This window comes from Argentina anserina, chromosome 4 (assembly GCF_933775445.1).
Source record: "Argentina anserina chromosome 4, drPotAnse1.1, whole genome shotgun sequence".
NCBI classification, from domain to species: Eukaryota; Viridiplantae; Streptophyta; class Magnoliopsida; order Rosales; family Rosaceae; genus Argentina; species Argentina anserina.
In genome coordinates this window covers 1679094-1817776 of record NC_065875.1, presented here as the reverse complement: position 1 = coordinate 1817776, position 138683 = coordinate 1679094, and the positions used below count along the sequence as shown (strand labels likewise).

The window sequence follows — 138683 nt, the reverse complement described above, 5'->3', positions numbered from 1 at the left end:
AAATTTGGACCCATGAGCACAGTATCTTCACCAGAAGTTCACACTAGAACTATTAATCTCCCTGCTGTATGTAACTGGAACTCTGAAAAACAATCCTAAGGTAGGTGATTATAGCCAAAACCACTGACTTGATTAACAACATATACACCTTCCAACCATGAAGCTTATGACCAACCCTCTCCCTAATGATTATCAGAGATGCTAACAAGAACCAACACCTTGAGTCGATTCGCCAGCCACCAGGAGCTTTGTGAGAATTAAATACGGGTTGTTGCGCAAGCTAATAGAGCGAAACTGAGTAGTGTTCTCCGGGCTATATATACCTCCTTATGGAGATGAATAATATTATTGAAGCATTAAATCATATTGAATTCCTAAATTCTACTACATAACGATAACATATGTAATTGATCAGAAACAAGCCAGCTAGAATATTTGTAATGACCAAGTTTTCGAGATCAAATTATATGGATTCTTAGAAATTAATAAACTTTGTTAAATTAATAAAACACATTTGTCTAGTTTCGCGACCTTTTCAGAATCGAAAACGGAACCGTTATTGGAAATTTTAATTAGGAAAACGTTATGTTTCCGCAACGCGAGAATCGACTTTTACTACGTCGCTTGTTTGTGAAAACTTCCGTCACGGAAGTTGTAGAGCGCGTCGATACGAGTTCGTAGGCACATCACGCGTCCTGATCGGACGTCGTGCGAAAACGTTATTAATGACGGAAGTTAGTTTCCGATTTTGGAAGTGGGTATAAAAAGGGAATTTTAGGGATTAGGGTTTCCATTTTCGGAAACCCTTCACCCGGCTCCCTCCCTTTCTCTTTCTTCTCTCTCCCTCTCCCCCGACTCTTTCCCTCTCCCTCAAATCGCCTCCGGCGATCGAGTAGCACCGGCCTCCGTCGCCCTCACCGCCTAGCCCAAAGGCACCACGCGACCTCCAACTTCCACTCTCTGCCTCCACACGCCACTGTTCACCGCGCCGGAGCGCCCTCGCCAAATTGAAGATTCGGTGAGTTCCTCCGCCGCCCAAACACGTCGCCGGCAAGACCAGAGCACGGGGACCAGTGCGGCGGCGTGTGAACAGTAAATTTTGAAACAATAAATTTTTGTAAAATTATTTTACGTGAATAGTAATTATGTGAACAGTAATTTCGTAAAAACCAGAAATTACTGAACAGTAAAACATTATTACTGTTTCGGCATTTAAGATTTTACGTAACGCTTCTAAATTCACTTCTTATCTATTCTAGGTGATCGACACAACAAGTAAAGGATTCGAGTTCGGAATTATGGAAATTACGCTCAGGAATATAAGGTGAGTAAAATCTCACAGCGACGAATCTACCCTTGCGGAGATTCATAATTACGCTAAATTAAGAAGAATGAACTATGATATGTATATGATATAGTGGATTGTGTATGTGTATAATTGGTAAAATAAGTACATATATATGGTTTGTTATATTATATACTGTCGTAATTTCCGTTTACGAATAAGTTCATTATAACATTGATATTTATTTATTTATTTGAGCATGTCACTTTGATTTGTACAATATCATGTGATGATTGTTTGTACGTGGTTTTAACTTGAGTTATGTTAAAACGTTTTGTGGTATGTGAACCTGTCTTCGGATGTGTTGGCATGTCGGAAACTAGCCTTGGCCGGGCGACAGTTACGATACAGTTAAAGCTCTAGTCTGTCTGCCGGGGTACTAACATGAGGGGTAATAGAGGTCTACCAGCGCTTATGAGTACCCGTATTATAAATGTATTTGGGTAAACAGAGGGGTTGCCTGATTTCTCATGAGCACATATATTTTCATATATTATTGGACAACCAGATGGGCCGTCCAATGACTCATGAGTGCATTTATGATTGATGCTTATGTATTTTCTTATGCACTTATATGTAAGTTATATTGTTGTTTACTCATACGAGCTACAAACCTTACCGGGTTTGTGTTTACAATCTCAGTGCACCTATTCGATTGTGTTTACTCTGAAGACTTGAAGTTGTTTTATTTTATCTTGTGGTGAGGATTGAGAGGCTTTTTACATTTCCATTTGATATAATGCTTGAATTATAAATTTGGTTTGTAATAATTAATTTAACTGAGTTGTACCATGAACTCAGTAATGATCCGCTGTGACATTAAAATGATTTCGATTTATTGAGATTGTTTTAGAGTTTTTCATGGCTTCGTATTCGAGTTTCATACTTGAAATTTCGGGGTCGTGACAGTTGGTATCAGAGCCTAAGTTGTGTATTTGGTGATTTATCAATATCATCCAGGAGTGATGGCCCGACTGCAACGGACCCCCATCACATGCTTTTCGGTATTGATATGTCGTTGGATACGCAAGAGTGTTAGGAGCCACACCTTAAGGGTTGGTCCTCTAGTAAGTATTGTGACAATACTTCGATGATTCACTTTCTTTCTGAAATCTTAAGTTAATATATGTTGGATCTATTTTGCTCAGATTCAAGACTTCACATGTATTGACTAAGTGTTTAATGTTTCAAGGTGATGAATTTGGAGAAGGGCCGTGCGCAGGGCCGAGGACGGGCGAGAGGTCGAGGCTGAGGTAGGGTTGGAGGCCGAGTCCGCAATGTGGAGAACCTCTATGAGGAGGCGGCACCACAAGAAGAAAAGGTTGACCCCGTGGCTGTTTTTAGAGACGATGGTCAAGTGCTTAAGCTGATCAAGGACATATGTGGTCTGTCAGCGCCATCTTTTCATGGGGGCCTCGATCATATGGTAGCTGATCACTGGATTGAGAGTATAGAAACCTAGTTTGAGATGATGGTGTGCTCTGAGATAGAGAAGAGGATGATAGCCACATTCTTCTTAAAGGATGATGCCCTAGATTAATGGAAGAGCACGAAGCAGACTGTGAATGTGTCTACCTTGACTTGGGATGGTTTGACGGCACTCTTTAGAGAAAAGTACCTTCCAGCTATAGTGCAGGAGGATCTAGAACTTGAGTTCCTTGAGCTAGTACAGGGAGATATGACTGTCAGGGAATATGAGGCCTGTTTTGCACAGTTGTATCGGTTTGTCAGACCACTGGGTGCAACCTCCTTAACCCAGAAGTTTCTACAAGGACTTAAGCAAGAATACAAGACTATCATCTTACAGAAACAGTGTATCGAAACTGAGTTCAAGGTACGACTCAGTCGACTTGAACAATACATCACCAATTTATACACTCAAGTATTAAAACAATTAGAAATGTAATATTCACTCAATCCTCACCATAAACAGAGAAAGAAACCCTCCGTAATCCTCCGAGTAAGCTCTCCGAGCCTGCTAATCTCCACCTACAGAACTATCCCCTACACCATCGATTTAGTGCACCGGGATTATAAACACAAACCCGGTAAGCTTTTCAGCTCGTATGAGTAAATCAACATTTAAACATACATCACATATAAAGGAATGTACAATCAACATTTTTAAAGCATGTGTACACATGAGACTCGGGCAGCCCACCTGGTTACCCGTAATAAATAACATATTAAAATAAGTACTCATGAGACTTGGGCAACCCACCTCGTTATCCAAATATTATTTTAAAGCATGTGTACTCATGAGATGGGCATCCCACCTGGTTACCCCTCAAGTAATACAAGGCAGACAGACTAGAGTTTTGACTGATCGTAACCAACACCTGGCCAAGGCTTGGTTCCGATTTACATGCCATCACTGTCTGAAGACCAGAAAACGTTTTAACAAGACTCAATGTTAAAACCAAGTACAATATAACAATCCACGCATGTTTATGTACTACAACCAAGCGACTCTTGCACAACATTATATAACAGTCACCCAATAATCCTCTATACCGGGAGGTACATTATCTGCCATTTCGATCCCATCCGCACAATTAATCGATAAACAATAAAAATTGCATAATTTAAATAAAACTAGAATGTTATATAATATAACAAACCATATATATGTATTATATTTATCATTTTAATACACATACACCACTATATTATATCGACGTCACATTTCACTCATTTTAAAGAAATCATTTCATTAACTTAAATGCATCTTAACATAATTACAAGTCACCGCTAGAGGTAGACTTGTCATAGTGAGATTTACTCACATTCGCCATACTCCATGATTACCAAAACCTTTTAAAATAATTTTGTTAAAGTAACGTTTTACTTAAATGAACCGTAGATGATCAAGTTCACGTAAATTAAACCAAAATATATTTTTAGAACAATTTTTATAAGTTAGTGATGCAAGGATTATGTTGACAATTCAAACTAAATTTCATAATTACAACACTATTTCGATCAAGGTGATCATTGTAAGGTTTACTCACCTTATTTTCTACGTGCAACTTTTACGGCACCAGGAGAGATTCTCTCACTCGTTTCGTCGGTCACCTAGTAGCATAACAATGTGTTTAGAAAACGACCCGCCTAACAACAAGTGAATGATAATTATAGTTAAAAACACTGTTTTCACCCAAATACTATTCACACAAACACTGTTCACGAAAACTCTTTTCACGTGCGTTGGGTTCACGTGCCACCTTCTCGCAACCGTGCCTGGTACTCACGTGTCGCCCAAACAGCCGCGTGTGGCCTCGCCTGCCGCCATCAAAACCCTCTAATTCTCTTCCTACAACTGTCCTAGGCCTAATACCCACTCACCGCCCCCAACTTCCTTCCATGCGCCGCCCTAGGCGGCGGCACGCGCACCATCATCTCCACCCAAACTTCAACAAATCATAAAACTTCCAACATCAAAAACGTAGATCAAAGGAGGAGATTGTAACCGTACCTGCAGCTAGCTCCGATTCGGCCGGAGACCGCCGAAATCACCGCCGTAAGAAACCGGATCGGGGGTTGAAGATCATAGGTGACTCAGCTCGATTCAGGTTTCACCACCGGTGGATTCGAGCCTAGAAAGAGGAGGGAAGACTTGTCGTCGTCGCCTCGTGCCCTAGCCTCGCTGGCGTTGTCGAGTTCGCCAGTGCCGCAACTGTGCTCCCTCGGTGGTGGCTGAGACGCGGCGCGGGGTGGGTCGCCGCTACCACCGGTCGATGCGGCTCGGCCTTGCGGTTTCAACGACACTGGCTGTGTCGAGCACAGCAGCCGGAGGAGAGAGATCGCCGGAGAGGAAGCTCAGGTGCGATGGAACTCGGGTCGGGGTCGGACCGGCTCTGGTTTCCTTATTTGGTTTCCTGATTTTTAGTTTCCAAAAACGTCCTTTTATAACCTTCCAAATTCGGAAACCAAACTTACGTTGCTAACAACTTTCACATACGACATCCGATTAAGGTGTGCCGCATGTCCACGAACTCGTATCGATGAGCTCTACAACTTTCGTGAAGTAAGTTTTCAGAGATGAGAGACGGGTTAAAAGTTAACTCTTGAGCCACTGAAACGTAATGTTTTTCAACCTTAAATTTCCGAAATCATTTTCATTTCGCAAAAACATTGACGAGAAGGCTTAGAATGTGATTTTACTCGAATTACCAAACATAATAATTGCAAGAAATTAAAAAAATTTAAACTCAAAAATTCGGTTATTACAAATACTATTACCATTATTGATTGATTACCCGATTGGGGGGGGGGGGGGGGAACCCTGGTGACAAAGCCATTTACATCAATCCAAACCCTAGTACACAAGAAATCAGATGTAACTGAACTTCCTTCTAGCACCATCACTGCATCGACAAAATGGTTTTCCCCCTCAATGGTTGCCTCCGCTACTGACCCTTGAGCTCCCAACAGTTCAGGCCATGAATTCTTACCTGCACCAGACGAAAATCAATCAATAACTAATGGCATCAATTACTTTATAATTGCATAAACCAATTGAGAAACCAGATCATGCATGAAAATTACCTTCACATTGGTCAGACATCTTTTCTCTTCTTTCAATCTAGGCCTTTTACTCTCGACGAATATCTCACTTGAAATATGTTTGTGGTGAATTAATTCAACAAGTTGGGATTCATATATATAACAGATCATTGAACAAGTTGTTGCTGGTGAATATTGACTATTTGGAATTTTGGATAAGATAATACAATGCATATAGCGCACGCTGTTTATTTTATTGGTCCTTATCATAACCACAGACCAGAAGCAAAATGAAGAATAACATTCATTGTAATTAAAAATGAAGAATAAGATGTATATAATATTTAAGGATATATAACATTATCTGATCAATCTGCCTATCCGAACACAACTTCCTTAGCAACTTTGAATTAACTTTGAATCGAAGATCGATTGCATCTTCATCTCGTCTGACAGTTGAGGATCTCAGATACCTATTTATGGCCACAGAACCAGGGAATTCACCTTCATGATAATTTGTAGGCATGCAGCTTCAGTAGTTTTGTGCTTGTTCAAAGCCTCATCTAGAAGCAAATTTCATAGCTGAAAGTCTGAAACATATGAATACTGAGGCAAGGATCATCATGGAAGCTACTATATGGTGTAGCCGGATTTACCTGATATCCTGCTTCAGTTTTTGACATGGTAGGTGAAACAAGACATTTTGTACCAACTGCTGGGATAGCAAGATTGGGAGGGTGTAAAGTAGTAAAATCTACAAACTACCAAGTGAATTACACCAGGACACATAAATCTTGCATTTCTCTTCCTAGTTGTTCGTACGTACTGTCTTTAGATCTCAACAAGAGTTCTAAGTAATTTGCAGTTGAAACCTGTAATAACAGATTTTAATTGTCTAGGCACATTCTAAATCGGCAATCTGCAGGCCTTAATAACTAAGGACATTTCGATACATTTGAATAGGAAGTTCTCAAGTTTTTCTTCATAGTAAAACATGGACCAACGTCAACAGAAATGGTTCAACTGGAGCAAACTAGACGTCGTCTAAGATCACACTAGAATACATCGTGCTTCTTGATCCCATAGTAATTTGGCTATCAAAGACAAGCACATAACTTTGTTTATCAATTTCGTGTTCAAGAAAATGAACTACTTATTTATATATGGACTGATTGAGATTACACTGAAAGGAAAACAAACAACCTTCTGTTTAGTACAATTAATACTGCATGGAAATAGGTCGAACTATTTCATGATTTCATATAATTTTCTTCGATTCACATGTACGTACAGTATAAAGAAACAAGCTAGCTAGTAACCAAGGTTGTGGACGATCGATCAATGTGACGACCCCAAAATTTCGAGCTTCAAAACTCAAAATCTTAGAATCGTTAAACACAAAAATAATCTCAATGAAATCGAAATCATTAAAGCGTAACAGCGGATCTCATCTGAGTTTAAAATATAACTCAGTCAAGCCGATTATTACAAACCCAAATGATAATTCAACATATAACAAATGGAATTGTATAATCCTCACCACACACTCACAAATAAAATCACACCAAATCACACACACAATCCACGCTGAAACCTCACCACGACTGGAATGCGATCGACTTCGAGTCTTCGGGTCGTCACTCAATCACCACTACTCAGCACCTGCGGAAGTATCCCCTACACCATCGAATTGGTGCACCGGGATTGTAGACACAAACCCGGTAAGCTTTACAGCTCGTATGAGTAAAATATTAAAATAACTCTCGTCTCATAAAAGACACAACTCCACATCAACACAGTATAATGAAAATCATGAGAAAACGAGCAACCCATCTGGTTACTCAAATACTTTCACAAAATGGTAACTAATGAGCGCTGGTACACATCCGTTACCCCTCACTTAGTATACCGCTGATGTTGGGTAACCACCCGCCACCCAACATCCAAAACAAGCTGAGTACCCATGATCAGATAACCACCCGTTACCTCATGCAGTACTATGGCAGACAGACTAGAGCTCTAACTGTATCGTAACTTTCGCCCGGCCAAAGGCTAGGTTCCGACTTGCCTCACATGTACAATAATCTCACATCATATTGTACCACACATCACGTCCGAAGACCAATCACAACAATTCACATTTTCCGTGATAAAATCATGTACAATAATCACACATCATATTGTACGTTTTAAAACTTTCACAATATCACCACAATAAAATCATAACAGTATAGTATATAGCGAACTATATATATTCGTATTTATTTACCATTTATACTATATACATCGTTCTCTATATCCGATACATGTTATATTTTCGGTCACCGAAATGACTATTTTCAATGAATTAATAACAGTATGTAATTTAACGAACTATATATATATATGTAATTATTACCATTATACTGTATATATGTAGTCCACTAAATTATATACATGTTGTAATTCATTCAATAAACACACTGGCAAAAATGTTGAATCACCACGAGGGTAGATTCGTAATTCAGTGAGATTTTACTCACCTTAACGACTCGAGCGTAAATCCACAATTCCCGATGATATTTCCTTTCCTCGATTTAGCGATCACCTTGAAAAGATAAGACAAGCATTTAGAATCGTTTCGTAAACCTTTAAATGCCGAAACAGTAATAATCGGTTACTGTTCAGCAATTTTCGGTTTTACGAAATTACTGTTCACTATTCACGGTTACTATACAATACTCCATTAATACGTATTTCTGTACGTATAAATATTATATACGTATTTCTGTACGTATAAATATTAAATACGTATTTCCTGTACGTATAAATATTAAATACGTATTATCTGTACGTATAAATATTAATACGTATTTCTGTACGTATAAATATTAAATACGTATTTCTGTACGTATAAATATTATATACGTATTTCTGTACGTATAAATATTAATACGTATTTCTGTACGTATAAATATTAAATACGTATTTCTGTATGTATAAATATTATATACGTATTTCTGTACGTATACGTACGATTTAATGTAAATACAAATTCAGTAAATAAAATTTACTAAATTACCCTTTTACAAATTACTTTTTACATTTACTGAAAGTAATTTATAATTACATTTACCGTAGGTAAAACTTAATTACATTTACCATACGTAAATAAAATTTACATTTACCGTTACACAGTAAATTACCAAAATACCCTTTCAGTCAAAACTAATTACACCGCCTCACCTGGCGGCGCGTGTGGCACACGCGCCACCTCCGGCCGGCCGCGCGTGGGGCCCACGCGCCGAGGCTAACCACGGAGCGTGTGACGCCACCGCCGTGCCTAAACTCTCCTTTTCTTCTTCCTCCTCCCCCCCCGCGGCCTCACGCCGCCTCATACTCCCTCCTACCAACCTCACGCGCCGCCTAAAGCGGCGGTAACCTTCCCCCTCGTCTCCCCGTCCGATCTCCACCAAATCAACCCAAAACAATCAAAATCTCACAACCAATTCATCAATTTCATCGATTTTTACCTTTCTTGAAGCTAAGGACTCCGATTTGGCACCGGGAGTGGTCGAATCGCCGGTGATGCTTTGATTCCTCGGGGAGGACTGAGATCGTGCGGTTCTGCCCCTGGATCGATGGCAGAAGCTCCAAAGGCGACGATTGGCGTCGTGCTGCTCCCCTCCGTGCCCTCGCGTCGCCACGGTGGTGCTCTCGACGGTGGTGATGGAGCTTGCAGCCTCGGGTTGAAGTGTGGAGGCTCGTCACGTCACGAGGCGCCGCGACGACTTCAAGGTTTGTAGAGGAGGGCCGTGCGGTGCTCTTGGGCTAGGCGGTGATGACCACGACCGCCTGTAGGTGGAGGTCGCCGGCGTTGAGGAGTTTCGGAGGGAGAGAGTTTGAGTCGCGAGGAGAGAGAGAGAGAAAGGAGGCGGGCCGAATGAGGGATTTCCAATTATGGAAACCCTAATTCATAAATGCTCTATTTATACTAGTTTCCAAATCGGAAACTAACTTCCGACGTTAATAACTTTTACATACGACGTCCGATTCGAACGCGTCACATATCCACGAACTCGTATCGACGAGCTCTACAACTTCCGTGAAGAAAGTTTTCACAACCGAGCGACGAAATAAAAGTCGATAAATTCGTTCGGAAACGTAACGTTTCCTTATTAAACGTTCTCGTTTAATAACATCGCAACCAAACGCATTCACTCTAATTAAAATTCGACATTTTATGGAATTCGAATTAAACTAATCTTGTTCGTAAAATTGGGGTTATTACAATCAATCAGTTACCCAATGGTAGGTACCTGGGTAACAAAGCCATCTGCATTGACCCAAACACGAACCCTATCAAATCGCAAATCTTCACTTACACTCGTTCCTTCTAGCACTATGAATACTTGAAGTGAAGAGTTTTCGCTCTCAATTGTTGCCTTCGCAACTGTTCCCTGAGCTCCCAACAGTTCAGGCCATGAATTTTTACCTGCATAATTTTATGTATGCATGTACCAAAACAAAGTTAGTACACGACTACATGCATGAATCCATCACGTTATAATTGCAGAAACTAACAAGGAATTAGATTGTGCATCAATGCATGGACATTACCTTCGCATTGATCAGACATCTTTGCGTTGTTTCCAATCTAGGCTTTAACTCTATGCTGATGATCAACTATCTCTGGTGGATCTGGTTTGTGAATTGTGAGGTATTGGAGGGTAGAAAGATTCATATATATAGTGTACCATTGAGCAAGTTGTATGTACGTGGTTGGCGATTATTGACCATTTAGATCTATATTATAAGTAGATGCATGTATGAAATTGCGTAGGGTCTATATATATATATATATATATATATAAGGACTGTATACTATTATCCTTGTCATAACCACGTAGAACCAAAATGAAGAATAGCAGATCGATTCGTGGCATGAAATATGAACTAAGAACGTACAGTTCATATACCTGGTCAAATAGGAATAACAAAAAAAGTCTACTACTTTTTATGTAACCTTATCTACGAATTTGGTCGTATGCTAGCGAGAGACGTATTTTGGTGACTGTTCAAAAGAAATTGGTGATAACCGGAGCTGAAGCTGGCCTAAATTACCAGTAAATAAATAAGAAACACAAGTGAAGAACCTCATCAGAAATACCTAACTCGATCAGATCAAAACTCAAGATGTTGTTTGAAAATAACGATAGAACAACACGAGTAATAGCAGCGGAATATATAGAAGAATCTTATTTTATTTATTTAATAAATGATATTACAATGATTACACTTTAATCAATGATAATGTTATTCTCAAAAGTACAATACTTATTACTTGATAATCACAATCAAGGATGAAACAACCTCACTAAGATCGTTGTTTCAACTGTCGATACAATCTCACTAAAATAGTTCTAATCACACGTATGTCGACTTCACTAAGTTTGTCGATGTTGACACTAAAATCTTCTTCAATGGAGTCACTAAAATCTCCTATCACTAAGCTTTTCTCTCCTCGATGAATATTTCTTGTCTTTTCTGTATGTGTATTCGGCACATACTTCTATTGGATATCGCCCTCAAACCCTAGTACATCAACGGATCAACCTATATATATGACATCCTTTATTTTCTCTTAGGTCAGATATAACCTAAACACTCACCATCCTATTATCTATCAACCCCTTTGAAAAAGATAATTACCTTATTTGAAAACTCACAGACTGTCTCTATGTGTGTTCCCCACTAAAACCCTAGCACATGCAATTATATGTATATGCCGTGCCCACTAGAGCTAGCTCTCTCCTAACTAATCGCCACCCTTCTATATCTAAAACCATTCTAAAAGGAATATATCTTATTTGAAATACAAACCATGAATGATAAAATGATAGAACAACTCACCTCTGTCATTTTCTAACTAATCCTAATCACTTTTTAAATCCTAATTGTAATAACCCGATTTTTACGGAACGAGTATTGGATAGTTTTTAAGTTTATAAATTTGTGAAATTTATTTAAACGAATTTTGTATGCTTCGCGAAGTGGTATGTCGAAAACAGAAATATTATCGTAACGTTTGTTAAGAAAAACGTTACGTTTCCGTGACGTGAATATCGACTTTTACTCCGTCGATCGTTTGTGAAAACTTCCTTCACAAAAATTGTAGAACTCGTCGATACGAGTTCGTGGACACGTCACGCGATCAAATCGGACGTGGGACGTGAAAGTTATTAATGACGGAAGTTAGTTTCTGATTTAGAAAAGGGTACAAAAGTAAATTGTTCTGAAGTAGGGTCTCCATTTTTGGAAACCCTTCTCTCTCCTCTCACCCCGCGCCTCCATTCCCTCTCTCTCCCCGAGTTCGACCTTTCTCACCCTCCGAAGACCATCCACCGGCGATCCCATCGTCCAGCCCGCCGTGGCCTTCACCGCCTAGCCCAGAAGCACCGCACGGCTCTCCTCTTCAAACCTCGAGCGCGACGCCACTACCCGCACCACCGTGAGGCCTGCGCTATGCCACTACACCTCTGCAACTCGCCGCCGCTTGAACCACCATCTCCGGCAACTTAAGGGCTCTCTCTCTCGGCTTCTCACCTTCGATATCCCTCCTCCGGGAGACGTGGCCCTCGCCGCCGGCCTAGGAAGCGTCGCACCGCCCCCGCAGTCGACCCCGAGGGCGACGCACCCTCTCACGCCTTCGTGAAGCCGCACGACGCCGCCATCTTCTGCGTTTTTCCTCCTCCGCAGTCAAGCCCATCTCCGGTGGTTCTCAAGCTCGAATCGAGGTGAGGTTAGCCTAGGTTGGTTGTTGTGATGTTGTTGTTGAAATTTTGGGTTGATTTGTGGTGTTTTGGTGAAAGATCGGAGGTGGAGGAGAATGGGAGGTTACCGCCGCCTTAGGCGGCGCGTGTGGTAGCGTGGAGGAGGGTAGGGGCGGCGTGAGGCCGTGGGAAGGTAGAGGAGAAGGAGAGGAGGAGAAATAGGGCGGCGGTGGCGTGCTACGCGCCAGCCTTAGGCTCGGCGCGTGGGCCCCACGCGCTGCCACAGTGATTGGCGCGTGAGCGCGACGCGCGGTTGCCGGAGGTGGTGCGTAAACTCCACGCGCACCACGTGCGGCGGTGTGTGAATAGTATTTTCGAAACAGTAATTTTGTAAAATTTATTTTTACGTACGGTGAATGTAAAAAGTAATTTACGTACAGTAAATTTAAATTTTATTTACATTCGGTAAATGTAAATGTAAATTATATTCAGTAAATGTAAAAGTAATTTTAGAAGGGTAATTTGGTAATTATTATTTACTGAGACATTATTTACTATTGAATAGTATGCATACGTAAACAGTATGTACTCGTACATGAATACGTAATTGATGTGTATTTATACAGTAATATGTGAATAGTAACTCCGTGAACAGTAAATTCGTAAAACCAGAAATTGCTGAACAGTAACATATTATTACTGTTTCGGCATTTAAGGTTTACGTAATGATTCTAAATTCTTTTCTTATCTTTTCAAGGGGATCGATAATTAAAGTAAAGGAATTACTTTCGGAATCCTGAAATTACGCTCGAGATTATAAAGTGAGTAAAACCGCACATTGAAGATTATAAAGAAATGAAATATGACATGTATATGATATAGTGGAATATATATTTGTATAAAATGGTAAATAGGTACATATATATAGTTTGCTATATTATATACTGTCATGATTTCGTTGCGAATAAGATCATTTTGATGATGAGATATATATATTGAGCTTGTTGATTTGATTGTACAATATAACGTGATGAATTATTGTACGTGGTTTTAACATTGAGTTTTGTTAAAACGTGGTTTGTCTTCGGACGTGATTTGCCTTCGGACGTGTTTGTCTTCGGACGTGTTTGTCTTCTGACGTGTTTATGTCTTCGGACGTATTTTGTCTTCGAACGTGTTTGTCTTCGGACGTGTTTATGTCTTCGGACGTGTTTATGTCTTCGGACGTGTTGGCATGTCGGAACCTAGCTTTTGGCCGGGCGAAAGTTACGATAGAGTTAGCGCTCTAGTCTGTATGCCGGGGTACTGCATATGAGGTAACAGATGGGTTATCGGCTTATGAGTATCCATATATTTTTGATATTGGATGACAGATGGTTGTCCAATGTCGACGGCGTACTACATGAGGGGTAACAGAGGTGTACCAGCGCTCATGAGTACCCGTATTATAAATGCATTTGTGTAAACAGAGGGGTTGCCAAATTCTCATGAGTACACTTATTTTTCACAGTATTAGACAACCAGATGGGCCGTCTAATGAGTCATGAGTACATTTATATTTGTTGATTTGTGGATTTTCGTATATATTGTTATGCGAGTTATATTTGTTATTTTACTCATACGAGCTGCAAATCTTACCGGGTTTGTGTTTACAATCCCGGTGCACCTATTCGATGGTATAGGGGATAACTCCGCAGGTGTGGATTAGCGGAAATCGACGGACTGCTCAGAGGACTTGAAGTTATTTATTTCCATCTTGTGGTGAGGATTTTGTGTGGATTCTTTGTGAGGATTATACATTTCCATTTGTTATAATGTCGAATTATAAATTTTGGTTTGTAATAATCGGTTTGACTGAGTTGTATTTTAAACTCAGAGATGATCCGATGTGGCATTTAAATGATTTCGATTCATTGTGATTGTTTTAGTGTTTTTCATGACTTCGAAATTTGAGTTTTATACTCGAACTTTTGAGGTCGTGACATCCACCTAAGTACGTTGTTGATATCAGTATTGGCTGCTTGTCTCTACCCACAGCTTGGATAGCTTGTAGTCTTGTACATATTCTGTACCTGGTTGTGCAGTTCTGCTCTAGCTGTCTAACGTCAACAAGAGTTCCAATTAAGTAGAACTACTAAATTAGGTCTTCCGCGCCCTCTAGTTAATATGCTTATAAAACGACTTGATAAATAGCGCGTAGGTCTTAATCGTCTGAACGCCTTTGATATGATCTAATTGGGGATTCGCTGCTACTAAATGTACCAGTAAATTTCTAAGTACACCCAGCAGACTTTTTATACCCGCATAATTACTCACTACACTTAATGACTTTCCAATCATACCCTTCTTATATTGAACCCAGCAAATGAGCAAAATCACACACCGCGTCCTTGTATCCAATCAGCAGAAATCAGACCCTTCCTTTGTCATTCTCTTTCCTCATTCGAAGGTATCTATCACTTCTTAGTAAGGATTTCTATCCATGATATGTGTTTCGTTAGATTAGGGTGGTGCCACGATGGAGGATGGCACATGAGGTGGCGGAGCCTAAGTGAAAAGAAGGAGGCGGACTGGGCTTGCTTAGTTTTAATGGCGGTGAGGTTTGATTATGCAGGGAATTTCGGTGGTGCAAAATTCAAGGTTGTTTTGTGGAGCTTATGCAGTTCTGATGATATCAATTCCACCTCTCTTAATTCTTGAAATAAATTGTTTTGCTTTAATTAACGTTTCAGTTAAACCAAAAACATACCTATGTTGGAGACCGGTGCTTATTGCACCGTAGAATATTGCTCCAATTACACATTCTTAGTAGAACATTTGAAAACCCAGATTAGGTTTGTAACCTTGTTGAAAGGGAAGAGGATGTTGTTGGGTATTAGCTGAGAGTAATTTGGACAATTTAACTGAGTTTAATTAAATATTTCAAATAAAATAAATTTATTGGGTATATTAAGAATTTTGCTGGGTACATTTAGCACCACTTTTGAGGATTAGATCTTAAAATGCTCGGAAATTTTTCGATCAACCTCGTGTTATAAGTTCTTAGAATCTTCGATTCCGCAAACTGAAAGCTAATCAAAAGGTGAAAGAAATCCATGAACCGGAGCAAATGAGACGTTGAACATCATCATGACAACAAAACATTGTCCTGATAACGTGTCCATATATGAACAACAAACAAATTAGAATCAGTTAGCGTGCAATGAACAGAAAACGCGGATGTCTGCAAAGGTTGAAGCTACCAGACACATCGGAACGGTACGTACGGAATGACATGAGTTTCCAAAGTGACAATTGGACCGCTTGGACGTTCTCCTTTTGTTATTATCGATTGCTTGCTCGCAAGACGGAACTATTTGTTGGGTTACTTTGTATATATGTAGATATTATCAACTGATATCCAAGAAATTTAAAGCCTAGCTAGAACGAAGCACTAATGGTCAATTGGTCACTACCAATACTTCTTTTCAAAGTAAGAAGTCATTTTCTGCTTCTTCTCTGTACTGATCGAACTAGTATTTGCTGTATTGCAGGATGTAATTTGAGAAATTCTTGTGAAGTTTGATACTCCAGATTAATTATCTTTATCTTTTGGTCATCAAAAAATCTTAAGTCGGCTAATCTTTTTGTATTTGATAGCATTCGTTGAAAGCCTACAGTGGCATGTACGGGCAGAATGATGTACCAAAATTGATGACAATTGTAAGTAGTTGACCGGAAACATTATTTAATATATAGAGAGGAGAAGAAAATGCAATATATTTTTATTTATGAATAAGAATACACAAAGGAAAACAAACTACGTACAGTTCAATACAATTAATAATATTGCATGGATATACCTGCAACTCTTTTATTTCAGATTATTTCTTTACATGTATGAATCAGATTAGACTGGCTGCCAGAAACCATTGTCGACCGATCGATCACCCGATGGTAGGGATCCTGGTGACAATGCCATTTGCATCGACCCAAACACGAACCCTATCAGACCGGATATCTTGAGTGACAATTGATCCTTCTTGCACAATCACTACAAGGAGTGAAGAGTTTTCTCTCTCAATCGTAGCCTTTGCAACTGTCCCTTGAACTCCCAACAGTTCGGGCCACGAACTCTTAACTGCACGTAAGTTATATGGACGAAAACCAATCAATTACCACTCGCATAAATTATTACCTTATAATTGCAGAAAAGCAATTAAGAAACCAGATGATGCATGAAAAATATTACCTTCGCACTGATCAGACATCTTTGCTTTCGTTCAAACTAGTCTCTTTACTCTCGATGAAGCTCTCTCTTGATATATGCTTATGGTGAATTGGAGGGAGGGAGGGAGTCATATATATAGTAGAATATTGAACAAGTTGTTGCTGGTGATTATTGACTGTATGGATCTCTAGGTGTGAATTATGAAATTGCGTCGGGGGCACTGTTTACTTTTAAACATTTATCCAGAACTCCATGTCATAAGTCATAACCACGTAGAAGCAAAATGAAGAACAACGTACAGTTTCGTGATATAAAAATGAAGAAAGCATACCGGCCGGGTCAATCACATTTTTGTATGGCTTATCTACAAGTCAACTATGAATTATAATTTTCAATCATTAGTTCATTTGTTTGAATATACATTACTCCATATGGATACGATCATGGGGTCGATGATAGCAGGGGTACCGTACAAAACCGTGTTCATCCAAAAATTAGGATAAAATACCACGTACTTAATTAATTAAAATGACAAAACAAATGGGGTTATATAGCCGGCCGGCCTTAATTTCCAAATTAAATGATAAACAAAGTGAAAGCTGTACGTACGTGTGCAGCCATATTAATCGATCAGTACTGAAAGGAAGCCCGAAGGTTAAAGTCTCGGCAATCAAATGAGGGCTAACTTCAGTTAGCGCGCAATGAGCAGAAAAAGGTGGATGGCTGCAAAAATAGATGGTATATGGCACAATTGATCCATAGCGACAGTTTGATGTTCCTTAATTAATTTTCCGAGGAGTACTGGCACAATAATTTTGTGTAATCGAAAACGTAAATATCGCTATAAATTGGTTTATATTGGTTTCTTAGCTCGCTTTTGCAAAGGAACTATTTCTTGATTCAATTTGTATAGACTGGCACCAAGGAAATTCCAAAGCCAAATGCCAATAGCTCTTTGCAAATTGGTTTCTTTTGTGCGTGGTTAATTGCTGGATTGCGCAATATTAAGATAATGTTTGGTAAGAGGTGATCGTTTTGTTTTGTTCAAGTGTGCTCCAGATCGATTATCTTTATATGTTTTGTCCCTTTACTCACCAAAGTTGATTGACTAATTTTGATACACTGGCCCTGTTTGATAAAATTCGTTGAAACCCTTTAATTCCTATGCATGGCACTGAATACCCTTAGCCGATCAAAAAATTTAATATTCTCTTACAAAAGAACGAAAATTGAATATTAATTCAGTGGAGAATAAAAGAAAGATTTTATTAATTTTAATTATAAACATGCAGCTGTAGATCGCTTCAGACACAAATTACGTACTGTTGTAAAATATTGCGTGGAAATACAACTCCTAGCTTATTAGCTCAAGAAAAAGATCGATCAATTACCCCCAGGTCTGGACCCTGGTAAGAATTAAAGAATGCCATCTCTATCGACCCAAAAACGAACTCTATGACGGGAAATCTTGAGTGACAATTGCATGTTCCTTCTACACGATCATTGCCTCCACTGAAGAGTTTTTCCTCTCAATTGTTGCCTTTGCAAATTGCAACTGTCCCCTCTATTCACAACAGTTCAGGCCAGGAATTCTTAATTACCTCCCTATATTTTGTACGTGGAATCAGATTACAAGTCAGTACTCAGTTAATTTATAACTGCACAAATTAAGGAACCAGAACGTGCACGAATGTTGCATTCGCATTGATCGGACATATTTCATTTTATTCAATCTAAAATATATGTTTGTAGTGGACGTATTGGTGCATCAGTGAACAAGTTTTTGGTGGGTCATTATTGAGTATTGACTATTTGGATCTTGTACTACCATTTATGTATGAAATAGCGTATGAGGCTAGCTAGCTGTAAGCTTAGATATGATTCATTGCTAGTCCGGCCTTGTCCACGACCATATATGCAGAAGCAAAATGAAGAATAACAGTTTCGTCTGATTCCTGATATGCATGCAGAAAAATTTTTACGGTTGTAGACTTGTAGTACCGGCCTGTTTTAATTTGATGACTGTTTAAAAAGAAATTAGTAGTCTATGCATTCACGTACTTGGGTTAAACCCTTGGATAATTACTTAATTAGTATGTCATTCATTACTTGATTTGTTGGATTAAGAGTTTACTAGGTAAGAAGAACTGATTATATCAATTACGTTAGTGTATGATAGCGGGCTCCGTACCCTCATCATAAAAACGTTGTGCATACAAAATCCATGGGAACGAAATCGGGGAAAAAAGGAGTTATAACTGGCCTAAATTAACAATTGAAATGAGAAACAAATGAAAGCTGTGTGCAAACCATTTTGATCAGTACCAAAAACTGGTAGGAAGTTAAACAAGCTAGAAAATGAAGGCCAACTTAAACTTCAAGAACCGATAACATATATTAGGTATCTTAGTATCTTTCATGATGGGATGCAATTATATTTAAATTTTTGTCATAATTCTGAAATTCGAATGATAAAAATTCAAATTTAAATTCATGAAAATTCTAAAACAATCTCAAATATATTGAAATCATCTTATTATAACAGTGTATCGAAACTGAGTCAACAACATGACTCAGTTGACTTGAATAATACATAACAAGTTTATACCTCACTATTATAACCAATGGAAATGTAAAATTCACTCAATCCTTACCACAAACAGAAAAAAGAAATCTCCACCTGCAAAACAATCCACTACACCATCGAATTGGTGCACCAGGATTGTAAACACAAACTCGGTACGCTTTTCAGCCCATATGAGTAAACCAACAGTAAACATACATCACATATAAAAGAAATGTGTTAAATAACATTTGAAGACAAACGCACTCATGTGACACTGGACAACCCATCTGTTACCCAAAATCATTTAAAAACATGGGTACACATGAGACTCAGGCAACTCATCTGTTACCCTTCATACAGTACACCAACAGGCACTGGGCAAACCATATGGTTACCTAAAATCATGTAAAACATGGGTACTCATGAGACACATGTACTCATCTGTTACCTCTCATACAGTACATCGAGAGACACTGGGCAACCCATCTGTACCCAATGTCACTAAAAAATATGGGTACTCATGAGACCCAGGCAACCCATATGTTACCCCTCATGCAGTACACCGGCAGACAGACTAGAGCTCTAACTGAATCGTAACTGTCACCCGGCCAATGTTTGGTTCTGATACTGCCAACACTTCTGAAGACAGAAAAACACGTCTGAAGACAAAATATGTCCGAAGACAGAAAAACACGTCTGAAGACAGAAAACGTTTTAACAAGACTCAATGTTAAAACCACGTAAAATAACAATCCACCTATATTATTGTACCACAACAAAGCGACTCTTGCTCAAATAAAATAATATAATTGCCACAGTATAATTCATTTAGAAATAAGAACGTAACAATATATAATATATCAACCCATATATATATATATCATATTTACCATTTTATACACATACACAACCCACTATATTATATACATGTCATAGTTCATCTTTTTAAGAAAACGTAAATATGAGTCACCGTCAAGGGCAGACTCGTCATAGTGAGATTTACTCACATTCACCATAGTCAATAATCATTAAAACCTTTTTAAAATTATTTATTAAAATAGCGTTTCACTTATCCATGAACCGTAGACAATCAAGTTCACGTAATTTAAACCAAAACATATTTTTAAAATAATTTTTATAAACTAGTGATGCAATGACTATGGTGACAACTCAAACTAAATTCAATAATTATAATACTACTTTCGATCATGATGATCATTGTGAGGTTTACTCACTTTATTTCCCGCGTGCAACTTCCACGACACTAAAAGCGATTCCCTCACTCGTTTCGTCGGTCACCTAATAGCATGACAAAATGTTTAGAAAACGATACGTAAAATATCAGGTGACGATTTCAGTATAACTAAATGTTATTCATAAAACACTGTTCGAATAACATTGTTCATGTTTTACTGTTTACTAAACACTGTTCGGGTTCGCTTTTACAGAACACTGTTCACATTTACTGTCATTAACAATGTTCATAGTGACTGTTCATGCGGCGCCACTTTTTCCCGACCACCACTAATGACCACCAAATTTCACCACCACAATCTAAATGACATTCCAAACAACTTTCTAGTTCACCACAAAGTCTAATTCTAAGCCTAAACACTTCAATTTAACAAAAATCGAAAAGCCCCAATTTAAAACCTAAGATTTCTTTTCTTCGATTTTCCTAGCACACAACGATTTGGGTTAAATCTTTTGATGGAAGTAGACCTTCAAAATGGGACAAGAATCTCACCGATTGGTTGCCGGAGGAGGGAGATCCGATGAGTTGAAGTTCGGCGAAATATGCATTTTCGGGGGAACATCCGGGCTTAACCGCTCTCAAACGGCGACGAGATAGCGGGTGGCGCTGCCACCAATCGACAGGGGACGCATGAAACCTTCAAACGTGACCGGTGCGCCACTCTATGGTAGCCGGACGGCGGAGATCCGGTGACCCAAAGTTGGCCGCTCAGGGAGATAATTTCTGGATTTTTTTCGGGGTGAACAATACCGATCCGAATTTCTGATTTTTCTCTCCATTTTTCTTTTTAATTCCCATATTTTTACTATTTCCCAAAAATGTCTAAATATCTTCTGATTCGTAACTTCTTCATACGAACTTCAATTTAAACGTGCCGCGTGTCCACGAATTCTTATTGACGAACTCTACGACTTTCATGAAAGAAGTTTTCTAAGAAACCTAATGAGTCAAAAGTGAACTCTTAGACTCGTCAAATTGAACGTTCCCGAACAATTAATTTTTCGAACCCTTTCGTTTTCATTCTCGTGAAATAAAATTGGACAATTACCAACTTAATAATATCGGGAAATTCATTGGAAATTATATATGAATTTTCGGGGTATTACAATTTTTAAAACTAAATTTAAGTACGGTAACTTTACCGAATTAACTTTTCAATCTTCCTCATTCAGTATAAGTGATCATTCAACTCCTTACTTCTAATAACTAACCTTGATCAATGATCATAATTCCTAAGAAAAGTTCAACGCACCAACGTAAGAGACCCTAGCTAGTCATCAAAGGGGTGATTGAATTTAAATATTAGAGCAGCTGCCGATGATTGGTAATGCTCCTGATCGAAGCTGACGTACATTGAACTCAATCAGTTGTTGGAGGAAGAGCTCGTAGAGAGGCGGCATGAGCTTTCTAGGGGAATCATGAGAAATATGAAATGATAAATGGGCAAAATGGCGTGATAAGTAAAGCCGTATTCGAAATCTACGCTGAAGATGAATGCAACCAGAATGGTAGACTCCTTCTTTAGGTTCTTAATCATGTTTAGTCCGCATCGACCTTATATAGGTGTTTGTCGACGTTGATACCTATTCCCACTTGCATCTTTCGATCTGATACTAAATTTTCTAAAAACTGAAGTCAAGACTGCTCGGTTTGGTGGCACATTTGATCGGATTCATCTGGAGTCCATATTGGACGTCGTTTCTTTTCCAAGGAGTTGCATAGTAATGTTGTGTAATCAAAGACAAATTTCTCGAGTAATTTTCTACAGGGAATTTGACAGACACCTAAGGAAAGTCCCAAACCAAAACAGATCATTAAGAACTAATGGTCACCTCTGCACTTAATAGTCTTCTCTACTAAGTAAGAAGTTTCATCTGTGCGTGGTTAATAGCTGTATATAAGTAAGAGGTGATCGTTTAGTCTGTTTAGACCTATAGTTTTGTATTCCATATTATCTTTATATGTTTTATCACTTTACGTTCTCTATAAAATTATTTAATTACTAAAATCTGACATGTTCGGTAGCAGTCATTGAAAGCCTACGTACATAGGAGCATGGTGTCTCGTATATCTAATATCTACGAAAGATGATCTAATAACATTTGTGGGTGATCAGAAAATGATATATTTAGAGCTAGGAGAAGACACAACAGAAGTCTTATTTATATGGATTGATGGAGAATACAGGGGAATTAAGGAAAGCAAATTAACTACGTACAGTTTACTACAAATTAAAATTGCATGGAAATACAACGTTCTCCATGTTATTTCAGTAATATTTCGACAAGATGATTTTCTTCAAATATTTGAAAGTGACGATGAATCAATTAACCAATGGTAGGGACCCGGGTAACGGTGCCACATGTATCGACCCAAACACGAACCCTATCACACACTGGCACTAAATCAGCAGGGACAATTGTTCCTTCTTGCACGATTTCTGCCTTGACCAAATGGTTCTCGCTCTCAATTACTGCCTTTGCATCCGTCCCCTGAGCTCCCAACAGTTCAGGCCATGAATCTTTACCAGCTGCAACATGGACTCACAAAAGTTAGTACATACTAGCATCGATTACTTACTATTTGCAAAAACTCAGGAGTCAGGAAGCAAATTAATCATGATGCATGAACATTACCGGGGCACTGAAAACCAGCCATCTTTTCTTTTTTCAATATGTACTTTTACTCTCCGATGATGAATCCCTTGGAATATGTTTGTCGTGGGTTGAAGCGCTTGGAGATAGAGTGCACGAGAGATTCGTACTTATAATGGATCGTTGAACAAGTTGTGGTTGGTGATTTTTGACTATACAATTCTGATCTTATAACGAGACGTGCGTGTAGAGGTTAACTTCTAGAGAGATTGGTACTCTTTGCCATAACCACGTAGAAGCAAAAAGAAGAACAGCTACAAGGTCGGTACGTAGTATGAAAAATGGATAGCAATTGCATACTGGGTCAATTAGGAATATATAACAGAAAATTCGATCAGTTTCATTGAAGCTTATCAACAAATCTGACTGTAGAACGCACACGAATGTTGATGAAAAGAAATTGGTAGTTTGCTAGTGTGGTATTTCCCTTGGATATATTATAATTAGACGACGTACTCTGTACTCGACCTGCATGCATACCTTATTTTCTACATTTATTCTTCTCGATCTGTACTCGATCTAATTGTGATATATCTTGAATATATAGTACATGTATCACTTTATCTGTTTGGTTGCTATTGAATTGTGACTGAGTTTCGTTCTACACATTGTATATGAACAAAGTACAGACCTTACCGCTAAGATTGTGTTTATTTCCTTATCATTGTCATAACCGCATATGGGGTACAGGGCTAAGAATAAGCATATACATGCGTAAGCATAATGAAGAACGCAGTTTAATTTCTTGGTATGAAAGTGGCAAACACCACACTTTGGTTAATTAGGAATTTAGGATCAATTGAGAAGTGTTACTAAAGCATGATCAACCATTCTGACTGTACTATATATCAATGTTTTAAAAAATTCGCCTCAAGACTCGCCTGAGGCTTAAAAAGATTAAAGTTACTTACATAACGCCTTTGTTTTTCGGTCTAGACACCGAGGCTCGCTTTTTACGCCTTACGTTACGTTTTTTACGCCTTTTACGCATTTTACTACGCCTTAGAAAAAAATCTTTTTAAGTATCTTTTTATATTTATTTATATAATGTATTTAATTTGATGAAAACTATCTAAAACGTTTGGATTATGAATTTCATTATATCTAAATGTAATACATTGGTAAGTTCTTATGTATATTTGTTCTTTTTGTATGTGTATAATTATATATTTACACATTTAACTACTAATTTTTTATAACATAAGGCTTATGCTTTATGCGCCTCAAGTTCTAAAGCTCGAGGCTCTCAATAAAACGCCTTAGGGTACGCCTTCGTTTTTTAAAACATTGCTATATATACATTATATAGTATATATACATTTTTTGTAACGACCCTAAAATTTCGAGCTTAAAAACTCAAAATTTCAAAGTCGTTAAACACTAAACAATTTCAATGAAATCGAACTCATTTAAAATGCACAGCGGATCATTACTGAGTTCTCAATACAACTCAGAAAACCAATTATTACAACCCAAATTATAATTCAACATTACATAAGATGGAAATGTAATAATCCTCACAAACTCTCACAAATCTCACAAATAAATCCACACCAATTCTCACACACAAATCCACACTAAAAAACCTCACCACAAGCAAGATGCGAATGACTTCGAGTCTCCGGAGTCGTCACTCAATCTCCACTAATCAACACTTGCGGAAGTATCCCCTACACCATCGAATTGGTGCACCGGGATTGTAAACACAAACCCGGTAAGCTTATAGCTCGCATGAGTAAAATTAAAATATATTTCGCATATCAATATATATACGAAAAATCACAAATCAGCAAATATAAATGCCCTCATGAGTCAATGGACGGCCCATCTGGTTGTCCCAAAAATATATGAAATGAAAGTGCTCATGAGAAATCGGGCAACCCTTCTGGTTACCCAAAAACATTTATAATACGGGTACTAATGAACGCTGGTACACATCCGTTACCCCTCACGTAGTACGCCGCTGATATTGGGTAACCACCCGCTACCCAACATCCAAAACAATCTGAGTACTCATGAGCCAATAACCACCCGTTACCTCACATGCAGTACTACGGCAGAGTGGGCAGACAGACTAGAGCTCTAACTGTCGTAACTTTCGCCCGGCCAAAGGCTAGGTTCCGACTTGCCAAACACGTACAATAATCTCACATCATATTGTACTAAATCAGGTCCGAAGACAAATCAACATTTAACAATCTCCATGTTAAATTCACGTACAATAATCTCACATCATATTGTACAAATCAAAATTCACATGCTCGATAAAATCTTGTCATTGAAATGACATCATCACGATAATATCATAACAATACATTATTAAGCGAACTATATATATATATGTACTTATTTACCATTTATACAATATATATAATCCACTATATCGTATACGTGTCATAATTAGTAAACACGTCCGAAGACAAAACGTTTAACAAACACATATTAAAATCACGTACAATAATCTCACATCATATTGTACAATTTAATTCACATGCTCGTCATATAATTCTCGTCATCGAAATGACTAATTCATATGAATTCATAACAGTATATAATATAGCAAACTATATATATAAGTACTTATTTACCATTTATACGAATATATATATTCCACTATATCATATACATGTCGTATTTCAATATTTAAAACTCTTGCAAAAATCTTGAATTCACCGCAAGGGTAGATTCGTAAATAAGTGAGATTTTACTCACCTTATCGACTCGAGCGTAATTCCACAATTTCCGAAGATAATTTCTTTCCTTGATTTATTGATTACCTTGAAAAAATAAGAAAAGAATTTAGAATCGTTTCGTAAACCTTTAAATGCCGAAACAGTAATAATCGGTACTGTTCACCAATTTTCGGCTGTTAATGTTCACGTATTTACTATTTGTGTATTACTGTACAAATACACATCCAATATGTATCTCTGTACGAGTACATACTGTTTACGTATTTCTATACGTATAAATACTATTCAAATGTACGTACTGTCTCAGTAAATAATAATTACTGAATTACCCTTCTAAAATTACTTTTTACCTTTATTAAAAGTAATTTATATTTACAATTACCGTACGTAAATAAAATTTACATTTACCGTACGTAAATAAAATTTACATTTACATTTACCGTACGTAAATAAATTACAAAATTACCCTTCCGGAAACACTGTTCACGCCGCCGATGCCACCAACGGCGCGTGTCACGCCACCGCCGCCCCAAAATCCTCTCTTTTCCTTCCCTCTTCCTTCCCACGGCCTCACGCCGTCTCCTACCTCCTCCACGCACCGATACGCACCACCCATAGCGGCGGCATCTCCCCCAAATCCCTCCCCCTCCGATCTCCTCTAAAACTCCATCAATCCAACCAAAAACAACACAAATCCACACAACAAGCATCACAATATCCAATTAGATGGAAACCTCACCTATTCCGGGCCTTGGGAACGCCGGAGCTCGTCAGAGAGTTCGGACCGATTGGGTTCGGTCCTTGCGAATCACGTCGAAGCTTCACGGTGGCGCTGGAGACCGTGGCTTGCTTGGAGGGGGACTGCGTCGAGCTTGCGAGGCTGCTGGTGTCGGCGGTGAAGGACACGTCGGCCTGGAGGCGGCGGATCGATGGAGGAAGTTTCTGAGGAGGGAGAGAGTTTCGGGGAGAGAGAAAGAAAGAGGGAGGGAGGCGGAGAGAAGAGAGAAAGTGGGTTTTCCTGAAATGGAAACCCTAAACACACAATTATCCTATTTATACTCGTTTTCAAAATCGGAAACTAACTTCCGACATTAATAAATTCCACATCTGACGTCCGATTAGAACGCGTCACATACTCACGAACTCGTATCGACGAGTTCTATAACTTTCGTGAAGAAAGTTTTCACAACCGAGCAACGGAATAAAAGTCGATAAATAGGTTGCGGTAACGTCACGTTTTTCGGATTAAACGTTCCGAGAACGTTTACGTTTTAGTTTCGTAACGTCGCAAACAATCACATTTATTCTAATTAAATTTCACAACTTGATAGAATCCAAATCAAACCAAATATTGTTCGAAAACTAGGGTTATTACAATCTACCCCCCTTAAAGGAATTTCGTCCCGAACTTCAAGCTCACTCAACAAACAACTGTGGATATTTGGTCATCATGTCCGATTCTAGCTCCCAAGATGCATCACCCTCATCATGGTGACTCCACAATACCTTGACTAGCTTAACCTCTTTCCTCCGAAGCTTCTTTGTGGATCTATCCAGAATACGAACTGGCTCAACAATAAATGTGACATTTTCCTTCACTTCAATGGTGCTATGATCGATCACATGCGACTCCTCTGGTACATACTTCTTCAACATGGAAATGTGGAAGACGTTGTGAACGCCCGACATGCTAGTAGGCAAGGCTAGTCGATATGCTAATTCACCCACCTTCTCAAGTATCTCAAAGGGCCCAACGTACCTCGGTGCCAGCTTTTCATTCTTGCCAAATCTCATTACACCCCTCATAGGTGAAACTTTCAAGAATACATGATCGCCGATCACAAATTCTACATGTCTCCTCTTCAAGTCCGCATAGCTCTTCTGTCTGCTCTGAGCAGTCCGGATTCTATCTCGAATGATCGAGATCTTCTCCGTGGTTTCCTGAACCACCTCTGGACCCATCAGTGCCTCATCACCAACTTCGGCCCAATAGATCGGTGAACGACATGGTCTACCATAAAGAGCCTCATAAGGTGCCATGTCAATGCTAGAATGGTAGCTGTTGTTGTAGGCAAACTCAATCAATCTCAAAGGGTCTTTCCAGCTACCCTTGAAATCCAGCACACATGCTCTCAACATGTCTTCCATCACCTGATTCACCTCTCCGTCTGTCCATCCGTCTGAGGGTGAAAAGCTGTACTCATATCTAAGGTAGTACCCATCGCCTTCTGCAAACCACCCCAGAATTTCGAAGTGAAACGTGCATCTCGATCCGAAACAATAGAAACTGGAGCACCATGAAGTCTCACCACCTCATCCACATATAGTTTCCCAAGCACGTCCACTGAGTACTTCATCGACACAGGAAGAAAATGAGCCGACTTCGTCAACCGATCGACTATAACCCATATTGCATCGTGACCCTTCTTCGATCTAGGCAATCCAGTCACAAAATCCATAGATATCTGCTCCCACTTCCAAAGAGGAATAGTCAGTGGTTTCAACATACCATCTGGTCGTTGATGTTCTGCATCCACTTGTTGACATGTAAGGCACTTTGATACAAACTCCGCTACATCTTTCTTCATACCGTTCCACTAGAATTGCCTGCATAGGTCCTTATACATCTTGGTGTTCCCTGGATGAATGGTATAACGCGATCGATGTGTCGTACTAATGACCTCCTCCCGAAGATCGTCACAATCTGGGACACACAATCTTGTCCCAAACCTCAGCCCTCCATCGGGTCCAACTCTCCACTCAGAAGGGCACTCATCAAGCGTATCAACTACAAGATCTGCCAACTTAGCTTGTGAGAGTCTATCCTGCGCCTGACCCTGTATGATCCTCGTGATCAATGTGGGTTGCACCGTGACACTACCAAGAAAGACCCTTGGTTCTCCTCCCGATGGTACCAAATCAAACTCTGATGCAGTTTCGAGCATGAACCATTCCTGGACCATAAGTGAAGCCACCACACCTCTTGGTTTCATGCTCAATGTATCGGCCACCACATTTGCCTTCCCCGGGTGGTACTCTAATGTGAAGTCATAGTCATTGAGGAGTTCCATCCATCTCCTCTGCCTCATATTCAGCTCATTCTGTGAGAACAAGTACTTCAAACTCTTATGATCTGAAAAGAGTTGAAACTTCTCACCATATAGGTAATGTCTCCAAATCTTCAGGGCAAACACAACTGCCGCAAGCTCTAGGTCGTGTGTCGGATAATTCTTCTCATGAATCTTCAACTGTCTCGAGCCATAAGCAACAACTCCTCCATGCTGCATCAACACGCAACCCAAACCTTGGAGCGAAGCATCACTGTAAATGACATAACCACCACCACTTGTAGGGATCGTCAACACTGGAGCTGTGGTCAGACTGGTCTTTAATTTGTTGAATGCTTCCTCACATGCATCTGTCCACATGAACGGAGTATCTTTCTTGGTCAACTTGGTCAATGAAGATGCAATACTAGAAAACCCCTCGATAAACCTCCTGTAGTAACCTGCCAAACCGAGGAAACTACGAATCTCGGTAGGGTTCTTTGGACGACTCCAATTCTTTACTGCCTCTACCTTTGACGGGTCCACTAGTACTCCATCTTTTGAGACAACATGACCAAGGAATTTGACCTCTTCCTTCCAGAACTCACACTTCTCTAGCTTGGCATACAGTCTCGCCTCTTTCAAGGTCTGCAACACTGTTCTCAGATGCACCACATGTTCCTCTTGTGTCTTGGAGTATATCAGAATGTCATCCACAAACACCACAACAAACTTATCCAAGTACGGGCTAAAGACTTGGTTCATCAAACTCATGAAGACAGCTGGAGCATTTGTTAGACCAAATGACATGACAACAAACTCATAATGTCCATACCGGGTTCTGAAGGCTGTCTTCGATATATCTTCTTCCTTCACCCTGAGCTGATGATAACCGGATCTCAAATTAATCTTAGAGAACACCGTAGCACCTTTGAGCTAATCGAACAAGTCATCAATCCTAGGTAAGGGGTACCTATTCTTGATGGTCACCTTGTTCAGTTCTCTGTAGTCCACACATAAGCGTAGAGAACCATCTTTCTTCTTCACGAACAAAACTGGTGCTCCCCAAGGTGAAACACTAGGTCTAATGAACCCTTGATCTAATAGCTCATCGATCTGCACCTTTAACTCCTTAAGTTCATTCTGCCCCATTCTATAGGGTGCCTTTGATACAGGTGTCGTACCCGGTACCACATCAATGCAGAAATCTACCACCCTTCGAGGAGGTAGCCCCGGTATTTCTTGGAACACCTCACTAAACTCAGACACTACCACAATGTCTGCAATAGTCACTTTTTGATCCACCGACTCCACGTGTGCTAAAACTCCTGATCTCATGGCGTTATCTGACTTGAGGCAACGATAACGAAACACTGGCTCCCCAGGCCTATTAAAGGACACCACCATGTCAAAACAATCAATCACCGCATGCTGCGATCTCAACCAATCAATCCCCAAGATCACATCATAAGTGTGGTCCAGAATCACAATCAACGAAGCAGAGAACTCTCTACTTCCAATCAAAATCGGACAAGCTTTGCAGATTGTCTCTAACTCAAGTGACACTCCGAGGGGCGAAGTGACACATAAAGCGTTCCCAATAGGTGTAGGAATCAATCCTAGCATCTCGACTACTGAACTAGCAATAAATGAATGCGATGCTCCCGTATCAAACAGTTCTCTAGCAAGGTAGTCAAAAAGTGATAATGTACCTTCCACCGCTGTGTCTCGCTGACCCACTGCGAACACTCTAGCTTGGCCCGCTGGTAGTTGTCTCTGGGGCCGTTCCTGCCTACCCTGAAGAGGTCGGGTACAATCTCGAGCTATGTGTCCCACTTGTCCGCACCGGTGGCAGCCTGCTCTCTTCGGTTTCGGACATGCTGAGGCGTAATGTCCCATCTCGTTGCAGCCATAACACCTCACCGCTGCCAATGATCTAAATGGTGCAGCCCTGATAGCTAGGGGCGTCGCCCTTGTCGGAACCTGATAGTGGGGTCTTGGCCTCTTCCATGACCTACCCGTCGGCCCTGAGTGCTCGTTGCCTGAATAGATTGCCTTGCCTTTTCCTTTTACATCCCTACTTCCCACATCTCCTGCTCGAGTCTTATCAGCCTGCTCCAAGCTCATGGCACTCTCAAATATCAACTCCTTAGTAGTCAGGCAAAGAACTGATATCATGATTTTGTACTCCTGTTTCAGCCCTCGTAGATACTTCTGAGCTAAAGCGGTCGCACCCATAGGCCTGACATACCGGTACAGCTGTGAAAATCGAGCATCATACTTTCTAACGGTCATGTCTCCCTGTACTAGTGCCAGAAACTCCAGCTCTAACTCCTCATGTACTGAGGCTGGAAAATACTTCTCTCGAAAAATGATAGTGAAACCTGATCATGTGAATGTAGTCACATCCACTGTCTGTCTCATGCTCTTCCACCAATCTAGAGCATCACCTTTTAGAAAGAATGTAGCTATCTTTCTCTTCTCAATCTCTGTGCACTCTATCATCTCAAAATATGTCTCCATACCCTCGATCCAATGGTCAGCTACCATATGATCTAGTCCTCCATGAAAGGTCGGCGCTGACAGTGCACTGATATCCTTGATCAGCTTCAACACTCGACCATCATCTCTAGCTGCAGCAGCAGGCTCAACCTGTTTTTCTTGTGGGGCGGCCTCCTCATAAAGGATATCCACGTTGCGGACTCGGCCTGTGGTCCTACCTCGACCTCGGCCTCTCGCCCGTCCTCTGCCCTGTCCTCGACCCTTATCTGAGTTCATCACCTTCAAACAATGGAACACTTAGTCAATACTTGTGAAGTCTCGAATTCAACCAAAACAGATTCAAGAGATATCAACATGAAATTTCAGAATAAGATGAATCATCGAAGTATCATCACGATACTCCCTAGAGGACCAAACCGTAAGGTATGGCTCATAAAACACTCTCGCGTACCCGACGACATATCAATACCGAGAAGCATGTGATGGGTGCCCGCCTGCAGTCGGATCATCGCTCCCGGATGATATTGATAATCGCCAAATACGAACTTAGGCTCTGATACCAACTGTAACGACCCTAAAATTTCGAGCTTAAAAACTCAAAATTTCAAAGTCGTTAAACACTAAACAATTTCAATGAAATCGAAATCATTTAAAATGCACAGCAGATCATTACTGAGTTCTCAATACAACTCAGAAAACCAATTATTACAACCCAAATTATAATTCAACATTACATAAGATGGAAATGTAATAATCCTCACAAACTCTCACAAATCTCACAAATAAATCCACACCAATTTTGACACACAAATTCACGCTAAAAAACCTCACCACAAGGAGGATGCGAATGACTTCGAGTCTCCGGAGTCGTCACTCAATCTCCACTAATCAACACCTGCGGAAGTATCCCCTACACCATCGAATTGGTGCACCGGGATTGTAAACACAAACCAGGTAAGCTTATAGCTCGTATGAGTACAATGAAAATATATTTCGCATATCAATATATATACGAAAAATCACAAATCAGCAAATATAAATGCCCTCATGAGTCAATGGACGGCCCATCTGGTTGTCCCAAAAATATATGAAATAAAAGTGCTCATGAGAAATTGGGCAACCCTTCTGGTTACCCAAAAACATTTATAATACGGGTACTAATGAACGTTGGTACACATCCGTTACCCCTCACGTAGTACGCCGCTGATATTGGGTAACCACCCGCTACCCAACATCCAAAACAATCTGAGTACTCATGAGCCAATAACCACCCGTTACCTCACATGCAGTACTACGGCAGACAGACTAGAGCTCTAACTGTATCGTAACTTTCACCCAACCAAAGGCTAGGTTCCGACTTGCCTAACACGTACAATAATCTCACATCATATTGTACTAAATCAGGTCCGAAGACAAATCAACATTTAACAATCTCCATGTTAAATTCACGTACAATAATCTCACATCATATTGTACAAATCAAAAATCACATGCTCGATAAAATCTTGTCATTGAAATGACATCATCACGATAATATCATAACAGTACATTATAAAGCGAACTATATATATATATATGTACTTATTTACCATTTATACAATATATATAATCCACTATATCGTATACGTGTCATAATTAGTAAACACGTCCGAAGACAAAACGTTTAACAAACACATATTAAAATCACGTACAATAATCTCACATCATATTGTACAATTTAATTCACATGCTCGTCATATAATTCTCGTCATCGAAATGACTAATTCCAATGAATTCATAAGAGTATATAATATAGCAAACTATATATATAAGTACTTATTTACCATTTATACGGTTACTGTTCACTGTTCACTATTCACTGGTCACGTATTTACTATTTATGTATTACTGTACAAATACACATCCAATACGTATCTTTGTACGAGTACATACTATTTACGTATTTCTGTACGTATAAATACTATTCAAATGTACGTACTGTCTCAGTAAATAATAATTACTTAATTACCCTTCTAAAATTACTTTTTACCTTTACTAAAAGTAATTTATATTTACAATTACCGTACGTAAATAAAATTTACATTTACCGTACGTAAATAAAATTTACATTTATATTTACCGTACGTAATAAATTACAAAATTACCCTTCCGGAAACACTGTTCACGGTGCCGCACGTGGCGGCGCATGGGGTACACGCGCCACCCGCCGGCAGGCTGCGCGTGGGGCTCACGCGCCGACGCCACCAACGGTGCGTGTCACGCCACCGCCGCCCCAAAATCCTCTCTTTTCCTTCCCTCTTCCTTCCCACGGCCTCACGCCGTCTCCTACCTCCTCCACGCACCGATACGCGCCACCCATAGCGGCGGCATCTCCCCCAAATCCCTCCCCCTCCGATCTCCTCTAAAACTCCATCAATCCAACCAAAAACAACACAAATCCACACAACAAGCATCACAATATCCAATTAGATGGAAACCTCACCTATTCCGGGCCTTGGGAACGCCGGAGCTCGTCGGAGAGTTCGGACCGATTGGGTTCGGTCCTTGCGAATCGCGTCGAAGCTTCACGGTGGCGCTGGAGACCGTGGCTTGCTTGGAGGGGGACTGCGTCGAGCTTGCGAGGCTGCTGGTGTCGGCGGTGAGGGGCACGTCGGCCTGGAGGCGGCGGATCGATGGAGGAAGTTTCTGAGGAGGGAGAGAGTTTCGGGGAGAGAGAAAGAAAGAGGGAGGGAGGCGGAGAGAAGAGAGAAAGTGGGTTTTCCTGAAATGGAAACCCTAAACACACAATTATCCTATTTATACTCGTTTCCAAAATCGGAAACTAACTTCTGACATTAATAAATTCCACATCCGACGTCCGATTAGAACGCGTCACATACTCACGAACTCGTATCGACGAGTTCTACAACTTTCGTGAATAAAGTTTTCGCAACCGAGTAACGGAATAAAAGTCGATAAATAGGTTGCGGTAACGTCACGTTTTTCGGATTAAACGTTCCGAGAACGTTTACGTTTTAGTTTCGTAACGTCGCAAACAATCACATTTATTCTAATTAAATTTCACAACTTGATATAAATCAAATCAAACCAAATATTGTTCGAAAACTAGGGTTATTACATTCTTTGCTGATAGCCTTTTAACCAAGGCGAAGGAAAACTCGTACAGAGAAAAGAAGGAAGAGGGAGAAGAAGAGCAAAGACCGGAGTGGACATGCATTATATCATTCACCATACTTAACCAGCTAGAAAATGAAATTTAGCTTAACTTTTTACCACAGACAACATAATTTAGTTTCTTCATGATTGAATGGCATCAGAACCAAAATTTTGCTGCCATTCTTATTCTATAAGTACAAAGCATGGAGATCTACATCTCCTTATTTGATTTAGTTGAGCAAACTTGGCAACCTTTTAGCCCCTAAACTCAGCCAATTGTAGGAACTCTGGTGACAGTGCCATGTTTATCGACCCAAATCCAAACCCTATTACACCGGAAGTCTTGAATGACAAGTGATCCTTCTTTCACAGTGACGGCCTCGACTAGATCATTCTCGCTCTCAATTTTTCGCTCTGCCTCCCTTCCCTTAGCTCCGAGGAGCTCAGGCCATGAATTCTTACCTAGACAGCTCGACATCCTTCGATGTTCATGATCCCCTTATCGTGTTGGTTGTGGAACTGTGATGTTCATCAGCTAAAAAGAGTCGAATTTATAGTAGGACTGTACGTATGGGATGTCTTTAATTGCATCGTTGGGTGTTACTGACTTTTGGGTGTATTGCGTTGGCAAACAGATATGTACAAACCATACCGATTGATGCCTATCTCTATATGATTCATCACATGATGAGATGTAGCAAGACATGTCAAATTTATTGAAGGTCTTGACAAACAAGTTCGGTGATTATTGGAGTGTCATCCGAAGTGTACGAAGATATGACACGAAGCTTCCTAGCAATCATGGCACAGCTCAAATGGCAAGTGATAACCAAAACCAATTGAAGGTCGGATATTCGATGTTAATACGAATTCAAATACGTCACAGTACAAGATTTGATGAGTGCGTGCCTCTAGATTAGTGAGGTATACAGTACGCACAACGGCACAAGAAAACCAAGTCATAACCGAAGTTGTGAAGATTGAACAAGAATACAGTACATGATTTCTTAATCAGAACTTCAAATATATACACGAATCAACTCTGGATGCAATTATATATCCCGAGTATTTTCTGGTCAAGTCATTGCAGTGTCATACTTAATCTTCGTGGCTATGGCCAGAAGCCAGAGATCAAGACACTTCGTTTCGCAAAGCAAAACTATCATACTTACATTTAGGTTCACTAGTTAAAGCTTATCTGCTTGGGAGATAGTAGTTCACTTCTGCAATTATAACCCTACTTATCGATATTCTTACCTCTGCATAGATATATAAGATTACAAATTCGTCGGGTCACACAGCATATATATAACGATTCAAACAATAAAAACACAGACCAATCTACAAATATTGTTGAAGATGGATCAGAAACACCTGGCTTGGTATCTCTGTGTAACAGAGATGTAATAGCTCAGTTATTTCAGCTTCGATCATCTGGGGAAATAGTCATCACTTCCAAATTCAACAATATTTTTACAAAACAGACAAGGACACCATATCACACTAATGTACTATGAACCTGATAAAACTTCTTTAATATATTGTATACAATCCCCATGAATGATCAAGTCCGGAAAATTATAATATACAGAGTCGATATTATTTTATAAGTGAGATTAAAAATAATATTCATTATGAACCGTCAAATACATATACTATATATTGTTGTATAGTAGATTAACTCATCAAGTCCGACCAAAAGATCTGAAAACTGAACTCATAAAGACACATGCATCCTCTACACATAGAGTCATCTTACATTAGCACGTAAAACTAGATACATATACAAAACCCAGTATCAACCATCACCTATTCACGAATAATCCAACACATCGATCGATATACTACGAACCGATTGAGATGGTCGAAACAGCATACCCATGCACAACAGGACTAATTAAGTATATCAGATATACATAGCACCACGAACACAAATCTGAAACCAGCAGTCAAGAAATAAACCACAAAACAAAGGTCGAACAGATACCAAAATCACAGCTTAAAGATAGAGCTTTCATAAACACAGTGCATAAACAGATCCAATACATTTGTTTACACAAAGAGAGACTGAACTTCGAGAAAGAATGTGGGAGAGACCTTTTCCCTAGCTAACCCTGTTCCTCTTCAACAGTCATCTCATTGTATGGACAAATGGGATGAATCGTTTATATTTCCCGTTTACTGAGCAACAACGCCGGATAGATCTAAGGGCGTGAATGAAGAATCTGAGGGTTTAGTTCATAAAACCCATAAAAGGGCATGAAAACGGCGCTGAGGAGGAAAGGCTAGAGAGGGTGATGTCTTCTATGGGGTGAAGGTTGTGGTGTTTACAACTTTATATAGAGGTAGAATAAAGGTGACGTGTTTGTGTCAAATACAAAACCCTAACGCAACGAGATGAATGACACTAATTAAATAGTACGGACCAAAGCCCAGAAGACCTGGGCTTGGGAATGCATATTTCGCCTTTATTATTGTGGTCAAGGGGTCTGAGTCGTCTGAGTCTGACAGAAGTGTATTTTCTGATTCGTCGGCGGACACTCAAAGTCACTTCACTTACTTCTTGCCGATCAATTCTTAGTTTTTTCTTCAATTACATTATGTGTGTTAAGGGAAAAGATGGAAATTGCAACATGATAAAAAATGATGTGAGTGGAGCTAAGTCTAACGTGAACAAAGAAGATGTGAAAGGTAAGGCTAAAATAAGCAGAGAACTACAAGACCATGCATAGTACAAAAAGAGTGGGGTTTGCTTCGAGTCTTGTGAGCAACATGTCTCTGCCACCCTATCAATAACTCTGCCTATACTGAAGGGATCTTCCTAGCAATATTCTTGCTACCTAAACTAATCTGAACCGTCTACTTTCTCTCTACGTGTTCACATCTCATTCAGTTCTCTAGGCTCTTCCACATTGTTTCATTCATTAGTTTAAATACCATGTTCTGTCATTGTTGAAAACATAGTGTAAACTTATCAACATCATTATTATTTGCTCTATGAGCTTTCTCTTTCAACGTTAGTTGTTTTCTCTCTTGTGCCTTTTGTATTCTTAGTCTTTACCAATTGCAGTATTGTTCTGTGTGAGATACCAAATATTAACATGGTATCAGAGCCCATGGGGGTCTGACCATTGTAATTTCACACTTCCATTGCAAATCTCGTAAAATTACCAGTTTTTCAAAATCAGTAAAATCATTCTTTTCAAAATATCAAGTCATGATTTTCCAAACATCAATATAATTACCAATTCTCAATATCAATATGAACCATATTTGCACTCATGGCTTTTTCAACACAATCTTGCAATGTTGTTTTAGTCCGTTTGGATGAAAACAATTACCCTGGTTGGCTTTTCCAAATGCAACACCATTTGAGGGGACATAACTTGCTCAAATTTGTTGATGGCACACATCCATGTCCTCCCCCTGTGTTGGTTGCTGAAGATGGCACAAAAACTGACAATACTGTAGCTCGAGAACAGTGGCTTGAGCATGATAGTTTTCTTATTTCCCTGCTTAGCAATACTCTCACAGCTAAACCTCTTTATCTTATTATTGGATGTGGCTCTGCCATGGATGTTTGGCTCACCTTGAGGCACAGATACGCCCCAGTGTCTGAAGCTCATATTATGCAACTGAAATCTACTCTCTAAAACATTCAGAAGTGAGGTGATAATATTGAGAAATACTTGCTGAGATTTAAGTCTGTAAGAGATAAATTGGCTATCTTAGATGTTGGAATGTCTGATCAGGATGTTAAGGTCCTTATCCTTGCTGGTTTTCCCAGTGAGTATGGTCACACAAGACAAATCATTAGGGGTAAGGCAAATATTAGCCTAGAGGAAGTGCATTCTTTGTTGTTGTCTGCTGAAACTGAGATTGAGCTGGAACAAAAGCCTTTTCCCTTGTCTTAGTTGTCTGCTATGTATGCAAACCATGGTGCTCAACCTATGCTGAATGGGAACACCATTTTCAACACCAACTTACCATGGACTACAAATTGTGCGCCACCCTCTTCTCTACCCACCTTTTTTCAATCACTCTAACACTCTAAATCACTCAATTACTCACTCTCTTCCGGTCACTACCAACTTTGCCATCCCTGCCACCACAAATTTTGTGAACCCCTCAGTTGCTTCAAATTCCCTGAGCTACATGAATGCAACTAATACTCCTGGAGCACTATTTGCATGTCCAAACATTGTATACCCAAACACTGGATTCTCAACTCACCCTTTCAGTAATGGGAACAATATGAGTCAAATCTCTGACATGATCTATTCTGGTCAGTCCAACTCCTCCATGTCATGTGGACCTTCCTTCACTCAATCTCCATTTATAACACAAGGAGCTCAAGCTACCACTAGCTTTGTCTCACCACCTACCAACTCTGTTGTTTCAACTGGTTTTGTGGCTCACACCAACAACAATAGCTCTCAGCCTCAACCAAATGGGTCTCAATAATTCTCCAATGGTGGCTCCAGCCAGCAGCATAACAATAGTAATGATGATGAATATCCTCGGTTCCCAAGCAACAATCAAAGGAACAATAACTACAGGGGAAACAACAACTGAAGGCCAAGGTTCAATGGTGGAAACTATGCAAATGAGTTTGGAATCTATCAGATCTGTGACAGGTCGGGTCACAGTGCTTACACTTTCCGCCAAAGAAACACCCAGCAAGGTGAAGCTTCAAGCTCTACTGTGGTATGTCAGATTTGCAAGAAAAGTTGTCATATTACAAAGTTTTGCAGATACAGAAACTCAAACCAGAACCAATAGAACTCAAACTCAGCCTTTCTTGCCCGTGGTGACTCTGGTAATGAGATGTGGATTGTTGATTCAGGGGCTACCAACCACATGACTTCAGATATCCACCAGATACAGAACGTGACCTCATACAACTCTTGTGACTCTGTCCAGATCGGTAATGGTGCAAGCTTGAGTATTGAGAAAAAGGGTTCTAATTCTATTGTTACTAATCAAGGCTCACTTAGTTTGCAAAATATTCTTTATGTGCCTAATCTTGCTGCAAATCTGTTATTTGTTTATAATTTGTGCAAATATAACTGTGTGAGAATGATATTTGATGCCTTTGAGTTTTTGATACAGGACAAGGTGACAGGAAGAGTGTTGTATGAAGGAGTGTGTGACAAGGGCCTGTACCCAATTCCAATCAAAGTTGCCAGAAAATGTCTACATATTTTAGATGTTTCTACTGCTTTCCTCGGTAATAAGGTTTCCCACTCTTTGTGGCACCAAAGATTAGGTCATCCCTCAAATCAGATAATGTCTAGTATGTTGAACAAGTCTAAAATAGTTGTAGCCTCTTATCAATGCAAATCTGTGTGTGATTCTTGTCTAGCTGGTAAATCCCACAAGTTGTCTTTTCCCATGGCCTCTGAAAAATCTGTAACACCCTTTGAAGTCATCCATTCAGATCTTTGGGGGTCATCTCCTGTGTTGTCACTTGAGGGATACAAATATTACATGACTTTGATTGATGAATGTACAAGATACACATGGATTTTTCCATTGAGAAATAAAAGAGAAGCTTTTCCTTTGTTCCAAACTTTTTGTGCTTTTATTCATAATCAGTACTCTGCCTCTGTTAAGATATTTCAAAGTGATGGAGGGGGTGAGTTTACTAGTAATCATTTCAAGGACTTTCTTGCTAAGAATGGAATTGTGCATCAGTTGTCATGTCCTTATACCCCACAACAAAATGGCTTAGCAGAGAGAAAGAATAGACACATTGTTAAACAGCCATAACCCTTTTAAACAATGCCTTCATGCCCCTTAACTTTTGGTATCATGCTTGTGCTGCCTCTGTCTATTTAATAAACAGAATGCCATGCATCACATTGTCCATGTTATCCCCATATGAAGCATTATTCCACAAAACCCCTCCTATAGATCACATCAGAGTGTTTGGCTCCACCTGCTACCCACTCATGAAACAATACAACTCTAACAAATTACAGCCTAAGACATCCCCTTGTGTGTTTCTTGGGTTTGCTTTGGGATATAAGGGATTCATTTGCTTCAATCCGGTGACAAGGAAAACAATAATTTCTAGACATGTTATCTTTGATGAAAGTAGCTTCTACTACAAGAATATGGCAAGACATGTCACTGATCTCTCTGAGGAATTCTCTCAATCAATGTCCTCTCCATGTGGATTGCATATACCCTTTAGCAGTGTCACACTCTCCAACAGCACCTCACCTTGTCCAGGCACCCTCCGCCAATGAAGTTCCTGCTAGACATGCTCATGAGTCTACAAGTGATGTATCTCCTCCCTCATCTTGTCATGGTGATCCAAATGTCAGAGGTACTCTTTTACAATCTGAAAATTCAACTATGTCTGCACATGAAGTAGGGTCTCCCACCAATTCAGCCTTGCCGTGTGACTCGGTTTCTTATTACCATTGTGGTGATGCCCTTGATAATCCATTGGTTATTGACCACTCATCTACTTGCACAGAAAATATGATTGCCAATGTTCCTCATGTGTCATATGTTGATGAGTCATACATACCTTTGTCTGATGTTAATATTGACATTGCTGCTCCTAGCTCTGCCTTGTTTGACAAGATTGGCTCTTATGTTCCTATGTCAAATGTCAATGAAAATGACCATCCCATGATGACAAGAAGCAAACATGGGATATATAAAAAGAAGGTATTCTATGCATGCAATGCAGCTATCAAACTGTCTCCATATGATGAGCCCCACACATACAAGCAAGCCATGCAAGTTCCTGAATGGAAAAGTGTTATGCAAAGTGAGATTGATGCCCTCGCGGATAAGAAGACATGGTATCTTGTCCCTCCTCAAGCTGGGAACAATGTTGTAAGCTGCAAATGGATCTTCAAACAGAAGAAAAACTCAAATGGTTCCATCACACGACATAAGGCTAAACTTGTTGCCAGGGGGTTCAGCCAAGAAGCAGGCATTGACTATGATGAAACTTATAGTCCAGTGGTGAGGCACATAACTGTGAGATTATTTCTTGCCCTTGCAGCACAGTTTAATTGGAAATTGCATCAAATGGATGTGAATAATGCTTTTCTCCATGGTGTTCTCAAAGAAGAGGTGTACATGAGTCAGCCTCATGGATTTGAAGATCTTGCTCGTCCCAATTATGTGTGCAGATTAGTCAAGTCCATTTATGGTCTCAAACAAGTTCCTCGCGCTTGGAACGAGAGGTTTACATCTTACCTTCCTTCTATTGGTTTTCGAAATTGTCACTCTGACCCTTCTTTGTTCATTAAGTCTTTTGGCAACACCATGATTTATCTGCTTCTATATGTGGATGATATAATCTTGACTGGTAACTGTGAGCTAGAAATTTAGAAAGTTAAAGATGCTCTGCTTCATGAGTTTGAAATAAAAGATTTGGGGCTATTACATTGGGGTTACAAATCGAATACTTACCTTCTGGTGGTCTCTTTGTATCACAATCTAAGTATGCGAAAGAGGTTTTGAAAAAAGCTGGCATGTTGGAGTCCAAAACTTGTCCCACTCCTTGTCTCCCCTACGCCAAGCTACTAAGAGATGATGGGCCTCTATATGATGATGTGACACATTATAGAAGTGTTGTTGGTTGCCTCCAGTACCTCACCTTTATTAGACCAAACATAGCATATAGTGTGAACACAGTGTGCCAATTTATGCAAGCTCCTACAGTAGCTCACTATGCAGCAGTCAAAAAGAATTCTTAAATACCTTCTTGGCACCACAGACTATGGCTTAACATATCGGTCAGCACCACTCGAGCTTCGTGACTTCTCTGATGTTGATTGGGCAGGGGATCCGAATGATCGACGCTCCACTACCGGATTTGTTATCTATCTTGGTAATTGTCCCATATCATGGTGCTCTAAGAAACAACACTCAGTGTCAAGGTCCTCCACAGAAGCCGAATACAGAGCTATGGCAAACACTGCCTCTGAAATTTTCTGGATCAGACATCTTCTTCAAGATATAGCCATCACTCTTCCTCATGCTCCTGTGCTCTATGGCGATAATGTATCAGCTTTGGCTCTAGCTTCAAACCCCATCTACAAGTCTAGATGCAAGCATGTGGAAACTAATGTTCACTTTACGAGAGAAAAGGTGATTCGAGGAGAGTTAACACTGCAAAATTTGTCCCATCTATGGACCAATTTGCTGATATATTCACCAAGGGCCTTGGCTCGTCTCAATTCCGGTATCTCTGTTGCAACCTAGTGTTGGGTACACCTCCCACTAGTTTGAGGGGGGATGTTAAGGGAAAAGATGGAAATTGCAACATGATAAAAAATGATGTGAGTGGAGCTAAGTCTAACATGAACAAAGAAGATGTGAAAGGTAAGGCTAAAATAAGCAGAGAACTACAAGACCATGCAGAGCACAGAGAGAGTGGGGTTTGCTTCGAGCTTTGTGAGTAGCATGTCTTTGCCACCCTAGCAACAACTCTGCCTATACTGCCTATACTGAAGTGATCTTCCTTGCAATATTCTTGCTACCTAAACTAATCTGAACCGTCTACTTTCTCTCTACGTGTTCACATCTCATTCAGTTCTCTAGGCTCTTCCATATTGTTTCATTCACTAGTTTAAATTCCATGTTCTGTCATTGTTGCTTTCTCTTTCAATGTTAGTTATTTTCTCTCTTGTGCCTTTTGTATTCTTAGTCTTTACCAATTGCAGTATTGTTCTGCGTGAGATACTAAATATTAACAATGTGTATGCTAATTAATGTATATTATTTAACCGTATCGGGTTGGTAAGAGCCTTGGTTACTAACCCAGTACTCAGCTTCAAAAGACACCAATGTTAATTGGAGTTTAAATCCGAAAATATGATCAGGGGTGAGGAAACAACATGATCTCTAACCCGCGATTAGTCTATGGATTTAGAATGCATCTGAAAAATACCGAAGTTAATTATATCACATAAAATTAAAAATAAACTATCAGAAAGGGTCATGATGGAACCGTCATACCGGCTGCTTACAAACCATTATCAGAAAAAAAAAATGAATATATTGAAGCATTCGTTCCATACTTGTACAGTTGTACCAGATCAACAAGACAAGAAGGACGGCGAGTAACACCTCGACTTTGAATGCTGTGTGAAATTTTTCGACTGAAGCATACGCGTCCTTGTTGTGAACTCATCTGGTGCATGTTCATATATACTGATCAATTTCCCGTACAGATACTGATACTGATCAAATCCCATGCTTCTATGCCCATTCGCTGTCACCCCGATTCTCTTCAAGTTACTCAATTGCTCACCAGAACTGCTTAAGGCTGCCTCGTTGCGTACGTAAGCAAATGAAGACATTGTTCCTCGATTCCAGCTTCTTCCTCGCAGCTATGAAAGCATTTGATTCGATCACTAAATTCGAATATCACATAGTTATCTCTTTCCTACTGAATTTTATTCAATAGGATATTTATGTATATTCAAGTAGTGCTCGACCTAAATTTGATACATAAATAAATCATCATTAATGTCAATGGCATGGTTCTTCCCCGGGTATTGAATTCATTTGAAGGAGATATACAGCCTAAAATCGTCTTGCTTACTAATTGTATATGATCTCACCTATATAACATCAAACATCTCTTGCTTTGTAATGATTTGTTAAGTAATTAACAATTATAAGTCATCTTATTAGAGATGTCTAAGTAGAAGCAATGTCAAAAACGAATATGTTACACCTCAAATTGTAAATTCATTGTATCAATGGTACATCAGAAACAACGGACGAAATATAATCAATTCCTCTCAAGAATTAAAAAGCTCAAATAACACAAGAGGCATCTTTATTCTTTAGATGCATAATAACAAGATCAACAAGACCTGCTTTGTCTTCCCAATCCTTTCAATGGTTTTGATAATATGCATGGCACGCTACACTACATTGAAAGGTCAATTTTCTACCATAATGTTGTCATTGCTATCACTTCATTAGAAATCGTAACCGAATAGCCTGAAACCAGGGCATGGACATGTATAAGATCTATACATGAGAGCTCGTACAAAAAACCCTCATATTCACTGAACAAAAAAATTATTGTACAATTCAAATAACACCAACACAAGGCGTTCATGAATTCAACCCTATGTAACTTCAACAATGGAGTGAGATCTGATCAAAGCAGTGGTGAATATTAAGCGCCACCAGAAGACTTCAGAGGGATTCAGTGCATCACTTTATACACAGAGTGACTGTAGAGACAGTGAGGGGATGAGAGTTACATATTCACAGCCCTCTTGTTCTCAGCAGTCATCTCTCTGTATAAAGAAATAAGATGAACCCTAATGTCTTGGCAGCTTTGTGTGTGCCTATTGCGATTCTGCGGGTGCTGTCACTGCTGTGGGTATTTATAAGAGGGTGTTTTTTCTTATATTCCAAGCAATTGAAGTGGAAAAACCCTAGGGGAACTCAAAGTCTCAAACCCTAGTCAAACAGCGCCGACGGAAAAATGCTTGTCAATCCTAGAAAACCTAGTGTGTGTTTTTTTAAATAAAAAACCTAGTTAACATGTGAAAAATATTCTTTGATTATTTCTTTCCAAAAAGAAAATTTCTATAAAATAAAACCCAGGTAACCAGTGACCACAACTCATATATTAGCTGAATGGTCTCCCAACCTTCCAACGCATAATTGAGAGTACTCACAATTCAAAAGATAATAGATCAACATTTGTTTTTGGGGTTTGAAATTTAACATGACGAACTGTTGCATATGTTAATGTGTGCTCCATTCTGTTGTAGATATGTGTTTCATCTTCAGACACGCTTTTCATTCGACTTACAACTCTGACAGTAGCAAGGCAGCAACTGAGGAGGTTCCTTACTAACTTAAATGTGAAAAAATTCTGACCATGGAAAGAATTTCACTCCACATTTTTTTATCTACAAAGTTAATCATGTAATCTATCTTTGGAATGGCTACAAGTGCAATATAGTATATTGATACATCCTTGTGGGGTTGGGTTTATCCCACTTGTACTTCCCAGTAAATTATCTCTTTCCAACGTTAGAAGTACGGTGTAAGTTAAAACCAGGTGAAGTCGTGAAGAGATCTAAGATACCAACCATATCAAATATGTTGAAAAGACCATTACGACTGATGTAGCTGTTTTGTCCAGTCAAACGGGGCCCAATCTTGATCAAACCTCTTGACGGCTTGCTTTTGCACTTCCACTGCCTCATACCTTCCACGGCGATGCATGTCTTCCTCAGGCAACTCTAGCATGCCTCTTATAACATTCAGGCCGAGGCTGCTTTTGAACTGCGTTTCATCATCAATTACGTGGACGAACCCCTTCTTTAAACCAAACTCCACATGGAAATATGGGAAGTTAGCTGGAACTGAACCTCGCAATCCCTTTACGCTTGTATCAATAAGTTTCTTGGCATTGTGTTGGCTCCATTCGTCTTCAGCTTCATCAATTGCCTGACAGATTTTCATTTTCAAATACACAGAAATCAAAATCAGACACTGTGATACAGAAACAGATTTAACATTTGCATCACATATCCATTCAGCACATTCATAATGAGAAGCGAAAAAAATCAACACATGGGTATGAGTTAATTAAACATGCGTAGATTTGTTACATACAATCAAGTGAACCTAGAGTTCCCACACATTAAGGATTGAATGGTATGAAGAATTTTCAGATGAAGAGTGAACAAAGCCTTTCATAACATACAGCAGAAACTTAATGCAATTTAGAGGAAGAAACGATAAACCCTTTACCTTTTTAAAATATAAGGGAGCATCTTTAGCTATATCCTGGGGCAAAGGAATGCACTCTATTATACAGTGGCGCCGCTGTTGAGCCAATCCCATCACTGTTTCAAGGAACACAACATCCTTCTCTTGCTTTGCAAACATCATAATAAGGCATTTCTTGAAATTTCGAATTTCTTCCCACACATGATCATCAAGAGTTCTAGAGGCTGGCACATGCTGTTGAGAAATATCTAGATTAGAACCAAACATGTACAACAACAGAAGACTAAATTACAACACCTGCTAATGAGATCAACTTTGATGTTTCACAATAGAATGAAACAGGTCTAATTTTATAGAAGTTAAATTGCCAAGACAAGACAAGACAAGCAACTAAATCAAGCTTACCTGCATCGGCAAAATATAGCAATGACCATCCACTACAGGCTTCTGCTGTGGCAACATCAAATATGAATAATCTCCAATTGCCACAACCAGGTGTGCAGGTCTCTTCGGATTTTCAAAACAGAAAAGGCAGCGTTCTTGCTGAATGGAGAAACGATTTGCAAATGCATTATTCTGGGTGGCCTGGTGATCAACACTTCCCTGCTTCTTTTTAGATTTTTTTCTTGGACTACCATCAAAATCATATTCATCATCTGCCTGACCAGATATGCTATATTTTTTGTTCTGCATGATCTTCTGGGCTAAATGCATGTCACCATCATCATCCTTTTTCTTTTGACGAAGAGACATATCCTGCATAGCATATCTAGATAAAAGGATCTCTTATTAGAACAATCACACCAACCCAAAGTCCATAAATGAAAATACAGAGGAAAAAAAATCCCATAGAAATTGTTAAGTGCACAGGCAATCAGAGAACAAATGAGCAGTCCTTTCAACAGTGCATACAGAACCCAAAAGAGTTGACTGGGTTTGTCCTAGGAATATTACATTGCAGAACAGTTCCTTTTTATAGCTCAGTACATGTTCGTAGATTGAGACTGATTAGCAAAGTGGTAAACTTGACAAGAAATAGAACAATATTTGAAAAATTATTTACAGGAACTGCAAAGAGAACCTAAAACAGTCCATCACTTAGCACATGCAACCCAATGTTTTCAGAAGAACTACTTTTTGTTATATAAATTCTTTTTATAAATTAGGAATCTTCCCTATTTGTACAAAAAGAACTAAGGAGAAACAGCATTACCTATTTGTACCTCTTTCACTTTGTGGTCGCATCGGATTATCTCCACCACCCTGCTTTGCCTTTAAATTTTCTACTTCTTGCTATATATCCCAAAAAGGAAAAAAAATTGATTAACTACTGAAAGAAACAGAGAAAACCAAGATGTATTTAATTATCTTTTTAAATCTAACCCGTTTGATTTGTTAAACATGTGGAGTGACCTAGTGTAATGCATAAAATCATAATTAAAGTATGCCAACAGGTGAGCGTACAGATCACGTTTCCGCTAAACAGATACACAAAGAAACAGTAGGGTGCAAGTCAAGCATGTCGATTGTTCATTAACACTGAGAACAAAGAAAAGTACAGTCCCTGCACAAAGATAAGACCAAGTAACTTAACAAAGAAGAGCATTTCCTCTCCACCATATATCTGACATACTTTATAATTCAAAGTTGCTAAAGGAAATAGGGTTTTCACATCAAATCTTGATGATGTGCGGTGAATTCTAAGTTGCTACAAGAAATAGGAGAAGATCAATATATTGTTTTTCTCCTCAACGGTGCATTTGGATCTGGGCTCCGAACTATGAGTTTGCTTTTGTTTCATGTTCCTAAGAGCGGACTCCTTGCTTTGTATTTAAAAGCCGCTATAAAGATTAAATATATATATATATATATATATATATATATATATATATATATATATCTGTGTGTGTGCGTGTGTGTGTGTGTGGAGAGAGAGAGAGAGAGATCATTCCATATGTCTTACCAAAAGTTCCTTAGCTTCCTCAACCTTCCCTTTCATTTGAAGCTGAAAGGCCTTAGCTGCCAACTGGTTCGCACTCAGGTCACCCATAGAGGCAGCTGCACTGCCTTCACTGGATTTTTTTGTGTCTTGTACATTATCTTTGACAGGATTGCTAGAATCATTAGTCTGCTTATGAATAAGTTCACTAAGGAAGCTTCCGTCATTGGAAAACCTGTTTATGCTAGACACTGCATCGGCTAGTAGAGTAGAGTCCTTGGCAGAGACATCTCGACTCTTTTGACCTTTTTGTTTTCTCCAGGATATAGAACCTTGAACATTAGGCTCCCTCATTCCACGATGTCGGACAGAATCATCCTTTAAGTAGGGACGGCTAGTGTCCTAGTAGTCACATACATGTAGCTTGTAAGAAAAGGTTGCAACATTGACTATACCTAACATATGGTTAATGAACTTTATTTCACATTTTACCGCTATAAACTTTCCAAAAAATTAAAAACTCTAGGTTATTCATATATACCTTTCTATCAATGTTGTTGGAACCTGGCTGGTGTTCCTCACTCAGCCCTTTTTTCCTACTTTGTATTGCATGTAGATGAGCACGAGAATGGGCTGCTTTATATGAATGGACTGAGGCTGCTAGTTCACCGAGAGAACCATGACGCTCTTCAACCACCTGTAAAATGCCAAATCAAACTACACTAACTGAAGAATGTGGACTGTGATACATGCTAAGAACCTAGAAGAGAAAGATAGCATACCTCATGAAGTCCTTGTCCTTCTCGAGCTGCTTGCTCTTGTGCCCGCTTCAATGCTTTATGTCTCCAACTTGCACCTCCATCCCCAACAACAGAAGAAGATAAAAGTCGGTTCCCACCAGCTTTAGGTTCATCTTTATCTTCTGGATAACCACTTCCATCATTTTTATAATATGGATTCAATTCCCTAGGATTAACCTTCTCTGTCTAAAACAGAGAAATTCGTTATTATGTCAGAAATAGGCAATTTTACAAAGTTTAAAGAGGACAGACATAATCATGGAGAGTTTTTATTGGCCAGAATAACATTTCTCCAAAATAGTCCACAAGAATATGACAATTTCCCCACCATTGGAGCACAACTTGGAAGGGATAAATACTGTATATTACCAATAGCAGAGTCCAAATATGCATGCAACTACTACAAAGTAAAACGTTAATAAAATATACGAACTCAAAAGTAATAAAATGGGGTTGCTGAGAGATTAGTGTTTTTCAATACTGTATAACCTGAAAACCTTGACCTCCGAAGGTGATTGCGACACTATGATTGCATATTTGGTTGAAACAAAAACAATTATCTTCTTTTAATACTGTATGACCCTGATATCCTAGTTAAGGAAAATTGCAATACTAATCTCTCTCAATAAATATAATAGCAGATTTATCTGACAGGAACACAGCCCATAAGCCTAAAGCCAATGACTTTAGGATAATGTTACAAATATATGGTTCGTAATTACATTAGCTCTACATCTACAGTTATATTAAGACCAACAAAAAAACAAGGATATTGTCGCCATATAACATAAAGAACAGAAGCCCAAAGTCAAAACCAAATATACTATAACCACAAAGATTAATAGCTCAGTAAACGAAATATATGCCTACCTCTTCAACTGGAATTTCTTTTGGCTGGTCCGCTGGAGTGATGGCAGGTGTTCTCTCTTTTCCTTCAGGTCTAAGCATCCACTCCAAACCAATTTTCTTCCTCACAATTTCCCCATCTTTCACCGTACTAGTTTCCCTGCCTCCATCTATATAGTGGAAAATTTCATGAACATGATCAATACCCTATCATTGGATTATAAGAATATGGAATACGGAAAAAAAGTATTTACCAGAATATTCTTCCTCTTTTTTACCTCCTTGCCCTCTTTCTCTACTCTTTTTATTTCCATCTTTTCGGCTTCTCTTCTTGCGCTTGTCTTTCCTATCAGAGTAACTATCAGAAGCAGATGAAAGGTCTTCTGAACTATAATCTCTTCTACTGCTACTCGATCTCTTCTTTTTCTTATTCCAACGCTTCTTTTTATCCCGGTCAGAACTTCCCTCACTTTCATTTCCCGAAGAATATGATGACGAAGAGTATTCATCCGATGAATACCACTTTTTTTTAGATCCCTTCTTTATTCTCTCAAGGTCTTCATTATCCGAGGTACTATATCCAGAACTCTTTTCCCTCCTACGCTTACCATACTTATTACCGGATCCCTTCTTCTGTTTCTGTTTTCCAGAAGCATTCAAATTTTCATCCTGTTAACAGTAACGGAACTAATTAATCTACTCTTTCAATAATCACGATTTATGAAATAATACAAAAGAAGAATGGTCTTTTACTTTATCAATCTGATCCCGAGGTATGAACTTCACTCCAGCAAGCATGATTATATACAAAGGGCTTCAAAAGGGAGATGGTAGGCACAATCAAACAGCCTGCAGACAACCCCAAAAGCATCAGTACTTGCTAAACCAACATTTCAACATATGTTACTCATCAACTATGAGAATTGTTAATCTCATTCTATAAAACCCCAAAACCCAGAGTTTGATCGAGCTTTTAATCATACAATACATTCTTTTAGAAATGAACACTTACTAATTGTCCGTATTTTCAAAAAAAAAAACACTTACTAATTGTCCAGATTAGTATCCATATCAACAACCAGATTCTATGTATATGTCAAGCTGGTCAACTTATAACCATTTTTAAACTCATGAATAAAGCCAACAAACACCACAAACATTTTCTCAAACAGATTAAGCTATAGTCACAAGCTATGTTGCACTGACACGGACAAGGACACCGCGATACGACATTAGAATCCAAATGTCTTTAGTTCTAACATCAAAGAAACCCCTAACTATATAACACATACATAAAGAATCACAGCAATAACAGAGCAACAATACCCATACACTAAGCAATACAAAAGGTCAGTAATATTAGTAAATGAAACAATAGATCTTCTTACATAGGCCAGTTTCTTCAAATTCGATATAAGTAACTCTTCATTGGCTAAACTAAGCAGTAAACATGAGAATCAAATCCAACCTAAATACATCAAAACCCTAAACTTTCATAGTCTCTCTTATTACTAAACTTCTCTAAGCTCAGAAATAAACCCCTTTTGGGACTAAGTAAAAATTAAGGCTCAGAAATTACCGAATCCAAGTTTGGAAGACGTAAAAATTCGTAAAGACTCGAACTTTAACCGAAGGGTAGGGCTATATGGAGAAAAACGAGGAGCCCAGAAACTTGAAGGACCTTACGGATTTGGGGTTTGGGGTTTTGATTGGATATAGAGGAATTGGTGATTGGGGAAATTGGGGGTAGTGGAGAAGAGGCGCAACGGCGAATTAGAGTTTAGAAAAGACGGCGGCGACGGCCGTGACGTTAGCTGCCGGATTTGGAATTGGTTGAAAAGGGCGGGGGATCTTCCCAGTGCCAGAGAGAAGAATAGAAATAGAGTTTGTGACTTTGTGTTAGGACTATTATTCTATAACCCTATATTATCTTGGATTAATGTGTTAATTAGTTAGATCCGCTAATTATTGGACTCGGGTCATATATTGTTACATGTAGATAGAGCTATATAATCTTGTCTGCCTATCTTATTATATGATTATAGAGGTGGCAAACGGGCCGGGTCGGGTCGGTCCGGTCCGATCCATATTAAACGGGTTAAAATTGTATTCGTGCCGTGCTCGGGTCGGTCCGTTTATTTATCGTGTCGGGCTCGGGTCATGTTATTTGTTTAAATATTAAACCCGGTCTGGCCACGGCCCAAACCTATGTCAGGCCGGGTCCGGACCCGTGTTGGGCCAAAAAGCGGGCCGGCCCGGCCTATTAGCATTATATGACACAATTAAAATAAAAAATATTATGTACTTTAAATATTTATTTTATATAACTATTTAGAGTAGTAAAATATATAAAATACTACAACACATTTCATAATCTTATTTTTAAAACGTTACGTATCTCAAAATAATGACGTTTTATTTAGTATTTTGATAATATTTGTGAAATATTATAGTTAAAATAATGAAATAATCAATAGATTTTAATTTAAAAAATATAATAATCAAATTTAATAATGATAATTGTTTAAATATTGATATAAATAATATAAAATTATGTGTTTAACAAGCCAATCCATGAATTAATCGTGCTCGAGTCGTGCCGGGCTAAAAATGGACTCAGGCCGTGCCGGACCCATGGGCTAAAATATTTTGGCCCGGCCCATTATAATAACGGGCTCAGATCGAGCCGAGCTGCTAACATGCTCAAACTGTGCCGGGCCGATTTTAGCGTACCGGGTCTGGGCTGAGCTCGGGTTTTTGGGTCATTTGCGACCTCTACGTATGAATATCTTGTTTCAAACCTTGATGGATTACGATCCTATCAATTGGTATCAAGAGCCCGGTTCAATGTGGAACCTGCAAAACCCCACCCTCCCACCGCAGCTTGCTCCTGAAGATCCCACCCTCCCACCACCGTGGTTAGGAGTTATCGATGGATTTGGGCGATTCTACTTCTGGAACCCTGAGACCAATGCGACCCAATTTGAGCGACCTGCCGCGCTTGTTCCCCCACTAGATGAACATGCCATGTTCTGTCTCAACATGGCGGCTGCTCTTCAGCAAGCCCAGAATGAAATTCACAAAATCTTCCAGGAGGAGAAACGTCGGTTTCAAGATGATTTGCAAGCAAGGTCTATGAAGGAGATTTGTCATCTCTCCATGGATTCAAAATCTCCAACCCGTACTTCAAATCTGTCGGCACCAAACCCATCTCCTCGACCACTGATTAATTGATTTTCCAGAGCACAAGGATGTCCCTCACTCCCTACTCATCAACGAGCTCGAAACTCTTCCCCAACTCTTCTCTGTCGCCGAGGATGTCAGCTTCGATTCACTGGAACCCGAAAGCGATGATGTTGTCGTTTCACCTGAAGTTTCCATTGACAGCATCCAGTTGCTAACGCAAAGCCCGCTCCCCTCTTACTGGATGTGCTCGTCGATAGCACCGCCTATCACCAGTCTCCACACCAAACTGGAGGATCTTCCATGAACATGAGGTCTGACGCGACTCCGGTGTTAGGTTTCAATTCATTAGGTGAGTGTCATCCATCCTCCGCCCGTTGGAATTGATTGCACCTTCTCACTTGCTCCGCTGGATTCTGTTGTGATTGTTGAACATGATGAAACTGCGAAGGAACCTGACAGGTTTTCGGTTGTTACACTAGATTTGAGGTACCACAAGCCCGTTAACTTGTTTGTAATGTTCAAATCAATCCCTCCTGGAGTGACGAAATTATGTTTGTTGATGTGTATGCAAGAGGTAGAACATCATGGTCATGTTGGGCTGTTTGGTGATAGAGTTGGTCCATGTACCAATGAGGTTATTCTTGGAGTCACTACTGAAGCAAGGACATCAAGGCTTGCAGAATTGGCTTTGGTTGTGCCTTGGGATGATAGTGGTGGCTTGAACCCACTGAACATTACATTCCAGAGTTTATGCAACCCTGGGTTGGTGTTTCATGATGAAGACCACATGCTTGAAGATCACAAGCAGGGGGTAATGGTGCCTGGATCTCCCAAATTATTGTTTGCTGAGGTACTCTTTTCTTGTGTAACGATTTTCAATTCGAGATTGAAGGCCCCCTTGTTGTGTCACAGCTTGGTTGACTCATCTTTACGTATTGGACACTTGATTGAGAAAATGAGAATTAATGCCCAGAATCTAATTGTTCAAATGCCAATTGTAGCTTCAGCTCTGCCTTGTTTTGCTTTTATGACTTCAGTTTTCGACGTTGGTAAAGAGACCATTGCTCCATCTGTTAATCATACCTGGTGTTGTCCTATTCTAAAGCTTGAGCCACCCTTGACTGCTTCCGTTAGTTCATTCACTGCCCCTCTCTATCTTAGTGTCATTACTGGATCTTGCACAACTGTTTTGGGTCCTATGTGTGAAACAGTTGCTGTATCTAGCATGAAGGTACCCCATTGGCATTTTGAGGCAGTTGTAACAAGTTGTTACCCTTTTGGTGGTCGTCTGAGCCGCATGTATCCAAGTGCCATGATAGTTTGGCTGAAACCACGTGCAATCTTCCTTCTCAACTGCATATTGGACTTATCTTGTCTAAGGTCTTATTCTGATCTCCTTTTTTCAAGAGAGAATAGTGTAGTTTTTATCACTACTATGCAGTTTGTTTTTCACTACGTGGTGGCACATGTGCACAAGGATAATTGTTTCTTGGCAACCAGCTCCTCAAAATTTAATTCACCATCCCATGGACTTGTGAGGTTACTCTTTCCTTTAACAATTATGAAATCTCTCCCTGTGGTACGACCTACTTTGCCTAATATATTAAGAGAGGATGCATTCTGTAACATTGGAATTGTTGTTCATCTTTCTATATATGAGCTGGTGTCCCTGCTGTCCAAGAAAGAAAGACTTGTATTTCAGTATGATGATGACTACAAGGTAAATTCTTTGAGATACTTTTCTGCTCCAATTGCTCTAATTCCCAAAGGATTGTTTTTTCTTAAGTATGCATGGAGGCTATTACTAGCTATGGTGTTTGTAACTACCTCAGAGAGTTTAATTCTATCTCAACTAGTGGATTTCTTGTGCCATTACATGACCACGAAAGTGATAGGTACCCTCTGGATTTGTCTTCTTCCAGCGCTATTCCGGGACAGTTACATTACCAACTCATTTTCACACATGCGTTACTTTTATATGTATTGGCTGCACATGGTTTGCTCTACAATATGGTATCTTCCGTTGCTTCCGTATGTTATTCATCATGCTATAGTTTGGTCAAGATATGGGTGACTCAATTATATTTCACAATGTAATCCATCTTGTGGTTACTTTCAGCTGAACTCTGAGACTCATGAACTTCTAGATCCCTTGACAACTGCAGCAGATGATCACAGTATTTTTGACAAGATTGATGTTTTCTATGCTGCACCGAAAATGACAGAAACATATGCAGCTTTAGCTTCTCAGACAGATATCTCTTTTGCTTGGAATAGTTCAGCCTCATCGATTGAACGTTCGCTCTACAGGTCTGTTGTCTTGACAAGAAAAGCATGGCTTGAAAATCAGCTGGTCAAGGCCCGTAGACAACCATTTATGAGTTTTGCTAAGTTGGAAAAATGGGTTACACTGCCTATCAAAGTTGTTAATGTTTTTCTGTATGTCATCTTTACCGGAGGCTCTTCACTTTGCATATGAGTATTGTTCAGAATATCCAATTTCAATGTACAGCAGTGGAGTTCTTTCTACTGACTTATACTGTCTTCATATGTTCGCATCTGTTTGTGGTATTTACAGTCTGAGAACCATGATGCCCCCCTGCTCTACCCTTTATGTACCTCTCGCTGATTATGTTCGCAGCAGAGTAACCATCAGGGCACTTTTGGCAACGATCATGAAATCGGTTGAAATTTTGTGGAGATGAACCTAGATATTGAACGGTGGAGATGTGAAAACTCGATCGAAAAGTTGGTCAAAAATGAAAATATATACATTAAGCTAAGATAAAGACCTCATTACCTTGAAAAAGCCCCTTAGAGAACCCCAAGAGGCTCCGATTTCTCTCCCTCATAATCCTATCTTTTTTAGTACAATGTGTTTGTTGCATTGGATGACCAGTCGTGAATCTACCGGACTCTAAACACTTGAAATTTATATCGCGCAACTCGATAATTGCAAAGCAATAATGCATGAAGCAAACCTACCTAGCTACTGTACAATATTGTCTCGCTTTCTATGGAATTGAAGTACATAATAAAAGCTTCCAAGAAAAGGAAAAACTATCTAAACAGCTACATTTACAATTGAAATGTTGGCAAAACCCATATCGATGGTTGTTTGCTCTTCTTCACTAGCGTTGCTGCATCAGTATTCTCAACTGGTATAAAGCTCTTACGTTTTACATCATATACACCAAAATCATGAAAAAATTCATATTCAAATCCTACGTCATCAGCATCATGATTGAAGTATATGCAATTCGATAAACATCCAGTAAAATTGGAAGCTGACACTGATATTGAAGAATTATCACCAAGAAAGAGAGCAACATTACCTAAGGTTCTTTTTTGGACCCATCGATGCTCATTGAAATCCAACTCGTACACTTTGAATTTTGTTGTCACACGTTTGTTATTGTTGTCTTCATCATGATAATAATACCTTCGAACCATCAACAAGCCTCTCTCTTTACTTGACTCCACTAAATAACTTTTAACATAGTCATCATCAGGTCGTTTAACGCCGTGTGCCACCAATTTAACACCATCTTCGTGACATTGGGAAGTAACATCAATAGAGTGAAGTTTGGACCAATAATCAACAACGCAGATGTTATTCTCAACATGGACAGCTTCTTCAAAATGAGTACGAACATTCGTATAACTCCATGTTGTGTCCCCAAGTCTTATAAAAGCCAGTTTATATAAATCATCATATATAATCATAACAATGCAATCATTCACACTTAAAATTGGATCAGCTGAGATTGTAGCCTTGAATATATAGGAGTCACATTCTGCGGACCATTGTGCTTCACTTCCCTCTGGGGGGATTAATGGAGGAAGATAGATGACTGAATTTTCTTTCTCTCTCCCTTTAACCCTTGAAAATGGATTGATTAAGGTTACTACAAAGTTCTCATCCATAGCGATTAACCATCCTTTTGACCCACAAAATCTCTTACTGGGTACGTTTAGTTGCAAACCCAGGAGCTTGTTATCCATGACGTTGTACAAGTTCCATGTATCTTTTTCTTCATCAGAACAAATCATAAGCATCGGCGGAGGATGATGACAACTCGAGACTAACGTAGTTCGTCTATTGTAATGAACTTTAGCTGCATCATACCATGATTTACAAACTACACTGAAGTGGACAAAGTCTGAAAATGACGATAATCTTTCTAGAACTAATTCCAACAGAACCTTAGGCTGTCTCTCCATAATTATATGAAGCGCAGAACAAAGAATCGGATGAGCCCTTGATCGATCAGTGGGGCTTGGGTTGCGTTTGTCGGTTCGGCTTTTAGGTTTTCTGCTTCTCACATTCGTTTCTACGTTTGTATTTATAATATTTAAGTGAACTTCAATCCCTCAAGATTAGGGCTACAAAATCGAATTCAATTAGGAGACGGACTCTTTGTCAGATTAGGAAATACCTTTAATATATATATATATATATATTATACCATTTTTATATTAATTTCAAAATGTATATGAGGTAGCTAGGATGATATAGATTATATTATTAACACAAGCTAATATGGATATGACGGATTCTATCACAAGCTAATTGCCATTAACACGTCACTGATAACGGGTATCTTCCTCCCATATAAGGATTCATTACTGTATTCTTGTTATAAATATCGTAATACGCATTTAAATAGAGAGAAACATCATCTTTATTTATTATTAAAGATACTTTTATATAGGCATTACATTAAGTATCTCATAGAATCAGAGATTATATATACTTCCTTATCGATACTAACATATACTAATTAGAACAAGATACACCGAAAGATTACGGAGATAATTCTCCTATAACACTCTCACTGGTATCACGATCCTAATGTATCATGGTGCATAACCGTTGCCTCTGTAAAAACATTGCTAAGCAAAACAAAAACCTCTTGAGTAAAATAAAAAACTTGATCGAAAGGAAAAAGAGCACAACGCACCAACTACAGTTGAAGATAACATGTGGTAGAGACTCCCCCTGAAGTCTACAAATCAACTCCTCCTGATCGGTAACTCAATCTCGGAGTTTAGATAGATAGCGAATACAAATACTCTTTACATTCTTTAAAAATAGTAATGAGTCAATGATTTGAATATCAAATCTCGCCAAATATTTTTAAATCAAACATGTACACGTATCCATATATGGATCAAAAGAAAGAGAATTGCATAACAATTCAAAACAGGAGTTTACAATTAAAATCAGATTCACGCGTGGTATGACCTTCACACACTTAAATAATCACAACTTCTTCAATACAATAAGTATGGATGAACCGTGAAATTTTTTGGAAAGTATACGCCCGTGGATTTCCATTGATATATAGCTCACAACCTATTTCGTTTGGAGCGGATCACAAAACTTTGTCGAAGTTGACTCAGCTGCAGTTTCCGGACAGATTCATCTTATTTTACTAAAACAGTTATAACTCACTCATTATGATAGATATGATCAAATGGTTTGTATCCTTGGAAAAGTAGACACATAGATATTTCTAATAGTACCAAATTCACAATTTTCCAACAAGTGAGCTGTCATATAGGTCCCGTAGAAGTTGACGTACGGATCTAGACAGATTCTAACATCGCTTCATTAAAGTGTCTTTGTGTTGGGATAAAGGATTTGACGTCATAACGTATTGTGATCAAGCACTGACATATGTGTGGGTGCACTCAGCCATCATCTTGGTCTTCGAGTTTAAACCGAATGAGATGTCGAGTCAAATATATTACAACAAGTACATGCATACACATATCATACTTAAATATTGAGAGTTTTATCTCTTAAGACCAGTGGCGGATCCAAGAAATTTTCCCAGCCAAGGCAAGAAGTGCATGTCACTTGAAAATGTAATTTACTTTAGTTAAAAATAAAATCAGTACAACAATTCAATCAACGACGAGAAGATAATTGTCCACGACGTGATTTCATGTTTTGAAAACACTGCATTATAGCATCATTACTAACACTATTGAATACATCTTTCTCAATATAAACAAGCAAACTCTCATTCAACCATTGATCTCTCATTCTATTACGAAGTGGATTATTGACAATGTTCATAACTGTGAATACTATTTCCACTGAAGCAGTCGCAACTGGTAGAACTAAAGCCAAAGTTAGAAGTTTGTACATTGATGCATGTGTTATGTGTTTTCTTGTCTCCACCAATTTTTTTCCAAGACTACTGATCCCTTTCAGTTCAAAAAAATCATTGCTGGATAACATATCATTAACATAAAATATCAAACTTGTCTTCAAGTGACAACACATCTCTTTCAGAAAAATCTCTTGGATAAAATTTAGTAAGACGAATTAACTTTTACTTGTCAAAAGCAACAAATGAATCATCTGGACTTAAACTTAAAACACAAATCAAAATATCAGAATTTACCTCATTAAATCGATCATTCAAGTCTGAAAGTTGTCTATCAATCACAGAATAAAAGACATCTACTCGATAATGATGAAGGGCCGTTAACTTTTTAGCCCTACGATGTGATTTCCCATGAGCAATAAAAAGATTATTCATATCTTGAATTTTGATACCATGCTTGTCACAAAAAGAATAGACCTTGTAAAGGAAATTATCTCATTCACCTTCCTCCCTCATTCTTTGTAGTTGTTACTTGCTTGCCTTCACTAAATCCATAACATTGACAATATCTTGATCATTTCTCTGTAATGCTTGTGATAAATCATTTGTCACACCCAACACTTTTATCATTAAAAACAAACAAAATATGAAGTCAAATGATTGCATTTGTGTTACCAACAGATTGCATTCCCCTCTTTGATAAGCATTTGTCCAATCTTCACTAATCATTTCAATCACCTTAATAGTAGAAGAAAACATAGAGATAATGCTCAGTAAGGTACCGTAATGTGATCCCCAATGTGTATCACCTGGACGTTTAAGAGTAGTTTCTTGATTTAATCCTCTTCCACTTGGAAGCTCATTATTTTGAAGAGCATTTATGAGTTCATTTTTTCGCTGCTCCCGAAGAAGATAATGACGTTTACATGATGCTCCAACAAGGTTAACCACTTTTGTCACTAAAAAAAATGAGGCAACTACAACATGTTTTTTAGCTAGAGCAACAAGAGCAAGTTAAAGTTGATGTGAAAAACAAGGCATAAATGCCGATTTGCACCCCAAACTTGGCTGAAATTGTCAATTTGCACCCCGAACTTGCATTTGAGTCAATTTACCTCCTAAACTTGGTAAAAATTGCCGATTTACACCCCGAACTTGTATTTGAGTCAATTTACCTCCTAAACTTAGTAAAAATTGCCGATTTGCACCCCATCCGTTAAATTTAACTGCTTCTATCTAATTTTGCGTCAAATGTCATGCATTTAAGGGGTAGTATTGTCATTATATATTTATATTTTTCTTAAAAACAAATAAAAATATTCTTTAAAATGAGAATTATTTTGTTAATCAAATTATTTATTTACATCTTTTTTTCTACCTACTTAAACCTACTTTGAATTATATATTCAATATACCCACCCATTCAAATATAGTGTGTTGTGTATAAATATATTTTTATATGTACACATTGTTGGAGGATGACCAAAACGAGAATAATAACGACGTAATAGAACAGAACGTAACCGTTTATTGATTGATAATGAGGCCAATATATAAGCATTACATAACCACAATCCCGTAGGATTCGGAGTCCTAATCTATTACAGAGATGCGAATCTATCTCTAACAGAAAACCTAATAAGGCTAAGACACACACAATGGTAGAATAGTAATTATCTCGGAACACACATTTATTTTTAATTTTCAATGTATTTATTTATTTATATTTTTTCTAATATCTTTTAACATACCATATCACATAAAATAATAAATATATAAATCAATAACATGTTTCGAAAAAACAAAATTGTAGCAAGTGTTCCTCTTAAGTAATTTTATTAATTTATTTCATTATTCAATATGAATAAATATATAATGACAATACTACCCCTTAAATGCATGACATGTAACGCAAAATTAGATAGAAACAGTTAAATTTAACGGATGGGGTGCAAATCGGCAATTTTTACCAAGTTTAGGAAGTAAATTGACTCAAATACAAGGTCGGGGTGTAAATCGGCAATTTTTACCAAGTTTAGGAGGTAAATTGACTCAAATGCAAGTTCGGGGTGCAAATTGACAATTTCAGCCAAGTTTGAGATGCAAATTGGCATTTATGCCGAAAAACAATGAACATAAAAGACACAATCATTTTCTTTCAAGATAAGTGCCTTAAGACCATTGAACTCACCTTGCATATTACTAGCCCTATCATAGCCATGTCCTCGCAGATTGGATATGCTCAACCCATTTTTAGAAAATAGCTCATCTATTGCAAGTTTCAAGGACCATGCATCAGTACTTTAACATGTTTGATGCCAACAAATCTCTCAATTACTTTACCGTTGTTATCTACATATCGAAGAACAACTCCCATCTGCTCTTTTACTGAACTATCCCGAGCTTCATCAACCAAAATAGAAAATGGTGCATTATCCATGTCGAACATGATTGCATTAAGAGTTTCCACAGCAACTGCATTTATAATATCTTTTTGTATAGCAGGTGATTTCAATTGTAGATTTCCAAGAGCATTATCAAAGGCGACAACCTTCACACTATCATTATGTTCAGCAAGAAATTCTAGAAGCTCAAGAAAGTTTCCTTTGTTGCTTGAAAATTCAGATTCATCATGACCACGAAAAGCAAGACCTTGCCGCAACAAGAAATGAACACAATCAATTGAAGCATTCAAAAAAGTGTAATATTTATGCTTAGAGGCTTCAACTTGACGACTAATAACTGGCTCTAAATAATGTTTCTGATTCATAAGAGCCTGGCAATTCAGTATAGTTTGGTTATGAACACTACCAACAGTTCCAACATGTTGTTTAAGTCCCTGTTTTTTCTTCCAATTGTTGTAACCTTTGGCAGTAAATGTATCACCGCCTCCTTGATCACCATATTCTGGTTTAAAAGGATAACAACTTAGGCAAAACAAAGCATCTTTCTCTATGCTATACTCTAACCAGTCAAGATGATCATCAAACCAAGAAGCGTTAAACTTCTGTTTAGTTCCATATATCTCTCTTTGGGAAAACTTATAGTTTCGAGGTTGACAAGGACCCTTGAGCAAATAATGTCGCCTAACTTGATCACGAATATTTGGATCATAATCCAAGATGCGCTTTCGACGTGGAACAGGGTCTGAAGGAAGATTTTCTAAAATTTCTTCTAGTTAAGTTCTCTTTGAACTTTCACCATCAACATTGGTCTTTCTCTTCTTCATAGATGATGAAGGATTTAAAGGTTCCTCTATTCTTGGAATTTTATGAAAGTATCTCCCCATCACTGATTTCACTGTAATCAACAATTGAATTCTAAAATCACAATAGGCCAATATCAATCTCATTCTTTAAAGGATAAAGTCCTTACATAATAAATCTAATCAAATAGTTGCATTTAATGTTATAATCTAATACTGTACATCTAAACTATAAGTCTAAATTTAACCAATTCAAACAAATTAATCAAACTCATAAATCATTCGATCAATGAGGCACTGAGGCAATAAGTAACCTGATAATCAAACATTCAAATAATTCTTGGTTCATTAAACAATGAATGAACAAATCAGAAAAAAAAAGAATGACGATATTAATAGATTTGATTCAAATAAAGTGTATTGATTCATTACTAACTTGAATAATTAAGGGGCTTAAGGGTTGTTGCCTTTGCATGAGAGAAGAAAAATTGAGGAAGATGTATTGTGTTTTGGAATTGGGGTATTAGGTCTGGGAAAGAGAGAAGAAGCTGAGGATGGTTTGGAAGAGGAAAGAGAATGAAGCTTTCGTGCTAGCTAAACTAGCTATTTTTCATTGTAGGTGTTGTTTATAGATAGTCATGACTCATGTGTCCTACTTTTGGAAATTTAGAGAATGATTCGACATCATTCTTTTGAGAAAATGAGATTTTTTTTTGTAATTATAGTGTTGGTTAAAGTGAGATGTTGTTTTTTGGAGAAGAAAAGAGAATTTTTTTTTCAAAAGTAGTGTCACTGTGCGGTCGTCTTCAACCTTTAGTTTTGCCAAATTATGCCCTTCCTCTTCAGCTTTTCTTCAGAAAAACTTCATGTAATATGCCTAGCCTCTTAAACCCAGCCTAGGCAGTTGCCTAGGCTCGCCAACACATGGATCCACCCATGCTTAAGACTTATCGTCGCTCATACGGCGGAAATATGTATTCTCATGACTTCGACAGATTCATGAAATACTTGTAGGCATTATTTAACGTCCTTATTTCCTTTAGTCAACTGATGAATAACATCCTCAATAACGGTCATCACTTTAAGACCTAGTATTCTCAAGATCATTTCATTTTAAGTATAGTTGCATGCAATATTGCATATCCCCAAACAAGTATGGGTAAATTACTTATGCGTAACGAGGGCCCTAGCTATAAGCTATAACGACTTAATTGTCACTTTTGCTCATCCATTTTGAAGAATGAACATGAGGTTACGGGATGTTCAATATCTATATGTTAACGCTACGCCCTTTAATGGGCTAAACATCGTGAATGCTCACCGTTTTAGGGTTTGATTGGCTCAAAAGCCCATTGCATGTATTATTAGCTCACGAGGGCAGTTTCATAAGTTCACTGGTTACACCCTATTTATCTCTATAAATACGCCTCTCCTCTCCACATCAAGGTAAGCCTCCACATCTCCACTCACACATTTTCTCCTACCTAACTCTACATGTCTATCTTTATAGCTGACTTAGTCATCGAAGCGTTGAAGGCCGGCCAGCCCAGTCTTTACCCCGTGATACCGTGTGTTTGTGGTTTACAGGTGATCGAAGAGCTTCATCAGTTCACCGGAATCCCAACGTAATATTTGGCGTTATAAGGAGGGTCCTTGTTCATTTTCATACATCATGTACCAAATCGTCCAAGTAGCCAAATAACATGTACTATAGGAGTAATTTACCCAAAGTTAAAAACTCAACTCATGAGAGAAAGGAAAATTGGCAAAATTATCTCCACACGAGGTATTGGCGGTAAGGAAAAAACTGCCATGGCAATCGTGGATTGAGGCTCAAACGACATGAGAGTGGATAAGTATAAATAGTGAGATTACATCCCTATGGTTTCATGTCAAAGCTAATACACCTTAGATGATGAGTAAAACTGTTAATATTTGAGTCAACAATTATTTATTTTAGTGGCCGGTTATTCTTAAAACTAGCCTCGTGCCCGTGCGATGCACATGTTATGATAGCGTGTGATTGCAAAATTCTTCAAATCGTAGAGCAAAAAATCTCCGTTTAGATTGGGATCGCAACCTTGCCATCGTTGTGCACTTGTGCTACAGATCGTGCGCGTGTGCCCGCCGTTAATGCTCTGGTGTACAGATGATGAGTTTTACAATACTACCCCTTTTTTATGCTCCTCCAATTTTCTGCACTTTCGTCTATATAAGGGTCTTTTAGGAACTTCATTTTAATGGATGAACACGACATCGGTCTCATGTCACCACCCACAAAAACACAAAACAACAGAAAAGTATTGCAGAAACAAACAAATTCAGTGTCAGATTGCCACCCATACAATCCCATCTAAGAAACTCAAACGTGATAACTTCTGCAGTTTGCTTGCTAACAAATCCTGAAACTCAGAAAGCAATGCCTCCCAGATTCTCCCTTTCTGAACTCTCTGTGCTCTCCTTCTTCTTCTTCCTCTGTTTCTTCACTGCAATCATCGCTCATAACAATGAAGACCCAACTATCAAAACAATGGAAGACTTCTCAGGCTACCCAATTCACGAGTCACACTCTCACCTTTCTTCACTATCAGTTGATGCTCGTGGTTTACAGAAACAGGTGCAGTATTCAAATTTGCAGACTTTGGCTTATTTCTTAAAGCATGTTTCTTGATTCATATATGAGTTCATTCTGTGAAAGTTTTATCTTCAGATTGATGAACTTGCTAGTTTTTCGGATACACCTGCCCCATCAGTGACCAGGGTCTTATATAGTGAGAAAGATGTCTTGGCCCGTAGGTATGTGTGTCACTCTCAAATTTTTTATTCAATAAATTTGTTTCCAACCATGTCTTTGATTTATCTTTGGATGCTGCACTAATGTATAGATAACACGAATTTGAGTTACATATTCAGACTTTCAGTTATCGAGTGTGTTCAAGTTACAGACTATTACACAGATGTTATATGGATCGACTCAAACAACAAGTATTGGATTGCATAGTGTGTATATTTATAGGATAGCTTATATGTTTGAGTTTGAAGTTAAATATGTAAAGTTTACTGAAAATTTGCAGCTACATGATAAAATCAAATTCAAAAAATAAAGGTAAGCACACAGATATTGTGATTTATGTCAAGAACTCGAGATGTAATCTAACTTCAGTATGTGGCTGATAATTTTTCTTGGACAGATTCATCAGGAACTTGATGGGACTCTCTGGTTTGTCTGTTAGGGAGGATGCTGTTGGTAACATATTTGGTCGATGGTGAGTATCCTATGTCCAACTCTGAATTTGTTGGGTAATCAAGTCCCTTTAGATTTACAATATGATCCAATGTTATCATTCACATTAGTTTTTATCCAGTGTATGGTCCTTTGCATTGAATGATTCTCTACTTTAAACCCACTACATGATAGATTGCAGTAATTTGATCTCCACAGGACGCGTCCTAAACCCCCGTAATGGGAGAATATTAGTCGAGTAGCTGTGCATCTTTATGAATGGATATTGATACTACTTTGAATTACATGTAAAGTATCTAAAGGTTTAACTTATGTAGAATCAAGCGATATGAAGTACTTTTCTTTTTCAGAAATAGCATAAAGGAACAACCTTTACTATAGAAACACAACCCCTTTAAGCTCTGTACTATATGGATGGAAGCATTCTTCCAGCAGGGTTGACGAGTGACTAATCCATTAATTTGTATTGCAAAAATTATAGTTGTACTTATGCCTGCATATACATTTACTTCTCATCATTTCCCATCACAGCATGCATGCTTGGGTCGGGATTGGACTACCTCACACATATAGTCTCAATATAAATCTTCTTGACCACACCTAAATTGTCTGACCTGCTTAACATGACATTAAAAGGTTCACTACTTATAATAAGCTCAGATCACCTTCTCTGTCATATATAGCTGTGTACATTGTTCTTTCTGTGATACTGTTTAACCATTGGGTTGACAAAGCTCTTGGTCTTGCTTGTCTGCATGCAGGGATGGCTCTAATCCAGAGCTTTCTGCTGTTGCGACAGGTTCACACATTGATGCCATTCCATACTCTGGAAAGTACGATGGAGTTGTGGGGGTTTTGGGTGCTATTGAAGCCATCAATGTACTAATAAGGTTTGCAGCTTCCTTGATTGACACACACACACACACACATCTTAAACTTTCAAAGTAACTAGATAAGAAAATGGATGCTTTGCACTGGGCCATAGTTTATCGCTTCCAACATTTATAACTGAGCGTGTCTATCACAGAAATACCTTGAAGTTGTTGTCTGTGGTTTAGTCTTTTTTTTTTACTTAAGAGATTCATATAATCAACCCTATTGTCGTATACAAGAATGAGCTGATACTAAATTTGTCATCTGCTTTCCATCAAAAGTGGAATAAGTTGGGAGTTGGGGCACTTGAAGAGAATTGATAACAACATGCTGTCTTCTAATGGACCAGCAAAAGTTAATACATTCAGAAATCTCGGATTTATTATTCTCCATTGACCTGTAAAACTATTGCTCCTAATAAACCCTAAACTTGTAGGAAGTATTTGGGCATGCCTATCATCCACTATAGAGTTATAAGCTCACTTATGCTAGTCTGTTTGATAAAATCCAAAGCTGATTATCCAGCTGGAAGAGTAATGTTTTAAGTATGGCTGGCAGGGTCACTGTTGTTCAGTCTGTTACGTCATCTTATCCCATTTATACTTTGCAAACTGCTAGATTTCATATTAGCCTCTGTGATAAAATTGATTAGATGAACAGGCATTTTATATGGGTTGACACTGAAAATAAGAAAAACGTTCATCTGGTTAATTGGGAAATTGCCTGCCAACCTAAGCTTCTAGGTGGTTTGGGAGTGAAGTTAACTGCTGATATGAATCAGGTTATGCTATCTAAAGCCAGTTGGAGAATTATGCAGAAGGGTAATGGGCTCTGGCCTTCTATATATAGTGCTAAGTACCTTAATGACGCTTGTTTAATTGAAGAAGATTATAAACCCCCTTCTGACTGCCCTAATACTTGGAGGGGCATTGCTTTTGGTGCTGAGCTTTTTAGAAAGTGTCTAACATGATGAGTTGGTGATGGAAAATGTATCGGTTTTGGCTTGACTCTTGGCTCAGTTCCAGTTTTCTTATCAGATTGGCTCTTCCTTCTGCTAATATTAATGTGAATACAGTTATCTATGATTTTTGGTGTGATAGTGGGTGGAACATGGACCTTCTTAATAGCTTAGTGTTAAGCGATATTGTTAGTCTAATTATCAGTGTTCCCACTGGTTTTTGAAAACTGTGGCAAGGATTTCACATTTGGGGTGAAACTTGTAATGGTAACTTCTCTGTCCTGCTTATAATCCAAGTTTGACTTGAGCAGGCCCCAAAATTCTCATTGGATTACTATCTGAAAAATGGCCATTCCTTCCTAAGTTGAAAACTTCTCTTTAGACTGTTGTCTACAAAAAGTTATTGACAAATGTTCAGAGAATTAGATTAAGGTTCTCTATTGTGACTCTATTTGCCATAATGCTGATGAAACTCTTCTGCATCTGTTTAGAGATTGCCCCAGATTTATTCAAAGTATGTTCTTAGGTCTGGTATTTTCAACTCCTTTTCTCTTGATTGGAACGGTTGGATTGCTACTCAGAGTATTGCAATGAATATTCTGCAGAAGAATATCAAGTACTGCAATCCTTTTGTTTTCATTTGCTGATTCATCTGGAAATGGAAGATAAGGCTGGGTTCGATTCAAATTTTGTCATGCCTTCCTGTCCTGATATGATTATCTGGAAGTTTATTGATGAATGGAGTGCTCCTAATCTAAGAAGAATATTGAGACTATCTGCAGTCATGCTTATCTTGCTTGGTAAAAGCCTGCTGACAATTTCTTTAAGTTACATGTGGATGGAACTAGGAACGCTGTCTCTGGAACAATTTGAGCTGGAGGTGTGATAAGGGACCAGTTTGGGAATTAGATCATTGGTTTTCAAGTGAACCTTGGTGTTGGTGGAAGTCTGGATGCTGAGGCCTGGGGATCATTTTTTGGGCTTAAAATGGCTACTGAGAGACACATTATTCAGCTTGAGCAGACACAGCCGGTGTCTGATTCTGCAGTCTTAGTGAAATTAGTTCAAAGTGCTGATCGATCTTGATACTCATCCTCTTGGCTCCCTTATTACCAGCTGATTGAACTTTATAAAAACTATGGGAAAAGCTCAGATCCGTCGTATCTTTAGAGAATGCAATATGACAGTTGATGCTCTTGCAAAGAACAGTGTCAATCATGAGCTTGTCCTCATTGTTTTTGAGAGTTATCCAATTCATGATGCACAACCCTTTCTTGGATAATATTGCTGCTATCTCTAGAGCTAGGAGAAGCTCCTACATAAACTCTTACCTTTTATTTTCTGTTATTTGTTTTTGCGTCAGTTTGACCATGGTTGTAAGCAGAAAACAAAAAATTGATACGTTGGTCATAGTTTGATGGGAAGACCCCTACGCCCAAACTCCAATTTTTGTATGAAAAACCTTGTACCATTGGGTTACAGCAACTTGGTCTTTAGGTCTATGGGTATTAAACCTTCCGTGCATCATCATGTAGTTACAGATTAATTTTCTAAGAACTTTATGCAAATTATCATACATAACTAAGATTCTTATGCAATCTGAAGCTTCAGAAACATGTTCTCTTATGAGATGAGAATAAGTAGATCATTTTAGCCTAGGAAGTTTTGTAATGGAATTTATCCAATATGATACATTCTGCTCTATTTTTTTTTTCAAGGATTTATGTAGTTGCAGGTCTTTTTGGTCACATTATGCTCTATACTGGTTGACTATTTGCCTGTTTGGCAGGTCCGGGTTCAAACCTAAAAGATCACTAGAAGTTATCATGTTCACCTCAGAAGAGCCTACACGCTTTGGAATAAGCTGTCTGGGAAGGTTAGAATCAGCACCTGGTCAGTGTCAAAAGCTGTACTAATTTTTTTATTTACTTTCTAAATGCTTATGCACCGCCTTTAGTTTTTGAGTTACCTTTCGGATTGAAATTTATCCTTTTAATAATGCAATAATATATTGAGTTTCTCCATATTATTGATAAATATGAATAAACAAAAACCTATGCAGCCGCTTAATGGGAGGGAGTGAGACACTTGTTGAAGCTCTCAAGACCACAGTTGATGGTCAAAATATATCCTTCCTAGATGCAGCACAATCTGCTGGGTATACTAAAGATCATAATGATATCTCTAGTGTATTCTTGAAAAAAGGAAGCTACTCTGCTTTTGTGGAATTGCATATCGAGCAGGGCCCTATTTTGGAGGAGGAAGGTAGACCTTTCTCTCATTTATTACTGACATTAAGCATCATACACTTTTCCTCCATCTCTACGAGTTTTAGTTATTTCTTTTCATCTTATGTAGGTATACCAATTGGCATAGTAACTGCCATCGCAGCCCCCGCAAGCATAAAAGTTGAGTTCCAGGGAAATGGAGGCCACGCGGGTGCTGTCCTAATGCCAAATAGGTAAAAAAAAAAAAAAAACAAATCTGTGGGCTATAAGAGCACCATATCTACTGAGAAACAGTTTTTGTTGAAGATTTCTTGCCAGTCTATTTCCCTAAGAATTGTAGATTGGCTGTTGTAGCTAAATAATAAAGTGTGAAATCAAGGTTAACTTGTCATATTTTGCCTGGTGCTTTGGCCTCCCCGCTTCCAAAAGTAACTTTTCAGTAGTTTCTGAAATATCAATTTTGTTCTGCTCCCTTTAATAAGTGAATTTTTCATTTTCTTGATATACTTGTAATTAAATAAAAAGTTAACTGTTGAATGAACCACTGTCCCCAGAAACGATGCTGGCCTAGCAGCTGCAGAATTAGCGCTTGCTGTTGAGAGACATGTATTAGAATCTGGATCTGTTGATACTGTAGGTACAGTAGGTAAGTTGTGTTTCTTTATACATAGGTGTAAGAAGAAGATATGACTTCTTTGGTTCACTTCAATGTTTTCTTTTGCTGTAGGTATTCTGGAACTACACCCTGGAGCCATAAACAGCATCCCTAGCAAATCACACATAGAAATCGGTATGCTTTTGTGTCGATAATTTTTCCAACAAGACTTATAATTGATTCCAAGTCATTAACAGTGACTTGTATCATGGTTTTTCCCTACAATGCTTTGTGGTTGTTGACTGATGATTCAAAAATAACATGGTTTAATTTAAACCCGCTGCATGTTAGTTCTACTATGATTATTGGATTATTGCTCGTTGTATGTGTATATAGATTTGTTTATAGAATTCTTTTATTTCTGCAGATACAAGAGACATTGATGAAGAGCGAAGAAACATCGTAATTGAGAAGATCCATCAATCTGCAATTTCTATAGCCAGAAATCGGGCAGTCAGTTTATCTGAATTCAAAATTGTAAATCAAGATCCACCAGCGCTTTCTGGGAAATCAATAATTCATGTGATGGAGGCTGCATCGAAGGAGCTCAACTTAACCCACAAGCTGATGATTAGCCGGGCTTACCATGATTCATTGTTCATGTCCAGGTAAGAGAAGGCCTCTCACAGGTTGCAGATTTTATAAATACTCATTGCTTCTGCTTGAATTTTTTTACATTTCTATTGTCTTTTTATTATTAGATTTGATTATCAATCTCTGCCTTCAAAAATAAGATTTGATTATCAATTGATCAAGCCAATTATTTAGATTTTTATAGAAGTATATAACTGAATGTTGTTAACAATTTACCTAATAAAAGGTCAAACAACATGGTTCTTTTATACCATGAAAAAAGAGGTTGATAATGTTTTCATATCCTTGCAGAATATCCCCTATGGGCATGATATTCATTCCATGTTACAAAGGTAGAATCTTCACAATTGCTACTATATATTTCTTTTAGTGAATTGAGTTTTTCCTTTAAATGAACTTGTCGAAGATCTGGATCATTGCTTGTATATGTCTTCATATGCCTAATGAAACATTTTGTTTGGCAGGATATAGCCATAAACCAGAAGAGTATTCCTCCTCTCAGGATATATCGAATGGGGTCAAAGTATTAGCCTTAACCCTCGCAAAGTTGTCATTGCAGTGATGTTACTTCCATTTCTGATTTTCTGTTGTCAACAAAGTAACTTCACATATTGGTGAATACATTGACCGTTGCAAAGTTCTCGTTGGGGTGATGTTACGTCAACTGCTGTAACATTTTACACATCGGTGCTATGTAAATATTTTACTTAACCAGTATGGCACAACGGATCGATAAATAAAATATTGGTTGGCATATGAATTGTATAGTTCGTCCAAAAAAAAGAAGAATTGTATAGAGAATTTCATCTACTATGTGGCTCTGCGCATGGTGTATATTACATCATCCTAATCTTGTACCCCTAAGTCGATGAATTCAAGGTTTCACAACATATCAAGAAATCAGCATAACCCAAAACCGACCAAATATATACCATCACCGATCATCAATTAATTTCATGCAACTTAAAGAAATGCTAGCTGAAACAACGTACTGATGTATTGATGTATACAACTTACTCAAAATAGATCACACAATAGTACAGTTACAATTGAAATGTTGGCAAAACCCAGATGGATGGTTGTTTGCTCTTCTTCACTGTCGCTGCTGCATGAGTGGTGTCAACTGCCAAATATCTCTTATTTTTTACATCATACACCAAAATCATGAAAAAAAAAATATATTCAAATCCTATATCATCAGCATCATGATTGATATATATGCAATTCGATAAACATCTTGGAAAATTGGAAGCTAATACACACATGGAGGAGTTATCGCCAAGAAAGAGAGAAACATCACCTAAGCTACTTTTCTCGACCCATCGACACTCGTCAAAATATATAATCGTAACAATGCAATCCTTTGCACTTAAATTTGAGTCAGCACATAAGATCGATCGAGTAACATTTTGCAGATAATTTTGCTTCACGTCCCTATAAAGGCCGACTAATAGAGAACTAAGCTTTCCATTAGGTTGTGCCTGCATGCTACTGACAGACCCAAAAAAAAAAAACAACGTAGCCATAACTCATCGACATCGCCGCACATATACCCGAGAAACAATGTTCTATGCATCAAGAGAAGCCGTCACATTGTAGCACCAAGAAGCTTTCTAAATTTTTAAGTTCCAGTTTAAGCAATACACTTACACGTCTACTTAAACTTCGGAGAGTCATAGATCAGAACAACACACCCCACAGGCCTTGATAAGAGCAACACAGCCCACAGGCCTTGATCTTTGACCCGAGTTGACTTTTGTAAGTTTTATTTCGATAGTGAACAAAGACTTGAAGACCAATCTGCTACTAGAACAAGTAACCATCAGGACCCGGATATGTTCACTTGTAAAAGCTACCATGAGCTTTTTGCTTCCCTGAATTATAAAAATTTGTCGGTAATTTGCTACCATAGGTTTAAAGCATTGTTGCCCTACAAAGTAATTATATAGAATTATGGTTTATTAGGCGCCCTTCTTAACCTCTCCTTCATTCTAATTTTCTTTCATTTATGTACGCCCAGAGTTCACTGGTTCCTACTCTAGAAAGCACTTACAAGTCCCTCAGCTACTTTATCGCGTGTTCGACACGGATATGTATGAATACGCCCAGATACGAGTATCGGAAATGGACACGGCCCGGACACGCGAGTATTTGAATCAGACACGCCCCAACTCGGCTCGAACATGCGAGTATCCGCATCGGACACGCAGACACGCACCAACTCATGATAAAAGTGAAAAGTGCTTATGGTGAGATTCAAACATTGGTCATCCAAGGCACCCAACAACTCCTCAACTATTCCAACAGATTCAGTTTTTGTTATATTTATGCACACTTTAATATATATAAAAAGAGAAACTCGTGATAAAAATAAGAATGCTTGTGGTGGGATTCGAACCTTGATTATCTAAGGTACTTATCAAGTCCTTAGTCATTCCAACAAGTTATGTTTTTATCATTTAATGCACACTTTGACATATATATACATCTAAATACTTTCAAATTTATAAATTATTTTTTAAATAAATATATATATATTAAAAATAATATTTAATTAACGTGTCCACAACGTGTCCGTGTCTAAAAAAATTATATATATTGTGTCTACGTATTGAATCATGTCCAATACAGATACCCCTCAAAATAAGCTGCTAGCTAGCCTGGTCTCCAACAACAACAAAAGTCACAAGCTGATCACAGCTCACACCTCCATCTGAATGATCTGATATTCATTATCTACGAGTAATTCGCCTTCAACAACCCACTGATCAACATTAATTGTATATATAACGTACCTTGCTTTCGGTTCACCATATATAATTGTTAATTTAAATATGTGACTTAACCTAATTCCTCTCTCAACCACTGCATGAATGTTTAGAACGTATCAGATACCTCGAGCAACTCTTGTTTAACAATATTGTTTTCTGGCATTTCTTCACTTCCTTACTAATTAGGTGACATGCATGCATGCAAAGCTCTCATTTGGTGCTCTGTTATATTGTAAAGAATAATGCTTCTTATTTTTAAGGATATCGAAATATTCTCGCTACCCATTATATATATAAAATCGATCACCATCCAATCTATGTCGTCTAGCTCGATCGTATTGGTGGGATTAATCATTTTTCTTTCCGAATAATTCATCTTCATTTCTTTCCACCCTTTGGAATAAACTGTTGATAGAAGTTCTAGGTTTAGTTTAGAGCTCATACTTCTCCTTAACCAAACAAAAACTCTAATTACATTGATGTGAAGATTGAATAAATTTTATGGGTCCAACATATATGATCGATATATTGGATATACATGGATTTTGATGTTACATGTAATTAAGATTTCTGAACTTCTTGAACTGCTTATAACATAGACATATGAACTATTTATTACTATACATGTGGGGATCCATCCGGTCTTGCAATATAGTTAGAAAGACAATTGTATGGTCAATGTCTACTTAATTATAATTAATTGTAACAATGTCTATATATATATTGGGATTTAACTAAAGCATGAGAGGGGTTGTTGAGCTTCTTCTTTCTTTTGTTCTATTCACGATCACGAGTTTTGAAATTGGGAGTGATGTATTTATTAATTAGAGGGTGTTAGGGCTTTATGAAAAGGGTTAAACAGAAATAATCAAGGGATGGGCCTAACTGCCTAATCAATAATTATAGATGGTACGTCTACTCTTTTCGTTGCTTTATGTTTAAGATATGATTCAAATGTATGAACACCATATCCATCTATTTGATAATTTGACAAGCTTTCTCTGTTATGGCCTCTAACCCCGTCACATTTAGCGCCGACAATTTCCAAACTATGCTAAAGGATCGAGGCAATTACATGAAAATGATCAAGACCATAGGTCGCAAGTTTGTTGGAAGACTTTGTACTTGTGTAGTTGGTCAATTTTGGTAGGAAATGAGAGATCCCACATTTTATAAGTTATGAATAATATCTAATTGTACCGAAGCTTTTTATGATTAAAACCAAACATCTTAAAGGTGGCTAAGTTGAGACAATATCAGTACAGTTGGTTCACGGATCATATTTGTCGCTGTTTAACATAGTATCAAAGTGGGTCATTCTCACGTCGCGCCTCTAATATGTCGTGAACTTGAGTTTGGGTGCCACTTTGTCATTCTATTATCATCGGAAGGTTTCCGATTTGATTGTCACCAAGTGTCCATTGAAGATGGCCTTGGGTTTGTTCCGTCCCGGCCACAGTGTATGTTAATCTATTTCACGTGAAGGGACGTGTTGGAGAAAAAAAATCTCACATTTGAAAAGTGATAAATACAATAAAGTTTATAAATAGGTGTATAATATCCAATTGTACCGAGACCTTTTGTGATTAAAACTCAACACTTTAAAAATGATTAAGTTTGGATAATATCGGTACAGTTGATTCATGGGCCACACATGTCGCTGTTTAATAATTCTCTATGCACTTCAAAATTTTGAAGACAAAATTACCAACATATTACATATCATTTGTTCCTGGATTTTGGTACGACATATGTTATAAGGATGTGTTGGGCATGTTTACCTCTCAATTGATGGAAGAAAGCTGTGATGGAAATATGTCACTCACTGCATACTTACTACTTAGTGTCGAATTGAAAAGCTAACTAGTAACCACTAATTAAGCATGCAATCTTATTCCTTATATAGATTTTCTTAAAAATTTAATTAATTTCAAGAATCAATAATTAATTAATTTCTCACATTTTCCATCTTATAAAAGAGAAAACAAAAACTGCAGAGCAACTCACAAAGAGATCAAATTAGAATCTAGAGTTAGACATGAAAGGCAACTAAGAGAAACTGGATAAATTGAAAAGGATAAGATCACAAATGCTCTAAAGTGGTTAGGGTGTCAGTTAAGAAATTAACCTCACGCCAAACAAGCAGAACAAGACAGACTGAAAGAGGCGCGCAAACTCTTGAATCGATGTCTAGAGCTATAAACTCTATTCATCAAGAAACATAGACATGATATTTAAGGGCATCAATTAGTCGTTTGGATTCGCTTTCCACAATAAGTAGAAATTAGTTAGACAAAACTTTCACACATTTACTTGTAAAAAAAATCTTAAAAGAATATAAACAAATCAAAAAACTAAAACTTGAGATCCTCGTTGCTTCTTACAATGACCTTAAATTTAGTGAGTCACTTGTCTAATTAAGAAATTTTGACACATAAACACAAATGAAATGTCGCCTGATTAGACGCTACTTACTTGTCTAACTAGCAAAGTCTCTCGCACATAAACACAATTGAGATATCCCCTAATATAAGACCCTATTGGCCATAATAGTCTCTCCGTCAACCACAGCCTCAATACAAGAAACTACATCCGAAATAAAAACCATAACACAAGATTGCCACTACTCATCCCATCCCAAACTTAGCCATGCCCATGTCATCGTAACCGTCTGAGATCTCGAGTCTGATTAGTGACTGACTTAGTTACCACTCTGAGATCAGGAGCAATTTAGGTTTCGCCTTCTCCCACTCGATGCTTTCCGAAAGCTTTACTTCATTCGGACAAGACATTCAACTCCAACAACATAATAAGAAAAATGATTAAGAGTCTTGCACTTACCAAAAAGATTTGAAAATAGGGGAATATGCTTCTGCCGTCACATGTAACCCCGTTACATGGCGAAGAGGCACTTGTCACTTGTGCAAGTGCATATATAAGAAACACACTAGAAAGATTTAACAGCTCGATAAGGCCCGTGTTCCCTCAGAGCGGTGCGCACTGTGCAAAACAAAGACAAAGGCTCTCTCTTCTCTTCCTCCATCTTCCCCCACCTTTGAAACTTCGGACCTAAACTGGTGAGTAATCTACCACATTTGCCTGCTCTCCTTCTTCTGGATCCATATGCTTTCAACCCTTTTGTGTTTGATCTGTTTTTCTGGTCATTAGTCATTACTGTGTGTTTGATTTCGTCGGTGTTTTTTGAGTTTGGGGATTGTTGAGTCTGTTCTTTGAGGGATATGAGTTGAAGGGTGTCGGTTTAGATCTTTGGTTTCGGAGTTGGGATAATGTAGCTGAGTAAAGATACGATTTTTAGAAAACAAAGTTAATTGGGTTTTGGTGTGTTGTTCTTATCTGGGATATTGGAAAGTATTAGTCTTGTAGTTTACTGAAATGTGGGTTGTTAATGTTTTATAGAATTGAGTCCATTTTTTGCTGAATGTGGTTCATTTTATAATTTGTTTTTGGGTTATATGGGTGTGTGTGTTTGAGAAAAAATGTTTGATTTTTGAAGAATAATGAATGTGGTTGATCAGGTAGAGCAAATGTATGTATTTGATTCAGTTGGATTGGGTTGTTTTGGCCCTAATCAAGTTAAAAAGTTTTGTTTGTTTTCTTGTGTATGCTCCTCTGGTGTTTCTTTGAGAGATTAGATGTGTTGGTTGTGGTTGCTGGAAATGAAAGTTTGAGTTATGGGATCCTTATCTTTGTTATTCAAGCTCAATGTATATGGTGTAATGGTTATGTTTTGATTTAGTACTTAGGAGTTAGCAATTTACCTTACATTTGAATGTGAAGGTGACTACATAAATGGGTGACTTCTTTTTTAAGGGATTCTCTATGTTTGGTGAAATAAAGTTATTTTTTAATATATATATTTTTTCTGTTCTAATTCTTTTTCCACCTCGGCAAACTCCCAGGTGTTATATTGACTCATTGTTTGAGTTGCTACCTACATTTTACGTTTCATTTCAAATTTGTAGTGTTCTTCTCCTTGTCTGCACACCTCTTGGGAGGCAATGATTCTTGCTTAAATTTTATTATTTTAAAGTTTTAGCAGCTCTTTTCACTTTTACCGTGCACATCACCTAAGGCGTACTCTTTTATTTCCCTCAGTTGGTCTGATAACCGAAGGGCTAGCTTTGTAATTTTTTCCTTTTATATTCCCCACTTTGATACTGCTAGCATCTCGATTTCTCTGCAGCAAAATTAAAATCTAACTTTTTTTCTCCATGGCAAAAATTGACAACTGATTTCTTATAATTGAACTATTGATGCTGACAGAGATAGAGAGATCACTAAAATTTGAATAAAAAGTGGGGTGGACCCTTTGATTAATGAATTTTGAATCTGCAGGACAAAGTCTTTCTATGGGGCATCATTTCAGTGGATGTTCATACATGAAGACAGTTTTAATATTACCTTGAAGGAAAATTTCTTTTAATTCTTTGGTCATAAAGGGCAGGGCTTTTTTTGGTGGTGGTGGTGGGGGGGGGGGGGGGGGGGGGGGCGGGGGAACTAATTCATACAGAATGTTCAACTGATGTTACATGCTAAGTAACCAATTACTCGACTCACATATAAATCTTTCCCACTGTACTGACTCTATCACTGTTTTCTCTTTTACAATTACAGCATTCTTTAAAACTTTCTTTTTTACTTCTCGAAATACTGTCTCACACATTGTTTTTCTCAAAATTTGAATCTCTGTTCCCTCTCTCCTCCATATAAACCCTTTTGAAAAAAAAAAAGATTTTCTCTTTAGAAGCGATATGACTGTGATGTTTATCTTTTGTATAGTAAGTCCAATGGCGATAGAAGTTACAGATATTTGCATAGACAAGGAGTCAGATGGTGCTGTAATTTATTCAGATGCTTCAAATTACTCAAGTCGTGAAAGAATTCCCAATGATCATGCAATTTCAGAGTCATATGAGCATACCCAAAATCTACCGGAGACCACTGAAGTGAAGGATTATGAAGTAAAGGAATGCACTACCGAAACCTCTGTTGACATTTCCCAATTGAGTCAGAATGAAAATGCTAACGGAAATCAGAATATATTAAGCTTGAAGCCTGAAAATGGTAAGCCTCTGGAGAAGGTTCAGCGGGATTCAGAGAAAATAAAGGATGGAATCAAGTCACGCCCATATCTTAATCAAGCATCAAAACCTTCTTCAGGAAATGCTAAAACAAAACACACTATTCCGCGGCCATTTACCTTAGCAACTGAAAAACGTGCTTCAAGTGGAGCTCGCAGCATCAGTGCAGTACTTGAATGTGGTAATGGCATCAATAAATCATCCAATTCAAGCAATCCGCGACATCTTAATACCACAAAGCATACCCAGGTATCTAACTCACTTAAGTATATCCAATATTCATTGCTTCAGTCTCCTGTATTTCTCTTTGGAAAGTCACTTTGCAACACGTCACAGTCTTGCACGTACAACTTATATATTGTTGCATTGAAATATGAGAAAAACATTTGTCATGCTTTCCATTTGGCTTTATTGTATGCAATAATTATTCGTGTTGAAGTTTAAAGTTCTTGATTACCATAAACATCTTTGCAGCCGATATCACCTTTGCTACCAAGGAAGTCATTTCAACCTGATGGCAAGAAGCATCCTGATGAGGAAGATACCTATTCTGTTGCTTCCTCGTATCCTACTATAATTTGAAGTGTTAATACGATTGCTTTGGTCCCTTATCCACTAACTACTATACATTTTTTATTGTGATTCCTTAAACATGCATAGCACAGTAGCCTCTGTACGAACTATTAGGTCCAGGACAACAGTGGCATCAGCTCCAACGTTTAGAAGTAATGAACGTGCAGAGAAAAGGAGGGAGGTAGTGCCTCAACTGGTTCTTAGTTATTTCATGGCTTGTTGGAGTAGTAATCCCTAATATTTTACTTCTTACATGTGTTGCGTTTATATATTTAGTTTTATTCAAAATTGGAGGAGAAACATCATGCACTCGAGGCTGAGAAAAATCAAAGTGAAGCAAGGACCAAGGTTTGATTCTTATTCACGTATATATTACCTAGAGTAGTAGTTTCTCTCTCTCTCTCTCTCTCTCTCTCACTCACTTCTTTTGATCTATACATAGAAATAGTTCTGGTGGGTTCTTAAATATTATTTTCTTGGCTTTTTGTTTGGCCGTTTGGAATCTTCAAGGAAGAGAAAGAGGCAGCTGTTAAGCAATTGAGAAAGAGTTTAACGTTCAAGGCAAACCCTATGCCAAGTTTCTACCATGATGGACCTCCAGCTAAGACTGAACTCAAAAAGGTCATACTGCAAATTCATTTAAATCTGTTCGTTTTTGGCATTTGGGATGGTTAGAGGATAGATGCTCATGGTTACAAAGAAAAGAGTAACATTATAGACAAGATACAAATAATATGTTATATTAAGGCAGCCCAAAATTACAAAAATTTTCCTTGTCTCGATTACAGCTGCCCCCTACTCGAGCAAAGTCACCAAAGCTTGGGCGCAGGAAGAGCTGCAATGATACAGTCAAGGTATCCCTGGGAGAAGGAATGAAAGAGGCTACTGGTCCTGCAATTCGACACAGTATGGGTAGCTATAAAAATGATGCTTCTGTGCAGAGTAAGGATCAGATTAACATTCAAAATGGCAACGCTGATTGCAAGATTGATGAAGAGCCTACCAAAGTGGATGAGATAAGCAAGTTCATTCCAACAAACCTAAATGGACAGCATATGGACATAATTGTTGAATCCTGAGTTTCTGATGGGTTCCCTAATTTATGAGAGGAAAAGACGTCATTTTCTGTCTTTATCTTGTGATGATTTGTTCTAAGTATGCGCACTTCATGTTTCATCAACTAGCACTCTAGCAGTCACTTGTTGCATTGTTTGTGTAATGTAGAAGTGTACATCCCCTGTAATTTATGTGCACTCATGTATATGAAGAATTGAAAAGTTATTTATTTTCATTGAAGAGTACCTGTACTCTTGCTTGAATAATCTAATTAATTATGGAGATCAATCTGCTTGGGTATATAATTTCTTGTCCCAAGAGTAAGAAATATTATTTCTGTTTACTTCTGCCACTATATAAAACAAAACAGAATATTACTTGGCATGTGATCATGCTATAGGATAGCACTATGTGGCATTTAGTGATATAAATCTATGTTCTCACTGAAGATTGTGCAGTTAGATCTCTGGTTTACATGATGTCTGGTAAATGATGTAGTGAAACCATTATAGAGATTGATGAAAAGTTAGAGAGGTAACGTAGGACCGTAGGTAAGGCACATTAATCTCTGCTTTGGTAGGTTGGAAATCATGCTTTGTTGGGGATAGAAATCCTTTTCCCGTATTAAGGCTTTGAAAAGTCCTATAAAGTCAACAAAGAAAAAAAAGATACTGTTAGAGAATAAAGTGCTTATTGTTGTAGTAGTTTTGTTATTGAACAGTAAAATACAAAGGTATGCCTCATTTATGGAAGCAAAATTCCTACCCAAAAGCATATATGCTTTTGAATTTGCTTAATTTTTTTTCTTATTCTCAAATGGGATGTCACTTCATTAAAAATTTGAAATTGTAGTGAGGCAGACGATGCAAGATAATTGATTTGCAGTGGATTTGTTCTGTCAAAATTGGTGTTACTACTTACACCTGTAGACTTTAGAAACCTAGACCCTTAAGTATAGTCTCATTTAAAAATGGTGTAAATTATGTCTGAACTCTGAAGTAACATGACACTAGCAGAAGTTCAGAACTCGAATTATTTTCGGTCGAATTAAAGGCTTCGTCTAGTCATCCAGTAAACTTATGGCAAAGCCTTCTGTTCTGAGCTGCTTGTCTTACCTTTCTTCATGAATTTGGTTCGTGTCGAATTCTAAACCTTTGCTCTGCTAGGGGATGTTATACATGAAACCATTGACTTTGGTGTTGCTTAAGACAGCTAGTTCTGAACTTTTTTTTAAAGAAGAATGTAAATGGAGTAATGCTTCATATCAACGCAACTGCACATAGCCACATTCAAAATTCTATATGCTGATTAAGCATATATGCAAATTGATCTCCAAAATGTTTGCTTCTCACTTTCTCAGCCAACTTAGTATGTGTGTTGTACTTGACGGTGGATATGTAAAACAATATTTCTAACACGTTCTAAAACATACTATCTTAGTTCAACTTCAACTAGCTTTAACAAGAAACCTGTGATTGGTTCACCCAATTAATTAGGCTGTCTTACGTAGCATTTACACCATGTTCCTAGAGAGTCATCAACTGATATATGAAGATGGTAACGCAAGCACAAATACACTATACGAGATGAATTGGACCAAAAGGAGTCATCGACTATTATCTGAAAATGGAACACCACATTTCATCCCAGATCGCTAGGAGTCATCGATTGGTACATAAAGAAGGTTTCACTCACAGATTAGTTCATGCGATAAATTAGGCCAAAAATCGACATGTATGGGGTGTGTGTGACATTGTGTGCCAATGTTCATGATCAGACTCATGGACCATGTCATAAACAAATCATGTGTCCGTCCATAAAAACTAGGTGAATAGCTAGGAGCGGGCAGGCATAAAGAAAAGCTCACATTCTGTAATCACATTACCACATGAAGCTTTTGCTTTTACGTCAATTCTGCACCAAATCGCTACTAAATTGTAAGCCAAATTTTAGCTAGAGCAAATTGTCTTCATGTTATTCACCAAACTCTATGAAATGATCAATCCCAACTTTGACAAAGTTTTCCTTGTACTGATAATAAGATGGCTCTGGTTCTTAGCAGAAACTTTGATTTTTCCTTGTGCTTGCAGTTATTCTAAAGCATGACTGAAGAGAAAAACTTCTTAATTGTTTTTAGAAAACAAATTAGGTAAGAAAAAGGGTCTTCTCTAATTTTCTTGCTCAGCTTTACATCAACCACAGTACCACACCAAATGAAGCCTGAAATTGATTTGCAAAGCTTTGTGAAAAGCAAGATATAGCATTGACGGGGGAAGCCGTGGAAAGAGGCATTACTTGACCCACATAACAGACTCTTCTCTTCTTCACGTTATATAAAGGGCCATGAAAAAACTATATTGCATGGCCAAATCAAAATGTAGAAATGAAATGAGCTCTCTCTCTCTCTCTCTCTCTCTCTCTCTCTCTCTCTCTCTCTGTAATCGAAATGAGTCGGAAACAGTTGTTGAGGGGAATGCCGGCTGGTTCGAGGCCATTAGTGGTCCGGAGCAAGCAAAGAACATCACCACTTAATGATCTCGGACCAGGCTTCATTCCCCCCAACACTAGGTTTCAAGCACCCAGCTGCGATCTCACTGTTCACTTCCAGATTGCAAGTATGTATGTATGTATATTCTTGCTTCTTAACCTTCCTCATTCAGTTGCAGCCAAAAGAGAGCCTTTTAAAGACAACAAGAAACTTGTACCGATCGAGCAAGGGGTAGGTATATATAAATCACAGGTATATATATAAACTTAAGCTCGACTATTATTTAAAATCTTTGTTTTTGTGAAGTTGCAACCCGGGAGGTCGTTCTTGCTGCATATATATGAGAATTTCTACAATAGATAGGGCTTATACCAGGCAACAAGACAGTTACCACGTACGTTATGCATGAACTGGGATCCTTGATTCAATGTTGTTGTTCTTTTTATATATAGCTATCTATAGAACTATGTGCATGTATATTATTACACATATATTTGAATCTTCTATTATATGTACGGTCTTGGTTCAGAATTCAACACATATACAGTATATGAGGATAGAATAGAAGGATTATCCTAGCTACATGCATAACTGATCGAAGAGCTTTCGCTCGGTCTAAATCGATCTTTGACAAATTGGTTGGTGAAAGAAAAACCTAGCTACTTCAGCTGGGTTTGGTTGGAAAATATCTATCAACAATTTCTTAGTTTGTATACCAAATCCGTTGGAAAACGGTGATCTCTGAGGGGGTTTGTGTGAAAATGTGACTGAAAAGGAACAAGCAAAAACAAAGTATTCTGTAAATGCATCATCATCTTTCTGTGGTTGAAACTTTTGCCATTTTGTCTTTGCTTGTGGGGGTTTACAAAGAATATAAGCGTTGCCAAGTGAGAGCTTTAATACTCACTTTACGTGAATTCCATGAGATGTAGCCCAGGGAGCATAGGAAGATATCAAAGATGAGCTTTGAATTTACTCCTTTATTTCCAACCTTATGACTGCAATCATAACCAGGGGGGGGGGGGGGGGGGGGGGGCTATAAGGGAGAGAGTCTTGTGCCCCATATATGTTCTTCGATCACCTTTATTAGTAATCCTTGTGGGGGTCAAGATCCTACTGTTGAAGATGAAAACCCTTCACTCAAACTTTTGTAGTCTTGCTGAGGACAACTTAATTATTCTTAGCGTACACCCTACACACTAATTGCTAATATATGTATTCATCATCATTGTCTTTCTCCATGTGGGTTCTTTAAAAACCTTTCCCAGTTCATCTGCAAGACTTAAAGACCATATACATTTGAATCTCTACTGTATACGTAGGGCATATAAGGTAAGTTAAGTTAATAAGTACTAGAATGTTTGGTTGGTAAGGGAATTCACTCTGCGAAATAGTATTCACAACCAAGTGAAATAAGAAGGCCAATTATATCATACGATTCAACAGCAGCACTGTCAGATTAGTGCAGATGGAGGACTGTAGATTCATCGAAGTTACGACTTACATTGCTGAACCGTAGAACTAAACCTAATAATTCGACTAGGGTATGGTACGGTGTTCAATTGTTCATAATCGTGAAGGAGTCAAAAGAGGAGAGACATGCATATCGGTAGGGTATAAATCAGTTCCTATGCTCCATAAAGCCATTGGAATTGAATTGGAGTTCCTATACATATATGGAAGAGTGGTCATTTCTCATATCCTTTCACGTAACCACTTTTTTTTTGTGATTGACCATTTGGAACTTCTGTAAAGTGTTCAACACATTAAATTTGGTCTGAAAAGTTCATATTGAAAGAGTGAAAGAACGAAATTTGTTAGGCATCACCATCAAAATTTTCTTGCTAAGAACATGCTTTAATTCTATAGTTGGATGTGCATATACACAAATATGTTATGTTACTTATGTGCTAATAAGATAGAAAGTGTTGATTATATTATATGCCTTGGTGTAATCCTAGAAGGAAAAGCTTTCAAAAGCTCGTACTTTATATCAGGTGAAAATAATGTAAGTGGACTAGTCAAGAACGTCCAAGATGATCTTTCTAGCTCAATGAGTTGAAAGAAGGCACCCATATATATTAGGGTTCTAACCCTAATCGTCTCTTAAAAGAGCTAAGCTTAACTGCTTAAGACTATAATCCACTACCAAGTCTAACAAAACTAAACATGTATGAAAACCGCATAACTTCTTAATACATAACACTTTCTTAATCCGTTTTATTTTTGATAACTTAAGAAATTTGACTAAAACAAAACGAAACAACGTACGACTAGTAACATGGTGATTTAATGGTGAATTGGTGATCTTACTCTAACTATCATAACCTACTAACATAGTGTAAACTATTCTAGAAATTGCAAGCTCATTACGGGTGCTCCGGGAAAAGTCTTTAATTTAGGTCTGATTCCGGTTACTCGTCGGTTGAACTCGCACGTGACATGAATACCCGACGGCCTTAATTCCAGGTACACAGTTCCTGTCAGTGCCAGGCGTCACCACCTCACTGCTGAAGTCCACTGGCGCCTCATGCACCCGTTTACACCCAATCCACTCATATCGGACAAAAGAATATCTCCCAAACACTAAATAAACCGTCCTTTTTCCTTTCCAAAAAAATATCAACCTTATCCTCTCTAGAATTACACCCAACCACCACCCTCACTCTTCCTCCGCGCGTGAACCTCACTCCCCACCATCTGTCCCTCAAAATCCCCCACGCGCCAAATCGCAGCGTGGGATTTTCTCAAATCATTTTAATCATTACCCCCAATAAACGGCCCTGCCACCGCCACGTCACATTACCGTACTCCCTAAACTAACCGCCTAAATTCTCCGCCTCCTATAACTCACCACCGTCTTTCTCTCTCTAGAAATTTTTCCCAGGCTTTCTCTCTCTAGAAAATTTCCTCCTCCGATTTTTGGATCGGTTTTACTAGGTAGCTCTGGCTCTCTCATTTTCTCGGGAGAATTTGGAATTTTGATTTTCTCGGAAAATTTAGGGTTTCGAATTGCGAGAAGTAATGGAGGAGGCGGTGTTCGATCTGGTGGAGTTCCTCACCAACCCAACGATCACCGAAACATTCGTCGACATTTTGCTCTGCGCAGTTCCGATATGGCTGGCGGTGATGATCGGCCTCGTGATCGGCTGGTCCTGGAGGCCGCGGTGGACCGGTTTGGTCTTTCTCGGCCTCCGGAGCAAGTTCCGTTTCGTCTGCACCGCGCCGCCGGGGTTCGGCGCCCGCCGCCTCTGGCTCGCTTTCACGGCGTTCTCCGCTTTCTCCATTTGCCGCAAGATGTGGTTTGATTTTAGAGGGAAGAGCAAGCCGGCGGCGGCAGGTGGTTCCGGAGCGGCGGCGAGCCGTTCGGGTGAGGGCGGTGGTGACATTGCTGAGTGAGTATCTCTAGCTAGCTTTATAAGCTATAAATTTTTAGCTTTGGATTCAAATTTAAATGTATGAAGTTGAAATCTTTAACATTTAGATTAGGATTTTGTAGCTACATTGTTTGGCACTTGGTGATAATCGGCTTGATGGTGAATGTTAGCTGTTTGGCTTTAGTGAGAATATAAATTGTTTCAATATATAATTCATTGTGTTTTATGATCGACTAGGAACTGTATAATGCTGACTATGGAGGACTTATTAAGCTTATTAGTGATATAATAGAGTTTGATTACTTTGTTTTCTCCGAGTAAGAGATGGTAGGAATAAGTCATCCATGAGATTGGGTTTGGGATACAGAGTGTTTTTCCTGCTGCATTGTCATTTTCACTTGTTAGTTCGTCGGAGTCGATAAATTGGATACTTCACTATCTTATAATTATGGAACTGGTGGTTTGGGGGTGGTGGTTAGGCAATACTTGATTTCAGTTTTGTTACCTCCTGGATGAAGTTGAAAGTTAAATTGCAAGAGTGTTGGCTAGAAGGTATGTAGCTTATTCCAGGTGGTAGCGCATCTTGACAAATGCATTGGTTTCATCCTGGCTTGTCTATCCCATGCTTCTCCAGAGGGTACTTTACCATAGCTTCTTTAAGACATTGTGTGCATTCTGACCTCAGTTATCACGGAGTATGCCAACTGAGGGCACCCAATCTCCTTGGGCAGGCTAAACAAATCGGAATTAATACACAGAATTTTCATTAACCTTGATACCATAATGTTGAGGTAGTGAAATGTACTCAAAGACTAGGACGGTTCTGCTTGATGGTTAATGAAATGTTTCAATAAATTGGTGAGGCGTGCAACAATACTTCATTTTAGTTTTTAAAATAATAATCGGTTGACTCGTGTTGTTATTGGCTTACGTAGTTCAGTGGATCACTAGTTTACATAGGAATGGGAGATGTTTTGTCTTCACAGATGTTGTATATTTTGTAGTTGTATGGATGTTGCCATGCTGCAATTCACACTGTTGCTCTCATCGTTATCTAAGAGCACTGTTGTGCATGAAATATTTTTGTCTCTAATTGCTCATGATTTCCTACTGTCTTGCAGCCTAAGCAATAAAGATGCACAGAGAGTGCAAGATGTCGTCACAGGAGCCGATTTGGATCACCTGGTTAATTTAATTGGAGGGAGAGATGGAGAAATGGAATGGCAAAGTTTGATGGAGAAAACGACCCCAACCATGGCTTATAAAGCGTGGCGCTATGACCCTGAGGTTGAATCGGAGTTTCTCATTTTGTTAATTATTATTGAGCATTAACTAAAATGGTTCTTTTGCTGAATAGTTGGTTTTTATTCATCGGTAAAATGGTTGTGGGAATGCGTACTTCATACATGTTTTTCTTTTTTATATATATATTTTTTCTTTCAATCCTCGGTTAACAACTTTTGTTTTCATGTATGATTATCTTTCAGTAACTTCTTTTATACATACTCCTTCAATCCCCTTCTCTCATCAACATTCTGGTTTCACTGCTTTATACTGTTATGTTCGTACCTTACATTCTAAGTTAAGATCTAATAGCAGTCTTGCTTACAGACAGGTCCCACTGTTTACTGTAGTAGAACTGTCTTTGAGGATGCAACACCAGAGTTGGTTAGAGATTTCTTCTGGGATGATGAGTTTCGGCCTAAATGGGATCCTATGCTTGTACATTGTAAAATATTGGAGGAGTGCCCAGATACTGGAACGATGATTATTCACTGGATTAAAAAGGTCAGTGGAAGATTGGCTTGTATGCAGACTCTGTGCTTAAGTTATTTCACTTTTCATTTAAAACATGCATCTGGTTTCTCACTTTTCTCCACTGTGCAGTTCCCTTTCTTCTGCAGTGACCGAGAATATATAATTGGTCGAAGAATATGGGAGGCTGGAAAAACTTTCTACTGTGTGACAAAGGTACTTTTAAAGGGATCTCATTGTTTGTAGCCTTTCCTTCTACTCTTCTTGCACTTTCTGTTTTCAATAGCAGACTTTGCCACTGTTTTACAATAGGGAAGAAAGTAGTGTTTGGGGGATAAATAATCGTGTGCAGTGATGTAGGATATAATTGTCAGGTCTTGGACTAATTTGAGTTGATTATGACAGTAACTGAACCCACTTTAACTAAAAAGAAAATGTTTTTCATTTGATTATTCAAAGCATAAGAAACTTCTTGAGCTAAATTTGGAAGTTGAGAACTGAAAGAAAAAAGAAGAAAAAAAAGGCAAAGCAATACAGTATTTCTGTTGTTGTCCCTCTTTAGTATGGTCTACTACACTCTACATCTTGTGCAGCCTTTTTTTTTTGGTTGAATGCGCATTGATTGATTCTTTCTGTATGTGGAAAATTCATTCATTGTTGTAGTATGATTTGAAACAAATTTGCTATGTAGGTATGTTTTGTTGCCACATTTAATTTTTTTTTTTTGCACCATTGCAGGGTGTTCCATATCCCAGTTTGCCTAAGCGTGATAAGCCTAGACGCGTGGACCATTATTTCTCTAGTTGGATTATCAAGCCTGGTAATAACTGCAGTGAACTACTTGAAGTTTGCAACAAGAAGTTCACAATCTTTTTGTTGAACTAATGTATAATAGTATATGTTTAAAGTCTTTTGGTTATTTAATTGATTTGGTTGAAATAAATGCAGTAGAGTCACGAAAGGGAGATGGACAGTTATCCGCATGTGAAGTTACCCTTGTCCACTATGAAGACATGGGAATCCCCAAGGATGTGGCTAAGTTGGGCGTTCGTCATGGAATGTGGTGCACTGTGAAAAAACTACACTCCGGCATGAGAGGATACCAGAATGCAAGGAAATCTTCAGAGTCTTGTTTATCACAGTGTGCCCGTATGGCGGCAATCACCACAAAGATATCTTTGGAAGGAAGCACAAATTATCTGGAGGTATCACCAGGAGGTGAAGAAGAGAAAGGTAGAGCATGGAGCATGGAGAAACATGATAATATTAATAATGGCATCGATTGGAAATGGATAGCTATAGGGGGAGCCGTGGCTCTGGTTTGTGGACTTCATACAGGTGTAGTAGGAAAATCGTTGTTACTGGGAGCAGGCCAGAGAATTGCCCGAAGGAGATGAGTCATTATCTGTTTTGAAGAGTTATTATAGTCTTCAACATAGAGATAATCTCTGTATGAGACTATCTGCTATTATTGCTGCACTCGTATTGGCACAAAGATACATCAATTGCTAGCCTCTGCTACTTGGTTTGTTTTTGTGTTTGTTCTTGGGTCTTTTCAACCCCTTTGTATCCAAAAAAAAACATCAATTGCAAAACTATGGTGAATTGTATGGGTAAAATTTTGTATTGGCTTTAAGCCTTCAAAAATATCCTATTCAAATGGGCGAGCAGCGCTTATATATCTATAATTATGATGTTTTGTATGAAAGGGGAACGACGAAGATGGTACATTTGCCGGAGAATTTCAATTTTCAAATCCCATTTATCTCTCCCCGTTTTTTTAGCAAACCCAAGTTGGAACCCATCTCCCCAATGAGGACCATACGTTACATGCTGCACACAGCGGACAGTCTTTCTGAAGGCACTAGGACACTCCCCGGAAGCAGAGGCCGATCAGTAGAAGAGGTTTTCGTGCTCCTTACTACGTCTAAGACAGGACTCTGCAGAGATGATATCAAGGTGTCTGTTGAGGATGATGTGTTTGTTCTAAAGGGAGAGCAAAGCAAGGGGGAGAGCAAGGACTATGCGCCGGTCTAGCTCAGGCTTCAGATCCTACGGCGCACCTTCAGCTTTCGGATAACTGTGACAAGAACAAAGTGAACGCAGAGCTCAAGAATGGTGTTGTCTACATTACCATTCCTAAGACCGAAGGAGCTCAAGGTTGATTATTAGAGTCTTCCGTTTGTTTGTATTGGCTTGTTTAGCTTGTGAAATGGGAAAGCAGAACTGGTACTCAAAACTCGTAAGAGCCGAAAAGACTGACCTTTTTCACTTAATCACTGTATCTAAACCTTGTACACTTTCTAATAATTCACTTCACGGTGATCATAGATTTGTGTCTGGCTGATTAAAAAAATGGGATAGTTTTTGGAGGCACTTCAAAAAGTTACTATGTAATTTGCAATTACCATGGTTGTAACAGCTAACAAGGCGAGTCTGTTTTATGATAGCTTCGATTGTCATCTTGTAAGATTTAATCAAAGCTTCAAATCCTTCAATTTTGTTAAAGATTTTAATTAAACATGTGGATGAACTTCCATGCTACTATATAATCAGTAACAGCCTGCAACTTGCTTGTGGACATAGAAAATGACATGCTCCACGGCCAACATTTTTGTTTCTTTTCTGATTTTGTGTCTGATATGGTCATTTTATCTACAAAAACCATTTTATCTTTAATTAATCTGCAGATTTATATTATACAACCACTTTTTATGTACATTGCTCTCTGCTAACAAGACATGTAAGCCTTTCGTTTGTAAGATTGGATTGTTAGGCTAGTTAGAACATTTGGCTTCAAATTTTCTGTTTAAGGGTGGGAATAATCACGTGGAAGCTCATTAGGCAAGTAGGCAATCAAACTTTACAATCATCTATAGAAGCCTCATTAGGAATGGAGTTAGTCCAAATATGACCTTCCTCAAACTTTTGAACCAAATTTGCTAGCGCATCATCTGCCAGCAATATCTACCTACCTGTAAAACTTAGTAAATGAAATTGGCTCAAAAGTTCTTTGAGCCTCCTTCTATGGTTGGTGGAAATGTACCTAGATAATTTACATTGATGTCATATTTGAACTGATAATAACTATACCTACATCTCACAGAGAACACAGTTCCAGAATGCAGAGTGAAATTTAATGTCTTGGCATAGCAAACTGGTCATTGTCAGGGACATACAGTAATACTATCAATAGCTTTGTGGTGAAAGAAACCAGTTATCTCTTGATTATTCTTCTACAAGCAACAAATGCTCTCATGTACTGTCTCAATGGATGGAGGACAAGTTTGAAAGAGACTGACCACTTTCTTCTTGTGTAATAAAGGCACAATAGGTGTCATGGGTCCAAAGTCCAGTCCCTACAATGGTGGGTGACAACCCTAGAATTGATTAATTAAAATGGAATTATATGTATGTGAAATTGGAAAAAAAATTGTAACTAAGTTTCTGCAACTGTTTTAGGTTATTAGTCACATCTTTGGATCAGCATCTGCTCAAATTGCCAATTTGCACACTAGCTGCTCCTCATTTCTTCCATCAATATACATCTGTACCATCCACCATCAAAGCGACTGCCATACAAAAAAGAACAAAAAATGCTATACATGAACAAGCACTTTATCATATACATGTCTAGTTTATGCCGCAATTAAAATCTCACTAACGTAACTTAATCAACTAGTATTGGATGATCTTATTCATTTCTGACGAACTCTTCATAGGGCCAGCATGGCCGGCCCTGAGATTTCCGGGGCTTGAAGCGACGAGAAAAATTAGGGCCCCTTGTCAAAAAAAAATTGAAACAATAAATTTTTTGAAACAACAAAACATAGCAATAAAACTTTCAATAATAATAAAATGCTATAATGTTTGAAACAAAAATATAAAAGTTACAAATATCAGTACCTTTTATTCAAAAATTGTCCTTCTTGCTTGAACCTTCTTTAGCGCCTCCCTCCTCTGAATTTCTTTTCCTTTTTTTTAGCCCTAGAAGGATACTTCCTGATTGGAGCCATATAGCATCCTGCAAAATATAACAAAATTGTTGTCATAATCTGATAAAATCATAGAAAACAGATAATAATGTTCAATTTTTATCATGAGCATGACCTCGCCACCATGTTTTTTCATTCCAAAAACTAGGAAGCTCATACAATATAAATTTCTTGACGGTGAGAAAGTACAATATGATATATAGAAGAAGAGATGCAATATGAATAACATGGAAATGGTACCATAACTAACAACTACACTCTGTAAACAAAACAGCCAATTAAAACTAAGTTTCATCGAGCCAAGCACGCAATAATCTCCTGTAAATTCGTTTTCCTTACAATGCATTCAATCATTTAGAGTTCTAGACATTTCTACATCCTATATGAATCAAAGATTGACGAATTCTTTTCCATTCACCGGAAGATTGCTTCAGAAAAAATCAAATGAGCCAGAAATCCAGACACTGATGGAATCTATCAATCTAATATCTAAGCTCAGATATGTATTGAAAAGCACATATACATCTTCAACTTTACCAAACACCACAGATTCCCAATCTTTCTTCTTACTTTCTCCAAACAAAAGCATATACAAAATTGAAAAGAATTGAAATGGGAGACCAGTAACATACCGGATAGAGATTGGTTGAAGGACCGGCGGTGTTGAGAATCTTCAAGAAGTCCTGGAGCTGTGACGATAATTTTTTTTACAAATGAGTGAATTAGAGAAAGAGAGGAAGAGAGAAAGTCAGAAAACTGAAAATGATAGAAGAATGTGGCCTCTTTCTTTCACGACCCAGTTTTTTTTTACTATATGTATATGATTAATTTTGGGGGCCCTTAAAATTACGGGTCCAAAACTGATACTTTAGTGGCTTTAACCCAAGGCCAACGGGCCGGTCACCTCATGGTTATCGCAAAACAACAACAAAGCAAATGCTGCAAATCCAAAATAAAACTAGTGAGCAATGAGTAGTAAGTGTACTGTCACTTTATTTCATTGAATTCACGTCTATTTATTGAGTTCGAGTACATCAGCAAGCAGTATAGTACCATATCATATATTATCAATGATTGAAAGAGACTCGACCTCCATAGTTATCTTTGAAACTTAAGAATGTGATTGCAGGTTTAAAAACCAAATCATGGTAGTTTTAGAGAGAAAGTGACAAAAGAGTATACGTACATACGTATGACATTGACATATGTCACAACCCCGAATTTTAAATGATAAAAATTCGAATTCGAAGCCATGAAAACTCAAAAACAATCTCAACTATATTGAAATCATCTTATCATAACAGTGTATCGAAGCTGAGTCCACATCATGACTCAATCAACTCGAATAATACACAACCAATGGAAATGTAAAATTCACTCAATCCTCACTACAAACAGTAGAATGAAAATCTTTGACAATCTTCAGCGAAAGCCCTCTAATTCTGCTAATCCACACATGCATAACTATCTCCTACACCATCGAATAGATGCACTGGGATTGTAAACACAAACCCGATAAGCTTTGCAGCTCGTATGAGTAAATCAATAATACAACTCGTATATAAACACAGAAGAAAATACTAAAAACATTTAATTATAAATGTACTCATGAGTCATTGGACCGCCCATCTGGTTGTCCAATAATATCTGAAAATATGCATGCTCATGAGAAATCGGGCAACCCCTCTGTTTACCCAAATATATTTATAATACGTGTACTCATCTGCTACCCCTCATGTAGTACGCCGCCAGACATTGGGCAACCACTTGCTACCCAATATCCAAAAATATGGGTACTCATAAGCCGGTAACACATCTGTTACCCACAGAAGAAAATACTGAAAACATTTAATTATAAATGTACTCATGAGCCATTGGACGACCCATCTGGTTGTCTAATAATATCTGAAAATATGCGTGCTCATGAGAAATCGGGCAACCCCTTTGTTTACCCAAATACATTTATAATACGGGTACTCATGAGCGCTGGTACACCTCTATTAACCCTCATGTTAGTACGCCACCCGACATTGGACAACCACTTGCTACCCAGTATCTAAAATTTGGGTACTCATAAGTGCTGGTACACCTCTGTTACCCCTCATGTTAGTACCCCGGCAGATAGACTAGAGCTCTAACTATACCGTGACTGTCGCCCGGCCAAGGCTAAGTTCCGACATGCCAACACGTCCGAAGACTGGTCCGAAGACAGGTCCACAGACCATAGAAATGTTTTAACATAATTTAAGTTAAAACCACGTACAAACAACTATCACATGTTATTGTACAAATTCAAGAGACATGCTCAAATAAATAAATATCAACGCTATAATGAACTCATTCACAAATGGCAATTATGACAGTATATAATATAGCAAACCATATATATATGTACTTATTTTACCAATTATACACATACACAATCCACAATATCATATACATATCATAGTTCATTCTTTTTAATTAAGCGTAATTATGAATCTCCGTAAAGGTAGATTCGTTACTATGAGATTTTTACTCACATTCACCATAGTTCATAATCACTAAAACCTTTTAAAAATCATTTATTAAAATAGCGTTTCACTTACCCATGAACCGTAGACGATCAAGTTCACGTAATTTAAACCAAAACATATTTTTAAAATAATTTTTATAACCTAGTGATGCAACGACTATGATGACAACTCAACTAAATTCAATAATTATAATATTACTTCGATCATGATGATCATTGTGAGGTTTACTCACCTTATTTCTAGCGTGCAACTTCCACGACACTGAAAAGTAGTTTTCTCACTCGTTTCGTCGGTCACCTAATAGCATGATAAAATGCTTAGAAATGATACGTAAAATATCAGGTGACGATTTCAGTACAGCTTAATGATGTTCATAAAACATTGTTCACATAACACTGTTCATGTTGTACTGTTTTACTAAACACTGTTCCAATATACTGGTTTACTAAAACACTGTTCCAATGTACTGTTTTTACCAAACCATTGTTCACAATTACTGTTTTTACTAAACACTGTTCCCATTTAATGTTCTACAGAGTATTGTTCATGCCTACGGTTCATAGTACTATTCATGAACAGTGTTCATGCGTCGATACTGTTCACCGGCCGCCTCCAATGGCCACCAAATTTCACCACTACAATCTAAATGACATTCCTAACAACTTTCTTGTTCACAACAAAGTCTAAATCAAAGCTTAAAACCTCCAATTTCGGAATTTCTGAAAAATCCCAAATCATGAACCCTAGAATTGAAATTTCTTGATTTGAGTTCTTACCTTTCGATTTAGCTCAAAACCTTTGCAGGGGTTGTTGACGATGTTGAGGCAAGGAGTTTGAGACCGGTGGTGAAACGTAAACTCGCCGGAGATCGCCGAAAAATTGAAGAACACAACCGGGTCACCGATTGGTATTTGGGTCGACTTTCAGGCTTCGATGCGTGGAACCGGCATGCTACTCCACGATCCACTACCACAAAGAGGTGCACAAGGAGGAGACGAAACTATTTGGGTCGGCCCGGTCACCTGAAACCGCCGGAGTCGGCTAGGTCGGATCGGAAGAAAATTTTCGCCTCTAAAGGCGCGGGTGCGGAGAAATGGGGAGAAAAATGGGGTTATGACAACATGACTTCAAATTGGTATGCATCATGGATTTGTACTTTATGCACCTTTTAGGGGCTGCGCGACACTCAAATGATTTGCTAATGAACAATCATCTTCCTAATTTTAGAACTGGAACTCAGAAAAATCAGCCTTCCCTGTTTTGTCCATGACCCCAAAGTCAAGCATTGCTGCATTTTCCCCCTATTCTAAACTATCATACCCATTTATAAGCTTCTCTTTTCTGTTATCTTCTTCCCTGTAGTTGTCACTTTGTGAATCTCTCTGTGTGGGTTTTACACTTTTACATGTACACCACCCCATTATAGTAAACCTGCCACAATGTTGTTGGCATGGACCACGTGGTGGCTCCTGAACCTCATACCTCAGAATCTCAGCAACGGGGTTCATCCATTCCAACTAGTTTAGAAGACTGCTGTGTGTGTGGTTCCAAGGAATGGCATGCATTTTCTCTGGTTTCCTTTCTTTGAAGAAACCAGAGCTCTCTTTCTTATACTCTCCAATTTGAGACAGCAAGTTATGGATTGAAGGACAACAGGTACAGTGGGTCTCCACTTTGGATGGATTTTATATTTGTTGGCTGTTTTTTAACTGCACCCTCTTAAGCTTCTTATTTAATGTACTTTCTGGTGAAGTGAAAGATGATTTTATAGTACTTTGTTGGGTGCCCACTATAAATGGTTTTGCTTTAATGGGTGTCTTCCAAATTTGATTTGCTCTGTACTTCACCTCTGTTCTTCAAGGTTCTTGCTTTATGCATTGTCTGGTGAGATATTCTGATGATGTTTTGGGACTTTTTGCTGTACTACTTTTTGTTTCTGTATTTGATTATTTGGGTTGAATTCAAATGATTGTTCATTAGCAAGCTATTTTCCAGAGAAGTATAACATAAAGGAACCTTCTTGTTCTTCTCATCAGTTCAATACTTCTGGACTGAAATTCCTGTTGTTTCCTAAGTTTGTCAAGACTTAGTTGTTAATGGTATCAGATGATAAGACATGCCTAGCATTGATGAATTAGGTTTAAGAAATGAAGGGTTTTACTTCTTCTTGGATGAAGTTGTAATCTTTCAAGTCCAATTCCTTTAGAAATGTTAATTGCATCTCAGCGATTAAGGGTGACTTTGTTTTTCATGTCATGCAAATGAAATGTATTGAAGAAGTGATTTTCTTTTCTGGGATGAGAAACCCTTTTTAACTAGCTGTGATCAAAATTTTAAATATGCATATCTTTGACTTCTTCTGATTTGAGGTATAGAAGGATAGTTGATTGGGAGGAGCTCAAATTAAAGAAAGTTTTTCTGGTCTGTAAAAAGAAAGAAGCATGGTGCAGCCTCTTATTAGTATTACTCTTTTTTGGCACTGAAAAAAATCTCTCATTTTTCTGAAATACAGAAGCAGTAGTGTATGATATCCGCAACTTATGTAACTCAAAAATTAATGCTATTAGTGTTTGTTCATGACAGCAAGATCTTCAGCTGTGTACAATTTTAGTATCCACAATTGTAACAGAGTGAACTGGCTTTATATTATCTTATCCTTTTGTCTGTAATTCTTAGTCTCTTGAGCAATTGTATCATTTAACTTGCAAATGAAATCCCCAAATTTTCCCTATTGTTATTTCAAAGTAAATATGATTTAACGCTGTTTCTGGGTTAAATTTATTTTTCTTATTTAGTTTTTTTTTTGTTTCTTCCATTTCACAGCTTCAATTTGTCCTGCAGTAAAAGTCATTTTTGTCACGATCCTGCAATCTTGATTATTTGTTTATAAAAAAGGTGTGGCATTATTTGATTCCAAGCTATATATGCTCCCTCACCCTTGCAGTGATTTTAATCAATATATCAACTGACTAATAAAAGCATTCACTCAGATATCTGAAGAACATTAAATATGAGTAAAATTATGGAACCTGATTAAATATTTCATAATATCACAGGTGATAGATATAAATTACATCTGCTACAACCCCTCAGATTGCGGTAAGTATCACCTTTGCTGAAACGGATTGAGAGTAGGTTATATCTATCTCACACATATGTCAGAAATGTTTCTCTGCATTGAAGGATACAATTAATTATGGAAACTACCTTCCCTTGCCATAGAGAATTTTTTTTAGTTGATAATGTGTGATGGTGGACCTTGTGATGAGCTGATTTTGGTCCCAATTTTTGAGAAAATGATAGTTACTTTCTAACTGTTTGGTGCCTTAATTCACTATTTTCTAAGTTCTTTGTAGCATACCTTTCCCATTGTTGTTCCCATGATCTTTTGGTAGAATTCAAAGGGTTATTCTGTCACAAATAAATGAAAATTGATTGTGTTTCATCTAAAGAAAGTTCGCATGTTAAGCATGATCAGAAGGTCTAACTTGGTTCATTTTGGACATGCAGGATAAAGCGCTTATCAAGCCAAAAAATGGATGAGAAAAATGAGAACATAGAACCATTGACTGATTTGGGGCTTGCTCTGGGTTATTCTAATCAGTGTATCCAGAGCAGGTTGAACAGTGATTTAGGTGCAGGTGCAAATGCAGGTTCAGTGTTAGGCATGACATTTGTGGCCACGGAGCCCCTGTCGGAGTTAGTTTGGTGTGCAGAAAAAGGTTTGAGTCTGAACTGAGAGCTGATTCAAGCTTGTCGAAAAAAAAAATCTCACTTTCTAAGGTGCAGGTCCAAGCAATGTTACTCTTTCGCCACCACAAAGCAATACAGGTGGAAGGTCAGCTGCTGAGAAGCCTATAGATGAGGAAAATTTTATAAATTCAGATACATCATTCTGTGTAAAGGGTGAAGTTTCTGGCAAAGAAGATTTAACTACGTCGCCAAAAAGTGATGCTGGCATCATGCTGGCACATGCGTTGAGCCAAGAATGTGAGACAGGTAGGGATAGATCTTTCTAGGGAAATTGCAATCATGCCATGTTTAGGCACTCTCCTTCATGATATTTTGAGTAGGTGTAATAATAAGATGTTTTGAGTCCGCTGGTGAGAACTTGATACTCTTTTATAACATTTTCAATTATCTGGTGATGTTGTTGCCCAAATTTCTGAAAAAAAATTTCTTTGCAGAAACCATTGCAGGCAAGGAGGAAGTGAAAACACCTGGGGAAGTATCTATTTGGCATAAACAGGTGGATACTTGCAGTCCAATCAATTTTGAAGTAGGTGAAATACGTGAGATGCCTGAAAGTGGAGAAATATTACATACGACATTGCCAGGTGCATCCTGCTATTCCGATATTAATATTGCAATGTACTTTGGCAGACAGAATAAAAAAGTTCCGGAAGCATGTATACAAAATCTAGTGATATTTGTTAACCTATGGAACTTTTGCTGTCACCAAGGCTTCAAGCCAAGATTCAGTTCCTGAGTTCTTACTTCAATCTATAATGCCTTGGAATCACAGTTTTTTACTTCCTCATACTATTGCAAATTACTTATGTGATTTACCCCTGCAGGTGATGTCGACAGAGACAGGGCTAATGTGATGAAAGCAGATCAAATAATACCTTTTCTGGTACAAGGAGAACCTTTCTTGGGGGAACTTGTCCGTGAAAACAAACATGCTGATGATGGAAATCCGAATAAGGAAATTGAGTTTCTTTTGACCTCCAAAGCCTACCTAGTGAATGCAAGTAAACATTCCGGTGCTTTAGTGGTGGATCAAAATTTCCAAGGCAGAAGTCCCTTGGATAAATTGGAGTCAACTGCTGATCATGATGTACAAAAACTGAGAAGTGAAAATGCTTGCAGTAAAGAAAGTCAAAAAGTAGCAGCTGAATTCCTCCTGGGGCTCAAAGAAAGCTCTAAACATGTTGAGGAGTTACTTCCCGTAAACAACTCTGTTCTGGATAAACACTCTCCAACTAACAGTAGAATCCATATACATCAAAGAAAAGGCAAGGAAAAAATTTTATCTGATGGAAAGCTTACTGGAAGAATGTCCAAAAAAGCTTCATCTGATGGAGATCTTAGTACGAGAATGTCAAAAGAAGAGGATGATAGCCATGAGAGTGTGGAGAGCTGTAACAGTGCCAGGTTGCTGTCATCGGGCAAGAAGAGGTGGGGCTTTGAAGAACAGTTCATTGTTGGGAGTAACATATTCAGAAAGCAAATTCAAGAAACTCCAGCTTGTACTTCCTATGTTAAACAAGATAGCTCCTTCATGAATTGGATATCATGCATGATGAAGGGTTTCTCAAAATCAATACAGGATGAAGCACTACCTCTTACCGTTGTACATCCTGATCTTGCTCATGAGAATTCTGATAAGAAACTGATCACACACAACAAGGACCAAGATGCCGGACTAAAATGTATTGGTTTTCAGTCAATTTTCCAGTCCTTGTACTGCCCAAGGGCAGAGGAAAAGGAAACAAGAGTGTCAAGTGGTGATAATGCAATAGGAGAAAGATCTGAGGAACCTGAGCTAGCTATTGTCCCAAAAAAAATTCGCCGGGAGGAAATGAATCTAGTCAAAAGATGTTTTCTGCCAGTTGGAAAGCTCAGCGAGTCTTCCTGCGGTAATGAAGTAGGTTCAGAAATTCAACCAGAGATTCTATTTGCACAAGCAGCCAGTACTCAGGATAAAGGCAATAATACTGATTCTCTGAAGAACAGATATGCATGCAACTTGGAGTATGGTAAACAGAAAGATGAAGTTAGCCCTAGTTCTTCTTTGGGAAAACGTAAGAGAAAACGTGTCGAGCATGTTGAATCTGACCCACAGTCTGAGGGGAAGACAACTGATAAGTTTTTTCATAGAAGAGACATGCTGGGAAGTTTGTGGGTTACTCGCTTTACTCCAAAAATATCAGGTCCATCATTAATGTCAGATCGTTACAGTGTTGGTGCAGCTCTTGACTGCTCCAATGACAAGAAAAATGTGGGGGTGAAGGGGCAGTTAGTTGAAAATACAGTTGTTGTCTCTGGTTATGAGCTACAGGATTGTGCAGCGGATAATGCAGGTTCACTTTCTTTCAATAGAAATGAAGGCCAGAGTGATGAGAAGTCAGTTTCCAAACTAAATCCAATGCTTCCAGCCCCTCAGTTTGGAGGTTCTGAAGCAATGGCTTCTGTCTTTGCTAGGAGATTAGATGCTCTTAAGCACATCACTCAATGTAGCATGACAGGTAATGCTGCTGATAAAATCATTACCTGTTTCTTTTGTGGCATACAAGGTCACCATCTACAAGACTGTTCACAGATAAAAGATGCTGAACTTCAGGATTTACCAAGAAAATTCAAGTCTTATAATGGAGCAGAGTATATGTCTTCTTTCTGCATTAGATGTTTCCAATGCAGTCATTGGGCTGTCTCATGTCCTAATGTCAAAGTGGGGCAACCACAATTGGAATGTAATGTGTCTTATTGCTGCAGCCCTAGTCAAACCAAGCTTGATGCAGAAGGAAATATGAAGCAGATAATTGGTAAAGATGGTGGATCTCTAGCTTCTGTGGATCAGGATGACTCAAGACTACAGAGGGATCTTAATTTGAGCTGGAAATCAAATGTTGCCTCCAAGAAAATGAGACATTCTTCAAATTCAGTTAAGATATACAGTGCCTCAAGCTCTGGAAAAAATAACAGCAAAGAAAAACAGGTCATCCCTTTGTCACAGTTTTTCCAGATGCCTGTTAAAGATGTACCCAAAGGAATCTCTGACTCTATAAAAAGGCTTCGCTTGTCTCGTACAGATGTCCTGAAGTAAGCTGCATACCAACTGACATTTCACTATTATAAATTTCTGGTTTGAAATTATCTTTTGTGTGTTTGTATGTTTGAGCTCTGATAGTTTGCAGTCGCATGCACGTTGGTGCTTTAGATAAGTGTGATATAAAGATTAGCTGTCTATGCTATCTAATTGTTTGAATATAGAAATTTATGAACAGGAATTTTATAGAATCCTTAATTTACCTAGTAATTTACGCAAGGTTATAAGGAAAAAAGGCTTTATATATATTTTCATTGAAGTTTAAAGTCTTTGAAGCAAATTGGCAAGATGATATGGTAAAAAATTTCAGTTGTAAGCATAACAAAACTGGATAATGAAATACAACACTACCAAGCGGCACATTTAAAAAAGTACAAGTTTAAATAAAACTAACATATCAGGTTTTATTTACCTAGTATGTGAATTAAGACTAGGATGTTCTCTGGTACCACTTGTTGTACTATAACTGACTGTAACTTGTGTCATGTGATTTAACCTTATAAAAGTTCTAGCACAAGTGAAATAATATATTAAAACAACTAATGGAGCACCTCTGTTGCTTGTCCTTATGACTTGTTAGATATTTAAGGTCTCATATGATTTTAATGCATCAGATGGATGAGTTCTCATACCTCGCTCTCGAATCTGGAGGGGTTATTTTTGCGCCTGCTGCTTGGAAAATGTGAAACAGGACTAGGCGGAACTGGATACTATGTGTCATGCATAACTGGTATAGTTATTTATCCATCAAGCTTTTGTTCTTGGTAGACAGAAAATCCGTTTTAGGAGGATGATCTGATTGTGTTTATCAGACTCTTGTGTGGTTTTAATGCTGTGATAAGTAAAATAATGAATTTTCCCTTTGTATTATCTTGTCCGTCAAGGCACAACAGGTTCACAGAGAGAAAGTCATCCACAGAATGCCAGAAATTCTATATCTGTCATTGTTGGGGGGATTAGATGTGTGGTTGAGACCCAGTATGTATCCAACCATGATTTCCTTGAGGTAATAATCTGATTTCTAACCCCCTTGATCAAACTTTTTGAAATGTACCACATTTATACCCTCACCCCTCTTTAATAGTTCGGAACATGCTTGCCTTTCACTGTGTGTATAGTTAATAAAGGCTATCTATTTATTTCTACTTCTCCACTCCTTTGGTTTTTTGTTGACTATTTCAGCCTATAGTTGTTGGCCAAAAGATTCTAACATTCTATTATCACAAAACTTACATCTACATGCTACCTATGCTCTGGTCTGGGGTCACATCCTTAGATGAACCATCTTCTAATTTCTTCATTGGTTGGTTTGACCTATATGTCCTTTCACTACTCGTAGAGTTTCTGTCCTAGGCGGATTTCTATCCAAACTCATGTAGTTTACATAATCTTTTTTTTTTTTTGCATTTAATGTTTTAACAATTTCCTCATATCCATTACAGGATGAGCTGAGGGCATGGTGGTCTGCAATGTCAAGAAACAAGGCCAAGATTCCGTCTGAAGAAGACTTGAGAGAGAAGGTAGAGATGAAAAAATTGTTGGGCTTCTAGCTTAACCATTCAATATACTTGGCTCCAGTGGCGGATCAAAGATTGGATCATTGGGGTGCTTGAACTTAACTATAAAAAGATAATGAAGATTCTCGACGGTGTAAAATAATTTTATTAATTGAAATCAAAATCGATATAACTAGTCGGTAAAAGTAATGAGGCTTACTCTTCTAATGCATATATACAATTATACAAATAACATAAATTAACCAATTGTTGTAGGGAAAATAGAATTGTCTATTCATCTTATTGATAATCCCCTTTATATAGGGGTCAAGATTACAATAGAAATAAATGGTAATTACAATGGTAATTAAGGCTACATAATGGTGATTGATCCGTTACATCCGTTGATCATAAACGTCATTAACTTATTCCTTTATTTGCATTAACGAGGCACACTAATGGTGTTTTTCCTTTAACACTCCCCCTTGTGCCGAGTTTAAAAATATAATGGTGCATAAGATGTTGCCTCATTAAAAACCTTGCCAAGTAACAAAACCCAATGGGAGAAAATAAAACCTTGGTCGAAGGAGAAAAGAGCACAACACACCTATTACATTTAAGATTAACATATATGTGCTAGACTCCCCCTGATGTCTGCACCTCCCCCTGATCTTTACATTAATCATGAGAGTTTTGATAACTTTTGCATATTTAATGATCCATCTTATTTGGTACGTATTTCTTTACGCCAAATGTGTAACGACGTGAATAGAATTCATTCTCATCATGTCATTTTCTCTTTTCTTTATAGGGATTATAAATCTAAACCTTTGGGTATTATTGTTGCGTGGGCGCTAAGATATACAACGAATGAGAGGTCGAGTCAAATATATTGTGTTAAGTGCAATAATGCGTCTTTACACTTCTATAGGGAATCTCATTTCCCAACACTTATTCGTCATCTTTCAAATAGACGAAAACAGATCTATCTTTAAAGACTTCGACTGATCATGGGAGATATGGAAGCCTCACTTTTAACCTTTAGAGTGCTTAAAAGCCGATTGATGGTTTAATCATCAATATTACAGTCCTCAAGATCCATTTTGAGACTGTGACTTCCCAATGATCTTTTTCATTCTCGACTTAGGATTTGTAATGGCGACATCTTTTTAGTTCATCAAAAGACTCTGCAAATCCATATTGAATACGCAATGACATAACACATTTGATCCCTATTCATAATCAAGTATTTTACTTTGTGAACGTTTCAATTCCTTTTGTAACGCTATGTGATCTAGAACCATTTCTTGAGTGGATAAAGTCTGTTATATGACTTTCATGTATATCTATTAATTTCGATCCCCATAGAGATACATTATTTCACCATTCATAAGCTGCATTTGTTAGTTTTTCGGAAACTACCAAACTGATAAGGTAGTGGAGTGCAATGACTTCTATTACGAGAATATCTCTTTATGGTCTATTACAAAAGATTATTTCCTCGTAGTCGATTCCAGTGCGTTTGTGAGAGACCTTGCGCTATAAGGTGAGCATATATTCTTAATTCTCATACGCATCCTAACAAAGATATATGATAGGGTTTACATTTGCAGTGTCGGCTTCACTTGCCCAAATACCTATCTCTTTGTTAGTGAACTTTAGTTCATGCTGGATCGCTTCTTTCCATTGGGCCAAAATTACTACGTTGTTATTTCTCAACGAAGTATGGTTCGATATGAAGACTCAATATCCTACATCCTCATGTGGTTTGTATTTGGTAGAGATCTCTATATATTCAAGGATTTGTTCTAACATCTGAGGCGTCCCCCAGTGATAACCAAAATCCAGGAATTCTTATGAGGCGGATTTGAGATTATGAATCAGTGGATCCAATTGTGCCAAACTCGATTTCTTCCTTTAATCGAGTATATATCGAACATAAGGTGGTCTACCCCTCTTCCTTGGAGAGCCACGGCCTATGACACCATTTATGCCACTTGATGGTGCCAACATGCCACCATCTATGGTGGCAACGCAATGCCCAAGTCCTTTTGGGTGGCGCCATGTCCTCTTCTTAGGACATTGAACCTTGCAAGCCTATTTGCAGCTAATATCTGTGATCTCATCACTTTGTGCAAAAGCGGGGATCAAGATGAGACACAGTGGGGACAAACCGCGACAATTCCTGTCGTTCCACTTGAACATTCTTTGTTCTTATCTCCCCCTAACGACGGGAAGACTGCCTCATCAAAGTGATATTCCACATATCTAGCGGAAAAAGAGATCGCTTGTCAAAGTTGCAATATATCGGACTATCTGGATGCTCGTCTCCAGTAAGAACATTTACTCACATTAGTTGGCTTCACCATTATGCGATATGGCGTCGCAATTTGGCACGTAGGTTAACCTAGTTGAGCTCAAGGATTGTAGATCCGTGTCAATCCTGGCGAGCTCAAGTATTTCGATCCTTTGATGTTATCGATTGTAATTCCTTTTACAATGAGTAAGGTGATAGCCAAAAACTAGTGAGAAATAAGTTGTTTATGCAAAAATTACATTACCATAAACGGAAAGATTGGTGCGCGTTACAACTTACCAATATCAAGACTAGTACTTTAGTCATTTTCCGTGAGACCATGTGGGTTTGTAACTAGCATAAGTAACATTAGTTTTAGTAGTGAATGGTGTGATGACACGTGACTAGCGTGTTGACACATCAACCAACACCTTAAATTATTTAAAGTGTCTGCAAGTTGGTTGAATTAATCTACATAATTGTCGTTGGATTCAATCCTTGAACACAGTGAGAATACATGTCCTTTGCATAGGATGATCTCAATCCAAATTTCTTTAGGAAATCGATGAGCTTTGAATGATTAGCTTTTCATACCTAATCACAATGGATATAAGAAGCATAATATAGTGTTAGTGCATATACTTGTGCATTAAACATTTCACAGTTCCGTCTTAGGGGAGCGACGAAATATGGGGATGAAATTACATCTTCAATTCCTCCATAAAAATAAATTTAAGGATTTTGACAGTACTTTGTTTCCTTAGTTCTTACTTCTATTTTATCCAAAAAAAATGAGTGTGTTGGTGGAACTCATTTCATATACGTACACATATAGCACGACCTGGGTACCCCAGTAAATCGTGCCAAAGCCCAAATATGTCAAAGCCCAAATATTAAGCAGTTTCATATATACTTGCTAAAGGGATATATGAACTTGTCTAATACTCGGTTACATCCGCAGCCATTAGAGATAGTGCAAAAGAAGTAAACTGTAATCTCACTTATTCATTTTACATGAAAACGTCGTTGACATATATATTTAAAACGTATGAGAGTTTGATTATCTCATGTTGACCCTTGTTACATAAAGTGCCAATGAAGTATATAGGTAAGATATGAAAATGGAATATAAACCCAAATTCTTTAGAGTAATTTGATAGAATCGTAAAACGATATCTCCATATCATAATGCATGTATATTTTGAATCCCGAAGGATTATATATTATCGATCATTATTAATATTATTATTTATATCCACAAATATAGTACAATTATGCTTCAGTAGTACTACTGTGGGGATCGCATGATGTATTTCTTTGCATTCAGTTATTCATGTCATACTAATATTTTGTGAAGTTGTTCTACTTTATGCGGTACTTCGCAAAGTCAAATATAAAAAAATCGAACCATAAAATCGAACCTCGTATATCTCGATTAATATTCGAATATTCTCAATTCATTGAGAAAAATTCATAACCTTAATTGTGTGTCAACGATTGCATCAAGGTCTTGTCCAATTCAAAGGTACTTCAATACCGAAATTTTAGGCATATATAATAGCCATTACATTATATCTTGGAAAATTAGTGACAGACTGTAATAGAAGTTTAAAACATTTTGAATTGACATAGATTTGTGTCGCTCTTAAATTGAAGAATTTTCTCCTCGTAGTTTGATATTGAATATTTTTTTTCAAATTGTTGTACTTTCATTATTTTATACTCTTTTTGTAAGAGGGCATTACATTGCTCATATCATATCCCCTATGCATTTTTTTAAACGGTACATTGTTATCAATTTCCATGGATCGGTTTGTATGAACCTACATGTTCATAATATTTGCCCTTTGCTTTAGGGTTATTTCTTCATTATTATCCATAGTTCTTTCTGAGAAGTTTTTCTCTTTTCTGAAAGACATTTCTTTGTCTTGAGAGACATTTCTTTGTCATTCAAGATTTTAAATATGCTTCTAAATTACGTGCAGGGAAACATGTTTGCATAATTCGATCATGGTTGAGCCTTGGTTGGCTTGTAGGGAAGGTTGGTACTCAAATTATGAAGAGTTCAATATATGTTGTTTTGGTTTAACTAACTGTAAATAGAGTACGAGACTTATTAGTTTCGCAGTCTAAAAATCTAAATAGACTTACACGAAAATTAAACATACCAAAATACATTATGGCCACTTTGGAGATTTATGAAGTTGCTTTATCACAATAAAGATATACAATTTAATTAATTTCCAAGAAATACAAATCGGATTGCAAGACCAAGAATTGAAATGGTCGTATTTTTCGATGCTTCATGAAAATACTTTATCACAAGAATATGTTTGTCCTCTCTTTGTTTTTTGAATTATAAAATTCTCATGAAATTTCGTTATCATGGCAATGCTCATATAATATGCTAAATAACATAATTATAAAAATTATATAAACATAGCATTTGCAACAAATAGAGCATATCATTTAACATGGTTAAGTAATTTACAAAACTTAGGCAATTATCGTATTCATGATACATGCCAATGACCATGTATAAATATATAATGCTTAACAATTTAAATCATAGCATCACGATTTAATGACATGTTAAGTAATTAAATTTTAATAATAAGCATAGCATGTAACATGGTTACATAATATACAAGGCTAAGGCAATTATTACACTTGTGCCAAAGACCATGTATAAATATAATACGTAAAACGTAAATCATAACATTACGATGCAATTACATGCTAAGCAATCAAATTTAAAAATAAATTTAAATCTGCATAGCATATAACATGTCACGATATTCAGAGACTACTTTACTCACGTAACGTATATAATTTCATTTATATGAATGAAATTTAATAAAAGCGGCAACACTAATTTAGATCTTACTTGTAAGTTTGCCAAATAAACTGCATATCAAATGAGTCTTGATCTCATAATTCCACGTTGCTCGTTACATGGTTATGAATAAATCACATGCAAAAACAACAATATTTACATGATTAGTCACTTTAATCATATATATGTGATTTAATCTCATTTAATTTACCGTTTTCAATGAAGGTAATAAATAATATATAAAAGGTAAAGTGAATTGCACATTTACCATTTACGTAGTAGTTGTTAAATTGAGATTAGTAACAGTGAATAGCAAATATGATTCACTGAGTCGTAAAAGTAATAAAATAATTACCTTTAACTGTTTACCATAAGAGGTAATTAATTTTTTTTAATAACCAGAAGTAAAAACCTTTTTTTTCATAGGTCGGGTCGGGTCGACGGATCCGATTTAGGAGTCGCCGGGTCAAGGTCTGCAACAGTAGATCTGAGTCAAACGTCGTCAGATTTGTAAATTTGCCAAATAACTGCTTGTAACTGTGGTTGTTTTTCATGCATCGCATTTCTCGCATTAATCGTCGTAGTGCAAGTGATACGTTACATACAAAACAATTAGAATTATATGATTAGGTCACATTTAATCATATAACGAATACTAATTCACTAATTCACCACACAGAGTAGTAAATAGTTAAATAGTAAATTAAATGATTAGGTCTCATTTAATCATAATTTCCATGTAAATTAAGTGAATAGAAAATATGATTCATGTAATAATTTAAATTACCTTGCCAATTATACCAGAAAGAGGTAAACATATTTCTTTATGTTCTTGGGTCGAATTCGAGGCGACGATGGAGGGGAGCGGCGGTGGAAGGGTGCCGACGGTGAGAACAAAGAAGAATGTGGGTGCCATGATAAGAAATCTGGGTGCTTTTTGCCTTCTTCGTCTTCTTCTACAAAAATTCTTTTCATCATAAGCTATGATTTCGATCTAGGTTTTCGTGTTATTTTCTTTGGCTAAAACTCAAATACAAAGCAAACGTGCTGATAACGTGTTGTAGGGAAAATAGAATTGTCTATTCATCTTATTGATAATCCCCTTTATATAGGGGTCAAGATTACAATAGAAATAAATGGTAATTACAATGGTAATTAAGGCTACATAATGGTGATTGATCCGTTACATCCGTTGACCATAAACGTCATTAACTTATTCCTTTATTTGCATTAACGAGGCACACTAATGGTGTTTTTCCTTTAACACCAATCAAATATTCATATAGCACATCGTAATCCAGAATTATTTACAAAAGTATTCTATTAGCGGTTTGAAAGGTTAATAATTGACTAATGAAAACTGAATTAAAGATCGTGAGTGATCAATAAAGCTTCAGAAAGATAAGAAATGAAAATAATTCGGATTTGGACATGTAGATTAGAATTTTTTTTTTTTAGAAATGTAGATTGAACATTTTTTGAAACCATGAAGAAATTTTTTTTCGAACGCTTCAGTTTGGACTCAAATTTTTCAGTTTAGTCTAACTGACACCTATAACTATTGAAAAAGAAGACTCATATATATTAGACAAAACGATATGTAAATAGTCAAAATCTAATACAATTGAATAGATTAGCTACGTAATAGCTAGTAACTTAGCTAGCATTTTAGAATAAGAGATACTTGACTGAAGACACGTTATTGAGAAATAGAAGAGTAAAGTATAGAAGGGAAAAAATGAGTAGAGTCGTTTATTTAGGGACACTTTCGCTAAGGAGAATTCTAAAATCAAAAAATTTAAAACCTAGTTTTTTTTCCTTGTCTTGACCAATGGAGATACTTGAGTCACCCTAAAAAAACCTAGATCCACCCCTGCTTGGCTCTTTGTTTGAATTCTGTGCGAAATGCCGGGGTGAGGATCTGCTACAGTTTCTGTATATAACAACTTACTGAATTTTTTTCCAGCCTTGAATATTCTTTTCTACACGAAGCGCCTTGTGCTGCAAAATAGGAATAATTCCTTCTGCAAGTATACAAGGAGTTGAAAATTCTTTCAGTTGTATATAGTCCTCATATTCTTTCACCTTGTTTGCAAAATGCAGAAGCTATATATTTCCCAGCACATGCTTGTTAATTTTTAAGAATTGTTATACAAGCTTCCGCGATTCACTGAGATTTTTTTTATAAGCTTGAAGCCTGAAATCTCATAATAAACAAGTAGAAGAACGAGTCATTATTTGGCCAATTATACATAAGAATAGACAAGAAATGCCTCCATGTGTGACCCTTTTTTTTTTCTAATGTTGGATTGGTTGGTACGAAGCCAACCAATTCAGTCTTTTTCATACTTCTTTTAAAAAAATGGATTAATTGATTATTGAATCGACCAAATTGAATAATTTCATTTCAGAACTGAGAAGCCACGTCTTCCAACTTGCTTTTATCCATCTAACCTTATGATTTTAATTAGCATATGATGATGCTCAACTTGGGAATATTAAACTCTAGCTGCAGACCTCATGACTCATGATTAAACATTCTGGTTGACTGGTTGAGCGATCTTTGCAATTTATAAAGACCATTTCGGACCCCAAGCTCGTCAAACATATTATACCAATATATGTGATGCATACGAAAATGACCAGATTACTGCATGCTTGTCTAGCTATATAGGCAGAATTTTAAATTTGATGTGGGTTGGCTCAGTTGGTATTAACGTGTTTGTGATCCAACTCTCACTTTTAAGTTCGATCCATGTTGTCAGTTTAGGGTTTAAACTGAATTTATGTATTTCAAAAACTATATGTACCAATCAAACATTAAATGAATTTAGTTCAGTTGGTTGAGTATCTTAAATGGTAGGGATCAGTTCTTGGGTTCGAATCCCATTTGCCTAAATTTTTCTTCCTTATTCTGTTTCTATTTTTTTTCTCTCTCTTTCCAATTCTTCTTTTTAATTTTCTTCACTCACTTTTTTCTTTGCCCACTCTTCCTGTAATTTGCTACCGAGACCTCAATATTTGCTCAATAGATCTTTAAGCTCTCTACACATCCACATTGTTTTTCAATTTGAAACATTTGCTTACTAAACCTCCTTTAAAATTCTAAAATAACTTTCTCATATGTCATTCACATATATTTTCATAGATTACTCATTATACCTCTTATTCATTCATTAGACCTCAATTCTTTTTTTTAATATCAACCTTAATTCCTCAGCTTTTTTTTTTAGTTTTTTTTCTGTGTGTACGGTATCTCACTAGTCCTCCATTCTTCAATCAATTTTAAGAAATATTCTTCAGTGACATCAATTTAAAAAATATTCGAAACATATTAATCATCCTCATGATCAACTATATGCTATAAAATATTTGATCACTATATGTAATTTTTTCCCTATGTTTTAGTTTTATAGATATTGTTTTAATAGTTACTAGTGTGTTACAAATATATATACTATATACACACATAATATATATATATATATTGTATTTTCACTTACATATAATAATAATAATAATAATAATAATAATAATAATAATGTTTCATGATGAAATAATTGTGTATTATTGAATGATATGGGGGCCTATATATAGGCATTACAAAACCACAATCCCGTAGGATTCGGAGTCCTAATCTATTACGGAGATGCTAATCTATCTCCTAACATGAAACCTATTAGGCTAAGACACATACAAGGGTAGAATAGTAATTCTCCCGGAACACTCCCCCTTGTGTCGCATGCCTAGGTTGCATGGTGCACACATCGTTGCCTCGGTAAAAATCTTGTCAAGCAAAATAAAAACCTCTTGGGTAAAAACAAAAGCTTGATCGAAGTGAAAAAGAGCACAACGCACCGTCTACATTTGATAGCATCATGTGAACTAGACTCCCCCTGAAGTCTACGAAACAACTCCCCCTGATTAGTGCCATAATCATGGAGTACAAAGAACAACGTATACAACGTTCATTACATGCTTCTCAAACGTAGTCTTGGGCTAATGATTAATCATTAATCTAGCCACACATCCTTAGATCATACATGCTTCTCAAACGTAGTCTTGGGCTAATGATTAATCATTAATCTAGCCACACATCCTTAGATCATACATGCTATACTTAGCCAAACTTAGATCTTAGGAAACTATAGCCAAACTTAGATCTTAGGAAACAAGATTGCATAACAACTCAAAACAAGAGTTTGCAATGAAAATCAGATTCTCGGGTAGAATGACCTTTACTCACTTAAACGGCCATAACTTCTTCGTCAAAATAGGTATCAGCGAACCGTAAAATGTTCTGAAAAGTAGACACCCGTGGCTTTCCAGTGACATAAGGTTCATAACCTTATCCGATCGGAGCAGTTCACAATGCTCTGTCGAAGTTGACTGACTTGTAAATTTCCGGACAGGACTTTCCTACTTTGCTAAAACGGCCATAACTCACTCAATATGATAGCTATGAACGAAAGGTTAATGTCCCTTGAAAGTAGACACATAGACCTTTCCAAGGTACTAATTTCATCATATTTCATCGAGCGAGCTGTCCTGTAGGTCTCGTTGAAGTTGACTTACGAAACTGGACAGATTCTGATTTGACACATTCAATGTGTCTTTCGCAAAAAGAATGGGGGAATGGACCAATGAATGACTGATTTTGGTCCAAGATGGAACCGTACGCATCCTCTACGCTACCAGTGTCGACTGCTACACCAAGGCGTACGTTGATGTTGCTGGAGCTGCTGGCGGCGTTGGTGTGGATAGGATTTGTGTTGGTTCACTAAGTGTAGAACTAAACCCATGTCAAAGAAGCAATGCAAGTCCAATGACAATGCATAGGCGCATAGTTAATTACGTCATAATGAAAGCAATAGTGTCCCAACAACACTAGCATGCATGAATGTATAGCTCATTGAATCTCTTCATCATCTATACTTAGACGGAATAGAGAATCAAGAATTAGCTTCATATGAACACATATGGGTATGAGTTCTTGCAACCGATTGTACTACGTTCTCTCGAACGTCGCAATCTGATTACATAATCTCTCAGTGGTCTAGAGGCATTTAAAGTTCCTCGGGCACTCTCATATCTGCGTCAAGATCCCTTTACAGATATTCTATGACCACTATCATATGCTGCAAATCAGTTTTCATGGACACTACTACTGATCAAGTAGCCGAAAGCAATTATGTCCATAACGAGAGAATATAACTCATCGTAGTCAATAGTAGGATAATGAGACAATCTTTGCGCCATAAGTCCTGCATATATCGCATGACTTCATCTTTCTCATTACACTTACGAACAACGACCAACATAACAAGTCTAGTTCAGCCTGTATTGATTCTTTCCACTTCGGTCAAGTTGCTCATCGTTGATGCTTTACAACGGAATAAGAGCATAAGCGAATACATCATCAATCATGGGAGATCAATCCATTAAACACACGCGCGCGCTGTATACGATCAATTCGTGAGATTTCTATTCTTCTCTAATATCAACAAAATGAGTCTGTAGCGTCCCACAGAAACTTAGTTGATTCACATGTTTAGAGGATATCTCTTGATGATGGGCGAAATACTTGTGCCTACGCACTTCGCTTCTTTCTAGTTTTGATTCTAGAGAATAATGGTCTCCCCCTCATCTAGGCAGGAGCCAAGACCGAAGCTATGACCCTTAGTAATCCATCTTTGCGTTTGCCACCCTTGTTTTGTGGTGCAATACCACGGGCGCCGACAACACCACAGCGTACGATGGTGCCATCGCCGGCTTCCTTCCCACTGTCAGGGATGGTGCCAACGGTGCTAGGATCAGGTCATATGAAATTCTCTCATATTCTGAGAGTTCCAACCTTACCGGCACATCACAGCATTTATGTGCGATCTCGTCACTTTCGCAATATCGGTAAAGTCATTGAGCATTGAATCTTTGACTTTCTGGAGGTAGATAATGCGTTGCACATTTGATCACTTTGAGTAGTGCGGGATCTTAATGAGACATAGTGCCACACCACGTCAATTCCTGGCGTTAAAACCAGAATGGGAGCATTCCATATCTCCCCCTAACGACGGGAAGTATGTCTCATCAAAGTGACCGTCTGCTAATATCACAGGATAGAGATCAACGGTTGTAGATTGGAAATAGCGGACAAGTGTTGGTGATTCATAAATCATAACCAACCAGAATACTTAATCGTTTCAAGTAGACCCATTGAGATAACTACAATAGAGGCACATAAACAACTTTAACCAAATAGGCGTTTAAGGAAAAGAACGTTGGGATCATATCCAGTAACCATCTGGTACGCACTAAATGTTTGGCAAGTTGTGGGTCTAAAACCAATAGGTGTCGCTGCATGCAACATCATTACATATCTCCATGCAAAAATCGGCAGGTTAGTACCCATAACCAAGTCCGAGCTCTGCTAGATCGTGCAGTGAATGAACATGAGGAATAATATGTTCAACGACGATCCCAGTAGATATGCAAAACGAAATCATCAAAGTCGTGGAGGTGAACTCTCCAACGGTAGCCAATCAAATAGATTTGAGAGGATAGGAAGGGTGCTGATCCCTTAGTGTGATGATCATAGCTAAAAGCTTTAGCGAATGCAACGTTTCTTGTGGAAAGCAAAGCGACGTGTGACCAACACGTCGATGCTCTTAACCTATGCCATAAAAATACCGAAAAATGTCCGCATTCGGTTGGATAGGGTCCACTAATGTCACCTTAAATACTTCATAAGAATGGAATGTTCTCGGTTGGAGCATTAGTAAATAAGGACTTCCTTGAAATCTAGCAAAAGAACATGCTTTGCAAAATGAGCGATGAGCATCAGAGATTACCATGGAGGCATTAGAAAACACGGGAGGCATCACAAGCTCCTGTGAAGGAGGGGATGCCGCCACCAACGGCCTTAATGCCATGGAGCCGCCGAAATAGGCAGGTTCGGCCTCACCGTGTGGAGCATGGGTGAGGTGGTCCTCCAATCGCTTCGTGAACATGAAAAATAGATGATAATGCGAATTTCAAAGAACTCGAATCATCATATCTTGTTCAAAATGACCAAAAAACGATCATGTCAAAACCGAGAAGACAGTAAAACCGAACCCATGATTCAAAGAATCTTGAGTTACATAAAGCTACTACTGCAGGCAAGCAAAACGATGTCTGCAGGCTAACAAAGCTACTGTCGAAGCTTGAAAAAGATACTGTCAATGAAATCTGACAGATTTATTCCTCTCCATTCTTAACACAAATATCAAGATGAAAATCCATCATTGGCATGAATGGCCTTTAAAACTTAGCAAGGCACGAAGATATACAACACAATCTCTGCACGAGATCTGTAAAACAACTACATGCGCCGTAGGACAGTGTGGGTGGTTACGCAATTAGCAAGACACTCGATTTCACGGCGGGACATTCTCAAAATGAAGATTAAGAGAGTCAACGACGCGGTGAACTTCTCTACACAATACGCCGTAGGATATTGTAAGGGAGGGGATTGAAACAAATGGCAATCCCATCGAATGTATCACATGGCAATAGAACTACATTCTTCAACTCAAGAGTTGGAAAAACATGGTATTGGAGCAGTTGAATACCAAACAATTTAGGTGGTAAAAACCATCCAATTGGTGCGGGTGGTCACCGATAATAATAAAATCATTTGAGATATGAAACGACTTGGAGAAAACCGGAAAATTAACCGGAAAACCATGTCAAATTAACTCAAAACCGGGTGAATTTTGGACTAGCAAAACATGGCAGCAAGAACTGCTGACATATGCCGGAAAAATGACGAGAAACGACGAAAAAAAAACGTCGGAAAAACTCGTCGGAAGCCGGCGGCACCGATTGCTGGAAATCCGGCCGGCAGTGGCCGGACCTGGCCGGTATGGAGGCCATAACTTCAGGTCCGACAGGGAACGCAGTCCGGAACCGGATGGCAGTGCCGGAAACGCTGGAATATGGCCGGAAGGCGGCGAATACGCTGGTAAAACGTCAAAAAACGTTCCGGAAACGCCGGAACAGTAACTGGGAAAAACGACGTCAATTTTGACGTTCCGAGGTCCGTTTTCCAAATTTCAAAGTCCAAAATCACAATGTAGTGCTATTGGGGTCCCATGTAACCCAAAAGCGGCCAATTTAAAAACCACGTGAGTTGCAAACGTTGACCATGCATGCTAAGCCAAGGCAAATAAAATTCTCACGAGTCCAAGAAAGACGAGAAATTTTATAGAATATGCCAATATTTAATACAACACAACCAAACTTCCAATTCCAATAGACGACTTAAGCTAAAGTCGAGCAAGAAACATAGCAATGCCAATCGTCATACTTGAAAAATAGTAAGCAGAAAACATAGTCAAAATAGAGTGACTAATCAAAAGTCCGTAGCAACAAAATCTTGCATATCGGATTGGGCGGAGCCTTAGCCTGAGGCTCAAAAATGTGCTTACTTGAGAATGGAAGAATGTTACGTTTCCATCTCCAAAATTCCCTCAAGAAATAGATAAAGGTGCCAAAAATGGCATGCATTTCTTGGATGTGGAGTATGCATCAAGGTCAACTCTGATAATACAACGTCATAGACGTTCATTAAATCACTTTTAAGTGTGTCCCATAGAATTCGTTATTTTTGGGATCTTTTTGTCAGCATATAGTGCTGCATCAGAGTAATGAATCAACTCAAATAAATGAGTACGTAGACCTTGAGATTATCGTTTATAGACATGAGTTTAAGAAAACTCAAACATTCAAATAACAGTCGCGATGGCGACGCATCCATAAGAAACGAGGGTTGTATAGGTTTCAAATAATTGAAACTATTCAAGTATGTAACCGGAATTAGAAGGCTTATGATGTATATGGTCACAAAATAATCGATGCATATCGGCGATTCTCATGATCGCACCCAAAACAGCGGTGCACTCAGGCGACCACACGAAATCGATATCTTCTTTTTTAAAATAAAAACGTGACTCCCCCAGGACCGTCACATGAAAAACGTCGACCAAGAGGGGAATCATATCCCTCTTTGGTCTCATCGGCGTTATAAGAAAGGCCGGAAAAGAAGACATGAAAAAAAGGCTAATAGCGCCTGATAATTTATATATATATCTTCAAAAGCAGCAACTTTAAGAAAAACATACTTGTTAGTCTGCCAAATAGACCGCATATAAGTAAATTGCTCTGCAAATCGATCGTCATGCATGAAGTTGCTTGTTGAATTCCTTTTTCGATCTTCGTCCGATGACATAAAAATCTTGGGAGGATACGATCAAAATCATATGTAGATGACAAAAGTATCGTCCATCTCGGCATGAATGTCATCACCATAGTACGACGAGTGATCACTTTTCCTATGCAAGCACGTGAAACATAGTTAGAAAATGAAAACGTGCAAATAAACGATTTAATAAGCAATAGGAAAATAAAAAGGAAAAAAGAGAAATATTTTAAAGGCCCAAAAGAGTAGAGAAGACGGGAGTAGCTTCTCTTGAGCGAAGAGTTTGCTTGTGCAGTTCGCGTTCATTGCGTATATATGCGGGAGGTGCAATTTTGAATCCTCTGATGCGGGATTTTTCGGGGCAAAAAGATGTTTTTGCGGAGCGAATGCGGAAGATACCCTGCGGGGCTGCCGAGGCTGCGTGCAGGGGCAGCAGGGGGGGTCGCAGGGGCAGCAGGACAGCAGGGGCCGCAGGGCAGAATCTGTTTGCGGGGCTGCATGCGGCTGCGATGCGAGGGCAGCAGGGGTGCGTGCAGGGCTGCGTGCGGGGCTGCGTGCGTGCGTGCAGGGCTGCGTTGCGGGGGTTGCAGGGTAGGGCAGCGTGCGGGGCTGCGGGGGCAGCATGCAGGGGCTGCGCGCGGGGCTGCAGAGGTAGCAGCGGGGGGACTGCAGCGGCGGCGAGCAGGGGCTGCGCCGACGAGGAACATCGACCGGAAGATGTCGGAGGCCGGAGACGACGGTGGCCGGCGGTGGAGAAGAGAAAAAAATTCTAGGGCTCTAAAAGTTCAGGATTTTAGAGCAACGTGCTGATAACGTGTTTCAGGATGAAATAATTGTGTATTATTGAATGATATGGAGGCCTATATATAGGCATTACAAAACCACAATCCCGTAGGATTCGGAGTCCTAATTTATTACGGAGATGCTAATCTATCTCCTAACAGGAAACCTATTAGGCTAAGACACATACAAGGGTAGAATAGTAATTCTCCCAGAACAAATAATAGATTTTGTTGTCATATGAATAATCTTAGATATAGTTTAATTTTTAATTAATATAAAAAAATATTTTTATGAGTATGTAGTAGAAATATAAAACAATTGATAAGGAAAATAATTAATAATGCAATCTATTAGTGTTGATTGATTTGGAAAGTCTATAGAAAACAAAATAATATTGTATTATTTATACACATGTTGTCTTTAATAATAATTATGTAAGATGATATCTTTGTAATTTAATAAATAAAATTAGAAAGAGGTAAAGTGAGTAAACTTGGAGGTTCAGTAACAACACCCCTCTTCTTTTATCTGGCAATAGTTTCTCAATATTTAAAAAAAACTTACAATATTTTTTATTAGTAAGAAATATATCTATTATCTCCCCATTTTCTCCATCTTTTTCTTTAGTCATAACATTTATATATATATATATATATAACTTCTTTAGCTATTAAGTTTTCAATTACAAAACAAAATTTATGTGTTAAAACTAGCCCTACCCACTTCAGATTCTTGGTTCCGCCCCCGGTTGTCAGTAGTATAGCGAGAACTGTATTAAGTTGCCAATCAATGAGAACACATGGATGGATGACAGAAACTCAACTATCCATAGATCCATATCATTCCCATGTCTTTCATAATGGATTTAATTTCTGGATCTACTAATAGATTTAATTTCTTGCTAGCTCTGCATTGTAGGATTCCAAATTCCTGGGACCATTTCTTTTTGTCTTGCCAAATATCCTTCTTTTACTTTTTGCCTGCTCTAACTAAACTTTAACTAGCTTCCACAACTGTCTTGAAATCTGTATTATTCTTTTTCTTAGGGGACATTTTTTTTGCATGAGAAGTAAATTTGCCGACCAACTAAATTTTGTCCACTCATGCACACCTCTTAAATCTATGTCATGTGTCATATTGTTTAACCATGATTTAATTATAGTTATCAATATAAATTTATGATGGTAAATTATAATTTCTTTTCATTTTTACTTTTAACAAATTCTTTTTTTGACTTTAAGTTTAGATCATATTAATTATTGATTACTCAATTATTTATCTTAAGTGCATATAGTACGTAAGCATCTTGCAACATAGGTAAAAACCCAGGTTTTTTTTAGGAGAATGAAGTAAAAACCCAGGTTTAGGGTTAGGTATTATGAGAATATTAGGAGTCTTGAAGACACATCTTCTTTATACAAAAAAAATGGTTCCATTATACAATACAACAATTAAAAGAATGAATTAATCTAAAAAATAGTGTCAAGTTTTAATTAAAAAAATTATTACAATATATTATTATCTCTTAACCATAGTCAGTCTTGTTAAACAAGAGGACACATGACATAATTAGGAGGTGGGCATAGGATATGTAAAATTTGGGTAGTCGGCAAATTTGTTTCATCTTTGTATGTTCCCAATATTCCTTCCTCTTATAGTTTCTTCATCTGTCTCTAAATGATTCGTCACAAGCTTCTATAGCTATCTTCAACTATTTTATTATTTCTTCCTTGGTCAATAGCTGATGTAAGCTCCTTGGAATTAGTGTATGAACATAGTTGTAATGAGTTTGGAAAAGTCTTAGAGGATTGGGTGTCAAATTCTACTCTCTTCCAGATGGGATAACAAAGCCCTCCAATAAAAAAAAAGTCTTCCATTGGTATTCTTTAATAAACTTAGGAACTCAAGGTTTGTATTCCCTTCTCATCGAAAAAAAGATTTGTATTCCTAAAAAAAAAATATGTAAAATTTGGGTAGTCGGCAAATTTGTTTCCTCTTTGCATGTTCCTAACATTCCTTCCCCTTATAGTTTCTTCATCTATCTCTAAATGATTCATCACTAGCTTCTATAATTGTCTTCAAATCTATTTTATTATTTCTTCCTTGGTCAATAGCTGATATAAGCTTCTTGGAATTGGTGTATGAACATAGTTGTAATGAGTTTGGAAAAGTCTTAGAGGATTAGGTGTCGAATTCTACTCTCTTCCAGATGGGATAACAAAGCCCTGCAATATAAAAAAAAAGTCTTCCATTGGTATTCTTTAATAAACTTAGGAACTCAAGGTTTGTATTCCTTTCTCATCGAAAAAGAAGTTTGTATTCCTAAAAAAAATGATATGTAAAATTTGGGTAGTCGGCAAATTTGTTTCCTCTTTGTATGTTCCCAACACTCCTTCCCCTTATAGTTTCTTCATCTGTCTCTAAATGATTCCTCACTAGCTTCTATAACTGTCTTCAAATATATTTTATTATTTCTTCTTTGGTCAATAGTTGATATAAGCTCCTTGGAATTGGTGTATGAACATAATTGTAATGAGTTTGGAAAAGTCTTAGATGATTAGGTGTCGAATTCTACTCTCTTCCATGGGATAACAAAGCCCTGCAATATAAAAAAAAATGTCTTTCATCGGTATTCTTTAATAAACTTAGGAACTCAAGGTTTGAATTCCTTTCTCATCGAAAAAAAAAAGATTTGTATTCCTAAGAAGACCTTTCCAGTGTGGGATAGTTATCCCTCGTCAGTCATATTTACTGATATTATACTGCAATGGTCCTTCAAGATTCAAGAAACCTGAGGATTGCAAGCCAGAAAGAGTTTCGTTTCTTCTAACGAAGATGTTGAACGGGCAGTGAAGTCAACATTTCCAAAGCTTACAGTTTACTGCTACAATTATTGCTTGATTAAGAAAAGACGCATCAAGAACAATTTGATCCGAGTCCTATATATCTGCTTCTTCATGCCGATTTAACTGCGCCAGATCATGAGAAGATAGGAGTTATATGATTCAAAATTCATCACTCCGATTGGTAAAAACACAACAAAGATAACTATTTAAGAATTCCAGCATACATATGTTTTATTAACTAACAAAAAACAAAAATAACCGTATTAGTATGAGGAAACCATAAAGCCTAGACATTAAAAAGATCATTTGAGGTGAAAAACTTACTTCGATTAGATAAGAAATGTAGGCTTTGATGCATGCGTATCCATTTTCCAGCCGTAATTAATCATTTAATATTTGGTTGTTGTGTGGCTTGATGATGCACTTTTTTTAAGCAACCACTTGGTTTATAAAAAATATAATCAATGTCATAATAGTCATTATATATCCCTCCGCCACCATGTCCAGATAGACAAGAGAATATGAGCATATTCACACGATACATAGGTCCACTCATTCTAAATTAAGCATAACTTATTCATCCTGCAACTACAAGCAAACATAATTATAGAGCAAAAAACATGCTTATTCTACGACAAGCATAGAAATAGGCATGTATACTAAATCAAAATATTTCCCTTGCCCGTAGCACTAGGGCGAACTAGTGGACCAGGAAATTGCAAACTAGGAGTTATCACCTCTTTGTTTACCTTCTTCGCCTTTGGAGGTCTCATATTCATGGAACCTCGTGGATGACCTTTCCTCTTCGTTTTTTTCCTCAGTTTCCGGAGTGAATTGGCCATGAGCTTTAAACCCGACAGAGGACCCAATTTCATTTTTATATAGAAAAATAATAGGCATATCCAATTCCCCTTAGATTTACTCTGCACACCCAAAGCAATTAGGACATTTGAGCCCAAAGAACCACCAGCTGCCCCAGGCCCATTTGCAGCAACAGAGCTCACCAATGGCCTAAAATCCATGTTGACTGCAGTCAATGGCCCAGCAGCAGACCCAATACCCCAATCAAACCTTCCCCAGAAGTCAAACCATCTGTGTTTCCCGCCGAAATTTTCGAGAAAAACCCAGGGATCTCCTCACCTTCGTCTTGCATCGCAGTCTCCTCCACCATCACACCAGATCCCTCATTTGCGTCCTTCAACGCAACCTTCTTCGTCGTTGCACCATCCTCCACTACCACATCAGCCACCACCAGCGGTGGCACAGGTTACTACATGATCGGATCTAAAAGCTTCAGACCTCTATCACAGTTCCTTCCACCATGATTAAAGAAATCACACTCCTTACACAAGCCATGACACTTCTCAAGCTTGAATTCGAGATTCACCAAGATCTCCAGCGAGAAATCAAACACGCAACTTGCTCGGATTCTTCGACGCAGATCGAAGAGCACCAGAACTTTTTGAATCTTATCTTGCTTATTCACCGTTACCGGATCAACACAAACAAGTTTTCTCATCTCATTCCTAATACGGATGAGCATTTTCTTATCTCACATCGCCATCCGTAATCTCGACATAACAACCCAAACTTCAAGATGATGCAGAGACATCTCTTCCAAAGGACGGAATCCATCATATTCCTCCAAAACCAACATGGAACCACCATAGTACCATGGGCCACCAAAAAGAACATGATTTTACTCCCCTTGATCTTTGAAAATGAAGATGAACAAGCAAGGCTCCTCTTCCTGAATCATAATTCTCTCCTTAAGACCCCAAATCCCAGAAACCACCGCCATGAGCACCAGAATCACAACTGGCTTTTTCAGAGATAGGAAATGTCCACATAAGAAAACGTCCACATATGTCCTCGAGTTCCACATCTAGCTCAAACGATCGACGAGAATCCGCCGCCGCCATGAAGGTTTCGGTCAAAAACTCACTACTATGAGAAACCCCAGCAGAGAGCGCAACCGACTTTTTTAAGTTTCTTCGTTTGGTTGATGATGCACATATGAAAACTGGTTCAATTTTTAAATATACAAAATTATTGATAGATTGAACTCTCGTGCATGCTTACGAAGACTTACAACGATAATTTCTCTCATAACATATTTTGAACATGTTTGATCTTTTGATTGCCTATAAGCTCGTTAACTTGTTCTTATAAGTATTCCATGAACATACAACTCGTTTCATTGTAAAACATATTCCAAAGTTGTTATGAGCCGTTCATCTCGGTGATCTCCGAAAACTAGATATATCTTTTTTGGCTCTACGAAATTTTTGCAGGAAAGTTAAACCATGCTTCCTCAATCATCTTCATTTCTTTTTGAAGCGTGGTGAGAATAATGTTGCGTTTGTCTACCTCGTTTTTTTTATTATGTGAATGTAATTTTTCAAGAGAACAAATGTCAGAAAACAAGATTGAACAATAAATCCAACAAACCTCAAGTTGTCATCCAAACCCAGCCGAAAACAATGACCCAGTATATAAGCCAACTACTGCTACGACAAAGCTAAACGTGAAGAGAGAAAAATAGTGTAAGTTTCAAAGAGTCCGTGAAAAGTCTCATACCTTACTGCAAAGAGATTCGAAGCATGCTTAGCATGCTTTGAATCTTGGTGAGCTACCCTCCCTTTGCTGCTGGAGTAGCTGGAAGGAGGCGAGGGAGGGTGGCAAAGGTTGCAAAAGAATGATCGGTGTAACTGATTGACAAACACATAACCATCTTCAAACACACAAGCATCGGAGTGTTGATTGTTGTAGCAGATTGACGAATGTTAGATCGTCCGCAAAGTAGAAGCTGCACTCAGTACAGTTGAATCCTCAGAATTCGGCAGGTGAATAGATAGAAGCTGGCGTTAATACGTCGACAGGTTTTTGAAGGTGAGTCAGGCTATTGTAATCGAAAGAGTTTGTGCTTTGTGTCTCGCTCGTTTCAGCTTGTTTGTCTACCTCGGTTGATGTTGCTTAAAGTGGAATTCATTAACGAACTTGATCTTAATCATGTAAATAAGTATAACAAGCGTTTCTTTGTTAATGAATCTTGATAGGATTCTCCAAAAAATAAAATTCAACCCTCTTTTTAAGAACCTCCTAAAAGGCACCATCGAAACTTGGCGGTCAACCACCTACATTGTTAGCTAACTGAACTAAATAAAATAAAAAAGATAATACCCAATATTATTTGGTCTAGTGGCATAATTTTTTTTTGTAAGTGAGAACAGAAACAGACCCATGTTTAGGTCTCAAGGGTTTGGACCCTAGCATTCCTAATCAATCTGAATTTTCTCATTGGTAATAGTAATATATTTTTCTTTGGAAAAAATATTAATCTTCACATTTGTCTACAATTTGGTTGATGAACAATGATCACCCCGCCTTTCTTACGAACTTAATTAACTTCTATTAATTTTCTTAATCATTGCCCTTATTGGTAATATCATATTTGAAAATGGTTCTTTCCTTTCGTTATCATTTTTTTGTATTCTATTACTGTGGAATCTCTTTAAATTAATACCCGATTAATTAATAATTTTATTAAAATAATATTTTTATGGTCCCGACTCGGGGATAACATGTTAAATTAAGAATTTGCTAAATTTGTAAGATAATAGAAATTTGAGAATTCATATAGACTCCATCGAATATATAAATTAATAATGACATAATTTATATGATAAATTTTACATTTATGAGGATTTTATTGAATAATTTTGTTGATTTAATCATCATCAATAAAATAATATAATACATTGAATAACATAATATTTTAAATAAAATCAAACAATGTGGTGCATGAACGAAGTAACACTCTTTTTTTTTCTTCAATAAAGTAAAAGAAAATATTAATTATACCTTAATAAACTAATAAGTTATTAATTAATCGATAAATTAATATATTATTAATTTATTAATATATTAATATTTCGTTAAAATAATAAATTTTGTTAGTCTTAAGTGTATTAATTTATAGAGGTTTAATTTTTAGAGACTTTACTGTATGAGATAAATACTAGGGGTGGGCATAAAAAACGGAAATCCCGATCCCGTCCCGAAATTCATAGGGACGGGACGGGACGGAGGTCTAAAAACGTTCGTCCCGTCCCGTTTCATAATAGTGGGATGAGACGTGGGACGAATAATTTATATCCAGCTTCGTCCCGTCCCGTCCCACCTTTAATAAAAACTTAAAAATTATTATATATTTGTATTAAAATGAAACTAATTTATGTTCTTAATAACTCCAAAATTATTTCAACTCAAATAATAATGCTAAATTATAATATTTTGAACATAATATGCATTTTTTTTGTTAAAATTTCATTATTAAATATTACTTTGTTAATGAAAAAGTAAAAATATATGTTTTTATTTAACTTCATAGGAAGTTGGGATTTGTCCCGTCCCGTCCCGATCCCGTCCCGTCCCAACCGGGATTAATCCCGAGTGGGATGCATTCTTAAAAACCCTCGTCCCATCCCGATCCCGTCCCAATTCAAAAGAGTGGGACGGGACGTGGAATGAGCCCCGTCCCGTCCCGTGCCCACCCCTAATAAATACTAATCTCTTCAATTTACTTATGAATTTCATAATTGTACCAGATATGTTTGGACCCCCTATTGTAAAATTCTACTTTCCCCACTGGCTTTGACTCATGGCTGTTGTAAAATAAAAAAGATATTTCATTCGGGGGTTTGGGGACATATGAAGTTAAAACATATTTCTAATGAATTTCCATTATGATAAGTTTCATTCTAAATTAATAAACGTATGATTAGAAGAAACGACACGTAAAATCATGGCACCAAAACATAAGCGAGGAAAATCGGAACCGATTGTATCAAAGATCTAGATTACGAGCAAAGTAAGGGTCTCGTAAAGTATATTTAATCCTTTATGTTGTTTCTTTCTGTTTCTACCTCGATCTCCACATGGTTATTGACTTATTATTCTCTTTACCTAGCTACGATCTACTTTCAAAACTTTGGATGTCATTATCGATCTTATTGATTCCGACCAATCTTTATTCGTTACAACTCACTCGCCTTTCTCGTGGTCATGATATTTTTTTGGCATCGTGCACTTATATTCTAAACAAAGCCAAGTAGCCAACTAGTTCGATTTTTCTAACAGGCTTCCATCCATTACAAGCGATTACAAATCTACAACGATAGAGTTTCATAATTGAGAATTTGAAATCATAGATGAAGCAATTTAAAACAAGGAAATATAAAATACTAATGAAGCACGTTGAGAAACTCTATAACCCAATAGGCAATAGCTGTCATGAAATCAAACTAATCCTCAGCCAGCTCGTTCATCCTGAACAAACCATTGTTCAGAATTTTTATGTTCAAGTTGATACATTAACTATTTTACTTTACTACAAAATTATCGCTCTCTAATATGAGGGATATCGATGTACAACTAATTCAGAGCCGTTTGATTAATTTAGAGAATGGATTCGAATTTAAATTCCAGAGCGAGTGAAATTATTTGGTCATGGAACACGTACGTTCTTTCTTATCTACTCTCTATCTTCTTTTTTATTCGTTATAAAAGCCAATGGACCCGTCAAAGGGTGGATAATGGAGTCACCAACTGTTGTCTTATTCAATACATCTTCCTCTTTTTAAGTTGCAGCCTGAGCTGATAGAATCAACCAAAACTTGTTTCAGCTCTCAGTCTTCAATAACAAGATGCAGCAGCAGCCACACCACCATGGTAAGCCAAAGACTACTCACTCTCTCTCTCTCTCTCTCTCTCTCTCTCTCTCTCATGTGGAATCAAGTTCCGATGAAACTGAGTTGTGCTAATTTAATCAGATGGAGGGTACGAGAAAATCAAGTACATCACTCACCTGCTGGCCGCCTCGTTTGTTGGAGGTGCAGCTGCGGCGGTCACCACTTATCACAAGAGAAAGGAGGCAAAGACGGCCTTGATAGCTCCAAAGGAAATCTCTCCACGTCTCGACAGGACAGGCTCCGGCCGTGTAGGAGACATCGAGAGATTCTCCCACTATGTTGGTATGATATGAACAACTCTCCCGTTTGTATCATCAACAGTTGATAGTCGCTCACGTAGATAATTTATGCGATTGTTCATATCATTCTAAATCACATTTTGGAACTATATTTGGATCCATGCAGCTAGACAGCTAGGATTTTCAGATCCAAATGAGTGCCCCAAAATGTGCAAGTTAACATACGAGTACTTGCAAAACTCCAACGGATGTAAAGATAGCCTCTACCTATATTTCAACTCTGAAGAAAATGCAGAATCTGTCTACATCGAGTTTACAGAAGAACTGGATCGATGCATCCTTGGTTACTTTGCATTTCATTGGAGTCAAACTTCTCATATGATTAGCCAGGTAATTAACTATTTATTTCATAAATTCCAGTTTAATAAAAAATTACTAGTTTATCCACATAAGGCAACTGAAAATTATTAAACTAGAGTCTGAAGACAAAAGTAAGGTCAAGAAATTAAACTTACAGCTGGGTGGTAGACTATTAGGTTTGTTCTTATGTCATCTAACACTTGATTTACAATTGCAGGTTTTTGAGGTGGAATCCGAGAAGAAGACGAAGCTCAAAGACTACGTATTATCAGCTACCAGGTAACACAATCAGACCTGTAAATATTTCAGTAACTTGTGCAGTAATGAGATTGGTAATTTCTTTCTTTTTCTGGTCATATCATTCAGAATGAGATTGTACGTTACTTTTACTATTTACGTGCCAACAATACTATAAGTCTCAACTATTAATTGTCAAAAGAGTCGATATCTATAAAGAGAAATTATTATATGTATTTAGTACATAGTCTACGTGGCGCACCCATTTTAATGTTATTGATTATTTTTTATTGTGTTTGTTTCTGATTTGTTACTCATATCTCCACTACTATAACTAGAAATCATTATTTAGTGTCACCATGTGTCAATGTCACGTGGTTTTTTGAGTTCACAAAATAATTACTCATCGATGAAAGTGTTCCGCGCACGTTTTCCTTTTGTGTACTAATACATGATCGTTTTTCTTTTGTGTACTAATACATGATCGAGAACAACTAGCTCTTACATATGGCAGATATTTTTGGGGAATAGACCACAATAATAATGGCAGCCCTAAAAATTAGACAATTTTGTGTAGTCACTATTGGTGAGGATAGCGATAAAACAAAATTGAAAAGCTGCTTAGCATTTTAATACCATGAAACGCTGCTTAGTATTTTAACACCATGAAAAGCTGTTTGTTGCCAACATTCATAAACAAAATTGAAATGTTATTAACTTTTGAAATAAATCTCTGTTAAATTTTAACAAATCTTTTGCAACTTAAATTATAAGTTAATCATTTTTTACATTGAAAACTAGCCTGTGAATTATGGAACTTAAAAAAAATGTTATGAGTTGGTTTGTTAGTTTATTTATTATTATTATTGTTGTTATTATTTAGAATGTTAGTTGAGTTTTTTGGTTTGTAGTTGAGTTTACGTGGGGCATATTCTATGAGACAACTTACTACTTGCATATGAAACTCTGTGATTAAATTTTGGTTCTGGTATATGCAGGAAACAGAGATTTGAGAGGATAAGCAAGGACCTAAAAGTGACGAGGGTGTTCTCTACTTTGCTAGAGGAAATGAGAGTAATTGGCAACACATCAAAAGGAGAGTCAAAATGCACAGAAATAATGAAACCTATGGCACATAGTGAAAGAAGCCCTGTGCTTCTTCTTATGGGTGGTGGAATGGGAGCAGGCAAAAGCACCGTCCTCAAAGACATTCTCAAAGAGTACGTAATTTTACGGGATATTTCACTATACACTCAATTTTTAGAAGGTCTTTAAAAGAAACACAATTAGTTTTTTTCTTCATTATATACTGAATTATTGTCATTCTCTTAAATCTAAATCACAAAATGTCACTATTAAAAGCTAATTAGTCAATTAACAAATTATGCTCTCATTAACTACTGTAGTTATAGATTGTCATTGTCCCATAATAATTATAGTTTTTCTTTTACTAATCATAAATTTAGACTTAATGAAACATTCCTTAATTACATATCTAGATTTCATAAGCTTTTTAAATTTAGATCGATTCAATATCGAAATCACTTAATGGTGATACACACTTTCTATTTTTTTGAATAATTTAAACATTCTATTTCATAAGTTTATATTTCTAAAAAAAAACAATGTAACCTATGTTTGAGGTAGAGATATAAGTTTTTTTCCCTATTTAGTAGGTTATTTATTTATTTATTTTTAATTACAACCTGATGATTAGATATCTGTATGGATGTTTACATCTCTTCTATGAATTTTTAAATCAATCTGTTTGTTAGGTATCTATCATTCCAAATATCTCTTTTATAGGTTGAATTCAAAATTTATATTGATATGCATGTTTCTATCTATTAGGTATCCGTAGAGAGTGAACAAAATAAAAAGTTGAAACTTAGAAAAAAGGTTTATCATACAAAAATTCATGTACAATAATGTGAAAAGAAAATATTTGAAAAAACATATATACATACATATTACATGGATAACGACATACCTATCTAGCTTATTGGTAGCTTCAAAAATTGAAACGAACAAATGATACAAATATACAACAAGTTAACTTGAAATTATCTCATATGATCTACAAAAGTTGAACTAGTATTTGTATTATGAAAATTTGATATTAACTATATAAAAAAGTTTTTCTTAAAAAAAATTTTGAAATCAAATCTTTTAGCAATTTAATGTAATAAAAAATTAATTGAGTGTTTGAATTAGATATGTAAAATGAAAATTTATAAATAGATATTAAGATTAAGCAAACCAAAATGATCAAAAGGGCAAAATAGACTTGTATATAAAAAAAATTTGAGTATAGTTAGATTGAAAAAACATTTGGGTGTGAATTTAATTTCAAAGGGGGCTCCAATATTGGATATATCTCTAATTTTCTCAAATTTTATTGAGCACTAGTGATCATATATCATATACTGATAAATGTAGTTGATTATTCACGAGTGTCTAACTTGGTGGCAATGATGTGTATGGCTGCAGCGCATTCTGGGCAGGAGCCGAGAAGAATGCGGTGGTTGTAGAAGCAGACGCTTTCAAGGAGACTGATGTCCTTTACAGAGCTCTAAGCCTGAAAGGTCGTCACCATGACATGCTCCAATCTGCTGAATTGGTATACTCTCTCGCTCATTTTGTTCGATTTTCCATTATCGTTTGTGTACGTGAGTGGTAATTAATTACTCGATCTTCACCTAACGATTAGTCTGACATCCACTGCTAAGACACACATCAATCGTCGATCGAAAAGTAATCATTTACGCATGGTTGGTGTCGGGTTTTCTAGCATTTCCCATACAACATGAAAGTGATCGACAAAATGATTTGGGAGACACACTAACCATATAAGGCGACTAAACTATCAAATATCCATGTTGGTGGTGATCAATGGTAGACTCGATCATATAAGTCAACACTGATGATCATCCACACTCGATAGGGAAGCCTTAGTGGTATTTAAAAATAGATGAAGTGGCAAAGTTCTTGTCTGCTATTTCAGTACGTAGATGTATACTTTCGTAGTAGTCCATTAATTCTAAAAGCAATATAATTGCCTCAAATGAATGACCCTTTTTCGATCAATGTAGGTGCACCAATCATCTACCGATGCCGCATCCTCGCTCCTAGTGACTGCACTCAACGAAGGACGCGATGTGATCATGGATGGCACTCTATCATGGGCGCCCTTTGTCGAGCAGACGATAGCAATGGCCCGAAATGTTCACAACTGCCGTTACCGGATGGGAGTTGGATACAAGGTCGCTGATGATGGCACTATCACTGAAAATTATTGGGAACAAGTAAAGGAGGAAGAAGAAGATGAGCACCAAAAGTTAGAAAGAGCAGGAAAACCCCAGAGAAAACCTTACAGAATAGAGTTGGTTGGAGTGGTTTGTGATGCTTATTTAGCTGTAATTAGAGGAATCAGGAGAGCTATAATGATACGTAGGGCAGTGAGGGTGAATTCACAGATACAGTCCCACCAGAGATTTGCCAGTGCATTTACTGGATATTGCCAGCTCGTTGATAATGCCAGGCTCTATTGCACTAATGCTATGGCCGGCCCTCCCAAGGTAATTTTCAATTTCGACTCGACTTATCTAAACCAGTGATACAAATATAATACTGCCCTAGGGTTTCTAACACATTTCATCGAGCATCCTGTTTAGTGCGCATAGTATATTTTGACATGAATATTTATGGATAAATGCAGCTGATAGGATGGAAAGATGGAGTTCACAACCTTCTGGTAGATCAGGAAGAAATTCAATGCATGACGAACTTGAGAAATTTGAACTCTAAAGCCGATTCGATCTATGAGCTTTACACGCACAACCCGAGCGTTATACTGGAACCTGGTTCTGTTTGGAAAGAAGCTGTTTTGTCTCCAGCAAGGCCAGCCATTCAGCTCAAGCTAAAGGCTTGCATCCAAAGGATTGAAACTTCAAGTACTGCTGCCGACGAATTACGTTAACAATACTATTTATCAATTCATTTTGTCGATTTTTCTACCTTTGTGCTTTCATTTTTAGAGATATGTGCAAAGAGAAATTAATCATGCGTAGACATGGGGAATGGGGATGATTGCATGGTGAAACGTTTTGCAAATAATGAATAGAGAAAATGAATGAGACAACTTGTTGAGAGAGTGAATATTTTACTTAAGGGCTTCACTGATAAACCAACTCAGTTAGGGCTTCACAATTTATAGTTTAAATCTCAAAACTGTCAAAGTGGCTGTAATGCATTGCATATGTTTTTGTTTAAATTAAACCAACACTATGCTACAATGCATAGTAGTAACAATTCATATGCGTTGGCCAAGGAATCAGCTACTGCATCTAGAGCTTCTGCGGTATACCCTTACATGGCAGGAACAAAGAAAAAGTAATAAAAAAAGGTTAAATACTTGTGACACTCTATATTTTAGGTGTAAAAACAGTTTTGTCTTTCTACTTTCAAATTTAATCTGTATATCCTTTAACTCTTATTTTTAACAGTTTTGTCATTTCTGTTAGTTGACCGTTAAAAAATTCCGTTAAAATGTCTAGAATACCCCAAATTCAAATCATATTTTTTTTCTTTTTTTCTTATGCCTTTTTTATTTTCTCTTTTGGTCTTTCTTTTTGTTTTTCTTGTTTTTAAATTTCATTCATCATATGTGCTATCAAATATATATAATTGTAATCAACACAAATTATCAAATTAATTATAAATATCTTATAATCAATTGGATAATGCCTAAAATGACATGTGAGTGCCAGTACTCAAATTCAGTTATAAACTTCATTTATATTATGATGCTCTACAAACATATTTTGATTAATTTCTATAATGCTAAGACAAAAAAGACTTCTACTATCATATCCATACTTTGATGCAAAAATAGTTTCAGATTATTTATTTCCAACTTGATGTTAAACAATTGTCATTAATTCTCCTCTTGTTTACAATTAATTTGATAATTTGTGTTGATTACAATTATATATATTGGATAGCACATATGATGAATTAAATTTAAAACCAAGAAAAACCAAAAGAGAAAATAAAAAAAGCATGAGAAAAGAAAGAAAAAAAATTATATTTGAATTGGGGGTATTCTAGGCATTTTAACGTCTTAACGGAATTTTTGACGGTCAACTAACGGAATTGACTAAACTGTTAAAAAAAGGACAAAACTGTTAAAAAATAAGAGTTAAAGGATATACAAGTTTAATTTAAAAGTAAAAGGACAAAACTGGTAAAAATAAGAGTTAAAAGATATACCGATTAAATTTGAAAGTAGAAGGACAAAATTGCTTTTACACCTAAAATATAAGGTGTAACAAGTATTTAATCCTAAAAAAAATAGTTTACAGGGATTTTAACTTGAGTCGTTAATCCTTTAATCTAAGGTCACATCAATCTTCAAGCTCTTAAACATCGATGCAAAATCCAAATTCCCACAAACTGTTCTCCTGAACTAACACTAATTAAGAAATTTGACACAATCAGAGGTGGCTTAATTAGGCAATAAAACATAGCTCTAAGGATGAAAGGCCGCCCAGATCAAAGAGCTGGCTCAGAATTCACTAACTGTCTACACTTATATATGCAAAGAGGGATTTTGAAGTCGGTACGGCCGCTGACAATCTTGTAAATTATAGAGCGACGATCGTTGATAGATTCAGTTTGGCTGGGTTAAATCCCACCGTTTCTTTATGGTGGTTTTCATAAAAAAAAATTCATCTCAGCTTGACTATCAATAGCTCATTCGAGTTGTTATATATGCTTCATTTGTTTAATTAGTGTATAGACAAATTTGTTGCTAGTTTTTTTTTTTCGTTAACTTCATTGTATTTCCTAGAGCAAGGTTTTAACTTCGTCCTCCCCTTTGCCTCGTACATCTATTTTTCTTGAACGTTTTCTTCTTCCATAATTGTAAGTAAAAACTAATAATGAAAACAATGCTTTATCAAGAGCCCAGGACAATTTCAGTAATAATCGGCCCAAACTACTCTAGGGTACAATCACCCCCACCACCCAAAATCGTCGTATAAATTCTGCTCAGAACTCTGATAACCCTAGCGACCCTAATCCTCAAAAGCTCTCACCTTTCTCTCCTGCTCTGCGCCTCCCAACTCTCCCAATCATGGTCAGCCTCCCATTGCATCTGTCACTCTCTCTCTCTCTCTCTCTGACCTCTCTGTGTATCTGTGTGTTTCAGGCGGACGTTGAGACCGATGTGGCGGCGGCCGGAGTCCCGAAGAAGAGAACGTTCAAGAAGTTCAGCTTCCGAGGCGTCGATCTCGACGCTCTGCTCGACATGTCCACTGACGAGCTCGTCAAGCTCTTCCCTGCTCGCGCCCGCAGAAGGTAGTGCTCTGTAATTACTGGGCTTCTATAAAGATTTGATTTTTCGATGTGTTTTTGTGGCTTTGTGAATTGGGTTTGAGTTTGTTTGGTTTGGTTTGGTTTTGATAGGTTCCAGAGGGGTCTGAAGCGCAAGCCCATGGCTTTGATCAAGAAGCTTCGCAAAGCTGTGAGTTTTACTGAAACTATTTTAGTGTTGTTATTGGGTTTGATTAGTTATGCTGATTGAAATGTGTTTAGATTGGTCAGAATTGGAGTGCAATCTGATTAAGTTACGGCGATCATGGTAATTAGAAATGTTAAGTTTGATGGTGTCGAGTGCTTGTGATATGTAATCTGTTAGTGGAAATATGGTATTGCTGGATTACTAAGAGGTCGGTTTGTTTCACTTTATGGGATACGAAATGAAACCTTGTTCTGAAAGTAGTTGAAGATTAGTTTTCATTTGCACGTTATACTCGTCTTTGTAATTGGGATTTTGTACACTGTTAGTGTGTTTGTTCTCTGTCTTCCTCAGTTTAGTCTCTTTCTTTGGTCTCACATGTCTTATAATTTCAAGGATGTTTAGACGTGAAAACTGGACGTCAGAAATTAAATGGTCCACTAGCAAGATCAAAACCCTGAAATTAGTTATTTTTGAGATTGGTTACATCTTCAATTATCCAACTGTTCTTTATTTAGATTGGATAATTATGCTCTTGAAGGTTAGTTGAATGAAAGTTCTCTGTGATTTACTAATGAAATGGACTATTAATGCAGAATAATTTGTATGTGTCTAGGTGCGTGGTAACAGTATATGATTTTCCAATTTATTATGTGAACAACCAGTAACTAATTGTTCTGAACTCCGCACTTCAGTTTGGCAATGTTACAATTATCTATACTTTCCTTATATGATTAAGAATGATGTTCATGAATAATATTTTCAAGCTTCAATTGTTTGTGTTCAAACCTTGACTGGTATTTATTTGAAACAGAAAAGGGAGGCGCCACCTGGTGAAAAGCCAGAGCCAGTACGTACCCATCTGCGTAACATGATCATAGTACCAGAGATGATAGGAAGCATTATTGGTGTTTACAACGGAAAGACTTTCAATCAGGTTGAAATCAAGCCTGAGATGATTAGTCACTACCTTGCTGAGTTCTCAATTTCGTACAAACCCGTCAAGCACGGGAGACCTGGTATTGGTGCCACCCACTCTTCAAGGTTCATTCCTCTGAAGTGAGATGTGTGCCAGCAGCAGCAGTCTAGATATCTGGTTTGTATTATTGCCTTATTTTCACAAGACTGGATGGTGATGCAATTTTGTCCTTTTCTAAATTTTATTCCCGTTCTGTGATTTTTGACGCTGGTCATAGCAAACGTTATTATGTATTGGTAGTTTTGAATCGAAGCAAAGATACTTGCTAGATTTTAATGTCTTTTGAATGATTTCACTTAAACATCGGTGATGTTAACTAATGGTACTTGCACTACAAGTCTGACAATTAAATGATTGTTGAATTTTCATCCCAATTCTTGCAATTGAAGACCAGAAATTGTTTCATTAATTTCTATACATTTTTCATATGGTTGTTACTCGTCAAGCGAATTTTCATCCCAACTCTTGCACTACATGGCTGACATGTGGTTTACCGAATGGGCCAACGGTTTAATAGATCTTGGCCTTTCATTTTGAATTAGAAATTTCGATCTAACGGTTAGAATTAATAGGCAACGGTTACTGTTTGATCAGAACAGATATAAACTTAAATAGTAAAAAAATCCCAAAATTTTTAAAACTCTTCCAAAAATTTGTCTATAAATACTACTTCAATATTTGATCTACTCACAGCAATTTATGCACAACAAATTTCACATCTTCCTCCATCTCCTCTCTTATTTCGTTTAACATTTTTTTTCCTACATAACGGGCACCCATTGGCTTCTTTTCGAAGATTTACAAATGTGCATTTCTTTTCCGTTATAACATTGATGAATATGACGGTAACAAACAAAAGAATGACAAATTGTAGGAGACAATTCATGCCGATTATATGCAAAATTGGGTGCTAGCACCGGGTGAGAAACCTCCGAAGGAGCCGAGGACTCGAATCGTGCTCGATTCTCACTACAACAAGTTCAAGCTACTCTTGCAAAAATGGGGCGAATGTTTGGCAGCGTCACGACAACGTATAACTAGCGGCACTTGGCTAATAGACGAGTAAGTACATTGTTTTATCATATATTATAATTTTTATTTGATTATATGAATTAAATTATGTAATTTATATCTAATTTGTTTAAATATTTAACATTGTTTACATTATTTATTTTTATATATACATTTTTTATACATTATTTTTTTATCTAATTTGTTTAAATATGTAACATTGTTTACATTATTTGTTTTATCCAATTTATTTAAATTATGTAATTAAATATGTACCTAATATAAGTTTTTTTACATCAGAAACGACAAGTTCAATCATGTTACTATAATGCCAAGAAGAAAAGATTTACACACTTTGAATGTTGGTAAGTGGTTAAAGATCATCCATATTTCGTTGCGGTGCTACCTACTACTCCATCTCCATATGAAAGTAGTTACCATGATACTCCTTCCGCAACTGAATCATCTCTAACCATCAATTTGGATGACGACCAATTGAATGAGACACCTCAAAGCAACACGGCAGCTCCATCGAGTCCACTTAGACGAATGGGAACCAAGGCAGCAAAGGAAGCTAGGCGCCAAAAGAAACAGGGTAAGACTCCTATTGAGCAACGACTGGAGGTTTTGCATACCATTGCAAGTGACCAAGCATCATGGCATAATAAGAGACTATGACCCCGATCTCGAAAAGGTATAATGAAAGTGAGCTTAATTATTATGCGGAGTACATAGACATTTAAAAGCGGAAAGAAGCAAGGGCGGAAGAAGAGTTACGATTGAAGAAACAAGAGAATGACACAAGGATCATGACAATGGATTTGGAGGCTATGATCCTAATCTCGAAAAAGTATTTTACCAAGAGGAAACTAGCAATCTTTAATGAAGGAGAAGCTAGTCAAGATCAACCTACCGATGAAACATATTCGGATTGTTATCACCCAAGTCGCGTGCTATTTCCATAGTAGTTATAGTATTGTACTAAGAATAAATATGGGCTTGGCTCGTCATTTTATGTAATTTTAAATTTTCGAGAAATAAAATGCAACTTATTTATTAAGTTGAAATTGAAATACACATTAAATTAAAAACATACTGAAATTAAACACAAGCATCATGAAAACACACAATAAAACATATTTAAAGTATTTCACCGGTTTCCACTCTCTAAATGTGTTTCACCAAGTCTCTCTGGAGCTCTCGATGGATGTAAGTGGATTCGAGATCGGCAACACGGTCGTGAAACCGTTGTATATTAGCTCCATCTTTACTGATTGGCTCAAAAAGAACTCGATTCCCTTGTGCATTCACTGGCCCATCATAAACCCGAAAAGCTTGATGGGTTTTGCAAGTCTTCTTCTTCTTCCTCATCCTCATCGTCCACATACTCTTCCTCAACAATCATGTTATGCAATATAATGCAAGGTAACATGATGGTAGTCATTACCGATTTTTGGTGCAATGTACAACTATGATGTATAATTGCCCATCGAGATTGCAAGATGCCAAATGTCCTCTCCACATCTTTCCGGTATGCCTTTTGTTTCTTTGCGAAGAGCCTATCTTGTGGCGTTTGAGGATTTGAAATTGTTTTGACAAATGCAGAGTACTTTGGATATATTCGGTCAGCAAGATAATAAGTTGTGGTGTACCTCTGTCCGTGGACTTCGTAGACGACCGTTGGGCCTCTTCCGACAAGAATCTCTGAGAACACATTCGATAGGTGGAGCACATTAATGTCATTTTTAGCTACAGGACACCCAAAACAACTGTGCCATATCCACGTATCATACGAGGTCACTGCCTCTAGGATAACCGTTGGGCGACCCTTTCGCCCTGAGTATGCCTCTTGATAGGCGGTTGGGTAGTTCTTCCACTCCCAATGCATACAGTCGATGCTTCCAATCATACCTGAAAAACCTCGGCGTTCGCCTTTAGTTAGTCGTCGCGTGAGGTCTGCCGGTGTTGGACTGCGGAGGTATCTTGGACCATAGAGATGAACCACTTGGCTGCAAAACTCCTTCATACATTCCAAGGTAGTCGATTCCCCCACTGATATGCGGCTGACCCATACGCTAGCATTCATATAGCCCCGGTCATCTTTTGTTGGGGAAGTAGCCCTAGCAAACCAATGGCGTCTTCTCTTTGATGCCAAGACATGTCGTGGTTGCAGAGGTCCGTCATGATAATGTTGAATCGGTCTCTGCTCATCCTGTACCTCCGGCAAAAGTCTTGAGCATGGAAGATTGGACGTTCAATAAAGTAATCTTCTATGAGATTGCGTCCCCTAGATAGCCTCTGACGTGGCTTATTCGGTTTTTTACCGCGACGTGAACCACTTGATCGTGTTGATTCATCATCGTGTTGTGCTTTCGCCATAACCACCTGATTCACAAATGATTGCTCCATATCGTCATCCTCTTCTTGTTGACGTTGTCTCCGCTTGAAAAAATTGTGGAAGCTGAAAGGATTCATCAGAGTGATGAAAAAGGAAATGATGCTAAGTGTTTAGATTGAAGGATGAGTTATATGCTCGATTCTTC

The 138683-nt window shown here is 37.7% G+C and overlaps 11 protein-coding genes, 1 long non-coding RNA gene, 1 other non-coding gene and 1 pseudogene across 17 annotated transcripts; 9 read left to right on the top strand and 5 right to left on the bottom strand.

Moving 5' to 3' along the window:
* Nucleotides 1-22781: 22781 nt before the first annotated feature.
* LOC126791701 (glu S.griseus protease inhibitor) lies at nt 22782-23352 on the bottom strand. Its single transcript, XM_050518164.1, has 2 exons — nt 23271-23352; nt 22782-23164 (listed from the first exon to the last, which is right to left on the bottom strand). Exons 1-2 carry the CDS (start codon nt 23290-23292, stop codon nt 22962-22964), a joined length of 225 nt encoding a protein of 74 aa, XP_050374121.1. The 5' UTR covers nt 23293-23352; the 3' UTR covers nt 22782-22961.
* Nucleotides 23353-36045: 12693 nt separating this feature from the next.
* Nucleotides 36046-36145, bottom strand: LOC126793039 (small nucleolar RNA Z103). Its single transcript, XR_007672022.1, has one exon. It is a non-coding gene; the product is annotated as a small nucleolar RNA Z103 (small nucleolar RNA).
* Nucleotides 36146-39224: 3079 nt separating this feature from the next.
* Nucleotides 39225-40249, top strand: LOC126791808 (uncharacterized). Its single transcript, XR_007671856.1, has 2 exons — nt 39225-39613; nt 39799-40249. It is a non-coding gene; the product is annotated as an uncharacterized LOC126791808 (long non-coding RNA).
* Nucleotides 40250-45657: 5408 nt separating this feature from the next.
* On the bottom strand, nt 45658-51901 carry LOC126789941 (uncharacterized). Of its 3 annotated transcripts, none has more exons than XM_050516023.1 (11): nt 51596-51901; nt 50770-50865; nt 50271-50685; nt 50041-50186; nt 49153-49356; nt 48912-49067; nt 48395-48772; nt 47645-47724; nt 46837-47200; nt 46453-46665; nt 45658-46146 (listed from the first exon to the last, which is right to left on the bottom strand). In XM_050516023.1, the coding sequence occupies exons 2-11, from the start codon at nt 50812-50814 to the stop codon at nt 45811-45813; spliced, it is 2337 nt and encodes a 778-aa protein (XP_050371980.1). In that variant the 5' UTR covers nt 50815-50865; nt 51596-51901; the 3' UTR covers nt 45658-45810. The 3 variants fall into 3 exon arrangements, with proteins under 3 accessions (XP_050371980.1, XP_050371981.1, XP_050371982.1); XM_050516024.1 differs by having other exon boundaries at nt 50295-50685; XM_050516025.1 differs by having other exon boundaries at nt 50271-50655.
* A 3079-nt stretch (nt 51902-54980) lies between these two features.
* Nucleotides 54981-55794, top strand: LOC126791231 (uncharacterized). Of its 2 annotated transcripts, none has more exons than XM_050517650.1 (2): nt 54981-55215; nt 55322-55794. In XM_050517650.1, the coding sequence occupies exons 1-2, from the start codon at nt 54994-54996 to the stop codon at nt 55679-55681; spliced, it is 582 nt and encodes a 193-aa protein (XP_050373607.1). In that variant the 5' UTR covers nt 54981-54993; the 3' UTR covers nt 55682-55794. The 2 variants fall into 2 exon arrangements, with proteins under 2 accessions (XP_050373607.1, XP_050373608.1); XM_050517651.1 differs by having other exon boundaries at nt 55163-55233.
* A 486-nt stretch (nt 55795-56280) lies between these two features.
* Nucleotides 56281-57129, bottom strand: LOC126790902 (probable F-box protein At1g44080). The gene has a single exon (XM_050517274.1). The coding sequence runs from the start codon at nt 57127-57129 to the stop codon at nt 56281-56283; it is 849 nt and encodes a 282-aa protein (XP_050373231.1).
* Nucleotides 57130-61438: 4309 nt separating this feature from the next.
* LOC126790901 (uncharacterized) lies at nt 61439-62613 on the bottom strand (annotated as a pseudogene).
* Nucleotides 62614-64925: 2312 nt separating this feature from the next.
* Nucleotides 64926-71846, top strand: LOC126790207 (ureidoglycolate hydrolase). Its single transcript, XM_050516366.1, has 12 exons — nt 64926-65146; nt 65240-65325; nt 65721-65795; nt 66535-66663; nt 69394-69480; nt 69667-69869; nt 69963-70065; nt 70387-70478; nt 70560-70622; nt 70855-71095; nt 71373-71413; nt 71546-71846. The coding sequence occupies exons 1-12, from the start codon at nt 64949-64951 to the stop codon at nt 71641-71643; spliced, it is 1416 nt and encodes a 471-aa protein (XP_050372323.1). The 5' UTR covers nt 64926-64948; the 3' UTR covers nt 71644-71846.
* Nucleotides 71847-76840: 4994 nt separating this feature from the next.
* Nucleotides 76841-80818, top strand: LOC126791190 (protein WVD2-like 3). The gene is made up of 7 exons (XM_050517604.1): nt 76841-76929; nt 78653-79203; nt 79429-79517; nt 79615-79708; nt 79804-79875; nt 80038-80148; nt 80316-80818. The coding sequence occupies exons 2-7, from the start codon at nt 78661-78663 to the stop codon at nt 80604-80606; spliced, it is 1200 nt and encodes a 399-aa protein (XP_050373561.1). The 5' UTR covers nt 76841-76929; nt 78653-78660; the 3' UTR covers nt 80607-80818.
* Nucleotides 80819-85941: 5123 nt separating this feature from the next.
* Nucleotides 85942-89894, top strand: LOC126790419 (uncharacterized). The gene is made up of 6 exons (XM_050516636.1): nt 85942-86466; nt 87570-87735; nt 88060-88236; nt 88336-88419; nt 88942-89023; nt 89152-89894. The coding sequence occupies exons 1-6, from the start codon at nt 86096-86098 to the stop codon at nt 89598-89600; spliced, it is 1329 nt and encodes a 442-aa protein (XP_050372593.1). The 5' UTR covers nt 85942-86095; the 3' UTR covers nt 89601-89894.
* A 6374-nt stretch (nt 89895-96268) lies between these two features.
* LOC126790898 (uncharacterized) lies at nt 96269-99754 on the top strand. Its single transcript, XM_050517270.1, has 6 exons — nt 96269-96370; nt 98225-98436; nt 98504-98713; nt 98902-99051; nt 99292-99665; nt 99710-99754. Exons 2-6 carry the CDS (start codon nt 98250-98252, stop codon nt 99752-99754), a joined length of 966 nt encoding a protein of 321 aa, XP_050373227.1. The 5' UTR covers nt 96269-96370; nt 98225-98249.
* Nucleotides 99635-103118, top strand: LOC126791572 (uncharacterized). 2 transcript variants are annotated; one of them, XM_050518045.1, is made up of 4 exons: nt 99635-101539; nt 102161-102276; nt 102440-102552; nt 102989-103118. In XM_050518045.1, the coding sequence occupies exons 1-4, from the start codon at nt 99774-99776 to the stop codon at nt 103094-103096; spliced, it is 2103 nt and encodes a 700-aa protein (XP_050374002.1). In that variant the 5' UTR covers nt 99635-99773; the 3' UTR covers nt 103097-103118. The 2 variants fall into 2 exon arrangements, with proteins under 2 accessions (XP_050374002.1, XP_050374001.1); XM_050518044.1 differs by having other exon boundaries at nt 102431-102552.
* Nucleotides 103119-126651: 23533 nt separating this feature from the next.
* LOC126790486 (calmodulin calcium-dependent NAD kinase) lies at nt 126652-131771 on the top strand. The gene is made up of 8 exons (XM_050516731.1): nt 126652-126774; nt 126876-127076; nt 127200-127423; nt 127611-127672; nt 128629-128850; nt 130121-130250; nt 130723-131208; nt 131349-131771. The coding sequence occupies exons 1-8, from the start codon at nt 126750-126752 to the stop codon at nt 131607-131609; spliced, it is 1611 nt and encodes a 536-aa protein (XP_050372688.1). The 5' UTR covers nt 126652-126749; the 3' UTR covers nt 131610-131771.
* Nucleotides 131772-133652: 1881 nt separating this feature from the next.
* On the top strand, nt 133653-135399 carry LOC126790485 (40S ribosomal protein S15-4). Its single transcript, XM_050516730.1, has 4 exons — nt 133653-133769; nt 133842-133990; nt 134099-134156; nt 134965-135399. The coding sequence occupies exons 1-4, from the start codon at nt 133767-133769 to the stop codon at nt 135211-135213; spliced, it is 459 nt and encodes a 152-aa protein (XP_050372687.1). The 5' UTR covers nt 133653-133766; the 3' UTR covers nt 135214-135399.
* Nucleotides 135400-138683: the final 3284 nt, after the last annotated feature.

Bases quoted from the DNA above. Each gene is read 5' to 3' on its own strand.
- LOC126790485 (XM_050516730.1), top strand. The intron at 133,991-134,098 runs GTAGTGCTCTGT...TGGTTTTGATAG, and splicing joins CCTGCTCGCGCCCGCAGAAG to GTTCCAGAGGGGTCTGAAGC. The intron at 134,157-134,964 runs GTGAGTTTTACT...TATTTGAAACAG, and splicing joins TCAAGAAGCTTCGCAAAGCT to AAAAGGGAGGCGCCACCTGG.
- LOC126789941 (XM_050516023.1), bottom strand. From the start codon at position 50,814: ATGCTTGCTGGAGTGAAGTTCATACCTCGGGATCAGATTGATAAA. The intron at 47,725-48,394 runs GTAAGACATATG...TGGGATATATAG, and splicing joins AGGAAGCTAAGGAACTTTTG to CAAGAAGTAGAAAATTTAAA. The intron at 47,201-47,644 runs GTAATGCTGTTT...CCTTTTATCTAG, and splicing joins AGTGAAAGAGGTACAAATAG to ATATGCTATGCAGGATATGT.
- LOC126790902 (XM_050517274.1), bottom strand. From the start codon at position 57,129: ATGGATGAGAACTTTGTAGTAACCTTAATCAATCCATTTTCAAGGGTT.
- LOC126791701 (XM_050518164.1), bottom strand. From the start codon at position 23,292: ATGGCTGGTTTTCAGTGCCCCG. The intron at 23,165-23,270 runs GTAATGTTCATG...TCCATGTTGCAG, and splicing joins GGCTGGTTTTCAGTGCCCCG to CTGGTAAAGATTCATGGCCT.
- LOC126791190 (XM_050517604.1), top strand. From the start codon at position 78,661: ATGGCGATAGAAGTTACAGATATTTGCATAGACAAGGAGTCAGATGGT. The intron at 79,518-79,614 runs GTATCCTACTAT...AAACATGCATAG, and splicing joins ACCTATTCTGTTGCTTCCTC to CACAGTAGCCTCTGTACGAA. The intron at 80,149-80,315 runs GTCATACTGCAA...TCTCGATTACAG, and splicing joins CTAAGACTGAACTCAAAAAG to CTGCCCCCTACTCGAGCAAA.
- LOC126790898 (XM_050517270.1), top strand. From the start codon at position 98,250: ATGGATGAGAAAAATGAGAACATAGAACCATTGACTGATTTGGGGCTT. The intron at 98,437-98,503 runs GTTTGAGTCTGA...TCTAAGGTGCAG, and splicing joins AGTTTGGTGTGCAGAAAAAG to GTCCAAGCAATGTTACTCTT. The intron at 99,666-99,709 runs GTAAACAACTCT...AACTAACAGTAG, and splicing joins ATGTTGAGGAGTTACTTCCC to AATCCATATACATCAAAGAA.
- LOC126791572 (XM_050518044.1), top strand. From the start codon at position 99,774: ATGTCCAAAAAAGCTTCATCTGATGGAGATCTTAGTACGAGAATGTCA. The intron at 102,277-102,430 runs GTATAGTTATTT...TTGTCCGTCAAG, and splicing joins CTATGTGTCATGCATAACTG to GCACAACAGGTTCACAGAGA. The intron at 102,553-102,988 runs GTAATAATCTGA...TATCCATTACAG, and splicing joins CCAACCATGATTTCCTTGAG to GATGAGCTGAGGGCATGGTG.
- LOC126790486 (XM_050516731.1), top strand. From the start codon at position 126,750: ATGCAGCAGCAGCCACACCACCATG. The intron at 127,424-127,610 runs GTAATTAACTAT...TTACAATTGCAG, and splicing joins CTTCTCATATGATTAGCCAG to GTTTTTGAGGTGGAATCCGA. The intron at 127,673-128,628 runs GTAACACAATCA...TGGTATATGCAG, and splicing joins TACGTATTATCAGCTACCAG to GAAACAGAGATTTGAGAGGA.
- LOC126791231 (XM_050517650.1), top strand. From the start codon at position 54,994: ATGGAGGCTATTACTAGCTATGGTGTTTGTAACTACCTCAGAGAGTTT. The intron at 55,216-55,321 runs GTATCTTCCGTT...GGTTACTTTCAG, and splicing joins ATGGTTTGCTCTACAATATG to CTGAACTCTGAGACTCATGA.
- LOC126790419 (XM_050516636.1), top strand. From the start codon at position 86,096: ATGGAGGAGGCGGTGTTCGATCTGGTGGAGTTCCTCACCAACCCAACG. The intron at 88,420-88,941 runs GTACTTTTAAAG...GCACCATTGCAG, and splicing joins CTTTCTACTGTGTGACAAAG to GGTGTTCCATATCCCAGTTT. The intron at 89,024-89,151 runs GTAATAACTGCA...AAATAAATGCAG, and splicing joins TAGTTGGATTATCAAGCCTG to TAGAGTCACGAAAGGGAGAT.
- LOC126790207 (XM_050516366.1), top strand. From the start codon at position 64,949: ATGCCTCCCAGATTCTCCCTTTCTGAACTCTCTGTGCTCTCCTTCTTC. The intron at 65,796-66,534 runs GTGAGTATCCTA...GTCTGCATGCAG, and splicing joins GGTAACATATTTGGTCGATG to GGATGGCTCTAATCCAGAGC. The intron at 71,096-71,372 runs GTAAGAGAAGGC...ATATCCTTGCAG, and splicing joins GATTCATTGTTCATGTCCAG to AATATCCCCTATGGGCATGA.